General features: G+C 46.2%; 10 protein-coding genes across 10 annotated transcripts; 2 read left to right on the forward strand and 8 right to left on the reverse strand.

The window, feature by feature from the left end:
• Positions 1 to 2,979: 2,979 nt before the first annotated feature.
• LOC139322435 (cystatin-like) lies at positions 2,980 to 7,066 on the reverse strand. The gene is made up of 3 exons (XM_070951536.1): positions 6,917 to 7,066; positions 5,020 to 5,145; positions 2,980 to 3,084 (listed from the first exon to the last, which is right to left on the reverse strand). The coding sequence occupies exons 1-3, from the start codon at positions 7,064 to 7,066 to the stop codon at positions 2,980 to 2,982; spliced, it is 381 nt and encodes a 126-aa protein (XP_070807637.1).
• Positions 7,067 to 9,097: 2,031 nt separating this feature from the next.
• Positions 9,098 to 11,157, reverse strand: LOC139322404 (cystatin-1-like). The gene is made up of 3 exons (XM_070951503.1): positions 10,930 to 11,157; positions 9,997 to 10,122; positions 9,098 to 9,175 (listed from the first exon to the last, which is right to left on the reverse strand). The coding sequence occupies exons 1-3, from the start codon at positions 11,155 to 11,157 to the stop codon at positions 9,098 to 9,100; spliced, it is 432 nt and encodes a 143-aa protein (XP_070807604.1).
• Positions 11,158 to 13,062: 1,905 nt separating this feature from the next.
• Positions 13,063 to 19,343, reverse strand: LOC139322188 (cystatin-like). The gene is made up of 3 exons (XM_070951200.1): positions 19,128 to 19,343; positions 14,215 to 14,340; positions 13,063 to 13,131 (listed from the first exon to the last, which is right to left on the reverse strand). Exons 1-3 carry the CDS (start codon positions 19,341 to 19,343, stop codon positions 13,063 to 13,065), a joined length of 411 nt encoding a protein of 136 aa, XP_070807301.1.
• A 9,533-nt stretch (positions 19,344 to 28,876) lies between these two features.
• On the reverse strand, positions 28,877 to 38,516 carry LOC139321846 (cystatin-like). The gene is made up of 4 exons (XM_070950763.1): positions 38,509 to 38,516; positions 36,915 to 37,128; positions 33,827 to 33,955; positions 28,877 to 29,236 (listed from the first exon to the last, which is right to left on the reverse strand). Exons 1-4 carry the CDS (start codon positions 38,514 to 38,516, stop codon positions 29,159 to 29,161), a joined length of 429 nt encoding a protein of 142 aa, XP_070806864.1. The 3' UTR covers positions 28,877 to 29,158.
• A 7,822-nt stretch (positions 38,517 to 46,338) lies between these two features.
• LOC139321834 (cystatin-like) lies at positions 46,339 to 53,435 on the reverse strand. Its single transcript, XM_070950741.1, has 4 exons — positions 53,428 to 53,435; positions 52,219 to 52,432; positions 50,071 to 50,199; positions 46,339 to 46,745 (listed from the first exon to the last, which is right to left on the reverse strand). The coding sequence occupies exons 1-4, from the start codon at positions 53,433 to 53,435 to the stop codon at positions 46,668 to 46,670; spliced, it is 429 nt and encodes a 142-aa protein (XP_070806842.1). The 3' UTR covers positions 46,339 to 46,667.
• A 2,110-nt stretch (positions 53,436 to 55,545) lies between these two features.
• SSR2 (signal sequence receptor subunit 2) lies at positions 55,546 to 66,539 on the reverse strand. The gene is made up of 6 exons (XM_070951036.1): positions 66,466 to 66,539; positions 64,664 to 64,818; positions 64,243 to 64,341; positions 61,346 to 61,454; positions 59,140 to 59,217; positions 55,546 to 56,055 (listed from the first exon to the last, which is right to left on the reverse strand). The coding sequence occupies exons 2-6, from the start codon at positions 64,816 to 64,818 to the stop codon at positions 55,945 to 55,947; spliced, it is 552 nt and encodes a 183-aa protein (XP_070807137.1). The 5' UTR covers positions 66,466 to 66,539; the 3' UTR covers positions 55,546 to 55,944.
• Positions 66,540 to 69,899: 3,360 nt separating this feature from the next.
• TSACC (TSSK6 activating cochaperone) lies at positions 69,900 to 76,164 on the reverse strand. Its single transcript, XM_070951035.1, has 5 exons — positions 76,051 to 76,164; positions 73,782 to 73,850; positions 72,399 to 72,428; positions 71,723 to 71,881; positions 69,900 to 70,196 (listed from the first exon to the last, which is right to left on the reverse strand). Exons 1-5 carry the CDS (start codon positions 76,115 to 76,117, stop codon positions 69,967 to 69,969), a joined length of 555 nt encoding a protein of 184 aa, XP_070807136.1. The 5' UTR covers positions 76,118 to 76,164; the 3' UTR covers positions 69,900 to 69,966.
• A 340-nt stretch (positions 76,165 to 76,504) lies between these two features.
• On the forward strand, positions 76,505 to 92,343 carry CCT3 (chaperonin containing TCP1 subunit 3). Its single transcript, XM_070951033.1, has 14 exons — positions 76,505 to 76,593; positions 80,498 to 80,559; positions 81,191 to 81,241; positions 81,707 to 81,769; positions 82,124 to 82,220; positions 83,497 to 83,614; positions 85,547 to 85,733; positions 86,601 to 86,750; positions 87,621 to 87,753; positions 87,859 to 87,940; positions 88,128 to 88,308; positions 89,436 to 89,681; positions 90,670 to 90,801; positions 91,943 to 92,343. Exons 1-14 carry the CDS (start codon positions 76,563 to 76,565, stop codon positions 92,045 to 92,047), a joined length of 1,638 nt encoding a protein of 545 aa, XP_070807134.1. The 5' UTR covers positions 76,505 to 76,562; the 3' UTR covers positions 92,048 to 92,343.
• Positions 92,344 to 93,582: 1,239 nt separating this feature from the next.
• Positions 93,583 to 106,626, forward strand: GLMP (glycosylated lysosomal membrane protein). Its single transcript, XM_070951504.1, has 6 exons — positions 93,583 to 93,678; positions 100,173 to 100,430; positions 102,400 to 102,591; positions 104,020 to 104,238; positions 105,254 to 105,531; positions 106,101 to 106,626. Exons 1-6 carry the CDS (start codon positions 93,583 to 93,585, stop codon positions 106,267 to 106,269), a joined length of 1,212 nt encoding a protein of 403 aa, XP_070807605.1. The 3' UTR covers positions 106,270 to 106,626.
• An 8,243-nt stretch (positions 106,627 to 114,869) lies between these two features.
• Positions 114,870 to 120,905, reverse strand: LOC139322056 (ras-related and estrogen-regulated growth inhibitor-like protein). The gene is made up of 4 exons (XM_070951034.1): positions 120,791 to 120,905; positions 116,054 to 116,107; positions 115,850 to 115,926; positions 114,870 to 115,289 (listed from the first exon to the last, which is right to left on the reverse strand). The coding sequence occupies exons 1-4, from the start codon at positions 120,903 to 120,905 to the stop codon at positions 114,870 to 114,872; spliced, it is 666 nt and encodes a 221-aa protein (XP_070807135.1).
• Between the last annotated feature and the right edge of the window lie 3,649 nt (positions 120,906 to 124,554).

Raw genomic sequence — 124,554 nt, forward strand, 5'->3', positions numbered from 1 at the left:
CAGGAAGCTGTGCTCTGATTGGTTCATTCAAACTGTTCAAACCAACCAATCAATTAATCGCAGCAATATGCTGAGAGGCTTTTCCTCTCACAATCCCCTTCTCTGCAATAATGGGTTACAGAAATACATGTACATACAAGTCAGGAGCATGTACATTACAGTTGTTCTGTCCCCGTACCACACACGCACCCCCACAGACGGCCCGGAGTTAATAAGCCACACGACAAAACTCTTTGAAGATAAAGCTGGCAGCAACCCAGTGGCTAGCTGCCAATTCAGACTTTACTCACACAAAAGAAAGATTAGACTGCAAGCATTCCGATAAAACAGGCAGAGTTTTCAACAATAGAAGGATTAATCCAAATGCAGTTCGATAAAGCAGGCAAAGTCCAGTAATGCAGAGATCATGGATTATTTCCAGTTTTTGCTCGTCACAAACTGAACCAACCACCACACCCACATTTATACCCTGTGGGGTGTGGTCCAGTGACTCAGCTAATATCTGGCACGCCTTCCCCTCTGCTGCGCACGCTTCTCCCTGCACCTCTGCCGAGGGCCCAGCCAGCACTTATCTACTTCGTCGCTGTCCACCTGTGGCTGCGGGGACGTGCTTGGCTCTGGGCCTATCTTTTGGCCTTCAGTGTCCTCCGGAGGCATTGCCAGAGAGGAGGGTCCTGAAGAGGGAGGCCTTGCCAACTCCTCTCCCTCACTCTCAGAGTCTGCATCTATTGATAGCCCAGGCTCAGGCAATGGAGCCACAACAACAGTAGTAAGAAATACAATCTTACATAGTCATAGATACCTTATCCAAGAAATATTGGTGTTGATCCCTAGGCAATGGCTTCGTGAGCAAGTCTGCTATTTGTTCCTTTGTCTCGCAGAAAACGAAACCTAACGAAACCTATCCTGCTCAATTGTCTGACAGGTTTATACTTGATGTCAATGTGATGCGACCTCTGTCCCACTGCATCAGCCTGCGAGTTATTGGTAGCAGCTGTGTTATACCCGGAGGCTCCAGCTGGTCCAGAATGCAGCCGTGCGGGTAATTATGGGGGCGACATGGCGCTCCCATGTAACACCTCTCCTGCGCGAGCTGCACTGGCTCCCGGTGGTCTTCCGGGTGCGCTTCAAGGTATTGGTTCTCATCTTTAAAGCGCTCCATGGCTTAGGGCCCGGGTATTTACGAGACCACCTTCTGCCACCGATGACCTCCCACCGGCCAATCCGCTCCCACAGAGAGGGTCTCCTCAGGGTGCCGTCGGTCAAGCAATGTCGACTGATGACCCCCAGGGGGAGAGCCTTCTCTGTGGGGGCACCTGCCCTTTGGAACGAGCTACCCCCAGGAATACGACTGATCCCGGACCTCCGTACTTTCCGCCGAGTGTTAAAGACCTTCTTATTCCAGCAAGCCGGGCTGGCTTAAAATTTTAATGGGTTATTTTATGGGTTAAGGGTTTTAAAATTTAGGGAAGCCAAACTGATTTAATTCTGTTTTAATTCTTTTTAATTTTTATACTGTATGTGTTTTAAATTTTGGCTGTTCACCGCCCTGAGTCCTTCGGGAGAAGGGCGGTATACAAATTTAAATAATAAATAATAATAAATAAATAAATAAAATCCTCATGAATCTCAATAGGATACACTGGTTCTTCCCACAAGTTTATTAGAAGATAATCAAACCGTACCAGATCGTTAGATGCTTTCGATAAACACACATATTCTGCCTCAGCAGTGAAAGTTGCAATTAACTTTTGTTTACCTGAGTACCAATGGACGGGACTCCCATTCAGAAATATGACATAACCTGAAGTACTCTTTCTGGACTTAATGTCCCCTGCCCAATCAGCATCTGTGTAACAACAGAAACTTGGCTTATCTGATATGTCTGGCTCCAATAAAAGTGAATGTTTAACAGTGTTATTTAAATAACTTAAAACTCTTTTAATTCCACTCCAGTGGTATTGAGTGGGATTCTCAGAGTGTCTGGACAAAACGTTTACGGTCAGACTGATATCTGGCCTAGTCCAGCTTGCAATATACAACAATGAGCCTATCACTGATTTATAAAGTGTCTTTTGTTCAAAAAGTTCACTTTCAGCATACATATTCTTGAGGAAACCTGTCTGCATCAGTGGTGGGTTCCTCCCGGTTCGGTCCGGTTCGGCCGAGCCAGTAGCAGTGACGATATGATGTCACCGAACCGGTAGCCATCTCCTTATCTCTTCTCAATATTTCTTTGCTTTGGGGCATTGCCACCACATGGGATAAAATGTTCCATCTTTATATTTACACTTCCAGCAGTACTTCTTCTTCTTCTATGGGGGCCGCTTTATTTTTCCATTTTTGTGCAAAGGCCAATCTTGCTGCTGTTAGTATATGTAGGATTAGATACGTTGTACCCTTGTTATATTTGTTCTTTATAATGCCCAATAAAAAGAATTGTGGTTTTAATCCTATATTTTGCATTAATATCTCTTCTAGCCATTGTTTTATCTGTTGAAAAAAAATTTAGCTTTTGGGCTAAATTTGCATATCTTGATAGCAAGATATACGGATGAAATGGGAACTTTGAGAGTGAGGGGATAAAACAGTCCCCATTTTCAGATGAAGAAAATAATAAACTAAGCTGATATTCTAGTCTCTCCCCACCCCATACCTGATCCTGCAGTTGGGCTGCTGCTCCCCACCCCACCCCACCCCGCCATCTTAGGTACAGATTTGGACAAGAAAGGCACACAAGCCGGAAACACCGAATTAGCAAAATATTGATTCTTCTGAAAGATGAAAATGATAGAAAAGAGGCGAAGTGCAAGAAAAGGCCTCCCTGGATGTCAAGGAACAATCTCAGAATCGCAGAAGATGTGAATTTCGGCTGAAGCAAACCGTCTCCTTCTTGATTGGTGTCAGAAGAAGCCAAACTTGGTGTGAATCCAGCTTGCACACCAGAGGTTGCTCGGCTGCTGGACACACTCAGAATCTTTAGCCTGAGTTGAAAAGGTCCTTCGGAAGTCCAGATGAGGAACAGGCAGTGACTGCTAAGTTCGCCGGAGAGCGGAGTATAACTTTAAAGTAGCAGGTTTGTATCTGGAAGGGAATGAAAGAGAAAAACAGAGTTGGAAGGGACCTTGGAGGTCATCTAGTCCAACCCCCTGCTCAAGCAGGAGACCCTGTACTATTCCAGACAAATGGCTGCACCATCTCTTTTTGAAAATCTCCAGTGATGGAGCACCTCCAACCTCTTCTGGGAAGCCATCTCACTGGTTAATTGTTTTCATTCATAGAAAAGTTCTCCTTCATTCCAGGTTGCTTCTCTCCTTGATTACTTTCCATCCATTGTTCCTTGTCTGGCCTTCTGGTGCTCTGGAAAATAAGTTGACCCCCCTCCTCTTTGTGGGAGCCCTTCAAATAGCAAACACCGCTATCGTATCACCCCGAATGTTTTGAATTGAAATCGTCCATGAGAATAATTTTTTCTGAACAGAGTATTGGCTGAGTCACAAATGTATACAATTTTTCGCTGTCTCCAACACAATTTATATATTTCACTTTTTGCCATAATAATCTTTCTCTCTAATTTTTCTTTTCCTTATTTCTTCTAATAACCAATATTACCATTCGCCCTAATCTCTAATCTTAATCAAATTTAATTTTTTCCCTTACCTTCTCCAAGTTAAAACTCTTAAATTTGAAATCCTTTTCGCAACGCAATATAATTTTCAGTATTTCCCTAAATTCCCTTATTCCAATCACAAATATTTTTTCTTTGTCAACGTATCCAAATATTACAATCCAATATCTTACTAAAAGTCACTTAAATATATAACATTACAATCATTCATTCCTTTTCCATTGCTTTTTCAAATTGATTGTTTTTTTCAAATATATTTTTCTGTACCTCTTCAACGATATCTTAAACAATAAACCTAATTAATTGTCATAATACAATATAATTTCCAATTTTTTGGTTAAATTCCATAGTTAGAATTAAAGATATTCCATGGACCGAATTAGTTTTCAGCTTAATTTCAAATGTTTTAGTTAGTTTCATCATTACAATTAAAGACATTCCATGTATTACAATCTCAACTATTGAGTTTTCTAAAATTCATTTATATCTATAAGTCTTACTTCAATCCATTTTTAATTCTAAATGTATACAACATGTTTCTCTTTTCCCTTTCCATCAATTACTTCTTTCTCCCTTTCTTCCATTTTTTTAAAAAATTATTCTGTCCCCCCTTTTTTCCCTTCATTTTAAAATCTTGAACTCTTCTATTTTGCCCTGTATTTCCAATTACTCTCCATGCCCTTTTCCTCTTTCTTATTTTCCCACTGTTAAACCCAGTGTAATTATTTAAGTTTTTTATATTTTTTCTATTCCCTTTTTTCTCTATAATCATTTCAATTAGTTCCTGAGCCATTTTATTATTTCTGGGTTGTTTTTATTCCAATTTTAAGTTTTGTTATAATCCACCTTCTTTAATTGCCAAGGTCAAACAGTTTGCAGACAAATTCTCCTTAAAAGTTCCCACTGCTCTTATCACTTTTAAAAGGTTTTTTTTCCCCCAAAATAAAAGTTTAATGTTGTAATGTTCCTTTTTCCAATCCACAATTCCAATCAACAGCCTAAGAAAAGATCCATTTTGTTTAAAATCCACCTTACCAATCTTTACCAATTTTTATCATATTTTTCTTCTTAATTTTCTATTTCTCCGAGTCAATTTAGGATCCAAATCCTAATCCAATTTTGGCTCCAAATCCTTTGGAATCCTGAATTCCAAATTCAATTTTTTAAAAAAATCTTCTATTACAGGACTTAAATTTTACTCTGTTCAGAAAAAAATGCATTGTTTGTTTGTGTAAAAAATAAAAACAAACATTTACAAAAAGAAAAGAAAAGAAATCGTCCATGAGAATAATGAAAATCTCCTTTGCAGAGGTGGCTGCTGAGCTCAAACAGGGCAGGTTTGATCAATTAAACCGCAAATAGATTATCGGAATTGGGGCATCCAATCTCACCTTCTGATTTCCTGGAAGTTGCTCACACCTCTGGATCGTCTCAAAATCCATTCCCCGAACGGCCCACTTTTGACATTCTGTTTCCACCACCTGCACCATAAAATCATATTCGTCCCTAGTCTCCAACTGGATTAAAAAAAATAAGTACACGGCCTTTTAATTAGTTACAAATCATGATCGGCTTCATCGGTTGCAACCCGGAAAGCACTTTATGCCTTGAGAGCAGCAAGAACATCAGTTCAAGAGGAAAGATTTCCCTTTCAGATACAAACAGCAGAAGTCATGGGCTTTTGGGCCACGATAACAGTCCTTCCCTTAGAAACCCCCCTAAACTCCCTCCAGCCCCCCCAAATCCTTCTATTAAGAGCCTTGAAGGTGCAGTGGTTAGAATGCAGCATTGCAGGCTAATTCTGCCCGTTGTTAGCAGTTCAATCCTGACCGACTGGCTCAACAGCCTTCCATCCTTCCAAGATGGATAAAATGAGGACCCAGATCGTTGTGGGGGTAAGAGGCTGACTCTGTAAACAGCTTAGAGAGGGCTGTAAAGCATTGGCGACTCCCAGGGTGTGAGCCTTCTCTGTGGGCGCGCTTACTCTGTGGAATCAGCTCCCCCTGGAGCTCCGGATGTCCCATGACCTTCGCTCTTTCCGCCGTGACCTCAAAACATGGCTATTTGTCCTGGCTGGATTGGACTGAAGGGGTTTTTTAAAGGGATTTTATTGGTTTTATTTATTTATTTATTTATTTATTTATTTATTTATTTGTTTATTTATTTATTTATTTATTTATTTTATTTGATTTATATGCCGCCCTTCTCCGGAGACTCAGGGCGGCTTACAATGCGTTAAGCAATAGCCTTCATTCTTTTGTATATTTTATACAAAGTCATCTTATTGCCCCCACAAACTGGGTCCTCATTTCACCTACCTTAGAAAGGATGGAAGGCTGAGTCAACCTTGAGCCTTGGAGAGATTCGAACCAGCAGAAATTGCAGGCAGCTGTGTTAATAACAGGGTGCACTAAACCCCTGTACTATCAAGGCTCTTTATATATATATAAATATATATATATATATTTATACATATATATATATATGTATACATATATTTGTATATATACACCTATATATATATAGGTGTATATTGAATTTTATGTGTTTTTATCGTTGTGAGCCGCCCTGAGTCCTTTGGAAGAGAGGGCGGCATACAAGTTTAATAAAATTTATTTATTTATTTATTTATTTATTTATTTATTTATTTATTTATTTATTTATTTATTTTTGCGATTTATATGCCGCCATTCTCCCGAAGGACTCAGGGCGGCTTACAACAACAATCAATAATACAAATCACAAAGCAACAAAATAAGTTAAAACCCCTTAAAAACCATCTTTAAAATTAGTACAGTTTGTGCAACCCCTAGCAGATCAAGTTATTTGACGGAAGAGCCACGTCTTCAGTTCGCGGCGAAAGGAGAGGAGGTCCGGGAGAATCCTGAGCTCGGTGGGCAAACCGTTCCAGAGGATCGGCGCTCCGACAGAGAATGCTCTCCCCCTGGGGGCCGCCAGTCGACATTGTTTGGCCGACGGCACCCTGAGGAGGCCTGCTCTGTGGGAGCACATGGGACGGTGGGAGGAAGGCAAAAGATGGTCCTGCAAATACCATTATTTAATTATTTAGATTAAATTATTTATTTATTTATTTATTTATTTATTTATTTATTTATTTAGATAGATAGATAGATAGATAGATAGATAGATAGATAGATAGATAGATAAATATACATCTAACCGCTCTTGCTATTGTATCCAGAACAATTCCGAGTCCTTTGGCTACTCCAAGGATTCAATGAGGCTGCACGCCTCCCCCAAAAAACCGCCCCACCTCCAGACACACACCTGTGACTGCACCTTCAGGACATTCAGCACCTTGAAAACGTTGGAGCTCTGACGTCTGCGCTGATTGTATTGCTGCATGGTGAAGGCGAGGGCTTCCCGGACTCCTGAATCAAAGATAGGCACGTCGGAAAGCCTCCCGGTTATCCCCATTACCAGCTCTGGGGAGAGCATCAGGAGGGCACCGAAGAGGCCAAGGAGGGACCGGAGAGGCAGCCGGGAGCGCTTCATGGGGCTGGCGAGAGAGAGGGTTGCTGGCAGGCGGGGAAGCAGCAGAGGGACCTCAACGGATTTGCCTTATATGTGCCAGGAGCAGCAGGTGTAGAGACGCTCACCTGCGCAGAGGCCACGCCCATTCTCCAGAAGCCCTGCCCCCCGTGGCTGGACCGTCTTCGCTGCCCAGGTGCTCACCACCTGGGCCCAATTCTCCCCCCTAGTGAAGGTTTGGCTGAAGTCAGGGAGGGTGGGACACAGTTGAGTTACTAGTCACGGTCTGCTACTTGTATATTCACCGAGTAAAAGCCAAGGACGGTGGGTGAGGTGAGGGTTGGACTAGATGACCTACAGGGTCCCATCCAGCTCTGTTAATCTGTTAGCTTGGTTGTGTGTTTCCCAAGCATAAGCCAAGGTTAGGTTGAGACGGGGATAATGAGTTAGGGACCCCTAGGACTGTCGGCCTCAAAGCTTTGGAGACCCAGTCCCCTCCATCCCATGGAGAGTTTATAGCCAAGGGGTATCTTGGCATCTTTCTGAATATCTTTATCTTTATCTTTTTTTAGATTTATATGCCGCCCTAGTCCCGAAGGACTCAGGGCAGTGAACAGCCATAAATAAAACAAATATAATATAAAATTTAAAAACAGTTAAAAAACATATTAAATAGATTTGGCCCGCTAATTAAAACACCCCTATTTTTAAGAACAGATTCAAAATAAAATTAAAGAATTAAAAAGGGTTAGGCCAGCCCCGCTTGCTGGAATAAAAAGGTCTTGAGGGCACGGCGGGAAGTGCGTAAATCTGGGATCCTCCATATCTCTGGGGGGAGCTCATTCCAGATGGCAGGTGCCCCCACAGAGACAGCTCTCCCCCTGGGGGCCGCCAGTTGACACTGTTTGGCTGACGGCACCCTGAGGAGCCCCTCTCTGTGGGAGCGTACTGGCCGGTGAGAGGCTACCGGTGGCAGAAGGCGGTCTCGTAAATAACCAGGTCCTGAGCCATGGAGCGCTCTAAAGGTGGTAACCAATACTTTGAAGCGCACCCAGAAACACACCGGGAGCCAGTGCAGCTCGCGCAGGAGGGGTGTTACATGGGAGCGCCATGTTGCTCCCATAACCACCCGCGCGGCCGCATTCTTGACCAGCTGGAGCCTCTGGGTGCTCCTCAAGGGGGAGCCCCATGTAGAGAGCATTACAGTAGTCCAGGTGGAATAGATGTGTGGGGAGGATATGGAGCTAGGGAGGGGTGAGAAATCAAAAGGAGACGATCCGTGGACACATTGTAAGCAGGCGAGGGAGGGGTTTCAAGAATCAGGATTCACTCTGTTAAAAATGGTTGATTGTAGTTACCAAAAAGAAATCTGTCAAACAATATTGCAAATCTGCAATAACCACAGCTAAAGTTCCCAGAAGTTTGGAAAAGAACTGATTGGCTTCCCCATTCAGCATCTGGCAGCTGTTGCAGTTCCATCCAAGGATGCTTCAGGGGTCTCTGATGGCCTCCCTTCCTCCCAGGTGGGACAGTCATGGACGGGCAAAGCAGAAGCCCAGGGAGACCCCCATTTCCCCCAGCTGGATTTTCTTGGACAAACCATGGTGTCCTTGTGCTGTGGGTGTCAAAACCGGAAGGTTGGACGGGATTTGGACAAGAAAAGGACACAAACTGGAAACATCATGACAATAGCTTTATTAAGATTAACGAACTGAATTAGCAAAATATTGATTCTTCTCAGAGATGAACATTATCGAAAAGAGGAGAAGTGCAAGAAAAGGCCTCCCTGGATATCAAGGAACAATCTCAGAATCGCAGAAGATGGGAATTTGGGCTGAAGCAAACAGTCTCCTTCTTGATTGGTGCCAGAAGAAGCAGAGCTTGGTATGAAGCCAGCTTGCCCACCAGAGGTTGCTCGGCTGCTGGACACACTCAGAATCCTTAGCCTGAGCAGAAGAGGTCCTGCGGAGGTCCAGATCAGACACAGGCGATGGTTTCCAAGGTCATTTCATTCGGTGGTGAGCGAGGTCTAACTATAAAGTAGCAGTTTCGTTTCTGGAAGGGAATGAAAGAGAAAAACAGAGTTGGAAGGGACCTTGGAGGTCATCTAGTCCAACCCCCTGCTCAAGCAGGAGACCCTGTACTATTCCAGACAAATGGCTGCGCCATCTCTTTTTGAAAATCTCCAGTGATGGAGCACCTCCAACTTCTTGTGGGAAGCCATCTCACTGGTTAATTGTTTTCATTCTTAGAAAAGTTATCCTTCATTCCAGGTTGCTTCTCTCCTTGATTACTTTCCATCCATTGTTCCTTGTCTGGCCTTCTGGTGCTCTGGAAAATAAGTTGACCCCCCTCCTCTTTGTGGGAGCCCCTCAAGTATTGGGACACTGCTACCACGTTTTCCCTAGTCCTTCTTTTCATTAAACTAGACATACCCAGTTCCTGCAACCGTTCTTCGTATGTTTTAGCCTCCAGCCCCCTAATCCTCTTTGCTGCTCTTCTCTGCACTCTTTCCAGAGTCTCAAATTCTTCTTTTTTTTTTGTTTTATATCGTGGTGACCAAAACTGGATGCAATCTTCCAAGGGTGGCCTTATCAAGGCATTATAAAGCAGAGCTACTATTTCATGTGTCTCCATCCGTTGCTCCTTATCCTGCCTTCAGGTGCTTTGGAGAATAGGCTGACCCCCGTTTTCTTTGGGGCAGCCCCTCAAATAGCAAACACCGCTATGGTGTCACCCCTAATGTTTTGAATTGAAGTCGTCCATGAAAATAATGAAAACCTCCTTTGCAGAGGTGGCCGCTGAGCTCAAACAAGGCAATATAATTGATCAATTAAACCACCAATAGCAAATCGGAATTTGGCATCCAATCTCACCTCCGGATTCCCCCGAACTAGCTCACACATCTGGATCCTCTTATAACTCAGTTTGCAACAGGCCTTCTTTCCACATCTAGTTTTCACCATCTCCACCTTAAGATGGTATTCGTCCCTAGTCTCCACCTGGATTTAAAAATCAGTACATGGCCATTTAATTAGTTACAAAACATGATCGGCTTCATCGGTTGCAACCCGGAAAGGACTTTATGCCTTGAGAGCAGCAAGAACATCAGTTCAAGAGGAAATATTTCCCTTTCAGATACCAACAGTAGAAGTCATGGGCTTTTGGGCCACGACAACAATCCTTCTCTTAAAAACCCCACTAAGCTCCCTCCAGCCCCCCTCCCCAAACTCTTCAATTAAGAGCCCTGGTGGCACAGTGGTTAGGATGCAGCATTGCATGCTAACTCTTCCTACTGCCAGCAGTTCGATCCTGACTGGCTCAACGGTGACTCAGCTTTCTCTCCTCCAAGATGGATAAAATGAGAACCCAGATTGTTAGGGGCAAATATGCTTACTATGTAAACCACTTAGAGAAGTTTGTAAAACACTGTGAAGTAGTGTATAAATCTAAGCGTCCTTCCTTCCTTCCTTCCTTCCTTCCTTCCTTCCTTCCTTCCTTCCTTCCCCTTAGAATGCAGGCTAATTCTGCCCACTCTCCAGCAGTTCGATCCTGACTGGCTCATGAGTGACTCAGCCTTCCATCCTTCCAAGATGGATAAAATGAGGACCCAGATTGTTGGGGGAAAATATGCTGACTCTGTCAACCGCTTACAGAGGGCTGGAAAGCACTGTGAAGCGGTATATAAATCTAACCACGCTTGCTGTGGTTTCCAGAACAATTCCGAGTTCTTTGGCTATTCCAACGATCCAAGGTGGCTGCCCACCTACCACCACCACCCAAAATCTTTCCCACCTCCGGACACAAACCTGGGACAGCGCCTTGAGAAGACGCAGCTGCTTGAAATAGTTGACACACTCACGTCTCTCCTGGTTGTATTGCTCCACGGCGAAGGCGAGGGCCTCCTGCACACCTGGATCAGTGACAGGCACGTCGGAAAGATTCCCGGCTATCCCCAGGAGCAGCTCCGGGGAGAGCATCAGGAGGACGCCGAAGAGGCAGAGGAGGGACGGGAGAGGCAGCCGGGAGCGCTCCATGGGGCTGGCGAGAGAGAGAGGGTCGCTGGCAGGTGGAGAAGCAGAGAGACCTCGACGGATTTGCCTTCGGTCTGCAGGAGCCGCAGGTGGCAGAGATGCTTACCTGCGTGGAGGCCACGCCCATTCTCCAGAAGCCCCGCCCCATGGCTGGACCATCCCCGCTGCCCAGGTGCTCTCAGCCTCTGCCCGATTTAAGTTCCCCTTCGGCCCAATTCTCCCCCCTAGTTGAGGTTAGGCTGAAGTCGGAAGGAGAGGAGACAGTTGAGTTAGTAGTCGCGGTCTGCTACACAAGGTCATTGCTCCTGCTAGTTGTGTATTTCCTGAGCAGAAGCCAAGGGCTATGTGTAGGATGGGGGTTGGACTAGATGACCTCCAAGGTCCCTTCCAGCTCTGTTAATCTGTTAGCCCGTTTGTGTGTTTCCTAAGCAGAAGCCAAGGCTACCTTTAGCCACGGGTATGTGAACCCTCTCCAAACCACAGAGAGGAATCCCTCCCCCCCATCTATGGACGTTACTAAGCTTCTGCTCCTGCTAGTTTTCAAGAAGAGACTGGACTGCCCATCTGTCAGAAATGGTGCAGGGTCTCCTGCTTGGCTGGGACGGTAGTGGGCTGGACTAGATGACCTACGAGGTCCCTTCCGTTAATCTGTTAGCCTGGTTGTGTGTTTCCTAAGCATGAACCAAGGTTACCTTTAGACAGGTGGACAATGAGGAGTTGGGAACCCCCAAGATTGTCGCCCTCAAAGCCCTGGACAGCAAGTCCCCTCCTCCCATGGAGAGTTTACAGCCAAGGGGCATCTGGGCATCTTTCTGAATAGATGGTGGGGGGAGAAATCGAAAGGAGACGATCCATGGACACATTGTAAGCAGGCGAGAGAGGGGTTTCCAGAATCAGGATTCATTCCGTGAAGAAGTGTTGATTGTAGTTACGGGAAAAAAAAAACTGTCAAATGGATGTAACAACCACAGCTAAAGTTCCCAGAAGTTTGGAAAAGAGCCAAATGGCTTCCCCATTCAGCATCTGGCAGCTGTTGCAGTTCCAGCCAAGGATGCTTCAGGGGTCTCTGATGGCCTCCCTTCCTCCCAGGTGGGACAGTCATGGGTTAAAAAAGACCACATGGACGGGCAAAGCGGAAGCCCAGGGAGACCCCCATTTCCCCCAGCTGGATTTTCTTGGACCAATCATTGTGTCCTTGTGCTGTGAGTGTCAAAACCAGAAGGTTGGATGGGATTTGGACAAGAAAAGGACACAAACTGGAAACATCATGACAATAACTTTACTAAGACTAATGAACCGAATACTGGAAGATGGATGTCAGCCCACCCGAACAAGTAGTAATTCAGAAAATAATGAACTGTGCGGAATCAGATCGGCTTATTATGATACTGAAAGGATGAAGGGACACAGACTATTATATATCTTGGAGCCAATGGTACAATTGCATGTCAGACCGAGCTGCAAACTGATGTATATGATAAACATGTCACTTGGTACATGTAACAGATTTTTCTTGGCTATCCTATATATGTAATGGGACAATTTTACTTCCTTCTCGCGCTGTGATGTAGACCGCTATAGATTTAAAGTTTGTTTGATGTATAAGACACACACACACACACACACAAAAAAGACTAATGAACCGAATTATCAAAATATTGATTCTTCTCAGAGATGAAAATGATAGAAAAGAGGAGAAGTGCAAGAAAAGGCCTCCCTGGATGTCAAGGGACAATCTCAGAAACTCAGAAGTTGTGAATTTGGGCTGAAGCAAACAGTCTCCTTCTTGATTGGTGTCAGAAGAAGCCAAGGTTGGTGTGAAGCCAGCTTGCCCACCAGAGGTTGCTCGGCTGCTGGACACACTCAGAATCCTTAGCCGGAGCAGAAGAGGTCCTGCAGAGGTCCAGCTCAGGTACAGGATACGATTTTGAAATTCACCGGAAGTCGGTGTATAACTTTCAAGTAGCAGGTTTGTTTCTAGAAGGGAATGAGAGAAAAAAAAACAGGGTTGGAAGGGACCTTGGAGGTCATCTAGTCCAACCCCCTGCTCAAGCAGGAGACTCTGTGCCATTCGGGAGAAAGGGCTTCTTGAAAATCTCCAGTTGATGGAGCACCTACAACTTCTGGTGGGAAGCCATCCCACTGGTTAATTGTTGTCATTCTTAGAAAATTTCTCCTTAGTTCCAGGTTGCTTCTCTCCTTGATTACTTTCCATTCATTGTTTCTTGTCCTGCCTTCTTGTGCTTTTGGAGAATAGCTTGACTCCCTCTTCTTTGTGGCAACCTCTGAGATATCGGAAGACTGCTCTCATTTCTCTCCTTGTCCTTCTTTTCATAAAACTGGGTAGGAGTCTAAAACTGTCCAGGAGCCTGGATAGCTCTGCGGACAAGGCACTGTAATTTAACACCAGCTGTCTGCAATTAAAGTAAGTTCGAATCTCGCCAGGCTCAAGGTTGACTCAGCCTTCCATCCTTTCTAAGGTAGGTAAATTGAGGACCCAGTTTGTGGGGGCAATAAACTGACTTTGTATAAATATACAAAAGGATGAAGGCTATTGCTTAATGCATTGTAAGCCACCCTGAGTCTCCGGAGAAGGGCGGCATATAAATAAATAAATAAAAAAACCTAGACATACCCAGTTCCTGCAACCATTCTTCATATGTTTCTTTCTTGCTCTTCTCTGACCTCTTTCCAGAGTCTCAGTATCATTTTTTTTTTTTTACACCATGGCGACCAAAACTGGATGCAATATTCCAAGGGTGGCCTTATCAAGATATTATAAAGCGGTGCTACTATTTCATGTGTCTCCATCCATTGCTGCTTCTTCTCCTGCCTTCAGATGCTTTGGAGAATAGGCTGACCCCCGTTTTCTTTGGGGCAGCCCCTCAAATAGCAAACACCGCTATCATGTCAGCCCTAATGTTTCGAATTGAAGCTGTCCATGAAAATAATTAAAAGCTCCTTTGCAGAGGTGGCTGCTGAGCTCAAACAAGGCAGGAGATGAATTAATTTATCAATTAAATCGCAAATAGATCATTGGAATTTGGCATCCAATCTCACCTCCTGATTCCCTGGAAATTGCTCACACATTTGGATGTCCTTGTAACTCAGTTTGCAACAGGCCGACTTTTCACATGTTGTTTCCACCAACTCCACCGTGAGATGGTATTCGTATCTAGTCTCCACCTGGATTTAAATACAAAAAAATGATCGGCTTCATCGGTTGCAACCCGGAAAGCACTTTATGCCTTGAGAAGCAAGAACATCAGTTCAAGAGGAAATATTTCCGTTTCAGATACGAACAGACCTGATGGACTATGTGCATACTTCTTAAAAAAGCTGTCCACTGCTATAGCATAACCCCTAACCATAATCTTTGAAAAATCCTTCAGGACCAGCTCCCTACCTAACTTATGGTCACTAGCCATGTCATCCCTATCTTCAAAAAGGGAGTTGAAAATTCTAACAGCTTACAATAAAGAAAATTGAAATGATAAAGGATTATGATTTACACAAGAATTACTTAATTGGTTATTATATAAATGATATTATTAAATAGATAGAATTTAGGGAAATTATTGGGAATTGTATTATGTAGTATTATTTGAATTAAGAACTTTGTTTAAATGTTAATTTGCTATATTTTTAAGATTAGAGATAAGATTCAACTTTGATGAAGTAATAATGAAATAAAGACTTAATGAATATTATAAGAAGTAATAACAAAGGTAAGGAAGTTTCAGAAATGGAAATAAGATTTTGAAATATAAACATGTTCGAAGTGTATTGTTAATAGTGAGGGTTTAGGGTAAGAATTGTGAAATGTATTATAATTACAGAGCCTTGGTAGTACAGTGGACTAAAGCACTGTTATTAACATCTGCTGCTTGCAATTACTGCAAGTTCACTGCAAATCTCACCAGGCTCAAGGTTGACTCAGCCTTCCATCCTTTCAAAGGTAGGTAAAATGAGGACCCAGATTGTGGGGGCAATAAACTGACTTTGTATAAATATACAAAAGTATGAAGGCTATTGCTTAACGCATTGTAAGCCGCCCTGAGTCTCCGGAGAAGGGCGGCATATAAATTAAAGCAAAAAAAAAAAGGTATTATTTGAATTAAGATTTAAATTGGATTAATAGAAGGGTAATTGTTTTGATTAAGTTAATATGAGTAAACTTTCTATAAGATGGTAATAGTTGAGATATGTGATTTAAGATTAAGAAATAAGTGTTATGGCAAAAATAGAATATATAAAATTTTGTTAAAGATGACAAAAAATTGAACAAATGTATGACCAGATCAATGCTCTTTTCCAAAAAGATGTATTGTATATTTATTTTTGTGTTTTAAAAAATAAAAAAAAATTGGGGAAAAAAAGAAAATTATAAGAGCTGCATGTATATCATACGCACAAAATTGGAAAAGGGAAAATATATGAACAGAAGAAGAATTGATAAAAAAAAATCCTAGAATGTGTCGAGATGGACAAATTAACAAAAGAGCTCAAAGAAAAGAAAATAGAGGTGAAATTTGAAAATGGAAAGAATGAATATGACAATGTATAGAATGTATAAAATCAATATGGTTGTTAAGAAGTACAATGTAATTAAAAGAGAAAGGAACAAGAAGAAAATGGAATAGTATAAAGGGAAACGGGGGAGAATATAAATATTAGAAGATGACCACTATGAAACAGATATATAGATATATATATGCTGTATGTTTTGTATTTGTCATATAGTGTTATAATAAAAATAAAAAATAAAAAATACAGACGAATCTCTTTATGCTGCGTCACCTGCAAAGTCATGGAATCAATCATTAACCAATCCATTACCCTCCACCTAGAAACAAACAACCTACTCTCTAACAAACAATTTGGTTTCAGAAAAAAAATTGTCCTGTAAACTACAACTTCTACACTGCAAGAACATATGGACTATGAATCTCGATCAGGGCAAAGCAATAGATGCAATTTACATAGACTTCTGTAAAGCCTTTGATTCAGTGGTACATGACAAACTACTTCTAAAATTAAAATCCTATAGCATCTCCGGGCCCCTACATAATTGGATAGCTGCGTTCCTGTCAAACAGACAACAAGTGGTCAAAATAGGGAGCGCCCTATCAAATCCTGCACTTGTTGATAGCGGTGTCCCCCAAGGCAGCGTTCTATACGTACTATACATAAATGACCTATGTGATCATATTATAAGCAACTGCTTTCTCTTCGCTGATGATGTAAAAATATTTAACACCACAGGCAATGCTGCTACTTTTCAAAAAGACCCTGACTTTGTGTCGGAATGGTCAAACATTTGGCAACTCCAAATCTCAACCAACAAATGCTCTGTCTTACACATTAGCAAAAAGAACCAGAACACAAAATACATGCTGAGTGGACATGATCTTGTAGATGACCCTCACTCTATCAAGGACCTTGGAGTACTCATCTCTAATGATCTAAGTGCCAGAGCCGACTGTAACAACATCTCCAAAAAGGCATTAAGAGTTGTTAACCTAATCTTGCGTAGCTTCTTCTCCGGTAATATCACACTACTAACCAGAGCATACAAAACTTTTGCTAGACCAATTCTCGAATACAGCTCATCTGTCTGGAACCCGCACTGCATATCAGATATTAATACAATTGAGCGCGTCCAGAAATATTTCACAAGAGTCCTCCACTCCTCCGCTCACAACAGAATCCCTTATGTCACCAGGCTAGAAATTCTGAATTTAGAAAACTTAGAACTACGCCGCCTTCAGTATGACCTTAGCGTAGTACATAAAATCATCTGCTACAATGTCCTACCTGTCAATGACTACTTCAGCTTAAACCACAATACATGAGCACACAATAGATACAAACTTAAGGGAAACCGCTCCATACTCGATTGCAGAAAATACAACTTCAGCAACAGAGTGGTCAATGCCTGGAATGCACTACCTGACTCTGTAGTTTCTTTCCAAAACCCCCAAAACTTTAACCTTAGACTGTCTACTGTTGACCTCACCCCATTCCTAAGAGGTCTGTAAGGGGCGTGCATAATCGTACCAGCGTGCCTTCCGTCCCTGTCCTAATGTCCCCTTTAATTGTATTCATTTTATGTATTCAATTCATGCTTATATATATTATCTAATACATACTCGACAAATAAATAAAATAAAATAAAATAAAATAAAATAAAATAAAATAATAAAATAATAAAATAATAAAATAATATAATATAATATAATATAATATAATATAATATAATATAATATAATATAATATAATATAATATAATATAATATAATATAAAATAAAATAAAATAAAATAATAAAATAATAAAATAATAAAATAATAAAATAATAAAATAAAATAAAATAAAATAATAAAATAAACAGCAGAAATCATGTCCTTTTGGTCCAGGATAACAGTGCCTCCCCTAGAACAATCCCCAAGCACCCTTCAGCCCCAACCCCCAACCCTTCTATTAAGAGCCCTGGTGGCACAGTGGTTAGAATGCAGCACTGCAGGCTAACTCTGCCAACTGCCAGGAGTTCGATCCTGACTGGCTCAAGGGTGACTCAACCTTCCATCCTTCCAAGAAGGACCCAGGTTGTTGGGGGCAAGAGGCTGACTCTGTAAACTGCTTAGAGACACTGTGAAGCAGGATATAAGTCTGTTTTTCCTTCCTTCCTTCCTTCCTTCCTTCCTTCCTTCCTTCCTTCCTTCCTTCCTTCCCTTCCCTTCCCTTCCCTTCCCTTCCCTTCCCTTCCCTTCCTTCCTTCCTTCCTTCCCTCCCTTCCCTTCCCTTCCCTTCCCTTCCCTTCCTTCCTTCCTTCCTTGCTTCCTTCCTCCCTCCCTCCCTCCCTCCCTTCTTCTTAGAATGCAGTCATGCAGGCTAATTCTGTCCACTGCTAGCAGTTCGATCCTGACCCACTCCAGGTTGACTCAACCTTCTGTCCTTCCGAGATCTGTAAAATGAGGACTCAGATTGTTGAGGGGGGCAAGAGGCTGACTCTGTAAACTGCTTAGAGAAACTGTGAAGCAGGGTATAAGTCTGTTTTTCCTTCCTTCCTTCCTTCCTTCCTTCCTTCCTTCCTTCCTTCCTTCCTTCCTTCCTTTCCTTTCCTTTCCTTTCCTTTCCTTCCTTCCTCCCTCGGTCCCTTCGTTCTTCTTAGAATGCAGTCATGCAGGCTAATTCTGTCCACTGCTAGCAGTTCGATCCTGACCCACTCCAGATTGACTCAACCTTCTGTCCTTCCGAGATCTATAAAATGAGGACCCAGATTGTTCGCGGGGGGGGGGCAAGAGCTGAGCACATTGTAAGCCGCCCTGAGTCTTCGGAGAAGGGCGGCATATAAATCAAATTAAAAAAAAAAAAAAAAAAAGAGGCTGACTCTGTAAACTGCTTAGAGACACTGTGAAGCAGGATATAAGTCTGTTTTTTTTCCTTCCTTCCTTCCTTCCTTCCTTCCTTCCTTCCTTCCTTCCTTCCTTCCTTCCTTCCTTCCTTCCTTCCTTTCCTTTCCTTCTTTCCTTCTTTCCTTTCCTTTCCTTTCCTTTCCCTTCCTTTCCTTTCCTTCCCTTCCCTTCCCTTCCTTTCCCTTCCTTTTCTTTCCTTTCCTTTCCTTCCTTCCTCCCTCCCTCGGTCCCTTCGTTCTTCTTAGAATGCAGTCATCCAGGCTAATTCTGTCCACTGCTAGCAGTTCGATCCTGACCCACTCCAGGTTGACTCAACCTTCTGTCCTTCCGAGATCTGTAAAATGAGGACCCAGATTGTTGGGGTGGGGGGTGGAGGCAAGAGGCTGACTTTGTAAACCGCTTAGAGCGGGCTGGAAAGTACCGTCTAACTACCGCTCTTGCTTTTCTTTCCAGAGCAATCCCGAGTCCTTCGGCTACTCCAAGGATCCAACGAGGCTGCCCACCTCCCACCTACAACCCCCCCCCTTCGGAATCCTCCCCACCTCCAGACACGCACCTGCGACTGCGCCTTCAGAACTCGCAGCACCTTGAAATAGTTGGCGTCCTTACGTCTGAACCGGTTGTATTGCACCACGGCGAAGGTGAGGGCTTTCTCAACCCCTGGGTCAGTGACCGGCAAGTCGCAAAGATCCTCGGGGGTCCCCAGGAAGAGCATCAGGAGGGCGCCGAAGAGGCCGAGGAGGGACAGGAGGGGCAGCCGGGAGCGCACCATGGGGCTGGCAAGAGAGAGGGTCCTTGGCAGGTGGGGAAGCAGAGCCACCTGGACGGATTTGCCTCCGATGTGCAAGGAGCCGCAGGTGGCAGAGATGCTTACCTGCGCGGAGGCCACGCCCATTCTCCAGAAGCCCCGCCCCCCGTGGCTGGACCGTCTCCGCTGCCCAGGTGCTCTCCGCCTCTGCCCGCTTTGAGTTCCCCTTCGGCCCAATTCTCCCCCCTAGTTGAGGTTAGGCTGAAGTCGGAAGGAGGGGGCGAGACAGTTGAATTACTACTCAGCACTCTGCTACACAATGTCATCACTCCTGCTAGTTCCTGTATTTTCTGAGCAGAAGCCAAGGGCTATGGATGGGGGTTGGGGTTGGACTAGATGACCTCCAAGGTCCCTTCCAGCTCTCTTAATCCCTTAGCCTGGTTGTGTGTTTCCTAAGCAGAAACCATGGAGAGGAAGCCCTCCCCCTCCTCTATGGCGGTTACTAAGCTTCTGCTCCTGCTCGTTTTTAAGCCGCTTTCAAGAAGAGACTGGGCTGCCCATCTGTCAGAAATGGTGTTAGATTCTCCTGCTTGGCTGGGACGGCAGTGGGCTGGACTAGATGACCTCCAAGGTCCCTCCCATCTCTCTTAATCTCTTAGCCTGGTGGTGTGTTTCCTAAGCAGAAGCCAAGGCTGCCTTTAGCCACGTGGACAATGAGGATGTGGGAAACCCACCCACTCCCCGATTTTCACCCCCCTCCCCAAACCATGGAGAGGAAGCCCTCCCCCTCCTCTATGGCGGTTACTAAGCTTCTGCTCCTGCTAGTTTTCAAGCCGCTTTCCAGAAGAGACTGGATTGCCCATCCGTCAGAAATGGTGCTAGATTCTCCTGCTTGAGGGGGAGGTTGGACTAGATGACCTACAAGGTCCCTTCCGTTAATCTGTTAGCCTGGTTGTGTGTTTCCTAAGCAAGGTTATCTTTAGAGAGGTGGATAATGAGGAGTTGGGGCCCCCCAAGATTGTCGCCCTCAAAGCCCTGGAGACCAAGTCCCTTCCCCCCCCCCCAATGGAGAGTTTACAGCCAAGGGGTATCTTATTTATTTATTAGTTCGATTTAGATGCCGCCCTTCTCCGGAGACTCAGGGCGGCTTACAATGCGTTAAGCAATAGCCTTCCTACTTTTGTATATACCTGCTTAGTAGGGCTTTCGCCCCCCCCCCAAGCGGTGTTCTTTTTTATACAAAGTCAGTTTATTGCCCCCATAATCTGGGTCCTCATTTTACCTACGTCGAAAGGATGGAAGGCAGTCAACCTTGGCATCTTTCTGAATAAATGTGTGGGGGGGCGGATATGGAGCTTGCGGGGGGGGGAGAAATTGAAAGGAGATTCTCCGTGGACATATTTTCAGCAAGCGAGGGAGGGGTTTCAAGAATCAGTATGAATTCTGGTAAAAATGGTTGATTGTAGTTGCTGAAAAGAAAACGGGCAAACGCCTGCAATAACCACAGCTAAATTTCCCAGAAACTTGGAAAAGAACCAAATGGCTTCCCCATTCAGCATCTGGCAGCTGTTGCAGTTCCAGCCAAGGATGCTTCGGGGGTCTCTGATGGCCTCCCTTCCTCCCAGGTGGGACAGTCATGGGTTAAAAAAGACCACATGGACGGGCAAAGCAGAAGCCCAGGGAGACCCCCATTTCCCCCAGCTGGATTTTCTTGGACCAATCATTGTGTCCTTGTGCTGTGGGTGTCAAAACCGGAAGGTTGGACGGGATTTGCACAAGAAAAGGACACAAACTGGAAACATAATGATAAAAGCTTTATTACGATTAATGAACCCAAATAGCAGATTCTTCTCAAAGATGAAAATGATAGAAAAGAGGAGAAGGGCAGGAAAAGGCCTCCCTGGATTTCAGGGAACAATCTCAGAAACGCAGAAGATGTGAATTTGGGCTGAAGCAAACCGTCTCCTTCTTGATTGGTGTCAGAAGAAGCAGAGCTTGGTATGAAGCCAGCTTGCACCCCAGAGGTTGCTCGGCTGTGGGACACACTCAGAATCCTTAGCTTGAGCAGAAGAGCTCCTTCGGAGGTACAGATGGGGTACAGGAGGAGGCTGCCAAGGACATACCGAACAAACGTAACTCACGCTTATAAGCTCTAAAGTAGCAGGTGAGTTTCTGGAAGGGAATGAGAGAGAAAAACAGAGTTGGAAGGGACCTTGGAGATCATGTAGTCCAACCCCTTGTTCAAACAAGGAACCCTGGACCATTTCAGACAAACATTTGTTATTTCATAAAAACTTCCCGTGATGGAGCATCCACAACTTCTGGAGGAAAGGAGCCCCATGGTTCATTTTTCTCACTGTTAGGAAGTTTCTCCTTAGTTGTAGGTTGCTTCTTTCCTTCCAAAGTTTCCATCCGTTGCTTCTTCTCTGGCCTTCTGGTGCTTTGGAAAATAAGTTGACCCCCTCCTCTTTGTGGCAGCCCCTCAAATATGGGAATATTGCTATCCTGTCTCTCCTGGTCCTTCTTTTCATTAAACTAGACATACCCAATTCCTGCAACTGATTTTTGTATGTTTTTTGTCTCCAGCCCCCTCATCATCCTTGTTGGCTCTTCTCTGCACTCTTTCCAGAGTCTCAACATCCTTTTTTAATATTGTGGTGACCAAAACTGGATGCAATCTTCCAAGGGTGGCCTTATCAAGGCATCCCCATCATGCGTTTTCATTCGTTGCTTCTCGTTCTGCCTTCAGGTGCTTTGGAGAATAGGCTGACCCCCGTTTTCTTTGGGGCAGCCCCTCAAGTAGCAAACACCGCTATCGTGTCACTCCTAATGTTCTGAATTAAAGTTGTCCATGCAAATAATTTAAACCTAATTTTGCAGAGGTGGCTGCTGAGCTCAGAGAAGGCAGGAAATCAATTGATTTCATTTGTCAATTAAACCGCAAATAGATCATCGGAATTTGGAGTCCAATCTCACCTTTTGATTCCCTGGAAGTGGAGGACATTTCTGGACGTTCTCATATCTTATTATCATACCGGCCCTCTTTTCACATCTTGTTTGTACCAACAACACCATAAGATGGTATTTATCCGACAAGTCCACCTGGGTTTAAAAATAAGTACGTGGCCTTTTAATTAATTAGGAAACAGGATCGGCTTCATCGGTTGCAACCCGGAAAGCACTTTATGCCTTGAGAGCAGCAAGAACATCAGTTCAAGAGGAAATATTTCCCTTTCAGATACGAACAGCAGAAGTCATGGCCTTTTGGGCCAAAATAACAATCCTTCCCTTAGAAAACCCCCCTCCCTCCCTCCCCATGGTTAGATTGCAGGCTAATTCTGCCCACTGCCAGCAGTTCGATCCTGCACCCCGCAACCCTTCTGTTAACAGCCCTGATGGCACAGTGGGTAGAATGCAATACTGCAGAGTATTCCTGCTGACTGCTACCAGTTCAGCAGTTAAATCCTGACTGGCTCGAGATTGGCAGCCTTCCATCCTTAGAGAGGGCTGTAAAGCACTGTGAAGCAATATATAAGTCTAAATGCTCTTCCTTCCTTCCTTCCTTCCTTCCTTCCTTCCTTCCTTCCTTCCTTCCTTCCTTCCTTCCTTCCTTCCACCCTCCCTCCCTCCCCCTGGTTAGATTGCAGGCTAATTCTGCCCACTGCCAGCAGTTCGATCCTGACCGCCTTAAGATTAACTCAGCCTTCCGAGGTGGGTAAAAGGAGGACCCAGATGGTTGGGGGGCAAGAGGCCGACTCTGTCAACCCCTTGGAGAGGGCTGGCAAGCACGGTGAAGCGGTATATAAGTCTAACCGCTCTTGATATTGTTTCCAGAACATTCCCGAGTCCTTTGGCTACTCCAAGGATCCAACAAGGCTACCCCCCACCCCCAAAACAATCCTCCCCACCTCCAGACACCCACCTCTCTCACCACCTTCACAAAGTGCAGCACCTTGAAGTAGTTCGTGCTGTCACCTGTGTCCATGTTGTATTGCTCCACGGCGAAGGCCAGGGCTTTCTGCACTTCTGGATCAGTGACGGGCGGGTCGATAATTTTCCCGGCTGTCCCCATTAGCAGCTCTGGGGAGAGCATCAGGAGGGCGCCGAAGAGGCCGAGGAGGGACCGGAGAGGCAGCCGGGAGCGCTCCATGGGGCTGGCAAGAGAGAGAGGGTCCTTGGCAGGTGGAGAAGCAGAGAGACCTCAACGGATTTGCCTTCAATGTGCAGAAGCCGCAGGTGGCAGAGATGCTCACCTGCGCGGAGGCCACGCCCATTTTCTAGATGCCCCGCCCCCCATGGCTGGACCGCCTCCGCGCGCTTTGGGTTCCCCTTCAGCCCAATTCTCCCCCTAGTTGAGGTTAGGCTGAAGTCGGGGAGGGGGCGAGACAGTTGAATTACTACTCGCACTCTGCTACAAAACGTCAGCGCTCCTGCTAGTTCTGTATTTCCTGAGCAGAAGCCAAGGGCGGCGGGGTGGAGTGGGGGTTGGAGTAGATGACCTCCAAGGTCCCTTCCAGCTCTGTTAATCTGTTGTGTGTTTCCTAAGCAGAAGCCAAGGCTACCTTTAGACAGGTGGACAATGATATGGGAAACCCACCCACCTCCCCGATTGTCGCCCCGTCCTCAAACCATGGAGAGGAAGCCCTTCCCCTCCTTTATGGATGCTACTAAGCTTTTGCTCCTGGTAGTTTTTAAGCCGCTTTCAAGAAGAGACTGGGCTGCCCATCCATCAGAAATGGTGTTAGATTCTCCTGCTTGGCTGGGACGGCAGTGGGCTGGACTAGATGACCTCCAAGGTCCCTTCCGTTAATCTGTTACCCTGGTTGTGTGTTTCCTGAGCATGAGCCAAGGTTACTTTGAGACAAGTGGATAATGAGGAGTTGGGGAACCCCAAGATTATCACCCCGCCCCTCAAAGCCCTGGAGAGCAAGCCCCCCTCCCCACCATGGAGAGTTTACAGCCAAGGGGTATCTGGGCATCATTCTGAATAGATATGAGGGGGGGATATGGAGCTTGGGGAGGAAGAAATCAAAAGGAGACGATCCGTGGACACATTTTCAGCAAGCGAGGGAGGGGTTTCAGGAATCAGTATGAATTCTGTTAAAAATAGTTGATTGCAGTTACCGAAGAGAAAACAGTCAAAGGGAGGCAACAACCACAGCTAAAGTTCCCAGAAGTTTGGAAAAGGAACAAATGGCTTCCCCATTCAGCATCTGGCAACTGTTGCAGTTCCAGCCAAGGATGCTTCAGGGGTCTCTGATGGCCTCCCTTCCTCCCAGGTGGGACAGTCATGGACGGGCAAAGCAGAAGCCCAGGGAGACCCCCATTTCCCCCAGCTGGGTCTGTCTTGGACAAGCCATGGTGTCCTTGTGCTGTGGGTGTCAAAACCGGAAGGTTGGACGGGATTTGGAGAAGAAAAGGACACAAGCCGGAAACATCACGACAAAAGCTTTATTAAGATTAATGAACCCAAATAGCAGAATATTGATTCTTCTCAAAGATGAAAATGATAGAAAAGAGGAGAAGTGCAGGAAAAGGCCTCCCTGGATTTCAGGGAACAATCTCAGAATCACAGAAGATGTGAATTTGGGCTGAAGCAAACCGTCTCCTTCTTGATTGGTGCCAGAAGAAGCAGAGTTTGGTCTGAAGCCAGTTTGCCCATCAGAGGTTGCTCGGCTGCTGGACACCCTCAGAATCCTTAGCCGGAGCAGAAGAAGTCCTGCGGAGATCCAGCTCAGCGACAGTCTGTCATTGCCAAATTCATTTCCCTCGGTGGAGAGGGGGGTGTAACTATAAAGTAGCAGTTTGGTTTCTGGAAGGGAATGAAAAGAGAAAGAGTTTGAAGGGACCTTGGAGGGCATCTAGTCCAGCCCCTTTGTGATGACCCAGGGCCTGGCACCCCCACCCCCACCCCTCAGCTCATCCTCCCTTGCAGATTCTGACTCCCGACGGGGGCATGACATCCTTTTTCAAGCTGGGGACCCTGTATCATTCCAGACAAATGGCTGCACCCTCTCTTCTTGAAATCCACCAGTGATGGAGCAGCCACCACTTCTGGTGGCAAGCTGTTCCACCGGTTAATTGTTCTCACTGTTAGAAAATTTCTCCTTAATTCCAGGTTGCTTCTCTCCTTGATTAGTTTCCATCCTTTGTTTCGTGTCCTGGCTGCAGGTGCTTTGGAGAATAATTTGACCCTCCCCTCTTTTTTGTGGCAGCCCCTCAAATACTGGAAAACTGCTCTTTTAGTCCTTCTTGTCGTTAAATTAGACATACCCGATTCCTGCAGCTATTCTTCGTATGTTTTTGTCTCCAGCCCCCTAATCCTCTTCCTTGCTCTTCTCTGCACTCTTTCCAGAGCCTCAACATCTTTTTTTTTGTTATATCGCGGTGACCAAAACTGGATGCAATCTTCCAAGGGTGGCCTTATCAAGGCATTATAAAGCGGTGCTACTATTTCATGCGTTTCCATCTGTTGCCTCTCGTCCTGCCTTCAGGTGCTTTGGAGAATAGGCTGACCCCCGTTTTCTTTGGGGCAGCCCCTCAAGTAGCAAACACCGCTATCGTCTCACCCCTAACGTTTTGAATTGAAGTCGTCCACGAAAATAATTAAAAGCTCCTTTGCAGAGGTGGCTGCTGAGCTCAAACAATGTCGGCTCAGTGTCAACGTCGGCCAAACAATGTCGACTGACGGCCCCCAGGGGGAGAGCCTTTTCTGTGGGGGCACCTACCATCTGGAACGGGCTTCCCCCGGAGTTACGAAACATCCAAGACTTACGCATTTTCCGCCGAGCCCTGAAAACATTTCTATTCCAACAAGCTGGTCTGGCCTAAGTCTCCCTTTTTAAATTGGCTTTTAAACTGTCTTTTAAATTGGGTTTTAAACCTCTTTAGATAAATTTGGATGTTTTTTTTTTTTAATCTTTGAGCCTAAATTACTTAATCTGTTTCTTAATAGTTTTTAACTTCTATATGTATTTGTATTTATTATGGCTGTTCACCGCCCTGAGTCCTTCGGGAGTAGGGCGGTATACAAATATGAAAAATAATAATAATAATAATAATAATAATAATAATAATAATAATAATAATAATAATAATAATAATAATAATAAACAAGGCAATTTAATTCATCAATTAAACCACAAATAGATAATCGGGACTTGGCATCTAATCTCACCTCCTGATCCCCTGGAAGTTGCTCACATCTCTGGATCCACCTATATTTCCTTTTCCTGCCGACCCTCTTTTTACAGGTTACTTTCACCAAGTCCATCGTAAGACGATATTCATTCCGACCAATTTCCTGGATTTAAATGTAAGTACAGGGCCTTTTAATTAGTTACAAAACACGATCGGCTTCATCAGTTGCAACCCGGAAAGCACTTTATGCCTTGAGAGCAGCAAGAACATCAGTTCAAGAGGAAATATTTCCCTTTCAGATATGAACAGCAGAAGTCATGGGCTTTTGGGCCACGACAACAATCCCTTTCTTAGAAAACTCCTCAAGTTGCCCCCAGTCCCCCCCCACAAAACTCTTCTATTAAGAGCCCTGGTGGCACAATGGTTAGGATGTAGCATTGCATTGACTCAGCCTTCCATCATCCTTCCAAGGTCGGTAAAATGAGGACCCAGATTGTTGGGGGCAAATTGCTGACTCTGTAAACTGCTTAGAGATGACTGTAAACCAACATGTCTAAGAGCTATTCCTTCCTTCCTTCCTTCCTTCCTTCCTTCCTTCCTTCCTTCCTTCCTTCCTTCCTTCCGCTTAGAATGCAGTATTGCAGGCTAATTCTGCCCACTGCCAGCAGTTCGATCCTGACCCGTTCAAGGTTGACTCGAACTTCCGTCCTTCTGAGGTCGGTAAAATGAGGACCCAGATTGTTAGGGGCAAGAGGCTGACTTTGTAAACAGCTCCAAGGATCCAACGAGGCTGACCACCTACTTCCAGCCCCCCAAGGAACCTCCCCACCTCCGGACACAAACCTGAGTCTGTGCCTTCAGAACATGCAGCATCTTAAAATAATAGGTGCTGTCACCTGTGTCCTTGTTGTATTGCTCCACGGCGAAGGCCAGGGCTTCCTGCACACCTGGATCAGTGACGGGCGGGTCGAAAATTTTCCCGGCTATCGCCATTAGCAGCTCCGGGGAGAGCATCAGGAGGGTGCCGAAGAGGCCGAGAAGGGACGGGAGAGGCAGCCTGGAGCGCTCCATGGGGCTGGCGAGAGAGAGGGTCGCTGGCAGGTGGAGAAGCAGAGCGACCTCGACAGATTTGCCTTATATGTCCAAGGAGCCTCAGGTGGCAGAGGCGCTCACCTGTGTGGAGGCCACGCCCATTCTCCAGAAGCCCCGCCCCCTGTGGCTGGACCGTCTCCGCTGCCCAGGTGCTCTCCGCCTCAGCCCAATACTTCCCTCTAGTTGAGGTTTGGCTGAAGTCGGGGAAAGGGGGGAGACAGTTGAGTTACTAGTCGCTGTCTGCTACACAATGTCATCACTCCTGCTAGTTGTGCGTTTCCTGAGCAGAAGCCAAGGGCGGTGGGTGGGGTGGAGGCTGGACTAGATGACGTCCAAGGTCCCTTCCAGCTCTGTTAATCTGTTACCCTGGTTGTGTGTTTCCTAAGCAGAAGCCAAGGCTGCCTTTAGCCACGTGGACAATGAGGATGTGGGAAACCCACCCACCACCCCCCGATTGTCGCCCCCTCCTCAAACCATGGAGAGGAAGCCCTCCCCCTCCTCTATGGATGCTACTAAGCTTCTGCTCCTGTTAAATTTTCGAGCAGCTTTCAAGAAGAGACTGGGCTGCCCATCCGTCAGAAATGGTGTAGGGTCTCCTGTTTGGCTGGGACGGCAGTGGGCTGGACTAGATGACCTCCAAGGTCCCTTCCCTTAATCTGTTAGCCTGGTTGTGTGTTTCCTAAGCATAAGACGAGATTATCTTTAGACAGGTGGATAATGAGGAGTTCGGGATCCACAAGATTATCGGGCCCCCTCAAAGCTTTGGAGAGCGAGTCCCCTCCATGGAGAGTTTACAGCCAAGGGGCATCTTGGCATCTTCCTGAATAGATGGGGGGGAGATATGGACTTTGGGGGGGGGGTGAGAAATCGAAAAGAGACAATCCGTGGACACATTTAAAGCAAGCGAGGGAGGGGTTTCAAGAATCAGTGTGAATTCTATTAAAAATGGTTTGATTGCAGTTACCGAAGAGAAAACGGTCAAAGGGATGCAATAACCACAGCTAAAGTTCCCAGAAGTTTGGAAAAGAAGCAAATGGCTTCCCCATTCAGCATCTGGCAGCTGTTGCAGTTCCAGCCAAGGATGCTTCAGGGGTCTCTGATGGCCTCCCTTCCTCCCAGGTGGGACAGTCATGGACGGGCAAAGCAGAAGCCCAGGGAGACCCCCATTTCCCCCAGCTGGGTCTGTCTTGGACAAGCCATGGTGTCCTTGTGCTGTGGGTGTCAAAACCGGAAGGTTGGACGGGATTTGGACAAGAAAGGGACACAAACTGGAAACATCGTGATGATAGCTTTATTAAGACCAGTTAACAACCAACTCACCAAAATATAGATCTGTCTTCTCTATAACAGCAAAGAAAGCTAGAGAAAAGAAGGGGAAACTGAGGAAGAAGAAAAGACCCCCGTGTATACCGTATGTCGTGGAAAATGTGAAATAGGGCTTAAGTAAACCATTTTAACTCATGGTTTGGGAAGGGTCATGCATGACGGAAAAAGCAAAGATTCTTGTAAATTCAGCTTGCAACACCGGAGGTTTTCGGTCGCTGGAGACACTCGGAATCATTTGCCCGTGTTGGAGTCATCTCGTAAGTCCATCCCAGCCGTCCAGATTAGTTACAGCTCATCTTTAACAACTCTGTCAATTTCTCCCAAGGACGGGACCCGACTTCAAAGCGGCAAGTCAGTTTCTAAAAGAGAATGAAGAGGGGAGGAAAAAAAGAAGGGAAACCCAAATAATCAGTGCTTGGGACATGTGGGGGTATATAAATTATCAACAGAAACGATAACTTGTAAGTCAGGGTTGAAACAATGCTCTCAAGAGCTTGGTTGATTTCTTGCAGAGGTTTCATGACCCATGACACATTATCAGTGCTAGAAGGGAGTGGGGTTTGTGGAGAAGAGGAGGAGGATGGGAGGAGGAGGAAGAGGAGGAGATGACAACTGTGGGGCCCTTGGTGCTCCCTGAGCTTGTAGATGTTTCATTACCCAACTAGGGAACATCATCAATGCTAGAATGGCGGGAGGTCTGTGGAGGAGAAGAAGGAGGAGGAGGAGGAGGAGGAGGAAGAGAAGGAGGAGGAGGAGGAGGAGGAGGAGGAGGAGGAGGAGGAGGAGGAGGAGGAGGAGGAGGAGACTGAGGGGTCCTTGGTGCTCCCTGAGCTTGGTTGTTTTCTTGTACCCCATTTCCCCGAAAATAAGACCTAACTGGAAAATAAGCCATAATGCGTCTTTTGGAGCAAACATTAATATAAGACCAGGTCTTATAAGTGGAACGATGATTGTTTTTCAACACTTATGACCGGTGCAGCTTCCCCATCTTCAAATGATTTACATTCGGATGCTTGGCAACTGATTCACATTTATGACGGTGGCAGTGTCCCGGAGTCATGTGATCTCCTTTTGTTAACTTCTGACAAGCAAAGTCAACGGGGAAACCAGATTCATTTAACAACCCTGTGACTAATGTCAGAACTGCTGTGATTCACTTAACGAATGTGGCCAAAAAAAGAGGTCGTAAAACGGGGCAAAACTCACTTAACAGATGTCTTACTTAACAACATAAATGTGGGGCTCAACTGTGGGCCTAAGTCGAGGACTACCTGTATCAGTGTGTTTCTGAACCAATCTAGAACTAAGGAGAAATTTCCTGACTGTGAGAACAATCAACCAGTGGAATGGCTTCCCTCCAGAAGTTTGTTGTATTGTGAGGATTTTTGAGAAGAGATTGAATGGATTGGACAGCCACTTGTCTGAGATGGTATAGGGCAGTGATGGCTAACCTTTCGGCCGTCGCGTGCCAAAAGCCGGGGGAGCGTGAGGGGTTGTGCGCGCATGCCCACACCCAAAATTCAGTGTGCCCTGCACCCCTGAACGACCCCCGCTTTTGGCACATGATGGCATGATGGGCCTGGGAGGCCCGTTTTTTCGCCCTCCCCAGGCTCCAGAGGACCTCCAGGTTGAGGAAGGCCGGTTTCGCTTTCCTAGAAAGCCTCTGGAGCCTGGCGAGAGTGAAAAACAGGCCTTCTGGTCCCACTGGAAGTTAACAAATGGGCTGTTTCCGGCCTCCGGAGGGCCTCTGGAGGGTGGGGAAGGCCATTTTCACCCTCCCCAGGCTCCTAGAAAGCCTCTGGAGCCTGGGGAGAGTGAAAAATGGGCCTTCCAGTCCCACCGGAAGTCAGCAAATGGGCTGTTTCCGGCCTCCGGAGGGCCTCGGGAGGGTGGGGAAGGCTGTTTTCATCCTCCCCAGGCTCGTAGAAAGCCTCTGGAGCCTGGGGAGAGTGAAAAATGGGCCTTCCGGTCCCACCGGAAGTTGGCAAATGGGCTGTTTCTGGCCTCCGGTGGGTGGGGAAAACCGTTTTTTGCCCTCCCCATGATCCTAGAAAGCCTCTGGAGCCTGGGGAGAGTGAAAAACGGGCCTCCCCCCCACCACCGGAGGCCCTCCGGAGGTCAGGAACAGCTTGTTTCCCAACTTCCGGTGGGCCCGGAAGGCCCGAAAATCAGCTGGCCGGTGCACACATGCGTGCCGGAGCTGGGCTAGGGCAACGCTCGTGTGCCCACCGTTATGTGCCACCTATTTACATGATTTTGAGATGAGTGGCAGGTTAGTCATCAGAATTAAAAAGGCCACGGAGGATGAGCAATCTTTTAAATGCAGGAAGGAGCCAAACTTGTGACATTTTTGGCCTCTGAATGTTCGGTGCCTACACCCGGCTTTATTTTGACAAGTTGAGTAACCGATAAAACAGATCCATCCGGGATTGTCCGGCTCCACCCGATCTTAAGATCATTACTCAGTGGCCAAAATACTTGTGGAAGTGGCCCGTTGATGGGCCCACACAGACCGTGTGGTGGAGGCCCTTCCCAAATGGAGCAGCTGCTGTGGGATAATGGTTTGGCTGCGGCTGAGAGTCACCGGTCAGAATAGAGTTGGAAAAGGGACCTTGGAGGTCTTCTAGTCCAACCCCCTGCTCAGGCAGAAGACCCTATACCATGTTAGACAAATGTCCTGTCCTGTCTCTTAAAAACCTCCAGGGTTGAAGAAACCACAACTTCTAGTGGCAAGCTGTTCCACTGGTTAATTGTCCTCATTGTTAGGAAGTTTCTCCTTAATTCCAGGTTGCTTCTCTCTTGGGTTAGTTTCCATCCATTGTTTCTCATCCTGCCTTCCGGGGCTTTGGAGAATAATTTGACCCCCCCCCCCTCCTCCTCTTTGTGGCAGCCCCTCAACTACTGGAAGACTGCTATCATCTCACACCTAGTCCTTCTTTTCTCTAGACTACCTAAACCCAAATCCTGCAACCGTTTTTCCTATGTTTTAGTCTCCAGGCCTTCGATCATCTTAAGTTGCTTTTCTCTGCACTTCTTCCAAAGTCTCAACCTCTTTTTTGTAACATGGGGACCAAAAGTGGATGCAGCATTCCAGATGCAGCCTTACTAAGTCTTTATAAAGCAATACTAATACTTTACATCATTTTGATTCCATGCCTCTGTTTATACCATCAAGGATTGTATTCGCTTTTTTGGCTGCTGCCGCACACGGCTGGCTCCTATTTAAGTCATCGCCCACTAAGACTCCAAGGTTCCTCACAGTTATTGTTTTTGAAGCCCTGGGTTTTGCCTAATCTGTACTTGTTCCTTTGTTTTTCTTTTCCAGCCAAGAATCACAGAAAACCAATTTGCCAGAATTTCATTTAATTAATCATATTTCTATGCCGCCCAACTCCCTAGGGACTCTGAAAAACAATAGAGACTCAAAGATGCTGCATTCATGCGACATAATAAATCTTGGAGACAACTTTTAACTCCTCTTCTAATTTACCAAACCCCTAAAGAATAATCCATCCAGATTAATCCTGTCCAGCTGTCAAGGCAAGTGTTGAAGTTTTTGCCAGTCCATAAAGTCATCAATGGATTTTGGGGGTCCCTCATCACTCCGGTCCCATGGGGACAGGATCAGTTCAAGACTCCGGTGCCCCTTATTCATGTAATAACTGCAGAGAGAATTTATATCTGCACAAAATTGGAAAGTGGGAAAAAGTCCCTAGAGAGGGCAAGGTAATTAAGAAAATATTAGAATGTGCAGAATAGAATATAGAATATAGAATATAGAATATAGAATATAGAATATAGAATATAGAATATAGAATATAGGATAGGATAGGATAGGACAGGACAGGACAGGACAGGACAGGACAGGCCAGGCCAGGCCAGGCCAGAATAGAATAGAATAGAATAGAATAGAATAGAATAGAATAGAATAGAATAGAATAGAATAGAATAGAATAGAACAGAACAGAACAGAACAGAACAGAACAGAACAGAACAGAACAGAACAGAATAGAATTCTTTATTGGCCAAGTGTGTTTGGACACACAAGGAATTTGTCTTTGGTGCATACGCTCTCAGTGTACATAAAATATACGAAATGAATAGATTAACATTGGCCATTAAAGGGAAGGAAGAATCGGAGTCTTATAACATACGGGGGCAATTTTATCATTGGTGGGCAAAGGAATACGGACAAAAAGTGGTACAAAAATTAAATGAATTTGGAAGGGAAAAATGCTTTAACAGGAGAGCCATTAAATTGAAATGTATAAGCAAAGATATGTCCCTATTAAGAAAATGGTGGTGTTAATTAAGATGACACAAAAAGTTTGTACCCTGATTAATGATGCAATGTTTGTTATGAAGAGAAAAACAAAACAGAACTTTTTTTAAAAAAAAACTCTGGTGCCCTGACAGCTGTGGGGAGGCTGCTCTTCTCAGTTCACTGCCTTCACACAACCCTCTTTTAACAGTAACAGAGTGGGAAGGGACCTTGGAGGTCATCTAGTCCAACCCTGTACTAGGGATTCGAACCGCCAAACTGCCGACATTTCAGATCGACAAGCTCAGTGTCTTAGCCACTTGAGCCACTCTTAACCCACTACTGACCCATTTGCTCAGCCCGTGCAGCAAACGGAGCCATAAGCTACTCAGGACTCTCTTGACTTTGTTAGGAAATCACAAAATATCTAGGGAAAAACAAAATACCCCTAACCCAATTAATTTGCTATGTGATGATGTGTGAACACAATTCACAATTCTCATTTCTTACAGCTCAGCTTCACCTTTCTTTTGAACTGAAAGCATCCATGAAAATAAATTAAATCTGGTTTTTTGTTTGTTTGCTTGTTTGTTTTACAGCGGGGCCTGCTGATCTCAAAAAAACAAGGTAGCTTTTGTCCATGAAATGTTAAATAAATACATAATCAGATTTTGGCATTTGATCTCACCTCCTGCTGAGCCCTTGGAGAGAGTTGACAGTTCTGGATCTCTTTATACGTCTTCCGGTTGCTGCCGGTCTTTTCACAGTTGGTTTTCCCCAACTCCATCGTCAGATAATATAGCCATCCTGCAACTACCTGGATTTTTTTTAAAAAAATTACAAATTAACAAAAGCAGCAACGTATATAGAAAACCAATATAAAATGTTATACAGATGGCATTTAGCACCTGCGAGATTAGCAAAAATCTATCCAAATGTAAGCCCCAAATGTTGGAAGTGTGGATATCACCAAGGTACCTTCTTTCATATGTGGTGGTGCTGTCCCGAAGCGAAGAGGTATTGAAGGAAAATACAAAATTGGCTACAAGAATCAACTAATGAAAACATTGAATTGATACCTGAAACATTTCTCCTGGGAATACTAAAGTTTAAATATGGGGAAAAAAGAAGATATTAAATTATACATATACTCACTGCAGCGAGAATAGCATATGCCCAATATTGGAAAGGAAAAGACACACCACCAGAGGAACTTATTATTCAGAAAGTTTTAGAGTGTGCCGAAATGAACAAATTAACCTTAGAATTAAATGATGAAGAGGATTCAGAATACTATACGGTGTGGGATGATTGGTACAGGTGGATTGACAACCGAATAAAAAATAGATGAAAGTTTAATACAAATTTTAAGATACATATATGTATCTTAAAATATACATATGTATATGTGACTGGAACAATGAAACATAAAGGAAGAATTGATCTAACCTGTGTGAAAAAGTAATACTGTCTGACTGATTGTATTGTATTGTATTATAATAAATTTCAATTTAAAAAAAAAAAAGTCATGTGACCTTAAAGTGAATTACAAGGGGAAAAACCCAGAACAGGCTCAGTGATATAGATTGCAAGCCAGGAAGTAGTTCATTGCTAGAGAGGAACAATAACAGAATAATAACAGAACATGGTTATATACGAACGGTGGCCAGAATTACTCTGGCACAAAGAGCCTTCGTAGTACAGTGGTCTAAGGCACCCTGTTATTAAGCTGGTTATTAAGACCAGATGCCTGCAATTACTGCAGGTTTGAATCTCGCCAAGGCTCAAGGTTGACTCAGCCTTCCATCCTTTCTAAGGTAGGTGAAATGAGGACCCAGTTTGTGGGGGCAATAAGCTGACTTTGTATAAATATACAAAAAGGATGAAGGCTATTGCTTAACGCATTGTAAGCCGCCCTGAGTCTCCGGAGAAGGGCGGCATATAAATCAAATTAAAAAAAAAAAAAAATGGAAACAGATTAATACACCACCTAAAGAAATAGTAATTAAGAAGATCCTCGAATGCGCTGAAATGAATAAAATGACAATGAAGATTAAAGAAAGAGACGATTCCGACTACTATAAACTGCGGAATAGATTCTATAGGTGGCTAGAAAATAGAAATCAAAACAAGAAATAAGAATGTAAATTGAAATTTGATTAATTGGAATCTAATAGTCTTGCATATTGGTAAGGATAAAATACGATGTTAATAAATAGGAAGTATATGTAACAATTGTGTTCAGAAGAATGCTTAATATGGTTATACAAGAATAAGAGAATAATTAGGAAGATTGAACTTAAAAGCAAAGGTACCTACAGCCCAATTCCCTTCCATTGTAGCCACAGCCCCCCAATTTCCTTCTATTGTTCCTACGGACCCCCCAATTCCCTTCCATTGCTCCTACAGCCCCCCTCCCCCAGAGCTTTGGCTCTTCCAAGAAAGACCCAAGGAGGCTGTTGTGTCCCCCCACAACTGTCCCCCCCCCCCCAAAAAAACCACACACCTGGGACTGGGCGTCCACAGTTTGCGCTGAGCGCGTTGTATTCTTCCACGGCGAAGGCGGCGGCTTTCTGCACCCCCGGATCCGAGACGGCCTTGGGGGAAAGACCCCCGGGGATCGTGGCCGGCATCCCCGAGGGCAGCATCAGGAGGGCGCAGAGCAGGCAGAGGGGAGCCGGGATAGGCAGCTGGGAGTGCACCATGGGTCTTGGCAGGCAGGCAAGGAAGCAGACCGAGCGAGCAAACTGCAACCGTCGCTCCGAAGCGAAGTTCTCGCAGGTGCCCCAGATCTGCTCCAGCTAGCAGTAGTAGTAGTAGTAGTAGCGGGACCCACCCACCTGCGCGGAGGCCACGCCCCTTCCCTACAAGCCCCGCCCCCGCCCGGAGTTTGAGCAACTGGTCAATCAGGAGAGGGCGGGAGGGGATCTTGGAGGTCATCTAATCCAGCCCTCTGCTCAAAGAGTAGAGCCTTCTTTCCTTCTCCTCCTTCTCTTCAGAATAATGGCGTTGGGAGGGACCTTGGAGGTCATCTAGTCCAACCCCCCTGCCCAAGGAAATCAATGCGAGGGGAAATATTTCTGTATCACGTACGAACAGCAGAAATCACGTCCTTTGGGTTCCCTCCCATAGAAAACCCCCTGAGCTCCCTCCAGCACCCCCAAAACCTTCCCCTAAACTGCCTCTCGTGCCCCCAATTCCCTTCCGTTGTACCTACGGTCCCCCCAATTCCATTGATCCTACAGCCCAATTCCCTTCCATTGTACCCACAGCCCCCCAATTCCCTTCCGTTGCTCTTACAGCCCCCCAATTCGCTTCCATTTTTCCCACAGCCCCCCAATTCCCTTCCATTGTTCCCACAGCCCCCCAATTCCCTTCCACTGTACCTACAGTCCCAGTTCCCTTCCATTGCTCCTATAGCCCCTCCAATTATCTTCCATTGCTCCTACAGCCCCCCAATTCCCTTCCATTGCTCCTACAGCCCCCCAATTCCCTTCCATGGAACTACGGCCCCCCAATTCCCTTCCATTGTACCCACAGCCCCCCAATTCCCTTCCATTGGTCCTACAGCCCCCCAGTTCCCTTCCATTGTACCCACAGCCCCCCAATTCCCTTCCATTGCTCCTACAGCCCCCCAATTCCCTTCCATGGAACCTACAGTCCCGAATTCCCTTCCATTGCACCTACAGCCCCCCCCCCCCAGGGCTTTGGCTATTCCAAAAAAGACCCAAGGAGGCTGTGTGTCCCCTCCAGCTCCCCCCTCAAAAAATACACACCTGGACCTGGGCATCCACAATGCGCAATTCCTTGAAATAGTGGGTGTGTGCGTTGAGCGCGTTGTATTCTTCCACGGCGAAGGCGGCGGCTTCCTGCACCTCCGGATCCGAGACGGGCTTGGGGGAAAGACCCCCGAAGGTCTCCGGCATCCCCGAGGGCAGCATCAGGAGGGCGCAGAGCAGGCAGAGGGGAGCCAGGATCGGCACCATGGCGCTGGCAGGCAAGGAAGCAAACTGCAACCGTTGCTCCGAAGAGAAGTTCTCGCAAGTGCCCCAGATCTGCTCCGGCTAGAAATAGTAGAGGGACCCACCCACCTGCACGGGGGCCACGCCCCTTCCCGACAAGCCCCGCCCCGCGGCTGAGCCTTCTCCGCTACCTTGGGGCTCCCCGCCTCCAAGGGACCTTGGAGGTCTTCTAGTCCAGCCCTCTGCTCAAACAGGAGACCCTGCTCTCCTCTTCAGAATAACAGAATTGAGAGGGACCTTCGAGGTCCTCTAGTCCAGCCCTCTGCTCAAACAGGAGACCCTGCTCTCCTCTTCAGAATAACAGAATTGAGAGGGACCTTGGAGGTCCTCTAGTCCAGCCCTCTGCTCAAACAGGAGACCCCGCTCTCCTCTTCAGAATAACAGAATTGAGAGGGACCTTGGAGGTCCTCTAGTCCAGCCCTCTGCTCAAACAGGAGACCCCGCTCTCCTCTTCAGAATAACAGAATTGAGAGGGACCTTGGAGGTCCTCTAGTCCAGCCCTCTGCTCAAACAGGAGACCCTGCTCTCCTCTTCAGAATAACAGAATTGAGAGGGACCTTGGAGGTCCTCTAGTCCAGCCCTCTGCTCAAACAGGAGACCCCGCTCTCCTCTTCAGAATAACAGAATTGAGAGGGACCTTGGAGGTCCTCTAGTCCAGCCCTCTGCTCAAACAGGAGACCCCGCTCTCCTCTTCAGAATAACAGAATTGAGAGGGACCTTCGAGGTCCTCTAGTCCAACCTATACCATTCCAGAGAAGTGGCTGTCTGAGGAAGCTTTGCGAATAGCTGAGGAAAGAAGGGAAGCGAAAGGCAAGGGAGAGAGAGCCAGATGCACCCAACTGAAGGCAGAATTCCAGGGAATAGCTAGAAGAGATCAGAAGGCCTTCTTAAATGAACAGTGCAAAGAAATAGAAGAAAACCATAGAATAGGGAGGACCAGAGATCTCTTCAAGAAAATTGGAGACACGAAGGGAACGTTTCATGCAAAGATGGGCATGATAAAGGACCGAAATGGCAGGGACCTAACAGAGGCAGAAGAGATTAAGAAGAGGTGGCAAAATTACACAGAACTATACAAGAACGAGCTTAACGTCCCTGATAGCCACGATGGGATGGTCACTGACCTCCAGCTAGACATCCTATGCGAAGGCAAATGGGCCCTAGGAAATCTGAGCAACGACAAAGCTACTGGAGGTGACACTATTCCAGCTGAGCTATTCAAAATCTTAACAGACGATGCAGTAAAAGCGCTACACTCAATTTGCCAGCAAATTTGGAAAACTCAACAGTGGCCACAGGATTGGAAAAGGTCAGTTTGCATTCCAATGCCAAAGAATGTTCAAACTACCGCACCATTGCACTCATTTCACATGCTAGTAAAAGTTATGCTCAAAATCCTACAAGCTAGGCTCCGGCAGTATATGGATCGAGAACTACCAGAACTGCAGGCAGGATTTTGAAGAGGCAGAGGAACTAGAGATCAAATTGCCAAAGTACGCTGGATCATGGAGAAAGCTAGGGCGTTCCAGAAAAACATCTACCGATACTTCTGCTTCCTTGACTATGCCAAAGCCTTTGAGATCAAATTGGCAACATACGCTGGATCATGGAGAAAGCTAAGGAGTTCCAGGGAAACATCTACTTCTGCTTCCTTGACTACGCTAAAGCCTTTGATTGTGTGGAAAACAACAAATTGTGGCAAGTTCTTAAAGAGATGGGAGTGCCAGACCATCTTATTTGTCTCTTGAGAAACCTATATGCGGGTCAGGAATCAACAGTGAGAACTGGGCACGGAACCAGTGATTGGTTCAAAATTGGGAAAGGAGTTCGGAAAATTTCTACTGTCTACTGTCGCCCTGCCTATTTAACTTATATGCAGAGCACTTCATGAGAATGGTGGGGCTCGATGAATCACAATTTGGAATTAAGATTGCCCTGAGAAATATCAACAATCTCAGATATTGCAAATAATACCTCTCTAATGGCAGAAAGTAAAGAGGAACTAAAGAGCCTCTTGATGCGGGTGAAGGAGGAGAGTGCAAAAGGTGGCTTGAAACTCAACATTAAGGAAACTAAGATCATGGCATCTGAACCTCTCAATTCCTGGGAAATAGATGGGGAAATAATGGAGGTAGTGACAGATTTTATTTTCCTTGGCTCCAATATCACCTCAGATGGGGACTGCAGCCAAGAAATTAAAAGAGGCTTGCTCCTGGGGAGGAAAGCTAAGGCACATCTAGACAGCATAAACAAAAGCAGAGACATCACCCTGCCAACAAAAGTGTGTATAGTCAAGGCGATGGTTTTCCCAGTTGCAATGGACGGCGGTGAAAGTTGGACCATAAGGAAGGCTGAGCGCCAAAGAATGGAGGCCTTTGAACTTTGGTGCTGGAGAAGATCCTGCGAGTCCCTTGGGCTGCAAGGCCATCCATTCGGTCGGTCCTAGAGGAGATCAACCCTGACTGCTCTCTAGAAGGCCAGATCCTGAAGAGGAAACTCAAATCCTTTGGCCACCTAATGAGAAGGAAGGAAGGACTCCCTGGAGAAGAGACAAATGCTGGGAACGATGGAGGGCAAAAGAAGAAGAAGGGGACGGCAGAGAAGGAGGTGGCTGGATGGAGTCACTGAAGCAGTCGGCGGGAGCTTAAAAGGACTCCAGAGGATGGTAGAGGACAGGAAGGCCTGGAGGAACGTGGTCCATGGGGTCGCAATGGGTCGGACACGACTTCGCAACTAACAACAAGGAGTCTCTTGTTAAAAACCTCCAGTAATGGAGCGCCCATGATTTCTAGTGGCAAGCTGTTCCACGGGTTAATTGTCCTCACTGTTAGGAAGTTTCTCCTTAACTCCAGGTTGCTTCTCTTAGGTAGGAAATTTTGTTACTTTCTACCTAAGCGAAAAATCTTACTTTTCTCACTAATGAATTGCATTTTGTCGGTTAGGGCCCAGCATTCATATCTGTCTACATCCTTCTGGATCTTGAACCTATCTCTAACGGTCTCCAACCTTGGCAACTTTAAGACTTATGGACTTCAATTCCCAGAATTCCTCAGCCAGCAAAGCCTTATGGATCAGCCAGCAAAGCTTGCTGAGGAATTCTGGGACTTGAAGTCCACAAGCCTTCAAGTTTTAAAGTGTTTGCTATTTCCACCAGCTTCTGCACATTTGATGAGTTCCCTTTCCGTCCCCTCATCCGGGTCATTTATGCTCCATCCTTGATGGGACAGACCTTTGTTTTTCCTTTATTTTAAACCTACACCCAAATATAAATCCAGTATATTAACTTGCCTACCACGTATTTCCCTTTTAAGGCGATAAATCTATCTCGGCATCTCCTTCTGTCCTACTATCGCAGCACCATGGAGAGTGTCCTGACATACGGCATTCTTGCATGGAATGGGAGCAGCTCTGCAGCGGACAAAAAAGCTCTACAGAGAATCATTAAAACCGCCCGGAATATCATCGGATGCCAGCTACCAGCCCTGGATGACATCTTCGAATCTCGCTCTTTGAGGAAGTTGCATAACATTCTCAGAGACTCTTCCCATCCTGCTCACAATCTTTTTGGACTGTTGCCTTCTGGCAGAAGATACCGAACAATTCAAACTCGGAACCACATGTTTTCTGAATAGTTTTTATCCCAGAGCTATAATTGCACTCGACCATGAAGTAAAGGGCCACCATTGCTGAGCTGTTGGACAGCATTACTTGGTCTGTTGTGTGGATGTTTGGGTGGTTTAGGGGTGGGGAATTTGTGTGTGTGTGTGGGGGTGTTTGGGGATTGTTATGTGTGATGGGCCTGGTCTCTGGATGTTAAGTGAATTTCGTTGTATGGGTATACTATGTATACACGTACAAGGACAATAAATGACCTTGGTGGCACAGCAGACTAAAGCACTGTTAAGTAACACCAGCTGCCTGCAATTACTGCAAGTTCAAATCTCACCAGGCTCAAGGTTGACTCAGCCTTCCATCCTTCCGAGGTAGGTAAAATGAGGACCCGGTTTGTGGGGGAAATAAGCTCTCTTTGTATAATAATAAAAAAAAAAGAACACCGCTTGTGGAGGGGGGGGGGCGAAAGCCCTACTAAGCAGGTATATACTAAAGTATGAAGGTTATTGCTTAACGAACTGAGTCTCCGGAAAAGGGCGGCATATAAATCGAACCAATAAATAAAATAAATAAAGTTATTATTATTATTCAAACCAGGCAGACGGAAGGAGAAAGAGGAGGAGGAGGAGGAAAAAAAATATCCCACCAAACACCCAACGGGGAGTTTTAAGATTTATTTTTCTTTTTAAAAAAAAAACCAAAAAAACTATCTGCCCATGCAGATCGGAAGGATCCCTCAGTGGGGGATACGCAAGCAAATCCACCTTTCGACCCCTTTATGGCTCCAATGTTTCCTCTGCCAGGGATGTGAGATTCCTTCCTTGCATAATCCTTTTTTGTGATCGAGGAAAGCAGGTCTCAAAAGGAGAAGAAATGGGATGGAGTGGGGGGGCTGGCCCAGAGTAAAAACATCCTTTTTCCCCCTCTCCTTTCAAACTGGAGAAAAAGTTCTCAGTTGGCAAAGCATCCCACTTGGTTCTCCGGCTTCTGGAAACCTCCCCGGATGAGGGAAGCGTCCCATCCGAAGGGCCGCTCAGTTCTTCTTGTTCTTGGGGGTGTCGTACTTCCTCTTGCTCGAGTACCACAGTAGCAGCGGGATGCCGATGGAGGGCAGCGTCATGATGCCAAAGGCTGCCCAGTCCAGCTTTACAAAAAGAGTGAAGCAAAGGAATGAACGGGAGAGAAACTGAGGCTGGCCCACACACACACACACACTGATATCAGATACAGATCCAGAGTGGGAAGGGACCATGTAGGTAAGTGATGGGTAACCTTTTTGCCATCGCGTGCCAAAAGTGGGGGGAACACGAGGGGGGGATGTCGTGTGCACACTGCCCACACCCATCATTCTATGCACCCCGCTCCCTCGCGCATGTTCCCCTGCACTCCCCCCACTTTTGGCATGCAATGGCACAGTGGGTTCATTTTTCATCCTTCCCAGGCTCCAGGGCCTTTCTAGGTGGCAAAATTACACAGGAGAACTATACAAGAACGAGCTTAACGTCCCTGATAACCACGATGGGGTGGTCACTGACCTTGAGCCAAACATCCTAGAATGCAAAGTCAAATTTCTGTCTTTAGAAGAGCATATGGCGGCCGTGGCCAGGAGGACTTTTTATCAGGTTCCCCTGATTCTCCAGTTGCGTCCCTTTCTGGATCGGGACTCGTTACGCACGGTCACTCACGCCCTTGTCACCTCACGCCTGGATTATTGCAATGCTCTCTACATGGGGCTCCCCTTGAGGAGCACCCGGAGGCTCTAGGAAATCTGAGCAACGACAAAGCTACTGGAGGTGACAGTATTCCATCTGAGCTATTCAAAATCTTAACAGACGATGCAGTAAAAGCGCTACACTCAATTTGCCAGCAAATTTGGAAAACTCAACAGTGGCCACAGGATTGGAAAAGGTCAGTTTGCATTCCAATGCCAAAGAAAGGCAATGCCAAAGGATGTTCAAACTATCGCAGCGTTGCACTCATTTCACATGATAGTAAAAGTTATGCTCAAAATCCTACAAGCTAGGCTCCGGCAGTATGTGAATCGAGAACTACCAGAACTGCAGGCAGGATTTCGAAGAGGCAGAGGAACTAGAGATCAAATTGCCAAAGTACGCTGGATCATGGAGAAAGCTAGGGCGTTCCAGAAAAACATCTACCGATACTTCTGCTTCCTTGACTATGCCAAAGCCTTTGAGATCAAATTGGCAACATACGCTGGATCATGGAGAAAGCTAAGGAGTTCCAGGGAAACATCTACTTCTGCTTCCTTGACTACGCTAAAGCCTTTGATTGTGTGGAAAATAACAAATTGTGGCAAGTTCTTAAAGAGATGGGAGTGCCAGATCATCTTATTTGTCTCTTGAGAAACCTATATGCGGGTCAGGAATCAACAGTGAGAACTGGGCACAGAACCAGTGATTGGTTCAAAATTGGGAAAGGAGTTTGGCAATTTCTACTGTTTACTGTCGCCCTGCCTATTTAACTTATATGCAGAGCACTTCATGAGAATGGCGGGGCTCGATGAATCACAATTTGGAATTAAGATTGCCCTGAGAAATATCAATAACCTCAGATATTGCAGATAATACCTCTCTAATGGCAGAAAGTAAAGAGGAACTAAAGAGCCTCATGATGCGGGTGAAGGAGGAGAGTGCAAAAGGTGGCTTGAAACTCAACATTAAGAAACTAAGATCATGGCATCCGAACCCCTCAATTCCTGGGAAATAGATGGGGAAGAAACGGAGGTAGTGACAGATTTTATTTTTCTGGGCTCCAATATCACCTCAGATGGGGACTGCAGCCAAGAAATTGAAAGTCGCTTGCTCCTGGGGAGGAAAGCTAAGGCAAATCTAGACAGCATAAACAAAAGCAGAGACATCACCCTGCCAACAAAAGTGCGTATAGTCAAGGCTCTGGTGTTCCCAGTTGCAATGGATGGCGGTGAAAGTTGGATCCTAAGGAAGGCTGAGAAGGCCAAATAATGGAGGCCTTTGAACTCTGGTGCTGGAGAAGACTCCCGTGAGTCCCTTGGACTGCAAGGCCATCCAACCGGTCAGTCCTAGAGGAGATCAACCCTGGCTGCTCTTTAGAAGGCCAGATCTTGAAGAGGAAACTCAAATCCTTTGGCCACCTAATGAGAAGGAAGGACTCCCTGGAGAAGAGCCCAATGCTGGGAACGATGGAGGGCAAAAGAAGAAGAAGGGGACGGCAGAGAAGGAGGTGGCTGGATGGAGTCACTGAAGCAGTCAGCGGGAGCTTAAATGGACTCCAGAGGATGGTAGAGGACAGGAAGGCCTGGAGGAACGTGGTCCATGCGGTCGCGATGGGTCGGACACGACTTCGCAACTAACAACAAGGAGTCTCTTGTTAAAAACCTCCAGTAATGGAGCGCCCATGATTTCTAGTGGCAAGCTGTTCCACTGGTTAATTGTCCTCACTGTTAGGAAGTTTCTCCTTAACTCCAGGTTGCTTCTCTGAGGTAGGAAATTTTGTTATTTTCTACCTAAGCGAAAAATCTTACTTTTCTCACTAATGAATTGCATTTTGTCGGTTAGGGCCCAGTGTTCATATCTGTCTACATCCTTCTGGATCTTGAACCTATCTCTAACGGTCTCCAACTTTGGCAACTTTAAGACTTATGGACTTCAATTCCCAGAATTCCTCAGCCAGCAAACCCTTATGGATCAGCCAGCAAAGCTTGCTGAGGAATTCTGGGAGTTGAAGTCCACAAGCCTTAAAGTTTTAAAGTATTTGCTATTTTGAAACCAGGCAAACGGGAGGAGAAAGAGGAGGAGGAGGAGGAGGAAAAAGATATCCCACCAAACACCCAACGGGGAGTTTTAAGATTTATTTTTCTTTAAAAAAAAAAAAAAACCTATCTGCCCATGCAGATCGGAGGGATCCCTCAGTGGGGGATACGCAAGCAAATCCACCTTTCGACCCCTTTATGGCTCCAATGTTTCCTCTGCCAGGGATGTGAGATTCCTTCCTTGCATAATCCTTTTTTGTGATCGAGGAAAGCAGGTCTCAAAAGGAGAAGAAATGGGATGGAGTGGGGGGGCGCTGGCCCAGAGTAAAAACATTCTTTTTCCCCCTCTCCTTTCAAACTGGAGAAAAAGTTCTCAGTTGGCAAAGCAGGTGCCAACCGTGAGCTGAGCATCCCATTTGGTTCTCCGGCTTCTGGAAACCTCCCCGGATGAGGGAAGCGTCCCATCCGAAGGGCCGCTCAGTACTTCTTGTTCTTGGGGGTGTCGTACTTCCTCTTGCTCGAGTACCACAGCAGCAGCAGGATGCCGATGGAGGGCAGCGTCATGACGCCAAAGGCTGCCCAGTCCAGCTTTACAAAAAGAGGGAAGCAAAGGAATGAACGGGAGAGAAACTGAGGCCGGCCCCCACACACACACACACTGATATCAGATACAAATCCAGAGTTGGAAGGGACCTTGTAGGTCAGTGATGGGTAACCTTTTTGCCATCGCGTGCCAAAAGTGGGGGGAACATGGGGGGGATGTCATGTGCACACGTGCCCACATCCATCATTCTATGCGCCCCGCTCCCTCGCGCACGTTCCCCTGCACTCCCCCCACTTTTGGCATGCAATGGCACAGTGGGCCCATTTTTCGCCCTCCCCAGGCTCCAGGGCCTTTCTAGGTGGCAAAATTACACAGGAGAAGTATAGAAAAATGAGCTTAACGTCCCTGATAATCACGATGGGGTGGTCACTGACCTCGAGCCAAACATCCTAGAATGCAAAGTCAAATGGCCCTAGGAAATCTGAGCAACGACAAAGCTACTGGAGGTGACGGTATTCCAGCTGAGCTATTCAAAATCTTAACAGACGATGCAGTAAAAGCGCTACACTCAATTTGCCAGCAAATTTGGAATACTCAACAGTGGCCACAGGATTGGAAAAGGTCAGTTTACTTTCCAATTCCAAAGAAAGGCAATGCCAAAGAATGTTCAAACTACTGCACCGTTGCACTCATTTCACATGTTAGTAAAGTTATGCTCAAAATCCTACAAGCTAGGCTCTGGCAGTATGTGGACCGAGAACTATCAGAACTGCAGGCAGGATTTCGAAGAGGCAGAGGAACTAGAGATCAAATTGCCAACGTACGCTGGATCATGGAGAAAGCTAGGGCGTTCCAGAAAAATATCTACTTCTGCTTCCTTGACTACGCTAAAGCCTTTGATTGTGTGGAAAACAACAAATTGTGGCAAGTTCTTAAAGAGATGGGAGTGCCAGACTATCTTATTTGTCTCTTGAGAAACCTATATGCGGGTCAGGAGGCAACAGTGAGAACTGGACACGGAACCAGTGATTGGTTCAAAATTGAGAAAGGAGTCCGGCGAGGCTGTCTACTGTCGCCCTGCCTATTTAACTTATGCAGAGCACTTCATGAGAATGGTGGGGCTAGATGAATCACAATTTGGAATTAAGATTGCCGGGACAAATATCAACAACCTCAGATATTGCAGATGATACCACTCTAATGGGAGAAAGTAAAGAGGAACTAAAGAGCCTCTTGATGCGGGATTTGGACAAGAAAGGCACACAAGCCGGAAACATCGTGCTGATAGCTTTATTAAGACCAATTAACAACTCACCAAAATATAGATCTGTTTTCTCTATAACAGCAAAGAAAGCTAGAGAAAAGAAGGGGAAACTGAGGAAGAAGAAAAGACCCCCGTGTATACCGTATGTCGTGGAAAATGTGAAATGGGGCTTAAGTAAACCATTTTAACTCATGGTTTGGGAAGGGTCATGCATGACGGAAAAAGCAAAGATTCTTGTAAATTCAGCTTGCAACACCGGAGGTTTTTCGGTCGCTGGAGACACTCGGAATCATTTGCCCGTGTTGGAGTCATCTCGTAAGTCCATCCCAGCCGTCCAGATTAGTTACAGCTTATCTTTAACAACTCTGTCTTTTCCTCCCAAGGACGGGACCCGACTTCAAAGCTGCAAGTCAGTTTCTAAAAGAGAATGAAGAGGGGAGGAAAAAAAGAAGGGAAACCCAAATAATCAGTGCTTGGGACATGTGGGGGTATATAAATTATCAACAGAAACGATAACTTGTAAGTCAGGGTTGAAACAATGCTCTCAAGAGCTTGGTTGATTTCTTGCAGAGGTTTCATGACCCATGACACATTATCAGTGCCAGAAGGGAGTGGGGTTTGTGGAGAAGAGGAGGAGGATGGGAGGAGGAGGAAGAGGAGGAGATGACAACTGTGGGGCCCTTGGTGCTCCCTGAGCTTGTAGATGTTTCATTACCCAACTAGGGAACATCATCAATGCTAGAATGGCGGGAGGTCTGTGGAGGAGGAGGAGGAGGAGGAGGAGGAGGAAGAGGAGGAGGAGGAGGAGGAGGAGGAGGAGGAGGAGGAGGAGGCGACTGAGGGGTCCTTGGTGCTCCCTGAGCTTGGTTGTTTTCTTGTACCCCATTTCCCTGAAAATAAGATCCAATCGGAAAATAAGCCCTAGCAGGATTTTTCAGGATGCTCGTAATATAAGCCCTACCCCCAAAATAAGACCCAGTTAAAATCATCAGCAGACGGAGGCATTTAGTACTGTATTTCCACCTCAAAATAAGTCCTAACTGGAAAATAAGCCATAATGCGTCTTTTGGAGCAAACATTAATATAAGACCAGCCTCTGGAGCCTGGGGAGAGCGAAAAACGGGCCTCCCCCCTCCCCCCCGGAGGCCTTCCGGAGGTCAGGAACAGCTTGTTTCCCAACTTCCGGTGGGCCCGGAAGGCCCGAAAATCAGCTGGCCGGTGCACACATGCCTGCTGGAGCTGGGCTAGGGCAACGCTCGTGTGCCCACCGTTATGTGCCATCTATTTACATGATTTTGAGATGAGTGGCAGGTCAGTCATCAGAATTAAAAAGGCCATGGAGGATGAGCAATCTTTTAAATGCAGGAAGGAGCCAAACTTGTGACATTTTTGGCCTCTGAATGTTTGGTGCCTACACCCGGCCTTATTTTGACAAGTTGAGTAACCGATAAAACAGATCCATCCGGGATTGTCCGGCTCCACCCGATCTTAAGATCATTACTCAGTGGCCAAAATATTTGTGGAAGTGGCCCGTTGATGGGCCCACACAGACCGTGAGGTGGAGGCCCTTCCCAAATGGAGCAGCTGCTGTGGGATAATGGTTTGGCTGCGGCTGAGAGTCACCAGTCAGAATAGAGTTGGAAAAGGGACCTTGGAGGTCTTCTAGTCCAACCTCTTGCTCAGGCAGAAGACCCTATACCATGTTAGACAAATGTCCTGCCCTGTCTCTTAAAAACCTCCAGGGTTGAAGAAACCACAACTTCTAGTGGCAAGCTGTTCCACTGGTTAATTGTCCTCACTGTTAGGAAGTTTCTCCTTAATTGGAGAATAATTTGACCCCCCCTCCTCCTCTTTGTGGCAGCCCCTCAACTACTGGAAGACTGCTATCATGTCACACCTAGTCCTTCTTTTCTCTAGACTACCTAAACCCAAATCCTGCAACCGTTTTTCCTATGTTTTAGTCTCCAGGCCTTCGATCATCTTAAGTTGCTCTTCTCTGCACTTCTTCCAAAGTCTCAACCTCTTTTTTGTAACATGGGGACCAAAAGTGGATGCAGCATTCCAGATGTAGCCTTACTAAGTCTTTATAAAGCAATACTAATACTTTACATCATTTTGATTCCATGCCTCTGTTTATACCATCAAGGATTGTATTTGCTTTTTTGGCTGCTGCCGCACACGGCTGGCTCCTATTTAAGTCATCGTCCACTAAGACTCCAAGGTTCCTCACAGTTATTGTTTTTGAAGCCGTGGGTTTTGCCTAATCTGTACTTGTTCCGTTGTTTTTCTTTTCCAGCCAAGAATCACAGAAAACCAATTTGCCAGAATTTCATTTAATTAATCATATTTCTATGACGCCCAACTCCCTAGGGACTCTGAAAAACAATAGAGACTCAAAGATGCTGAATTCACGCGACATAATAAATCTTGGAGACAACTTTTAACTCCTCTTCTAATTTACCAAACCCCTAAAGAATAATCCATCCAGATTAATCCTGTCCAGCTGTCAAGGCAAGTGTTGAAGTTTTTGCCAGTCCATAAAGTCATCAATGGGTTTTGGGGTCCCTCATCACTGCGGTCCCATGGGGACAGGATCAGTTCAAGACTCCGGTGCCCCTTATTCATGTAATAACTGCAGAGAGAATCTGCACAAAATTGAAAAGTGGGAAAAAGTCCCTAGAGAGGGCAAGGTAAGAAAATATTAGAATGTGCAGAATAGAATATAGAATAGAATAGAATAGAATAGAATAGAATAGAATAGAATAGAATAGAATAGAATAGAATAGAATAGAATAGAATAGAATTCTTTATTGGCCAAGTGTGTTTGGACACACAAGGAATTTGTCTTTGGTGCATACGCTCTCAGTGTACATAAAAGAAAAGATACGAAATGAAAAGTTTAACGTTGGCCATTAAAGGGAAGGAAGAATCGGAGTCTTATAACGTACGGGGGCAATTTTATCATTGGCGGGCAAAGGAATACGGACAAAAAGTGGTACAAAAATTAAATGAATTTGGAAGGGAAAAATGCTTTAACAGGAGAGCCATTAAATTGAAATGTATAAGCCAAGATATGTCCCTATTAAGAAAATGGTGGTGTAAATTAAGATGACACAAAAAGTTTGTACCCTGATTAATGATGCAATGTTTGTTATAAAGAGAAAAAAATTAAAAAAAACGTTAAAAATACCACTCTGGTGCCCTGACAGCTGTGGGAAGGCTGCTCTTCTCAGTTCACTGCCTTCACACAACTCTCTTTTAACAGTAACAGAGTGGGAAGGGACCTTGGAGGTCATCTAGTCCAACCCTGTACTAGGGATTCGAACCGCCAAACTGCCGACCTTTCAGATCGACAAGCTCAGCATCTTAGCCCCTTGAGCCACTCTTAACCCACTACTGACCCATTTGCTCAGCCCGTGCAACAAACGGAGCCATAAGCTACTCAGGACTCTCTTGACTTTGTTAGGAAATCACAAAATATCTAGGGAAAAACAAAATACCCCTAACCCAATTAATTTGCTATGTGATGATGTGTGAACACAATTCACAATTCTCATTTCTTACAGCTCAGCTTCACCTTTCTTTTGAACTGAAAGCATCCATGAAAATAAATTAAATCTGGTTTTTTGTTTGTTTGCTTGTTTGTTTTACAGCGGGGCCTGCTGATCTCAAAAAAACAAGGTAGCTTTTGTCCATGAAATGTTAAATAAATACATAATCAGATTTTGGCATTTGATCTCACCTCCTGCTGAGCCCTTGGAGAGAGTTGACAGTTCTGGATCTCTTTATACGTCTTCCGGTTGCTGCCGGTCTTTTCACAGTTGGTTTTCCCCAACTCCATCGTCAGATAAAATAGCGACCCTGCAACTACCTGGATTTTTTTTTAAAAAAATTACAAATTAACAAAAGCGGCAACATATAAAGAAAACCAATATAAAATGTTATACAGATGGCACTTAGCACCTGCGAGATTAGCAAAAATCTATCCAAATGTAAGCCCCAAATGTTGGAAGTGTGGATATCACCAAGGTACCTTCTTTCATATGTGGTGGTGCTGTCCCGAAGCGAAGAGGTATTGGAGGAAAATACAAAATTGGCTACAAGAATCAACTAATGAAAAAATTGAATTGATGCCTGAAACATTTCTCCTGGGAATACTAAAGTTTAAATATGGGGAAAAAAGAAGATATTAAATTATACATATACTCACTGCAGCGAGAATAGCATACGCCCAATATTGGAAAGAAAAAGATACACCACCAGAGGAACTTATTATTCAGAAAGTTTTAGAGTGTGCCGAAATGAACAAATTAACCTTAGAATTAAATGATAAAGAGGATTCGGAATACTATACGGTGTGGGATGATTGGTACAAGTGGATTGACAACCAAATAAAAAAATAGATGAAAGTTTAATACAAATTTTAAGATACGTATATGTATCTTAAAATATACATATGTATATGTAACTGGAACAATGAAACATAAAGGAAGAATTGATCTAACCTGTGGAAAAAGTAACACTGTCTGATTGTATTGTATTGTATTGTATTATAATAAATTTCAATTTAAAAAAAAAAACAGTCATGTGACCTTAAAGTGAATTACAAGGGGAAAAACCCAGAACAGGCTCAGTGACATAAATTGCAACCCAGGAAGTAGTTTATTGCTAGAGAGGAACAATAACAGAATAATAGAACAGAACATGGTTATATACTAACTGCGGCCAGAATTACTCTGGCACAAATGGAAACAGATTAATACACCACCTAAAGAAATAGTAATTAAAAAGATCCTCGAATGTGCTGAAATGGATAAAATGACAATGAAGATTAAAGAAAGAGACAATTCCGACTACTATAAACTGCGGAATAGATTCTATAGGTGGCTAGAAAATAGAAATCAAAACAAGAAATAAGAATGTAAATTGAAATTTGATTAATTGGAATCTAAGAGTCTTGCATACTGGTAAGGATAAAATACGATGTTAATAAATAGGATGTAAGTATATGTAACAATTGTGTTCAGAAGAATGCTTAATATGGTTATATAAGAGAATAATTAGGAAGATTGAACTTAAAAGCAAAGGTACCTACAGCCCAATTCCCTCCCATTGTAGCCACAGCCCCCCAATTTCCTTCTATTGTTCCTACGGGCCCCCCAATTCCCTTCCATGGAACCTACAACCCGAATTCCCTTCCATGGAACCTACAGCCCCCGAATTCCCTTCTACTGTTCCTACACCCCAATTCCCTTCCATGTAACCTACAGTCCCGAATTCCCTTCCATTGTACCCACAGCCCCCAATTCTCTTCCGTTGTACCTATAGCTCCCCATTCCCTTCCATTGTAACCACAGCCCCCAATTCTTCCATTGTTCCTACAGCCCCCCAATTCCCTTCCATGGAACCTACAGCCCCCCAATTCCCTTCCATGGAACCTACAGCCTCCCAATTCCCTTCCATGGAACCTACAGTCCCCCAATTCCCTTCCATTGTACCTATGGTCCCCCCAATTCCATTGATCCTACAGCCCCCCAATTCCCTTCCATTGTACCTACGGTCCCCCCAACTCCCTTCCATGGAACCTACAGCCCCCCAATTCCCTTCCATGGAACCTACAGCCCCAATTCCCTTCCTTTTTTACTCACAGCCCCCCAAATTCCCTTCCATTATTCCTACAGCCCCCCAATTCCCTTCCATTGTACCCACAGCCCCCCCAATTCCTTTCCAAGGAACCTACAGCCCCCCAATTCCCTTCCATTGCTCCTACAGCCCAATTCCCTTCCATGGGACCTACAGCCCCCTCCCCTGGGCTTTGGCTATTCCAAAAAAGACCCAAGGAGGCTGTTGTGTCCCCCCCAACTGTCCTCCCCCCAAAAAAAATACACACCTGGAACTTGGCGTCCACAATGCTCAACACCTTGAAATAGTGGGCGTTTGCGCTGAGCACGTTGTATTCTTCCACGGCGAATCCGGCGGCTATCTGCACCCCCAGATCTGAGACGGGCAACCGGGAAAGAACCCCGAGGATCACCGGCATCCCCGAGGGCAGCATCAGGAGGGCGCAGAGCAGGCAGAGGGGAGCCGGGATTGGCACCATGGCGCTGGCAGGCAAGGAAGCAAACTGCAACCGTTGCTCCTAAGTGAAGTTCTCGCAGGTGCCCAGATCTGCTCCGGCTAGAAATAGTAGAGGGACCCACCCACCTGCACGGGGGCCACACCCCTTCCCGACAAGCCCCGCCCCACGGCTGAGCCTTCTCCGCTACCTTGGGGCTCCACGCCTCTAAGGGACCTTGGAGGTCCTCTAGTCCAGCCCTCTGCTCAAACAGGAGACCCTGCTCTCCTCTTCAGAATAACAGAATTGAGAGGGACCTTGGAGGTCCTCTAGTCCAGCCCTCTGCTCAAACAGGAGACCCCGCTCTCCTCTTCAGAATAACAGAATTGAGAGGGACCTTCGAGGTCCTCTAGTCCAACCTATACCATTCCAGAGAAGTGGCTGTCTGAGGAAGCTTTGCGAATAGCTGAGGAAAGAAGGGAAGCGAAAGGCAAGGGAGAGAGAGCCAGATGCACCCAACTGAAGGCAGAATTCCAGGGAATAGCTAGAAGAGATCAGAATGCCTTCTTAAATGAACAGTGCAAAGAAATAGAAGAAAACCATAGAATAGGGAGGACCAGAGATCTCTTCAAGAAAATTGGAGACACGAAGGGAACGTTTCATGCAAAGATGGGCATGATAAAGGACCGAAATGGCAGGGACCTAACAGAGGCAGAAGAGATTAAGAAGAGGTGGCAAAATTACACAGAACTATACAAGAACGAGCTTAACGTCCCTGATAGCCACGATGGGATGGTCACTGACCTCCAGCTAGACATCCTATGCGAAGGCAAATGGGCCCTAGGAAATCTGAGCAATGACAAAGCTACTGGAGGTGACACTATTCCAGCTGAGCTATTCAAAATCTTAACAGACGATGCAGTAAAAGCGCTACACTCAATTTGCCAGCAAATTTGGAAAACTCAACAGTGGCCACAGGATTGGAAAAGGTCAGTTTGCATTCCAATGCCAAAGAAAGGCAATGCCAAAGAATGTTCAAACTACCGCACCATTGCACTCATTTCACATGCTAGTAAAAGTTATGCTCAAAATCCTACAAGCTAGGCTCCGGCAGTATATGGATCGAGAACTACCAGAACTGCAGGCAGGATTTCGAAGAGGCAGAGGAACTAGAGATCAAATTGCCAAAGTACGCTGGATCATGGAGAAAGCTAGGGCATTCCAGAAAAACATCTACTTCTGCTTCCTTGACTATGCTAAAGTCTTGGATTGTGTGGAAAACAACAAATTGTGGCAAGTTCTTAAAGAGATGGGAGTGCCAGACCATCTTATTTGTCTCTTGAGAAACCTATATGCGGGTCAGGAAGCAACAGTGAGAACTGGACGCGGAACCACTGATTGGTTCAAAATTGGGAAAGGAGTTTGGAAAATTTCTACTGTCTACTGTCGCCCTGCCTATTTAACTTATATGCAGAGCACTTCATGAGAATGGTGGGGCTAGATGAATCACAATTTGGAATTAAGATTGCCGGGACAAATATCAACAACCTCAGATATTGCAAATAATACCTCTCTAATGGCAGAAAGTAAAGAGGAACTAAAGAGCCTCTTGATGCGGGTGAAGGAGGAGAGTGCAAAAAGTGGCTTGAAACTCAACAATAAGAAACTAAGATCATGGCATCCGAACCCCTCAACTCCTGGGAAATAGATGGGGAAATAATGGAGATAGTGACAGATTTTATTTTCCTTGGCTCCAAGACCACCTCAGATGGGATCTGCAGTCAAGAAATTAAAAGACGCTTGCTCCTGGGGAGGAAAGCTAAGGCAAATCTAGACAGCATAAACAAAAGCAGAGACATCACCCTGCCAACAAAAGTGCGTCTAGTCAAAACTATGGTTTTCCCAGTTGCAATGGACGGCGGTGAAAGTTGGATCCTAAGGAAGGCTAAGAAGGCCAAAGAATGGAGGCCTTTGAACACTGATGCTGGAGAAGACTCCTGCAAGTCCCTTGGGCTGCAAGGTCATCCAATCGGTCAGTCCTAGAGGAGATCAACCCTGACGGCTCTTTAGTAGGCCAGATCCTGAAGAGGAAACTCAAATCCTTTGGCCACCTAACGAGAAGGAAGGAAGGACTCCCTGGAGAAGAACCGAATGCTGGGAACGATGGAGGGCAAAAGGAGAAGAAGGGGACGGCAGAGAAGGAGGTGGCTGGATGGAGTCACTGAAGCAGAAGGCGAGTGGCATCTCCTTCTGTCCTACTATCGCAGCACCATGGAGAGTGTCCTGACATACGGCATTCTTGCATGGAATGGGAGCAGCTCTGTAGCGGACAAAAAAGCTCTACAGAGAATCATTAAAACCGCCCGGAATATCATCGGACGCCAGCTCCCAGCCCTGGACGACATCTTCGCATCTCGCTCTTTGAGGAAGTTGCGTAACATTCTCCGAGACTCTTCCCATCCTGCTCACAATCTTTTTGGACTGGTGCCTTCTGCCAGAAGATACCGAACAATTCAAACTCGGAATCACATGTTTTCTGAATAGTTTTTATCCCAGAGCTATAATTGCACTCAACCATGAACTAAAGGGCCACCATTGATGAGCTGTTGGACAGCATTACTTGGTCTGTTGTGTGGATGTTTGGGTGGTTTAGGGGTGGGGAATTTGGGGTGGGGGGGAGTGTGTTTGGGGATTGTTATGTGTGATGGACCTGGTCTCTGGATGTTAAGTGAATTTCGTTGTATGGGTATACTATGTATACACGTACAATGACAATAAATGGCCTTGGTGATGCAGCAGACTAAAGCACTGTTAAGTAACACCAGCTGCCTGCAATTACTGCGAGTTCAAATCTCACCAGGCTCAAGGTTGACTCAGCCTTCCATCCTTTCGAGGTAGGTAAAATGAGGACCCGGTTTGTGGGGGCAATAAGCTGACTTTGTATAAAAAAAAGAACACCGCTTGGGGGGGTGAAAGCCCTACTAAGCAGGTATATACTAAAGTATGAAGGTTATTGCTTAACGAACTGAGTCTCTGGAAAAGGGCGGCATATAAATCGAACCAATAAATAAAATAAATAAAATTATTATTCAAACCAGGCAAACGGGAGGAGAAAGAGGAGGAGGAGGAGGAGGAAAAAAATATCCCACCAAACACCCAACGGGGAGTTTTAAGATTTATTTTTCTTTTTAAAAAACAAAACAAAACAAAAACTATCTGCCCATGCAGATCGGAGGGATCCCTCAGTGGGGGATACGCAAGCAAATCCACCTTTCGACCCCTTTATGGCTCCAATGTTTCCTCTGCCAGGGATGTGAGATTCCTTCCTTGCATAATCCTTTTTTGTGATCGAGGAAAGCAGGTCTCAAAAGGAGAAAAAATGGGATGGAATGGGGGGGCTGGTCCAGAGTAAAAACATCCTTTTTCCCCCTCTCCTTTCAAACTGGAGAAAAAGTTCTCAGTTGGCAAAGCAGGTGCCAACCGTGAGCTGAGCATCCCACTTGGTTCTCCGGCTTCTGGAAATCTCCCCGGATGAGGGAAGCGTCCCATCCGAAGGGCCGCTCAGTTCTTCTTGTTCTTGGGGGTGTCGTACTTCCTCTTGCTCGAGTACCACAGCAGCAGCGGGATGCCGATGGAGGGCAGCGTCATGACGCCAAAGGCTGCCCAGTCCAGCTTTACAAAAAGAGGGAAGCAAAGGAATGAACGGGAGAGAAACTGAGGCCGGCCCACACACATACACACAGATATCAGATACAGATACAGAGTTGGAAGGGACCTTGTAGGTCAGTGATGGGTAACCTTTTTGCCATCGCGTGCCAAAAGTGGGGGGAACACGAGGGGGGGGATGTCGTGGGCATACGTGCCCACACCCATCATTCTATGCGCCCCGCTCCCTCGCGCATGTTCTCCTGCACTCCCCCCACTTTTAGCATGCAATGGCACATGATCACTTGATCTAACATTGTAATTTTAATAGCAGTTAACACTGATTGGGTAGATGCAGGGGCGACATTATAATATAATTTTAATTATATTTAAATGGTATTTTAAATTATTGTATTTTATCCCGATTTTATTCTAATTGTATTTTAATTGCGAGTTATGCCAATCTTACTTAATTTGTTTTACCAAACCTTTGTAATGATTTGTCTTTGTAATTCTGCACTTGATATGGCCCAAAGGGCTAATCAATAAATAAAAATTGAAATTGCAATGGCACAATGGGCCCATTTTTCGTCCTCCCCAGGCTCCAGGGCCTTTCTAGGTGGCAAAATTACACAGGAGAACTATACAAGAACGAGCTTAACGTCCCTGATAACCATGATGGGGTGGTCACTGACCTTGAGCCAAACATCCTAGAATGCGAAGGCAAATGGGCCCTAGGAAATTTGAGCAACGACAAAGCTACTGGAGGTGAGGATATTCCATCTGAGCTATTCAAAATCTTAACAGACGATGCAGTAAAAGCGCTACACTCAATTTGCCAGCAAATTTGGAAAACTCAACAGTGGCCACAGGATTGGAAAAGGTCAGTTTACATTCCAATGCCAAAGAAAGGCAATGCCAAAGAATGTTCAAACTACCGCACTATTGCACTCATTTCACATGCTAGTAAAAGTTATGCTCAAAATCCTACAAGCTAGGCTCCGGCAGTATGTGGCTCGAGAACTACCAGAACTGCAGGCAGGATTTCGAAGAGGCAGAGGAACTAGAGATCAAATTGCCAAAGTACGCTGGATCATGGAGAATGCTAGGGCGTTCCAGAAAAACATCTACCGATACTTCTGCTTCCTTGACTATGCTAAAGCCTTTGAGATCAAATTGCCAAAGTACGCTGGACCATGGAGAAAGCTAAGGAGTTCCAGGAAAACATCTACTTCTGCTTCCTTGACTACGCTAAAGCCTTGGATTGTTTGGAAAACAACAAATTGTGGCAAGTTCTTAAAGAGATGGGAGTGCCAGACCATCTTATTTGTCTCTTGAGAAATCTATATGCGAGTCAGGAAGCAACAGTTCAAAATTGGGAAAGGAGTATGCAGAGCACTTCATGAGAATGGCGGGGCTAGATGAATCACAATTTGGAATTAAGATTGCCGAGAGAAATATCAACAACCTCAGATATTGCAGATAATACCTCTCTAATGGCAGAAAGTAAAGAGGAACTAAAGAGCCTCTTGATGCAGGTGAAGGAAGTTCACAGACCCTTTCTAGGAGCCTGGGGAGGGCGAAAATGGCCTTCCCCATCCCTTCCCTGGAAGCCCTCTGGAGGCCAAAAACATCCCGTTTGCTGACTTCTGGCGGGACCAGAAGACCGTTTTCACCCTCCCCAGGCTCCTAGAAAGGCTCTGGAACCTGGGAGAGTGAAAAACAGGTCTTCCACACACCGTCACACCTCCAAAGCCCTCCGGAGGCCTGAAACAGCCTGTTTCCCTACTTCCAGTGGGCCCAGAAGGCCTGAAAATAAGCTGAGCTCACGTGCCATAGGTTCGCCATCACTGTTGTAGGTCATCTAGTCCAACCCCCTGTCCAATCTCTTCTTGGAGAGAGAAGGGGGGGAGAGAGAGTGGGGAGAGAGAGAGAGGAGAGAGAGGGAGGGAGAAAGAGAGAGAGAGACACACACACACACACAAACAGAAGTCCCTCACACACACACGCACCCCGGCAACCACATCCCTTCACTTAACTGCTTTCCACCTCCAGGAGCATAACAAATTAAAGTTTAATTTGTGTGTATTGTTTAATGGACTGCTAAATTGGCTACGCCCACCCAGTCACATGACCACCTAGCCACACCCACCCAGGTCTGCCCGCCCGCCCCCCCCCCAAACAGTCTGAGCGACCGTGAATTGGCCCCCTGTTTAAAAAGTTTGAGGACCCCTTGCTCTAAACCTTGTTTGTGGACTCTGAACCTTGTTTATGGACTACGGACCCCCTCCTTGGCTTGCGAATCTGCTCTGAATCCAGTTTGGAATTGGATCTCGTTTGTAGGTCCGGCTTGGAATTAACTCTCGTATGACATGCCAGTTGTTAAGCCTATGACCATGCCCAATTTTACAACCTTCTCTGTGCCAGGTTTTGATGTCATCTCAAATAAAATAAATTTCCAAACAAATAGTCTTTGACGAACTCTTTCATTTTATTAAGCATGACAATCTGTCCCTGATTGTGGCGTAGCCAACACTGACTTCCTGACCCCAAACCTTCCCTTTCCGTTCCCCAATTCTCTGCGTCTCATTGGCCATCTTCCAAATCACTCTCCCCATATCTACTATTTCACCTCCCAGGAATGTCCCCCCTCCCATCTCATCTCCTAAGGGATATTATCTTCAGGGAAAATAAGTAGGTGAAAAGTCAAGCGTCCTCTTGCCAGCTGCCCCCTCTTCTCCTCCTTATGTCAGCACTAGAGTAAATGCAGGTTGAAGTGCTGACACTCTGGGTAGTTGGTTTAAGGGAATTGCTGCTATGGTGAAGTGAGCACATTTTTAGCCAGAAACCGTAAATAAATGTTTTTTTCCCCCCCGCAGCAAACAAAAAAGTGTGAATGCAGGACACTGCAAAGAGCTGGGCCAGTTGCCAAGTGCTCGAAATGTGATTGTGTGTGGGAGTATGGCCATTAGAACTCTGATTCTGGGTCGTAAGTGGCCTTAGGGAGGTCTGTTGTAACTTCAACAGTCGTCATAAACTGAGGACTATCTGTACTCAGTTATTCCCAGTTATGGAAATTAGGAGGGTCAGAGTGAACTCAAGATTACTTACAAAGTGTGGTGAAAACCTCCGGTCGAATTCCCGCTGGGCCAGGATCCCTCCTTGCCCTGGGGCACTGGTGAAGCCGACCTAACAAAAGAAATTAAGGAGGGGGGTCTTGATTTGTGGGACACGCTGGAGGCCAGGACCCCAAAACTCTGTCCTCAGAGCCCAAAGAATCCAAAATCCCTCTCCCCCCCAAATTCACTGATCTGCTTCCCTTGTTTGACTTGGTGGTGGTGCAGTGGTTAGAAGGCAGCATTGCAGGCTAATTCTGCCAACTGCCAGCAGTTCGATCCCGACCGACTCAAGGTTGACTCAGCCTTCCATCCTTCTGAGGTGGGTAAAATGAGGACCCAGATTTTTGGAGGCAAGAGGCTGACTCTGTAAACTGCTTAGGGCTGTAAAGCACCACGAAGCAGTATATGTCTAAGTGAAATTGCTATTTTCCCTTTCTTTCTTTCTTTTTCTTTCTTTCTTTCTTTTTCTTTTTTTTCTTTCTTTTTCTTTCTGTCTGTCTTTCTCTTTCTTTCTTTCTTTCTTTCTTTCTTTCTTTCTTTCTTTCTTTCTTTCTTTCTTTCTTTCTTTCTTTCTTTCTTTCTTTCCTTCCTTCCTTCCTTCCCTTTCCTTTTCCTTTCTTTCTTTCCTCCTTCCTTCCCTCCCTCCCTTTCCTTCCTTCCTCCCTCCATCCCCATCCAGTGGTTAGAATGCAGCGTTGCAGGCTAAACTCTGTTCACTGCCAGAAATTCGATCCTGACCAGCTCAAGGTTGACTCGGCCTTCTGTCCTTCCGAGGTCGTTAAAATGAGGACCCAGATTGTTGGGGGCAAAAGGCTGACTCTGTAAACCGCTTAGAGAGGGCTGTGAAGCACTGTAAAGCGGCTTATAAGTGTTATTGCTATTGCTATTACTTCAGGAACACTGTAGGTTAACAATCCCAAATTCCAATAAACCACTTACACTCAATTTAGGATAACAGTGTATTATACTTTGAAAAAAAGGAAAAACCCAAATAACTTTCCTTGCAGGACAAAAAGTGGGAAAAGAAAACTTATTCCTGGAATTAGGAAATATCTGCTTTGGAGAGGCAGAGAATCCATGTCAAAGGACTACAACTTCCAGCATCGCTTACTCTTAGTCACATTGGCTGAGGTTGCTGGGAAACGTAGTTTAACACAGGGATGAAATTCAGTAGGTTCTGGAGAACTGGTAGCAGAAATTTTGAGTAGTTCGGCGAACCGGCAAATACTATCTCTGGCTGGCCCCAGAGTGGGGTGGGAATGGAGATTTTGCAATATCCTTCCCCCAGGAATGGGGATTTTGCAGTATCCTTCCCCTGGGGTAGGGTGGGAATGGGGATTTTGTAGTATCCTTTCCCTGGAGTGGGGTAAGAATGGAGATTTTGCAGTATCCTTCCCCTGCTACGCCCACCAAGTCACACCACACCCAAGCCACGCCCACAGAACTGATAGTAAAAAAAAATTGGATTTAATCACTGGTTTAACACCATTTGGAGTCCGTTCTTTGCAAAAAAAAAAAAAAAAAAAATTCAAATATGCTGGTCTAGAAACAGGTGAACCCCATTCAATACTCCCCTCCCCCAATTCTGTGAATTCGGCATGTAAATTTTGGAAGAATCCAAAATAAGACTCATAACCATCAACCTGGCTATTTACGTAAGAACCCAATAAGTTCCTAGACCATTCTGGATGAAGACCGGGCACGCATATAACCCTTTCCAGCAGGGGTGAAATCCAACTTTTCTCCCTACCGGTTCTGTGGCTGTGGCTTGGTGGGTGTGGCAGGGGAAGGATATTGCAAAATCTCCATTCCCACCCCACTCTGGGGCTAGCCGTTGCCAGCTATAGGAGATGGTGTTCCTCTCCGTTTCAGAGCCAGCTCTGTCCGAAGACATTTCCGCGGTCACGTGGCCAGCATGACATCACGGAGCGCCGTTACCTTCCCACTGAAGTGGTACCTATTTATCTACTTGCATTTGCATGCTTTCGAACTGCTAGGTTGACGGGAGCTGGAGCAAGGACGGGAGCTCACCCTAACACATGGCGCTCGGGTCTCAAGCACAGCGTCTTAACTGCTGAGCCACCACGATGACGCAATTCCAGGAATAGTCGAATAAATATTGCCTAAAAAGTTACTAGTTAATTTAACAAGCGGACACCTGCAGATCCTGGCCTCAGGCCAAGGCACCTGTGACTTACCACCACCTGTCCCCCTTCCTGCACCAGGTAGGTGATCGTGGCTGATGTGAAGTTGAAATAACCAGCTTTCAGCGGCCTGAGGACCACAGTGTGGGACACGTTGCTGGCCCTGAGGAAGTCAACGCTAAGGAAGTCAAGACACACAGGTGAAAGCAGCAGAAAAAAAATCACTCTGGGATACAGGTAATCCTAAAGCCGATGACCATTTGGTCAGTGAACATCCCAAATTCTGAAGGCACTCTACACATGAGCGGTCAGATGGGGAGATGTCCGAATACTGCAATGAACAAGGACACACCATTCAATTTTGCAACTACAGGAGCCGTGGTGGCGCAGTGGTTAAATGCGGTATTGCAGGCTACTTCTGCTGACTGCCAGCTGCCAGCAGTTCGAGTCTCACCAGTTCAAGGTTGACTCAGTCTTCCATCCTTCCGTGCTCGATAAAATGAGGACCCAGATTGTTGGAGGCAAATTGCTGAATCTGTAAACTGCTTAGAGAGGGATGTAAAGCATGATGGAGCGGTATATAAATCTAAGTGCTATTGCCTTCCTTCCTTCCTTCCTTCCTTCCTTCCTTCCTTCCTTCCTTCCTTCCTTCCCTCCCTCCCTCCCTCCCTCCCTCCCTCCCTCCCTCCCTCCCTGTGGTTAGAATGCAGCATTGCAGGCTGACTCTGTTCGCTGCCAGCAGTTCGATCCTGACCAGCTTGAGGTCAGTCTCACCAGCTCAAGGTTGACTCAGACTTCCATCCTTCCGAGGTCGGTAAAATGAGGACCCAGATTGTTGGGGGCAAGAAGCTGATTCTGTAAACCGCTTAGAGAGGGCTGTAAAGCACTGTGAAGCGGTATGTCAGTGCTATTGCTACTAAGATTGTTGGACGAGCAGGCACAAAAACAGCTAGGGAAGTGATTGAAACCTGGGAAATCGTCCCCTTGTCAGTCAACAGGTTAGTTCCCTCAGCTGTAATAATCTAAGCAGCGTTCCTCAACTTTGGCAGCTTGAAGATGGATGGACTTCAAGTCCCAGAATTCCCCAGCCAGCACTGCAGGATGTTGCATTGCTGGCTGGGGAATTCTGGGAGTTGAAGTCCACCCTCTTTCAAGCTATCAAGGTTGAGAAACAATGATCTAACGCTAAACAGCCATCTTAGGGTCACCGCTCTTTCGATTTTTGTCATTGTTCTAGGATTTTGATATTTTTAACCCTCGTTTAATTTTTAATTCCTAATGTTAATTTTTATGTGCTGTTTATCGGTTATATATACACAAGGACAGTTTTTTCCCGAACGTCATCACTCTCTTAACAACTAATTCCCACAACACTGTCAAATAATTTACTAAGACTGTATTACTATCATTCTTCTCTTCCTTACTAGTATCCATCTCTTCCCACTTATGACTATAACCATGTCGCTTGTATCTTTCCATTTATATTGTTTTTATTTACTAGTATGATTTGTTAGGTTATTAGTAACCTTGACTATCACTGTTGTATCTTTTTATTCTTGATGAATGTATTTTATTCTCCTTATGTACACTGAGAGCATATGCACCAAAGACAAATTCCTTGTGTGTCCAATCACGCTTGGCCAATAAAGAATTCTATTTTATTCCATTCCTATTCCTATTCCTATTCCTATTCCTATTCCTATTCCTATTCCTATTCCTATTCCTATTCCTATTCCTATTCCTATTCCTATTCCTATTCCTATTCCTATTCCTACTCTACTCTACTCTACTCTACTCTACTCTACTCTACTCTACTCTACTCTACTCTACTCTACTCTACTCTACTCTACTCTACTCTACTCTTCTATCCTATCCTATCCTATCCTATCCTATCCTATCCTATCCTATCCTATCCTATCCTATCCTATCCTATCCTATCCTATCCTATCCTATCCTATCCTATCCTATCCTATCCTGTTCTATTCATAATTGTACACTGGCCAGAGTTCCTCTTTGAGGGAGAAGGTTAATTTAGAAATATGAAATATAAATCAAGTTACGCACCCTTCCCAATCTGTGTGGCAGCTCTCATGCACCTCCCTGTCTGGGGGGGGAGGGATCTCAAGCACCCCTGCACCCCGACTGCACCCCTTGGCACATCCCCATACCCACCCCAACTTAAAAAGCACCTCTTGTGCATTGCCTTGTGTCCTCACACTCCCTCCCTGAATGTTGTGGCCCGTCAGCGGCCTGTGCCGCTAGTAGCTGATTCCGACAGCGAGGAGGCTGGTGTGGTGCTGCGCCAGCAGCCTGTGCAGCTGGCACTTGAGTCGGACAGCGAGGAGGCTGGAGAGGATGTGGTGCCAGAGGCAGGGATTCAGCCAGGGCCTTCAGAACCTCCAGAAGCTCCAATAAGTGAAGAGGAAGAAGAGGAGGAGCCTCTTCTCAATGCACAGGCGCGCAGAGCTGCCAAAAGGCAGGAATGGCTCCTCAGGAGGAGGTCTCCTCGAGAGCAAGGCTTGGGGCTAATTGGCCACTCCCTTAGCCTATTTAAGGAGGAACGCCGACTGAAGCAATTTGCAGGGAACAACTTTAGTTCACTCTCCTTCGCGTCTTGATCTTAGTTCTCTGCAAATTGCTTCTGGGCTTTCTGCCAACCTTAGTAAGATTACGATTATTTATTCTTTGGATTCTTGTAGGCTGTTAAGAAAGTTAATTAACAGCCTTTGTTTGCAAAAAAAACTTATTTAATTTAGTAAACTAAGGTTTGTACAGACTTTGTGTGTGCTGCGTTCTTTGGGGTCCGTAGCTAGGGCAGAACACCGAACTACGTGGTGCCTCTCATATATTCTGCTGTTTTTAAGAACTGCCCAAGGTCAGTGGGCACCCAAAGCGAATCAAATAAATGCAAATCCATTCATCAGAACAGGGTCTTTCGAATAAAAGGATACGGTGCGATCCTGTCCCACTTCACGTTGAGCATCCCGGAGACGATGCCGAAATCTTCTGGAGGGAAGGAATCGTCCGACAATTCAACATCTAAGGCAGCGCTACAAAGCCGAGCAGGAAAAAATGAGAACAGGAACAACAAATCATTACAGGTAGATCTTGGCTTACAACCCCCGTCGAGCCCCCCAAATTTCTGTTGCTAAGTGAGACAGCATTTAAGTGAATGTTGACCTGTTTTGCTAATAAAATCTGTTTGTTCTTTGGAACTGTTTTGCATTTAATGTTAACTACGTGGGCCTGGGTCACAACAGGCACAAAGAAAAAGAGGGGAGAGTGGGGCGTGTGTCAGCTCTCCACCTTCAGTAGCTTAACGGCGAAGAAAGTGGACTGGCCCAAGCGGAAGAAATGAATTGAACGAATTACCTGGAACCGACATTGTAGATGTTGTACTGCAAAGTGAGATCTCGGCCCTCGACGGCGTATCTGTTCAGGAGAGCCTTGGAAGCCAGAAGCCTAGCCCCTTCCTCACAGTGGATGGAAGAGAAGACCCCCAGGAAGACAAGCAGCAGCAGTTTCATCTGGAAGGAATACAGATTAACAGAGTTGGAAGGGACCTTGGAGGTCATCTAGTCCAACCCCCCACCCACCCAAGCAGGAGACCCTACACCATTTCTGACAGAGGGCAGTCCAGTCTCTTCTTGAAAGCCTCCAGGGATGAAGCTCCCACAACTTCTGAAGGCAACTTCTGTTCCATCGGTTGATTGCTCTCAGTCAGAGATTCCTCCTTATTTCTTGATTGAATCTCTCCTTGTTTAGTTTCCATCCATTGTTCCTTGTCTGGCCTTCGGGTGCTTTGGAAAATAGCTTGACCCCCTTCCTCCTCTCTGGGGCAGCCCCTCCAATATTGGAAGATGCTCTCCTGTCTCCCCTGGTCCTTCTCTTCCCTAGACTAGCCAGGCCCAGTTCCTGCAACCGTTCATCGTATGTTTCAGCCTCCAGTCCCCTCATCATCCTGGTTGCTCTTCTCTGCACTCTTTCTAGAGTCTCAACCTCTTTTTTATAGTGTGGTGACCAAAACTGGATGCAGGATTCCAGGTGTGGCCTTTGGAAATCCCAGGCCCAGAGGGCAAATTGGTAAATCCAAAATACATCCTGGACGAGCACAATTGCAACCCACTTCCCTATCACTGCCCAGAAAAAAACCACAGGAGATGTCCACAGCATTAAGCTCCAATGGAAAGCAGAACTTTTGGAGAGCCGGTTTGGTGCTGTGATTAAGGCATCAGCAAGGCTTCTTAGAAACCCTGATTCCTAGTCAGATTATCAGCTTCCACCTTAACCACAATTATACGTTGGCGGCGGTTGGAAAGGAAGAATTTTAAGAACAATCAAGGAATGGCCACCCTCCTTCTTTGCCCCCCCCCCCAGGCTCTCAGGGTAGCTTCTGTTTGGGGATGATGGGAACTGTAGTCCTATCCAACCAGAGGTTGCCTGGGGTGCAAGGCAGGGGGGGCAAAGGAGGGTAGTTCTGGTTGGGGGTGATGGGAATTGTAGTCCTACCCAACCAGAGGTTGCCTGGGGTGCAAGGTGGGGAGGAGGTAAAGGAGAGTAGCTTCTGGTTGGGGGTGATGGGAACTGTAGTCCTACCCAACCAGAGGGTGCCTGGTGAGCTGAGGCAGGGAGGGCAAAGGAAGGTACCTTCTGGTTGGGGATAATGGGAACTGTAATCCTACCCAATCAGAGCAAGGCAGGGGGGGGTAAAGGAGGGTAGGTTCTGGTTGGGGGTGATGGGAACTGTAGTCCTACCCAACCCGCGGGTGCTTGGGATGCAAGGCGGGTTGGGGGGGAGGAGGAGGAGGAGGGTACCTTCTGGTTGGAGATGATGGGAACTGTAGTCCTACCCAACCAGAGGGTGCCTGGCTGAGCTGAGGCTGGGAGCCAAGGAGAAAAGGTGGAACCGCAAGGAAGAGCAACATTGGTAGTATTTAGGCAGCGCCCCCCACCCCACCCACCCACTATTTTCTCCCCTTGGACCCCCTTCCAATTCCCAGGGCTCTTTCTTTGGGAGGGGGGGGTCTTCTTTAAGCAGAGACCCCAGAAAGCTTTCCCCCTCTTCCCCCCTCTCCAAGCAAACAGAACCTTCTTCTCCCCTCCCCCATAATACCCTCTCTCCCCCTCCCCATTAATAAACCCCCCTGGACTGGAGCGCGCAGCCCCCTCCCCACCTTCGCCTCCTGCGAGCTGCCAGCAGAACGGAAGAGGACGTCAGCGCTCGGCTGGCTCGGAGGCGTGGCTTGAGGCCCCGCCCCTCTCCGGAGCGTCACGTGCTTCCTGCCTTTGCCGCGGGGATCCCTGGGAGGTGGAGTCTTTGGGGCCCAGCGCCTTTTTTTCCCTCAGCTCAGGATGGCGCCTCCTCGCCCCACACCCCCACCTCATAAAAGTCAAGGAAGAGAGCAATTCCCAATTATAAATGCCTCTGGTTTTGAAAAGAAAGGTTACTTTCTCCAAATCTAAAGCCAAATAAGAAAGAAAGAAAGAAAGAAAGAAAGAAAGAAAGAAAGAAAGAAAGAAAGAAAGAAAGAAAGAAAGAAAGAAAGAAAGAAAGAAAGAAAGAAAGAAAGAAAGAATAGAAAAAGGAAAAAAAGAAAGAAGGAAGGAAAGGAAAGAAGGAAATAAAGAGAAAGAGAGAGAAAGAAAGAAAATAGAAAAAGGAAAGGAAAGGAAAGAAAGAAAGAAAAAAATAGAAAAAGGAAAAAAGAAAGAAGGAAGGAAAGAAAGAAGGAAATAAAGAGAAAGAGAGAGAAAGAAAGAAAATAGAAAAAGGAAAGGAAAGGAAAGAAAGAAAGAAAAAAATAGAAAAAGGAAAAAAGAAAGAAGGAAGGAAAGAAAGAAGGAAATAAAGAGAAAGAGAGAGAAAGAAAGAAAATAGAAAAAGGAAAGGAAAGGAAAGAAAGAAAATGAAAGAAAGAACAAGAGAGAGGGAGGGAGGAAGGAAAGAAGGAAATAGAAGAAAGGAATTAAGGAAGGAAGGATAAAGAAAGAGAAGGAAAGAGAAATAAAGAAAATAGAAAAAGGAAAGAAAAAAGAAGGAAGGAAAGAAGGAAAGGAAAGAAGGAAATAAAGAGAGAGAAAGAGAAAGAAAGAAAATAGAAAAAGGAAAGGAAAGGAAAAATGAAAGAAAGAGAGAGGAAGGAAAGAAGGAAATAGAAGGAAGGAATTAAGGAAGGAAGGACAAAGAAAAAGAAAGAGAAAGAAAGAAAGAAAGAAAGAAAGAAAGAAAGAAAGAAAGAAAGAAAGAAAGAAAGAAAGAAAGAAAGAAAGAACCAACCCAAACTGGGAAGAAAAAAAAATCAGAATAACAAGAGTTGCAAGGGACCTTTTAGGTCATCTAGTCCAACCCCCTGCTCAACCAGGAAACCCTACACCGGGGGTCTCCAAACTTGGTAACTTTAAGACTTGTGGACTTCAACTCCCAACTCTGGGAGTTGAAGTCCACAAGTCTTAAAGTTGCCAAGTTTGGAGACCCCTGCCCTATACCATTTCAAATTCAATTTCAACTTCAACTTCAAATCTTTATTGTCAGTGAACAACGTTTATGCACAATGAGATTGGTTGAGCTCCCTCGGTGCACCACTACCCCCAACACAATACAACTCACAGCAAAGACAGAAAACCCCTAACCCAATAAATCATATTAACAACCCCCAGTCCTATTGCAACCAGTGTGAACATGTTACACATTACGCCGGCCCTGCAAGTCCATCGTACTACGTGGTTATGATGTTATTTCGCCTTCAGGAGTCTGACAGCCCATTTCTGACAGATGGCAGTTCGTCAATAAAGGCGGACCTCGAGTTATGACCGCCAACGGAGCCCAAAATTTCTATCACTAAGCAGAACATTTATTGAATTTTTTTTTTTGCCCCATTTTACGACTTTTCTTGCCACAGATATTAAATGGATCACTGCAGTTATTCAGTTAGTCCAGGGGTCTGCAACCTTAAACACTCAAAGAGCTATTTGGACCTGTTTTCCACAGAAAAGAAAACACCGGGAGCCACAAAAACCCTTCCCGAGCCTGACTATTTCTTGAGCGCCCACAAAACTAGCCGATGTAGTCGAATTAAACGTTCTGTTTTCTTCTGAAACTTTCCTTTTCTTGGATTTATCCATGGTTGGCTTACTGAGGGTTGAAAAGCTCAATAAATCGCGTACCGGCGGGTGTCGCACATTGGCGGTCGGGACGCATATTTTGAGCGACGGAGCCGCAGCAGAGGAGTGAAAGAGCCACATGCGGCTCCAGAGCCGCAGGTTGCTGACCCCTGAGTTAGTCGCACGGTTGTTATGTGAACCTGGCTTCCCCCACTGACTTTTCTGTCAGGTCGCAAAAGGGGATCACTTGACCCCGGGACACTACAACCGTCATAAATATGAGTCGGTTGCCGAACGTCCGGATTTTGATTGCGTGGCTATCGGGGAGATGCTGCAACGGTCGTCGAGTGTGAAAAACGGTCATCAGTCACTTTTTTCGGTGCTGTTATAACTTTGAACGGTCACTAAATGAACTGTTGTAAGTCGAGGACTATCTGGACATTAAAATGCAGGCAACAAAATCAGCGTTTGGCTAGAAACAGACCACCAGATTCAGTTACAGGAAAAATACCTTAGCCTGCATTTGCACAATATGCTGCAGTCGGATGTGGCCTGCCTATCGTTTGGGAGCCCCATGCTTTATTTATTTTATATTTATCCTTTATTGTTTTTATAAGGGGCGTGCATAAGCGCACCAACGTGCCTACCGTCCCTGTCCTAATGGCCCCTTTTATTCGCATCCATCTCATGTATTCATAATCATGTTTATATTCATATCTGTTATCTAATACATGCTGGACAAATAAAACAAAATAAAATAAATAATTCAGGTATGGTGGATGTACTTAAGATTGCTTCCCGCTCCTATTTTCCCCAAAACAACCCGGTGAGGTGGGCTGAGCTGAGCTGAAAGGAAGGGACTGAACCAAAGTCAACCAATTGTCTTTCGTGACTAAAATGGCACTAGAATTCACTGTCTCCTGGTGATTGGCCCAAAGTCACCCAATTGGCTTTCGTGTCTAAAGTGGGACTAGAACTCACCGTCTCCTGGTGATTGGCCCAAAGTCAACCAACTGGCTTTCGTGCCTAAAATGGCACTAGAACTCACCGTCTCCTACTGATTAGACCAAAGTCACCCAATTGGCTTTCGTGTCTAAGGCAGGACTAGAACTCACCGTCTCCTGGTGATTGGCCCAAAGTCAACCAACTGGCTTTCGTGCCTAAAATGGCACTAGAACTCACCGTCTCCCGGTGATTGGCCCAAAGTCACCCAATTGGCTTTCGTGCCTAAGGCAGGACTAGAACTCACTGCCTCCTGGTTTCTAGCCGGGTGCACTAGACCAAACTCTCAATGTGTTCCGTTTCACAAAAATTCACTTAATTCAGAATTAACCCAGCAAAAGGATCTTGTGACTTTTTGGAGCGAAAGCGGATTTTCTGGGGGAGCGAAACAGCCACGGAGCAAAAATACAACAAGCGCTTTATTTGCATCGCACAGCTTCTGCTGCCAGTCAATCCCACGACACAAAATCTTGCATAGTGGGCACCGCCGCATGCTGAGCAACATCTGCCCAAGAGGCCCGCAGCTGCCCGCAGACGGCCTGCATGGAAGAGAGAGGCCCGAGCGTTCCCTGCTAGCTGCCCGGGTGGGGCGAGGAGGCCGGGTCCCTGGGGACGTGCTGCCCCAGCTGGCCCCGCAGCAGCTCTCCGTTCTGCTGGTCCTGCTGGGAGACCAGGACGTTCATGGACTCCCGGATGTCCTGCAGCAGCGCCAGCTGCTCCTGCGCGATCTGGGTCTGCACCTGCATGTTGTTGTGGAGGCATTCAAGGAGGCCGAAGCATTCCTGCGGCTCGTGGTCTGGAGCTGGAAGAGAGAAGGCGGGGAAGGGGGTTAGGGGAAGGGCGACTGGCTTGCTGAGAGGTAGATCCCACAAGCAGGCAGCCCCCCACCCCGGGTCTCCGCCTCAGCAACAAATTCAGGAAAAGCTCTGGGGCTTTTCCAAAAAGTACATTATTGTTTAGTGTGCGTACTGTATGTATTTATACATACATACATACATACAGTTTTATTGTGTTTTACTAGAGGTGAAATCTTAATATATATTGCTAGATATATGTATGTGTAGACAGATGATAGATAGATAGATAGATAGATAGATAGATAGATAGATAGATAGATAGATAGTATAGATAGCTAACTAGAGACAAATAAGAGACAGAGACAAATAGATATAAATAATATAGAGATAGATGATAGAAAGATAGATAGATAGATAGATAGATAGATAGATAGATAGATAGATAGTATAGGTAGCTAACTAGAGACAGATAAGAGACAGAGACAAATAGATATAAATAATATAGATAATAGATGGATGGATGGATAAAATAGAGATGGATGGATGGATAAAATAGATAGAGATGGATAGATGGATGATGGATGGATAGATAGAAAGAGACAGATTAGAGACAAATATAGATATAAATATAGATGATAGATATGACAGATATAGATGATAAATATGATAGATAAAGAGAGGTAGGTAGGTAGATGATAGATATGATAGATACAGGATAAATATAGAGATACAGGTAGATAGATAGGTAGGTAGGTAGATACATACATACATACATACATACATATATACATACATACATACATACATACAGTAGATAGATGATAGTTAGATAGGCCAGCAATATACATTAAGATTTCACCTAGATTCGTAAAACACAATAAAATACAAATGTTAAAAGATTTGTGTTCAAACACCAAAGTCTACTCTAGGATATCCAGCCATTCAAGCGCAGGCAGTGAAGCTGGTTCCCCTCCCTGTGGGGCACCCTGGATAGCGCGACAGCATGAACTAAACGAACTAGCAACTGCTGGCAGCCAGAAACAGGTAGTCCTCGAGTTACGACCACAACTGAGCCCCAAATTTCTGACGCTAAGCTAAACATTTATTAAGTGGGTTTTGCCCCATTGTAACACCGTTCTTGCCACAGTTACATGAATCACTGCAGTTGTTAAGCTAGCAATACGGTTGTTAAGTGAATCTGGCCTCCCTGCTGGCTTTGCTTCTCAGAAGATCGCAAAAGGGGATCACGTGACCCCGGGACACTGCAACTGTCATAAATATGAATCAGTTGTGACTGTGGGGGATGCTGCAACGGTCGTAAGTGTGAAAAATGGGTGCAGGTCACTTTTTTCAGTGCCGTTGTAACTTCGAACGGTCACGAAAGGAGCTGTCGTAAGTCGAGGACCAGCTGTGTGTCTGTTACAAAACTTTGGGCCTGACTGGCATGGCGCTGCTGAAAGGGGCTGGCTAGCACTGCGTTCTGTCTTCCACGGTTTCAGCTACCCACATTCGCACGCGGGACTATCCTTACAAAAATGGCGCTTTCCTTTCCCCGTCCGTGACGCCCCGGAGTGCGGCAGGAGTGGATTGGGCCTCCACTGAGTCGAGGGCAGTTCGAGAAAACTCGGGGAAGGCTTAGCAGGACACAGAGGCTTAAAAGATGTGGCTGGAGGGCCGTCGAGGTCTTCTCCTGTTCAGAGAGAGAGAAAAATGAATTAAGAATAGTCTGGGCAACTGAATGGAGCTGAGTGTTTTACTGGCCAATTCTTCATAGCCAAAGCAGTTAGTATAGCCTTTATTTCTTCTTTTCTTTTAAAATTTATATACCGCACCTTCTCTCGAAAGACTCAGGGCGGTGTACAGCCAGATAAAAACATACAATACAAACATTAAAAAACAATTAAAAGGATATATATTAATTTGGCCCCAGTTTAAGATAACAAACCAATTAAAAATTAAAAATATGTTAAAAAATATGTTAAGCCAGCCCGGCTTGCTGGAAAAAGAAGGTTTTAAGGGCACGGCGGAAGGCACCGAGGTCTTGGATTCTCCTTATCTCTGGGGGCAGCTGATTCCAGAGGGTAGGTGCCCCCACAGAGAAGGCCCTCCCCCTTTATGGTCATTGTACATTATATATACAACGAAATTGTTTCACGAAGTTTTCGGTTATAAATCGACTATGGCAGAACAAAAGTTTAAACACCTACGTGGGGCTTGTGAAGATCTTCTTGAAGCACCTGGAAAGGAACAGTAATTGTCATCGATGCTTGCACTGCTTTTCTTATCGACTTAATAGATAAGCATTTATTTCGGCATGAACAGAGATAAACAACATATATATATATATATCTTTTTTCTTTTTTTCATAGGCTTTTATGTGCATATTCTTTCTAGCCAGGTTTTACCTATGTAAACTTAGTTGTTCTAAGGGCTGAAGAACAACTAAGTTTACATAGGTAAAACCTGGCTAGAAAGAATATGCATATATATATATATATATATATATATATATATATATATATATGTATGTATGTATGTATGTATGTATGTGTATATATGTATATATGTGTATGTGTGTGTGTGTGTGTGTATATATATATATATATATATATATATATATATATATATATATATATATATATTATATGTTGTATATGTTATACAACATTATTAAACCCTAGTAAGAAACCTGGAATACTGCAAAAAAGTTCAGAGAAGAGCAACTAAGATGACCAAAGGCCTGGAGACTAAAACATAGGAAGAACATCGGCTCCAGGATTTGGGTTTGGCTAGTCTAGAGAAAAGAAGAATTAGGGGCGACATGATAGCAGTCTCCCAATGTTTGAGGGGCTGCCACAAAGAAGAGGGGATCAACCTAATTTCCAAAGCACCAGAAAGGAGGTCAAGAAACAATTGATGGAAACTAATCAAGGGGAGAAGCAACCTGGAATGAAGGAGAAACTTCCTAACAGTGAGGACAATTAACCAGTGGAACAGCTTGCCACCAGAAATCGTGGGCGGTCCATCACTGGGTGTTTTTAAGAAGAGTCTAGAGACAGTCACTTATCTGAAATATTATAGGTTGTCCTTGCTTGAGTAGCGGGCTGGACTAGAAGACCTCCAAGGTCCCTTCCAGCTCATTCATTCGAAACATAAAAATGTGGATCTAGCATGTTAAACCCAGACATTGTGCCTGGATGAGCCAAGCTTTGCGGCGTACTTGATATAGTAATCTAGCCATTGGCTTACTCAACAATCTATGGTTAAAATAAACCTGGTTAGGATGATATGGGAGCTGAGCCACTGAGAAATCTCATCTGCAGCCTTCTCCATCTCCACACCTGGGGCCCTACAACGATGTGGCACTTTGCTTCTTCTCCACCTCCACACAAGGTGACCGGGTTGAGGAATGTGGGAATTGAAGTCCAAAGCCTTCAGAGGATGTCAGGCTGGGAGTGGCTTGAATGGAAAATAAGCCATGCGGCCTGATGATTTATCCACTCCTGAGGTGCATCATTTACCTGGACAACTTCCTTTCTTTAAGCATTTGGTCACAGGGAAGAGGGTCAGGAGTGGGGCAGGGCACCTACTTTTCCGATGCTGCTTCTCCTCCTGGGGGTTTAAGTCTGGCTCCATCTGAACAGGGCTGGAACTCATGCCTAGAAAAAAGGAGAGCCATCCAATGAAGAGAGACATAGAACATAGAATTGGAAGGGACCTTGGAGGTCTTCTAGTCCAACCCCCTGCTCAAGAAGAGCCCTGGTGGCACAGCAGACTAAAGCATTGTTATTAACATTATTAACACCAGCTGTCTGCAATTACTGCAAGTTCAAATCTCGCCAGGCTCAAGGTTGACTCAGCCTTCCATCCTTTCTAAGGTAGGTTAAATGAGGACCCAGATTGTGGGGGCAATAAGCTGACTTTGTATAAATATACAAAAGAATGAAGGCTATTGCTTAACGCATTGTAAGCCGCCCTGAGTCTCCTGAGAAAGGCGACATATAAATCAAATTAAAAAAAAAAAAAAAAAGGAGACCCTGGCCTATAGCATTTCAGGTAAGTGGCTTTCCAGTGATGGGAGCATCCACAACTTCCGAAGTCCAGCCGTTCCGTTTATTGACTGTTCTCACTGTCAGGAACAATTAATCAGTGGAACAGGTTGCCTCCAAGAAGTTGTGGGTACTCCCAACACTGGAGGTTCTTTTTAGAAGAGATTTGACAACCATTGGTCCAGAATGGTAGGGATTCGAACCACTGAACTGCCGACCTTTCAATCAACAAGGTCAGCGTCTTAGCCACTGAGCCCCTGCATCCCTCTATGACAGGTTTACCCGTGTTTAAATGAACATTTACTGAATTAACCCAACTCTCTGGATCAGTTGAACGTATTAAACCTCAGATTAACTCAGTTTCTTAACTTTGACAAAGTTTTTGACAATTCTGGGAGTTGGAAGTCCACATATCTTAACACTGTCAAAAGTTGAGAAACAATAGATAACCACACCAAGTGTCAAATACATCAGCTTCGGTTTAGCACCTTGAGTGTTCTGCCTTTGATCTGGAGAGGGAGGGAGGGAGAAACAAATGGGCAATACAGGTAGTCCTCAACTTGCTACCACAATTGAGTCCAAAATTTATGTTGCTAAATGACTAAGTGAATTTTGCCCTATTTTACGACCAGTTGTTAAGTGAATCACTGCAGTTCTTAGTCACATGGTTGTTAAGTGAATCCGGTTTCCCCATTGACTTTTGCTTGACAGAAGATCACAAAAGGAGCCTTGGTAGTACAGTGGTCTAAAGCACCCTGTTATTAAGACCAGCTGCCTGCAATTACTGCAGGTTCGAATCTCGCTAGGCTCAAGGTTGACTCAGCCTTCCATCCTTTCTAAGGTAGGTAAATTGAGGACCCAGTTGGTGGGGGCAATAAGCTGACTTTGTACAAATATACAAAAGGATGAAGGCTATTGCTTAGCGCATTGTAAGCCGCCCTGAGTCTCCGGAGAAGGGCGGCATATAAATCATTTTTTTTTTAAAAAAAAAGGGGGGGATCGTATGACACCCCCCCTGGGTCACTGCAACGGTCATAAATATGAGCCAGTTGCCAAGCGTCCAAATTTTGATCACATGACCACGGGGAGGCTGCAATGGTTCTAAGTGTGAAAAATGGTCATAAAGTCCCCTTTTTTCAGTGCCGATGTAACTTGAGGACTAGCTGGAATTGTACGACTGGCTGGGGAATTCTGGGAGTCGAAGTCCACAATCTTTAAAAGTTGCTAAAGTTGAGAAACACTGTATTAAGAGTTGTATGTATCAGAGTATGAAGAAGCTCCTTGGATGAGAAGCGAAACGTCTTCAAAGAAAAACCAGAAAGTCCGGTTGCCTCTCGAACAAAAGCACCTTTGGCTCAGTGGCTAAGACACTGAGCTTGTCAAACAGAAAGATTGGCAGTTTGGCAGTTCGAATCCCTAGTACAGGTCTCCTGGGTTGGACTAAATGACCTCCAAAATTCCCTTTCAACTCTGTTACTATTAGGTATTAGAATGTTGAAACTGACATGGTAAATTACACATGCAGTAAAATTCCCTTTTTAGGAGCCTGTAATCCCTAGAAAAAAGAAACATAAAATTAATCAGCTGATTTCAGTGTGCAGATTCCCCATTCTGCACTTGTAACCATAGAGCACGTGTCAGAATTAGAGAGCGGACTACAATTCCCGTCATGCCTCATTGCATGAAGGGCGGGGCCGGGCCGCTGCTACTCGGTTAGTCGTCCAGACCGTAATTCCCACGATGTTCCTTGAGGCGAAAGACACGCGTATCTGGGCTTAGGCGAGGCAGAGGCCTCCCTCCCCAAACTCGCCTCTCGGGTGCGGCCGCCCGGAGCCGAAGCGCGGCAGGAACTGCAACGGCCGCCGAGAAGGCCTCATCCACCTAACCGCTGACGACCGCTTGTGCGCACGCGCGTTTGCCTCCCCTTTTGCCTTTCCAACGTTCCGCACCCTCCCGCGCGGACGGCTCTAACCTCGTGCGCAGGCGCAGCCGGGCGGGGCCTGCGCATGCGTGCGGCCTTCCTCCCGCGGCGCCCTGCCCAAGCATGCTTTGCTTTAAAAGGCGGAGGATAATCCGTTTGTCCTCTCAACGTACCTTGCTGTCGTCGAGGGGGAGCGGGGCGGAGTTTCCGCTAAAGCAGGCGCGCCTTCATTGGCCGCCCTGAAGGCAGCGGCGTTGCGGATTGGAGGAGCCGCCTCGACAGGCAAGATAGGTTGTCCGAGCGCGGTGAAACGGCGTTTTTTCCCCCGCCCTCCGAGCTCTTTTTTTTTTGTCCGCCTCCAGAAGGTTCCTCGCCGGCTTCTGCCTCGCCTCGCCGGGAAGATGCTGGGCCAGCGCCCCGTCCTCGTTCTCAGTGAGTCTGAGGGGGGAGTGGGCTGGGGAGGGTGAGGCAGAGAAGAGACCCCTCCCTGAGTGACCCCCTCATATCTTTCCCCTCAACTTTTCCCTCAGAATATCCTATTTTGTGGGGGGTCCCTTCGCCCCTCATGTGCGCCCTTCGCTCCAATTGCATGCTGGGAAAATCCATTTTCCCTCAGTCTCCGCTCAATTTCCTCAGACGAGGCAGCCCCCTCCCCAAATACGTCAGCTTTGTTTTTTGGGGGGACCCCCGACCACCTCCCCCCAAAAAAACCCCGACAGAAATCGACTCTAGCCTCATTCTTAAGAGACACAGGTAGCTATGGGCTAGAGAGGGGCGTCGACATTGTCAAAAGGTGTGAGAGAAAAAAAAATACCGAAAAAAAAGGGGGGGGAAATTCGATGCAGGTAGTCCTCGATTTACGACCGCAGCGGTTGCTAAGCCGAGGCACTTGCCACAAAGTTGAATCTTGCCCGCATTTTTAACCTCCTTTCTTGCCACCGTGGTTCAAGCGGATCGCTGCGGCCTGATAAAGTTAGTAAGGCGGTTGTTAAGTGTGAATAACGAACTTGTTAGTATTATTAATACTATCTTAATATGATTATTATTAATGATAAGCTTATTAGTAAACCTTGACTGTCACTAAGTGTTGTATCTTATAATTCTTGATGAGTGTACTTTATTTTTCTTTTATGTACACTGAGCATATGCACCAAAGACACATTCCTTGTGTGTCCAATCACACTTGGCCAGTAAAGAATTCTGTTCTATTATGTTCTGTTGTTCTGTTCTGTCCTGTCCTATTCTAATTCTATTCTAATTCTATATTCTACTATATTCTCTATTTCTATTCTATTCCATTCCATTCCATTCCATTCCATGTTTATTCTATTCTATATCCTAAATCCTATTCTATTCATTCTAAATCCTATTCTATTTTAAATCCTATTCTATTCTGTTCCATTCTGTTCCATTCTATATCCTATTCTATTCTAAATCCTATTCTGTTCCATTCCATTCCATATTCTACTCTATTCTACTCTATTCTAGGTATCCTTTCTTTTATGTACACCGAGAGCATATGCACCAAAGACAAATTCCTTGTGTGTCCAATCACACTTGGCCAATAAAGAATTCTATTCTATTCTATTCTATTCTGTCCTGTCCTAATTCTATTTAATTCTAATTCTAATTCTAATTCTAATTCTAATTCTAATTCTAATTCTAATTCTATTCTATTCTATTCTATTCTATTCTATTCTATTCTATTCTATTCTATTCTATTCTATTCTATTCTATTCTATTCTATTCTATTCTATTATTTTCTATTCTATTCCATTCCATTCCATTCCATATTTATTCTATTCATTTCATTTCATTCTAAATCCTATTCTATTTTAAATCCTATTCTAATCTAATCTGCCTTCCCCATTGAGTTTGCCTGGTCCAAAGGTCGCAAAAAGTGATGATGGTCATAAAGCGTGACCCAAGCATCTGAATTCTGATCACATGATTGTGGGGAATGCTACAGAGGTCGTAAGTGTGAAACATAGTCATTAGTCCCTTTTTTTCACGGCCGCTGTAACTTTGAACGGTCGCTAAGTGAACTGTTGTAAACCGAGGACTAGAGGTAGTCCTCATCTTACAACAGTTCATTTAGTGACCGTTCACTTTGATGAAGTTACACCGGTGCTGAAAAAAGTCACTTGGCACCATTTTTCACACTTATGACTGTTGCAGCATCCCCTGGTCATGCGGTCAAAATTCGGATGCTTGACAGTTGGTTCATCTTTATGATGGTTGCAGTGTCCCAGGGTCACATGATCCTCTTTTGCGACTTTCTGACAAGCAAAGTAAATGAGGAAGCCAGATTCTATGTGAATCGTTTAACAGATGCAGTGATTTGCTTAACAATAGCAAGAAATGTAAAATGGGACCAAAATCATTTAACAACGGTCTCATTTAGCCACAGAAATTATGGCTCAATTGTGGTCGTAAGTTGAGGACTGCCTATAAATGACTGACCAGGGCCGGGTATGAAGCTTCTATGGGACTGGTCTCAACAGTCTTAGAGGTCTTCTAGTCCATCCCCTGCCCAGGCAGGAATCCTCAAACCATCCCAATGATTGTCCCAACATTTACTTGAAATCCTCCAGTAATGAAGCACTCCAGAGGTAGTCCTCAAGTTACAACAGTTCATTTAGTGACTGTTCAAAGTTACAACGGCACTGAAAAAAGTGACTTGTGACTGTTTTTCACCCTCAACAACTATTACAGTATCCCCATGGTTAAAATTCAGATGCTTGGCAATTGACCCATAGTTATGACGGTTGCAGTGTCTGAGGGTCATGTTTTCTGACCTTTCACAAGCCAAGTCAATGGGGAAGGGAGATTCACTTAACAACCATGTTAACTAACTTAACAACTGCAGTGATTCACATACTAACTGTGTCCAGGGCGGTTGTAAAACGGGGCAAAATTCATTTAACAACCGAATAACATAAATTTTGGCCTCAGTTGTGGTTGTAAGTCAAGGGCTACCAGTATCTGTATTCCAATGCTTAATAGCTCTCCTAGTTAGGAAATTCCTTCTTATTTTGAGTTTGGATCTCTTTCTGTAAAGCTTCCACCTGTTGCTTCTTGTCATATCCTTGGGCTCTATGGAGAATAAATCCACACCTTTTTGCCCGGTTGCCAGGAAGAAGATTCTTTGGGATCAGTGTTTGTGACAATGTCAGGCTCACCGTCACCTTATTCCTGAAGTAATCCATTTTCTGGGTCTACTTGGTGAACTCTTTCAGTGGGGTTGGCTTGTCAGTCAACATGACAAGTCGACAAGTTCTTGCCCTTCCTCTCCTTCATGAATCAAGGGGTGCAGATTATGTGAACACATCCACCTTGTTAATTTTACTGGAAGTGATATTTATTTTATTATTCAGCCAGGCAATCAAATTTCCATAGCTGCCCATCTCAACCAATAACTCTTGAGGGTCTTAGAGTTTCATAACCCATCCTCTGGAAATTATTGGGATGCAGAGGAACCATAGACTTAGCTATAAGGGAGGAAGAAATATGGAGTGTCCCATCAGCAGAAGAGACTTGAAGTACTAAAAGGGAAGAACAATAAGAGTAAGGCTTGGGAAATGAGCCTTAAGCAAGGTGCAAATTGTAAAGGGACAACTGAGTCCCTTCCCAAAGTGTCCTGGAATTGTAATCTGTAAAGATGCAGCCTGGAGACAATTATTTAATTGAATGTTTTTACTGAATAAGTAAAAGGAATGCAGGTAGTCCTCGATTTACGACCACAATTGAGCCCAAAATTTCTGTGCTAAGTGAGACAATTGTTAAGTGATGTTTGCCCCATTTTACAACCTTTCTTGCCACAGTTGTTAAGTGAATCACTGAAGTGATTGCCACAGTTGTTAAGTGAATATCTCCCCATTGATTTTACTTATCAAAAGTCACAAAAGGTGTTTACATGACAGGACACTGCAATTGTCATAAATATGAAACAGTGGGCAGGCATCTGAATTTTGATCATGTATTATTTGGGGGATGCTGCAATTAGTTGGAAGTGTGTAAAATGGTCATTAGTTGCTTTTTTCAGTGCCATTGTAACTTCCAACGGTCACTAAATGAATGGCTGTAAATTGAGGGCTACCTGTACATGCATTGAATATGGTTAGGTTTTCTGGCTTTGCAACACAGGAACCCTAAACCAGCCAGTAGCAGGGATGACCCACAAGGTTAAGCCACCCCCAAAATAATCAGAATAAAAGCTAAGCCAATTTAGTATGTTGGGTAATTGCAGCTTCTAAATGATGGCCTTCCAGAATGAGATACAGTAATTTGAGTATTTGAGCATGAGGCTATTTTCCTTTTCTCTTTTTCATCTTAGGTCAAAACACAAAACGTGAGTCTGGAAGAAAAGTCCAGGCTGGGAATATTAATGCTGCTAAGGTATGGATTCCAGGAAAATGTATGGGAGAGAAATAGAGTGTGTTCATTTACCATCAAGGTTCCACAGAGTATGGGGAAATCCTGGTCTAAATCTTGGATATTCTGGTATAATAGATGTAGCAGTGAACTTGGCAAAACAAAAAAGCTACATTTGTCAACAGAGAAGTTTAGGGAGAGGCTCTTTAATTTTTTTAAAAAATTGTGTACTTTTGAAAGTATGTTTGTAGCATTTATTGTGAATGTCAATGGGTTTTGCCCTGACCTCACCATAAGAAATTCAGTTGCTCAGTAGGTTATATATAACACAGTTGTAATTATGAAATTTCAATTGCTCTACTTGTAAAATGTTTCCAGGATCCCTCTGGATTTTGTTTCAGCCAAATTAAAGTTTGATAGAATCTCAAGAACAACAGCTGTTCTGGGTGCAAAACAAAGTCTGAAATTTATTTTGTGATTCATCTTACTTTAAAAGCAAATTATTTTGAGGGAAAGTTAACCTTTTTTTCAGATAGAGATTCAGCTTTTATAAAATGCCTTAACTTTTCTAACCATTGTACAGACACTCAAACAGAGGGTAGTTTACAAGTTCACTGTTGAATAAACATAATTTATTATACTCTCCTCCTCTTAGACTATTGCTGATATTATCAGAACCTGCCTAGGACCAAGGGCAATGATGAAGGTGAGGATTATTTTTTTTTGCTTCATTTACAGATACTCTTTAAGACCAGAATTTCCATTGCTAAGCAGGACAGTTAAGTGAGCCATGCCTGATTTTACAACCTTTTTTGCAGTGGTTGTTAAGTGAAACACTGCAGTTAAGGATTTCACACAGTTGTTAAGCAAACCTGGCTTCCCCCATTGCCTTTGCTTGTCAGAAGCCAGCTGGGAAGCTTGCAAATGGCAACCACATGATCCCACCACCATAGTAAATGCATTTGCCCAAATTTTGATCATGTGACTGTGGGGATGCTGCAACGGTGTGAGGACCAGCCATATTATTTTGTTCAGTGCTGTTGTAACTTTTAATGCTAGCTCAACGAATGGTTGTAAGTCAAGGACCACCTGAAATTCACAAACTTGTGCATAAACTTGTGTTGCATTTGGTGGATACTAACAAGAGTTTTCCTCTGAATCTCCCATGCAGATGCTGTTGGACCCAATGGGTGGAATCGTCATGACAAATGATGGCAATGCTATTCTTAGAGAAGTAAGTCACTTTAGTAGCAACATCTGATGCTTGTCCACATGGTAGGCATAATTTGAAATGTGGTTTTCCAATATTTCATTACAGAATCTTAGCTAAAGATGGTGTGTGTGTGTGTGTGTCAGAATTTCATGTTGCCAAGGTGTCCCAGAAGTTCATTTTTCTTGAATGGCTAAAATGGTTATATTTTCTACACGCAGAAATATGTGTGAAACACAAATTGTAAGCTCCAGACACTGTTTCTCTCATTTGCCTTGCACTCCACTCTGTTGCAGGCTGGGGAATTTCTGAGAGTGCCCAAGGTTGAGAAGCATTGCCTCCAGAATGTTAACAGTTTGCATCTCTCCTTCCTTGCAGATTCAAGTACAGCATCCAGCTGCCAAATCCATGATAGAAATCAGCCGTACTCAGGATGAAGAAGTGGGCGATGGGACCACATCTGTGATTATTCTCGGTAGGATCTGCGATTATGGATAAGAAATATGCAAGTACCTTAGATCGCAAGAGATATTTTTGGTGTTGTGTAAGGCCACATAAGGTCAATTTATTGAGTTATATTTAGTACCGTTAAAAGACCTAAAAGGGAGATCTCGGCATGACAAATGAGCAAAATCCACTTGCTTCCCAGTGCAGTGTCTCAAAAGTTAATTATATTAAGTTGCTGTTTGGCATCCCTAAATACTAGTTTTCCCTCACCCCACCTCCAGCCACTGTGCTTGTGGGCCAGTCACACTTTCTCAGCCCAGCATTTTTTTTTTTTAAAAAAAGAGAAAACACCATTGAAGCCATTTTGAGCTTCTGAATGGAAAATAGAATAGAAATGAAATATATAATGAAATATAAATGCAAAAACCAATCCTTTTAATATGTTTGGAACTGGCAAAATTAAGAAAGGATAATTACCTGCTAACTCTCTGCAGTGCAGTTGTTCTCTATCAAAACTTTGTTGAGTGCCTCCATCCCACTGGTAGGTCATCTGATATTCTGTTTCCCCCAAAATAAGACATCATCTGATAATAAGCCTAATCGGGCTTTTGAGTGCATGGCAATAAGGCTAAGTGCTTATTTCAGGGTTCAAAAAACTATAAGACGGTCTTATTTTTGGAGAAACATGGTAGGTAGATAAGTAAGCATGTGATATATAACATCCTAAAGGCTCTGCAAGGCACTAACAGCTTTGCATATGTTCCCATAACCAATTCACAATACTAAATACATCTTATTTATTTATTTATTTATTTATTGGTTCAATTTATATGCCGCCCTTCTCCGGAGATTCAGGGTGGCTTACAATGCGTTAAGCAATAGCCTTCATACTTTTGTATATACCTGCTTAGTAGGGCTTTCGGGGGGCCCCTAAGCGGTGTTCTTTTTTATACAAAGTCAGTTTATTGCCCCCACAATCCGGGTCCTCATTTTACCTACCTCGAAAGGATGGAAGGCTGAGTCAACCTTGAGCCTGGTGACATTCGAACTTACAATAATTGCAGGCAGCTGGTGCTATTTAACAGCACTTTAGTCTGCTGCGCCACCAAGGCTCTTCTGTTGGAGTCTGGAATTCTGAAGTGTTATTAGTATGGATATTGTCATTGGGGTGTGGAAAAGGTTCAAGGATGGGCCACTTTAAGACGTGAACATAGTCAAGCTCGAGAAAGACTGCAGGAGTGCTTCTGTTCACATGTGGCTTCAAATAAATGGCACGGTGGTCACAATCTCTTCTTCCCCCTTAGCTGGAGAAATGTTGTCGGTGGCAGAACATTTCCTAGAGCAGCAGATGCACCCCACGGTAATCATCAGCGCCTACCGGAAGGCCCTGGATGACATGATCAGCGCTCTGAAAAAAATCAGGTGAGCAGAAGGGGGGAGGAAACATGGGGGATGCAAAGGAATTGGGGGTGCATTTCTGAGCATTTGAAGGAGCAGCGGTAGGGAGAAAGTGGCTTGTGTTGACGTATTGTGACTATAGGTAGTCCTCGACTTACAACAGTTCATTTAGTGACAGTTCAAAGTTACAGCATCACTGAAAAAGGGACTTACGACCATTTTTCACACGACTGTTGCAATGTCCCCATTGTCACGTGATCAAAATTCAGACACTTGGCAACTGTCTCACATTTATGACAGTTGCAGTGTCCCGGGGTCAGCCGATCACATTTTATGACCTGACAAAGTCAATGGGGAAGCCAGATTCACTTAACCGTGTTACCTTAACAACCACGGTGATTCAATTAACAACTGTGGCAAGAAAGATCCTAAAACGGGGCAACACTCGCGTAACAGATCTCTCATTGGGCTCAATTGGGGTCATAAGTCGAGGACTACCTATATTTACCATGCATTATACAGATAGTCATCAACTTAAAACCATAGTAGCGCCTTTCCATTACCGTTGTTAAATGAGGTGCCCATGTGATCTCCTTGCTCAACGACTGCTGTACACTTGATCTTAGCCAAAAAGTCTGCTGTGGTGGTTTATATTTTGATACACATATGTTATTTCTGGGAATTTTATGCACTATGCTGTATTTTGCTATGAAATAAATAAAGATGGCTGTGTCCGCTCCCAGGTGAGGTTGCTAAGCAAACAGAGCAAAAAGTGCACCGAAGTAGTGTGCTGGGCCAAGGAAAGAAAGCTTGGGTCATTGGGACTTCGTTAGAGTACACGGAGGAGAGAGGGGCCAGCACACTGGAGAAAGGAAATGACTTGCACCTTCCCTGTCCCGTTGACCTTCTGAGGAAACCTACAGGGAAGATTGCAAATGGCAATCACAGAAAGCTTGACAAGCTGTCGTAAGTGTGAATTGGGTTGCCAAGAATCCAGATTGTAATCATATGATTATGGGGGTGCTGCAGTGACTGTAACTTCAAGCACTCGTAGATCCCTTTGCTCAGTGCTATTGTAATTTTTAATTATTTTAATTTTTTTTTTTAATTTTGTAATTTTTTAATTGTAATTTTTAAGGGATGCGGGTGGCTCACTGCCTAAGACGCTGAGCTTTGTCGATCGAAAGGGTCGGCAGTTCAGTGGTTTGAATCCCTAGTGTGCCGCGTAACAGGGTGAGCTCCTGTGACTTGTCCCAGCTTCTGCCAACCTAGCAGTTCAAAAGCAGGTAAAAAAAAAAATGCAAGTAGAAAAAATAGGGATTATCTGTGGTGGGAAGGGAACAGCGTTCTGTGCGCCTTTGGCGTTAAGTCATGCCAGCCACATGACCACGGAGACGTCTTCGGACAGCGCTGGCTCTTCAGCTTTGAAACAGAGATGAGCACCGCCTCCTAAAGTCAGGAACTACTAGCACGTATGAGTGAGGGGAACCTTTAAGTTTACCTAATGTTTGGAAATTGAATGTTGAAAAATTTGACACCATGATCATGTGATTGCATTTTGGGTGCTTGTCAACCAACTCACCTTTACAGCTGTCTGTGACATCTCATGGTCACCCAATTGTGATTTTGACATTTTTTGTCAGTTTCCAGCACTTCCAATTTCCGGCAAAAACACCCATTAGATAAAATGGATTTGGTTTTAATAACATAACTTTTGCTTAACTAACTGCCAGAAAAACAGTGAATAAAATCAAGTATCGTGTGGTAACCCGTTTAATGACTGCAGCAACTTAACCACCTTAATTCTGGGCTCAATTACGCTCATAAGTGAAGGACCCTAAAAACTGAAAGGTCAGCGAATGTAATGGAGAGTTCCTTTGTCCTTGGCTATTGGGAAAGATGCTTATAGTCTCTGATGGGCTTCTGGATAACGGGCTTCACGCTTGGTTTTTGCAGCACTGCCGTTGACGTCAGCAACCGCGAGGCCATGCTTAAAATCATCAACAGCGCCATCAGCACCAAGGCTATAAGCCACTGGTCGGATCTGGCCTGCAGCATTGCCCTGGATGCGGTCAGAACAGTGGAGTTGGAAGAGAACGGCAGGAAGGAAATTGACATCAAGAAGTATGCTAAAGTAGAAAAGGTACAAAGAAAAAAAAAGGATTTCTGTAGCTGGGATTGAGATTCTGAAGGCCTGGGAGAAAGAGAAATTTGGAGAATCAACACCGATATGCCTTTGTGTTGCGGAAATAAGATCACATGTACATACATGTTTTGTTTTTGTTTTTTTAGTAATCCCAATTTTATAGACATGATTCCCAGGATCTTCCATCTTTGCAAGATTCACATAGCAAGTTAGGAAAAAGTCTAGTAACTTGGAGAAGTCATAGTAGAATATTTGACTGGTAGACCAAGGCCCAATCTTAACACAGTAGAAGGCTCCGTGTTGTTGTTGTTGTTTTGAGAAGTTCTTTGAGGAAGGAGAGCTCTGAAAAAGCTGCTCTCTCCTAAAATGAACATTTTGACCGGTAGATGTTTCTGAAGAAAAAAACAATGGCTGTTTCTTCTTGGGTTCTTTTTCAAAATGACGGTCAAAAACGACTTTCTGAAACCTCAAGAGAGAACTTAAGTGCTCTAAGTTACTTACTTAGTTGCTTCTTTAAAAAGAGTGCTCTTAAAAAAGCTTTTAAAAGAGCTACTGCATATGCAGTTGGAAAGCCTGGATGGTCATCCTTTGTTAAGGCAAGGGCCTATAGATGAGGGGTCTCCAACCTTGGCAACTTTAAGACTTGTGGACTTCAACTGCCAGAATTCCCCAGCCAGCTTTGCTTTGCTGGCTGGGGAATTCTGGGAATTGAAGTCCACAAGTCTTAAAGTTGCCAAGATTGGAGACCCCTGCTATAAATGGTTGTGTCCTTACCCATGTATGTGTCCCTGAGGGGTGTTTACCATAGAAGGAGATCCCGTGGCACTTGCTACGAGATCTGAATAGCCTCTTTGTCGCTTTCAGATTCCTGGCGGTTTTATTGAGGATTCCTGTGTCCTGCCTGGGGTCATGATTAATAAAGATATCACTCATTCTCGGATGCGCCGCACCATCAAGAACCCCCGGATCGTTTTGCTGGACTGTTCGCTGGAATTCAAGAAGGGGGAGAGCCAGGTCGGTCAGCTGCTGAAGCTTCTCGCCTCTTCCGAACTGAGAAAACGTTTGCACGGAGGGAGGTGGGGAGCGAAGCAGGGTTTCGAAGCACCTTCCACATATTGACGAAGACTTGTGGGACTCATTCCTGAACCAAAATCTCCGAATATTCAGAGATTTTGGCTTGACTTATAGATGTACTCTGTATCTCATACCCTTAGTTTTATTTATAGCCTACTTCTACTTTTATAAGCAACTTAAAACAATACTCCGTCCTTTTTTTTTATGTTTATTGAATTTTCCAACATTTAAAACACAAATTTACACTTAAGGTATAAGATGTAAAAGTATAATATATAAATTGTAAATTGTAAAATTTATAAGAAAGATGTTGATTTGTGAGAAGATGTAATTATAACTTAAATAAGGTTATAATTTAGGATAGTGATATATAGAAATAGGATTTATGTAAATATGACTGTTACAAAAGCGATAGATACGGACATGGAAAAGCTGCTATAAGACAAGACTACTTCTATTTTCACCACAATAACCCTGTATGGTGTGTTGGGACTGAGTGACTGACAGGCTAAAAGTTATCCAGCTGGCTTTCATGCCTAAGGCGGGACTAGAACTCACCTGGTGATTGGCCCAAAGTCACCCAGTTGGCTTTCATGTCTAAGGCGGGAGTAGAACTCTCCGTCTCCTAATGATTGGCCCAAAGTCATTCAGCTTTCATGCCTAAGATGGGACTGGAACTCACCTCAGTCCTGCAATAAGAAGGAACACTAAATAGATGGAAAAATGGTAACTGTTTAAACACATTTGTATATTGATCAAATACTTCACAGCTGTGAACTCACCCAGAAGCATTTGCCTCCTTTCCCGCAGACTGATATTGAAATAACCCGCGAGGAAGACTTCGCTCGCATCCTACAGATGGAAGAGGAATTTGTTCAGCAGATGTGCGAGCATTTGATCAAAGTCAAGCCTGACCTCATCATCACAGAGAAAGGAATCTCCGGTAAAACACACGTCGATAAGGCGCTTGGCAGCTCTCTGTTTATTTCCCTGTTAAGAAGGGAGGGTGTGTAACGAGATTTTTATTTTTTTTAAAAAAAACCTTTAGACCTGGCTCAACATTTCCTGATGAGAGCTAACATCACAGCAATCCGCCGGGTGAGGAAAACTGACAACAACCGGATTGCAAGGTGAGGATGCCTAAATCACTAAATTTTACTAAACCACAGTAATTCCATGCCCATCTGAACCTTCTCTCTGAATCTGCCACTAGCAGGAAAACATGAGGGTGGGTAAAAGCAGCTACTGACATCCCAAAACCAGCCCTTCAGTGTCAGCTCAGCATTAGGGCAATAATCTTTTTTTTCCCCCTGGCAGGGCTTGTGGCGCTCGTATCGTCAGCCGCACGGATGAGCTGCGCGAAGAGGATGTGGGGACCGGCGCTCAGCTCTTCGAAGTGAAGAAAATTGGAGACGAGTACTTTACTTTTATCACCGACTGCAAGGAGCCCAAGGCCTGCACCATTTTGCTCCGGGGCGCCAGCAAAGAGATTCTAGCGGTGAGCACAACCTCCAGGCATTCCCCCCCCCCCACCCACCCCTGAGAAAATAACTTTTGAGACAGGCGAACATAGGCTTTTAATTTTCCTCCTGAAGAAAATGGCTGCGCTTGGATTGGTTTTCTTACTCTGACTTGCAGTCAGCGCTGCTTGTGAGTGGCAGCTGTCTCTCATAACTTGAGCCGCTGTTCAAGTGGAGGTTTTGCAGCATTTTAAGGGCTTGCACTGTTCGGAGATATTAATGGAGGCCGTGCAGCCTCCTGGCCTTTCACAGGGCTACAGGAAGCCGTTGGGCAACATTACCGTAAGAGGTGGGCCTGAATGTTTTTAACTGGTTTCACAATTTGCAGTGTTGTGGGGAAGGTGAATGTGGGAAACGAGAGGGTGACTTGAAACAGTCACTAAGGACCACCTGTAGTGGGGATCTGTTTCTGGAAGAATTGGACTGCTTGGTTGGCTACGGAGGCAGAGATGGCCGAGAGTAACTGGAAGGGGGTGGAGCTTTTATTCAGAACTTGTCACAAAAAATATTTTTTAGAGAGTAAAAAAAATGTATTACTGAATTGCTCTCCGACTTTGTCCTCGAGCAGAAGTGGAATTCAATTTTTTTTACTACCGGTTCTGTGGGCGTGGCTTGGTGGGTGTGGTGTGGCGTGGCTTGCTGGGTGTGGCAGGGGAAGGATACTGCAAAATCTCCATTCCCTCCCCACTCCTGGGGGAAGGTTAATGCAAAATCTCCATTCCCTCCCCACTCCTGGGGGAAGGTTATTGCAAAATCTCCATTCCTACCCCACTCCAGGGGAAGGATACTGCAAAGTCCCCATTCCCTCCCCACTCCTGGGGGAGGATACTGCAAAATCTCCATTCCCTCCCCACTCCAGGGAAGGATACTGCAAAATCCCCATTTCCTCACCACTCCGGGGAAAATCTCTATTCCCTCCCCACTCCGGGGGAAAGTTATTGCAAAATCTCCATTCCCACCCCACTCTGGGGCCAGCCAGAGGTGGTATTTGCTGGTTCTCCGAAATACTCAAAATTACCGCTACCGGTTCTGCAGAACTTGCTGGATTTCACCCCTGATCTCAAGGCTTCAACTTTTACACAGGCTGTTTCTCTCCTTCCCGCAGGAGGTGGAGCGTAACCTCCAGGACGCCATGCAGGTCTGTCGCAACGTCCTCGTTGACCCTCAGCTGGTGCCAGGGGGTGGCGCTTCCGAGATGGCCGTGGCTCACGCCTTAACCGAAAAGTCCAAAGTCATGACCGGGGTGGAACAGTGGCCCTATCGCGCCGTGGCTCAAGCTCTGGAAGTTATTCCCAGGACCCTCATTCAGAACTGTGGTGCTAGCACTATCCGTGCCCTCACTTCCTTGCGGGTGAGAACATGCCTCTGATCTCCAGCAGTGCGAATTGTTTTACGTTGCACTCTTTGCTCTTTCTTTCTGGAAAGGTCCTTGTGATCATTGGGTGGAGAGGGATGGTGTGGCCATTGCACAGATAATGGCAGAGGGGGAAGAGAAGGGCAAGACAGATGATCTGTAGGAGATGACCAGGCTGAGGGAGGGGTCAAACACGTCGTTAGTCATGAGTCCCTGCGTGCCCATAAGAGATCTAAGTCCAGCCCATCTTGAATGCCTCTTTATCTCCCACTCATTTCCCTTGACCGTTAGTTGGTCAGATTCTTGTCCTGTTCATTTTCCTTGACGGTTAGTAGCTCAGATTCTTGTAGCGTGCTTAAGCTTGCAATAAATCTTCATACTCATTTGCACTGCCCGAATCTCCTGATTTCCCCGGCACTTCGCGTTATCTTTCTAAACAATTGTGGAAAATATCCAGGGTGGATTTGATTTAAATCGAGTTGATTTAAATCACGATTTAAATCATGATTTAAATCACTAGTAAAAAGGCTTGATTTAAATCAACTCTATTTAAATCATAATTTTTAAAGAGCAGCTGTCATCTCTGCTACTCCTTTGACCCACTGTTGACTCACCGATAGTCCCAGTGTTGCAGAATATACAGCCTCCTGCTACAGAACTTAGCTCCATTTCATGCTGAATAAACTAAATTATTTATGTATCTTAAATAGAAAACTATCTTACGATAGATTTTTACCCCAAAAGTTTTTTATTAAAATAAATTTGATAAAAATAAAAAAAATCCGATTTAAATCAAAAAAATCCGATTTTTTTGATTTTTTTAAAAAAAATCATTGATTTTTATCCACCCTGAAAATATCTGACAACGAGCAAGAGGTGGGCAGGTGTCTGTGACCCCTTTGAAGTCATCGGGTGGCGGAGGTGAAACACGGAGGGGTGAGCTTCTTGGTTTGGGGCTGTTTTAACTCCCATTTCTTGCTCACAGGCCAAACACACTCAAGAAGGCAGCCAGACCTGGGGTGTCAATGGAGAGACTGGCGCCTTGGCCGACATGAAGGACTTGGGCATCTGGGAGCCCCTCTCTGTCAAGTTGCAGACCTACAAGACAGCTGTCGAGGTGAGAAGAAAGCATCCGTGGCCCAAGGAGGTCCTCTGGGAAGGCCCAAGACCTCCTTGATCGTTGACGGAGAAGCCTCATTGCGATGAAATCTCCCAGACTGCTTAAGTTGATGTTCTCGCATGTCCCTCATGGCCTTCTAGACAGATTGAATGTGGGGATAGGGGTTTTGGAGAGTTATTGTTGTCTTGAGTGCAGTGGCCTACAGGTGGAGCTCTCACCTCACAATCAGGAGACTCTGAGTTCGATCCTAGATAGAGGCAGATATTTCTCTCTCGGCACAATGAGAATATATCGTATTTTTTTGAAGTATGAAACGCTCCGTAGTATAAGATGCACATTAGTTTTGGGGGAGGAAAACAAATTCTGCCTCTGCCTATCAGCATCCATCGGTATTCATCTGGCTAGCGTCCTTGCAGCAAACAGCCTGGTCAGCTTCAGCACATTATCGCAGCCTGATTCAGCACCAGCAGCTGATTGGCGGGTGGATCCGGAATGCCCCTAATCAGCTATTCCATTGCCACCGCCGTGCCTCCTGTTTTTGGCCTCCGAATGCTCCGTTTTAGACCCGTTCCAAGCTGCGGGGATCGCTACAGTACATCGCCGCCTCTGTGCGCCCCGTTTTTGGCCTCCACACGCCCCGTTTTTGGCTTCTGCATGTCGCGTTTTTGGGCGGTTCCAGGCGGCGGGAACGCCACCGCCAATCCCCGCTGTCCTGGAACCGTCCAAAAACACGATGCACGATGGGCAAAAATGCGAGACATGCTGTGGCAATTCCCACAGCTTGGAACAGGTCTAAAACAGTGTGTGGAGGCCGAAAACGTGACGCGTAGAGGCCAAAAACGGCCGAAGGTTGGGCCGGCAAGTGGGCAGGGCTACATTCGGTGTATAAGACACACCCAAAATTTCACCCTCTTTTAGGGGGCTTGGAGGGAAGTGCGTCTTATACTCCAAAAAGTACGATATATCTGCTGAATGTAACTGCATTGGCGACCGGAAGGGCATCCGGCCAGTAAACACTCAGCTCCATTCAGTTGCCCAGACTCCACCCCCCACAAGGGATTATTATGGGGTCATTACAAGAAGATGATTGCCATCTTTCTGATGTAACCACACCTGCCTCCTTCCCTCCCTCCCCCAGACGGCTGTCCTCCTGCTGCGGATCGACGACATCGTTTCCGGCCAAAAGAAGAAAGGCGACGATCAGAACAAGCAGCCGGGAGCCCCAAACGCAGCCCAGGAGTAACGCAACTCCTTGGCGCAACAAACCTGGGACGATCGGAGGAGTCAGAAGAGTCGGAGCCCAGTCAGCATTTCAAGAGACGCAGTTCTTCAACCTGTGGATTCAAAGACGGTTGAAGCCCAAACACCCGATTTGGTTTTCTAGTTCTAGGTCACGGAGAGGAGGAGGAGGAAGGCGGAACGGCGGCAGCCCTGCGTGTTAGCATGTTTCCCTCGAGGAAACACGCTTTATTTAAATGTACTCCGTAGCTGCTTTGTGGCTTTATTAATAAAACAAAACAACATCCCTTCATGTTCATAGATTAATGTTTCTGGTCACTTTCTCCTCTGTGACACTTAGCAAAGCTTGGCAGGCAGGTGGTCGGCGAGCGCCCCCAGCAAAGGCCAGTTACTGGTCTAGCTGACTGGGAGTCCTCGACTTACAACAGTTCCGTTTAGTGACGGTTCAAAGTTACAACGGCACTGAAAAACGGGTGACTTAACGACTGTTTTTCACACTGAACAATCCTTGCAGCGTTCCCATGGTTATGGGATGAAAATTCAGGTGCTTGGCAGCTGGTTCGTATTTACGACGGTCGCATTGTCCCAGTGTTACGTGATCCACTTTTGGGACCAGCAAAGTCGACAGGGAAGCCAGATTCACTCAACAACCGCGTTGCTAACTTAGCTGCGGTGATTCCCTTAACGACTATCCTGGCGAGAATGGTCGTAAAATGGGGCAAAACTCACTTAAAACGTCTCACCTAGCAGGAAGTTTGAGCTCAGTTGTGGTTGTAAGTCGAGGACTACCTATATTAAGACCAAGAAAAGCTGGATCGTTACGGAAGAGAAGGGGTGGCAGAAGAGAATGTCCATGCTTGGTTGGGGGAGATGGGCTTTGTAGTCCAATTCTGGAAGAGAATAGGTTGAAGTGCCTCTTTCCCAGGCATGCAAAGCAGGAATCGAACCCAGAGCCAAATTTCATCCATTAAATCTCTAGCTCGGAGGTCTTCAAACTTGGCCGCTTTAAGACTTGTGGACTTCAACTCCCAGAATTCTCCAGCCAGCATAGCTCCACTCTAGGCCACTATTGCTCTATCACTGGAGGTTTTGATTGGACAGCCAGTTGTCCAGAGTGCCATAAGGTCTCCTGCTTGAGCAGGGGGTTGGACTAGAAGACCTCCAAGGACCCTTCCAACTCTTCTTAAGGGTTTTCTGCCCAGACTAGCGGGTTAGACTAGAAGACCTCCAAGGTCCCTGTGTTATTCTAGGCAAAGCAAGAACCCTCCTGGCTTGGCTGGGAAAGCTCTCCAGAGCATTCTTCCCCCCCTCGGCCGGGGTCGCAGCTCTTCCTTGCCCCCTTCCTCCTCCGCCACGAAATCGAGCTTGAGGTGGAGACCCCTCCCTTATTTCTTCCCGTTCATTTGAGGACAAGGGCGAGGCTGGCTTTTTGCGGCGGCCCCTTTAAGAGAGTCCCCGCCCACTTTGGAGGGAAGCCCGGAAGGAACGCCGGCCGGGTCACGTGACGGCTCTTTCGCAACCCCGCCAGTCGGGAAAAACATGCTGGCGGCGGCGGCTTCTTGGGCCGGCCTGGTTCTCCTCTGGGCGGCGGGCGGCTGCGCGGGGGAAGCGGCGGCGGGCGGCTACCGGAGGAGGGTAGGTGCCTTGGACCGCGGGGAAGGGGAACCGCCGGGCGGGATTTTCCCCCCCAAGAAAGGCTCGCTGGTGGGAAGCCTTGAACGCGGTTTTGCTTGGCCGGGGTGGGGGGGTTGGACTAGATGACCTCCAAGGTCCCTTCCAAACTCTTGTTAATCTGTCTGTCTGGATTGCGAGGCAGGAAGCGGAGGAAAAGCGCTCTGTACGTGCCCCGAGGGCGCTCTTGCCTTGCTCCCAGTCTTAGGCGGGCAGGACATCCCTCCCTCTCCTCCCCTTAAAATGCGAACTACAGGTCGTCCTCGACTTACAACAACTCGTTTAGTGACCGTTGCAAGTTAACAAACGGGCACTGGGAAAAGTGGCTTCACATGGATGGCCATTTTTTTCCCCCACGTTTACGACCTTTGCCGCACCCATCCCCGTGATCAAAATTGAGACCCGCTTGTCAAGTTGATTCATACTTATGACGGTCGCAGTGTCCCCGGGGGCTCACGTGATTTCCCCCCTCTGGCTACCTTTTTTTGACCCTCAAAAGTCAGTGGGGAAGGTTGGAAGATTCACTTAACAACTTATCAACATCAGTGTTTTGCTTAACGACTGTGTTAAGCAAGGTCTTAAAATGAGGACACAAACAAATGTCTCACTTTAACCACAGAAATTTTAGACTCGATTCTAGTCGCAAGTCGAGGACTGCCTGTAAACGATTCTGGAGGAGAGAAAGTGAAAGAGGAGGCTGGGACGGTGCGAAGGTTTAAGAGGCTGTTCACACAACTTTTACAACGCTGTGATCAGAGACGCTGGGCTGCTCGGGGTCAAGCATAAACCAAGTAACCCGGTTTGACGGGGCCTTAAAATATTTGAAACTTGTGATCAGTCCAAACCAGGATTCCTCAATCTTGGCTATTTTTAATAACTGTTGGACTTCAACTCCCAGAATTCCCCAACGAGCCCGATCAGAGTGTGAGAAAAGTGGGTGGGATAGAAATCTTACCAAAAAAAAAGAAATATTGCCAAACTCAAAGACTATTAAATCAGGGTTTCCGAACCTGGACAACTTTAAAAGCCTGGCAGACTTCAACTCCCAGAATTCCCCAGCCAGCAGCAGGCTTAAAGTTGCCAAGGTTGGAGACCCTTGATCTAAAAGGAAATTCCTTCAGCTTTCTTTTTTTCTTCTTCTTTTTTTTTTAAATAATTTTTATTGAGTATTTTACATTTTAAAACGAAACACACAATAGCAAAAGAAGTCAAGAGACAAAAACACACATACACACATCAGACGTTAAAATACAATACTAACAACAGATACATACAATTTTACAACTTTCTGCGTTAACTTTTGTCTTTTCTCTTGGCTTTTATCCTCCCGCTCCTTCTCTTTATTTTTAAATATTCATAATTAACTGTTTTTGTTAGCAGGATCATTATTTACATTCATATCCAGTATGTTAATATCAAATTTCACTTTATATTCTTATTTCTTAATTTGATTTCTGTTTTCCAACCATGTATAAAACCTATTCCACACTTTATAATAATCCGAGTCTTCTCTTTCTTTGATCTCCATCGTTAATTTAGCTATTTCAGCTTTCTATATAAGTAGATCAGGTCCTTCCCCATCCCAAGGCTGTCCCAGCGTGTGAGTGAAGAAAAAGGATTATGGGAGCTGGAGTCCTCCCTGCTAGGAAGGCATCAAGTTGGAACAAGCTCTTCCATATGCTGTACTTAATTGTACAGTAGTGGCCAAAATGGTGGAAACCTTTTGGGGAAAATGTATTTTTGAGGTTTGATGGCTAATAACACCACTTTTTTTTTTTTTTGGAGTTTCCAGATAATCCTATTCCACTGCTGGAATGGCCTGGGAGTAGCCCAGACCTTAACCCAATTGAAAATCTATGGAGCCGACTAAAGAAACTTGTTAGTCAGAAGCGACCCAGCAATAAAACCCAGTTAATAGAAGCCATCATTCAATCTTGGTTTCACATTAGAACAGCTGCAGAACTAAAAGACTTGGTTCCCTCCATGGGAAGACGTTGTAAGGCCGACATTCATGCTAAAGGTTACCCAATTTAAGGATTAACTGACAGGGTGATAATTTTTGCATATCTCATTTTTTCTATGTATTTCCCTTTTCTTCTTTATACTGTAACTGCTATTCTAATAGCAAACCCCTCATAAAAGTTATTGCATTACATTCTAGATTAAATTAACTTTCCATTGATAAATAATCTTATGATACTACTCCAAAAAAAAAGGGGGGGGGGGTTATTATTAGCTTATTAGCTAAGTTTTAGAAAACACACTTTTCCCAAAAGGTTTTTGGCCGCTACTGTATTTCCGTGGCTTTAAATCTGTACTTTACTAAACTTTATTTGATTTTTTTAAAAATTGAATAATAGTTTACGTAGCCCTCGTCCTCAACTCTGGACGGTTCACAATCAAAAGGAAACAGCATACAAGGCAATGTTAAAACTATAAAACTAAGCACAGTAAAAAAATATTAAAAACCACCAAACCCTGGAGCCAAGCCATACATTTGACGAGCACTTATCTCATCCCAGCTCTTGGGGAAAACCAAGTTCCCTTGGTGAGCCTCATGACTGTTTTTTTTTTAAATCCTGCCTTTATTATTTTGACAAATAACTCAAGGCAACGTACGTAGCTACTACTCCTTTTTCCTCCCCACAACCACAATCCTGTGAGGCGGGTTGGGCTGAGAGAGAGGGTATGAGCGGTCCAAATTTACCCAGGGATTTTCAGGAAGTTGCATTAAATTGTTGATTTTTAGTTAGCAATCAACCGACGGAACAGAAGTTGCCTTCGGAAGTTGTGGGAGCTTCATCCCTGGAAGCTTTCAAGAAGAGACTGGACTGCCCTCTGTCAAAAATGGTGGAGGGCTGTTGTGGATTTAATAAGACAAGCACAACTTTTAGATTAATCAGAGACAGATTTTATATATTTCGCAATAGGTTCAAGGCTCTGTACATGAAGCGTTGAACAAAGACAGGAATTAGGTACAATGGTTTTATACCCTTCTAGACAAAGGATTCTGTTAACTCAGCAATTCATGTGGTCATATACATTTGTCATTTTTAATTGACATTTCCTTATTACAGAGTTTCTTTGCAAAACAGTCATAATTCTTTTTGTGGATTACTGAAGCATATCTTTTATCTTTTGTTGAAACAACAAAGTGGACATCTCTGTCACTTTAACCTCAAGGTGTAAATCACGTAGACTGTTCTTATCTGTGACAACTGAGAGGCCTTGAAGTAAGCATCCTGGCAAAGGAATGTCCCTGCCTGTGTTCTGAATATAATTGCAAGCAATTTCTCTCTTACAATATTAAGAACAAAGAGGGCCCTTCAGTGACTATCTAACTGGACCCGTGTTTTTTATTTATTTTATTTTATTTGTTACCTGTCCCACCATAGGGCAGTGATGGCAAACCTTTTCAGCACCGAGTGCCCAAACTGGAACATGGGTGCATGTGTGTATACATGTGCCCGCCAGAGTACCAGAAACACAGAGATTAGTTGGCTGGCTCGTGCGTGCCTTTTGGGGGGCTGTTTTTCAGGCCGTTTTCAAGCCATTTTTCAGGCTGTTTTTCAGTGTGAAAAACGACCTGAAAATGGCCCAAAACCGGCTGAAAACCGGCCCCAAAACAGCCTGGAAACAGCCCAAAAAATGGCCTGGAAAAAGGCATGAAAACGGCCCAAAATGGCTGAAAGCAGCCTGAAAAATAGCCTGAAAATGGCCCAGAAAAAGGCCCCAAAACAGCCCCCCCAAAATGGCCTTTTTTTTGGCCGTTTTTCAGGCCGTTTTCAAGCCATTTTTCAGCCCGTTTTCAGGCTGTTTTTCAGAGTGAAAAACAGCTTGAAAATGGCCCAAAAACTGGCCTGAAACCAGCTGAAAACCGGCGCAAAAACAGCTTGGAAACAGCCTGGAAATGGCCTGGAAAAAGGCATGAAAACGGCCCAAAATTGCTGAAAACAGCCTGAAAAACAGCCTGAAAATGGCCCAGAAAAAGGCCCCAAAAGCCCCAAAAAATGGCCTGTTTTTTGGCAGTTTTTTAGGCAGTTTTCAAGCCATTTTTCAGCTTGTTTTCAGGCTGTTTTTCAGCGTGAAAAATGACCTGAAAATGGCCCAAAAACTGGCCTGAAACCAGCTGAAAATTGGCCCCAAAACAGCTTGGAAACAGCCTGGAAATGGCCTGGAAAAAGGCATGAAAACGGCCCAAAAATGGCTGAAAACAGCCCCAAAACAGCCTGAAAATGGCCCAGAAAAAGGCCCGAAAACAGCCCAAAAAACAGCCTGTTTTTTGGCTGTTTTCCGGCGCTCCAGCACTCGCGAAGCCCAGCTGGCCAGCGGGCATGTGTGCGCCGGAAACCAGAAAAGCAGCTGGCGATGGCACGTGTGCCCACAGAGAGGGCTGTGCGTGCCACCTCTGCCACCGGTTCGCCATCACGGGTATATAGGGTCTCCTGTCTGAATGGGGCTGGACTAGAAGACCTCTAAGGTCCCTTCCAGCTCTATTCTGATTCTGATTCAGCCTTTTTGGGATAAGAAAGTGTGGGTGAGAGTTGCTGGTGCTTAGGGTTCCTCTTTTCGTCTGACTCAGAGCAGAAGGGAAAAAAATGCTGTTTCTGTATTTTCCTCCCGGAGCTTCAGAAATTAGAAAAATGAATCATGCGTTTTCTCTTTTCTTCAGAAACTTCACCAGCGAATGAAATATTGGTCTCGGTGGTTCCTCATGTGACCCTTTTCTAATCCCCTTCCTTCTTTTTTTAACGTTTTCTTTTTTGTAATGGATTTTATTGTTTTATCCAAGAATGAAATATATAAAAGAAAATAGGAAATTAGGGGAAGGAAAAAAGAGAGGGAGAAAAATTTATTTATTTATTTATTTATTTTAAATTTATATACCGCCCTTCTCCCTGAGGACTCAGGGCGGTGTACAGCCAGAATTAAAAAACATAAAATACAAATATTAAAAAACAATTAAAATATATATAAATTTGGCCCAAAATTAAACATACAAACCAATTAAAACATTTAAAATTTCTTCTTAAGCCAGCCCGGCTTGCTGGAAAAAATGGGTTTTAAGGGCACGGCGGAAGGCGCTAAGGTCTTGGATTCTCCTTATCTCTGGGGGCAACTGATTCCAGAGGGTAGGTGCCCCCACAGAGAAGGCCCTCCCCCTGGGGGTCACCAGCCTACATTGATTGGCTGATGGCACCCTGAGGAGGCCCTCTCTGTGGGAGCGCACGGGACGATGGGAGGTCGTCGGTAGCAGCAGGCGGTCTCGAAGATAGCTAGGCCCGATGCCATGGAGCGCTTTAAAGGTGATGACCAACACCTTGAAGTGCACCCGGAAGACCACTGGGAGCCAGTGCAGCTTGCGCAGGAGCGGTGTTACATGGGAGCGCCATGCTGCTCCCGTCACTACCCGCGCTGCTGCATTCTGGACCAGTTGGAGCCTCCGGGTGCTCTTCAAGGGGAGCCCCATGTAGAGAGCGTTGCAGTAGTCAAGGCGAGAGGTGACGAGGGCATGAGTGATGGAGGGTACGAGGGGAAAAAAGAAAAAAGGCATTGACGTCCGACTCTTTTTAGCACGGTACAGTAGTCCTCGACTTACAAACAGCTCGCTAAGTGACCGAACTTACAACAGCACTGGAAAAAAAGTGACTTATGACCATTTTTCACACTCGCGACCGTTGCAGCGTCCCCAGTGATTTAAATTTGGATGCTTGACACAAATTAAGAGCCTTGGTACTACAGTGGTTTAAAGCACCCTGTTATTAACACAGCTGCCTGCAATTTACTGCTGGTTCGAATCTCTCCAAGGCTCAAGGTTGACTCAGCCTTCCATCCTTTCTAAGGTAGGTTAAATGAGGACCCAGTTTGTGGGGGCAATAAGCTGACTTTGTATAAATATACAAAAGTATGAAGGCTATTGCTTAACGCACTGTAAGCCGCCCTGAGTCTCCGGAGAAGGGCGGCATATAAATCAAATTAAAAAAAAAAAAAAATGACTCATGTTTATGACGGTGGCCATGTCCCCGAAGGGAGGGGTGTCACGTAAACCCCCTTTTGCGACCTTCTGACGAGCAAAGTCAACGGGGAAAGCTGGATTCATTTAATAAACCTGTGACTCACTTAACCAACTGCAGTGGTTCGCTTAACAACTGCGTCAAGAAAAGTCGTAAAACGAGGTGGTAGTGGAAATCGCCCACCCGCCCGCCCGCCCCGGCTCTATGCTGTCGTATTTATGCACGTTTTTGAGGCCGGGTGCACGCACAAAGCGAGAGTGCGCGCAGCAAACCGGTGGTAACAAAATGTGAAACCCACTGCTGGTTGTAAGCCGAGAATTGTATCAAGGTAAGATACGATGTTTGGCTTTAGCTTTAGCCCCCTAGTTTACTAACCGCGATCCATGGCTTCGTGGCACCTGTTTGTGAAGTTAACTTGAGCTGTTGGTGCCAATCTCGTTGCAGGTCTCTTTGGAGTACAATCCAGGCTGGGCCAGCTCGGGTGTAAATCTTCTACACACTCGAGCGGTGGGCGTCAACGACACACTTCACTACATCTGGAGCACCATCGGGGTCCCCACGGTGTTGTTGGTGTATACCGCGAGCGACAACAGTTCCCTTCGTGTCAACTGGACCCGGCTTCTGTCCTCTTCTCCGGCTGGAGCCATCCGGATCGAACCGGCTGACAGTGTCTTGTATTCCACAGCCGTGGTCTTTCCAAGGGTGCGTCCGGCGGGGAGGGGGCCGAAGGATGGGGAGGAAGGCAAGGGGATACAGGTAGTCCTTGATTTACGAAGATTCGTTTAGTTACAGTGGTAGAGTGGTGCGGTGGCCTAGAGGTGGAGCTCTCGCCTCACAATCGGGAGGCTGTGAGTTCGATCCTAGGTAAAGGCAGATATTTCTCTCTCTGGGTACAATGAGAATATATATGCCGAACAAAACTCCGCACTGGCAACAGGGACGGCATCCGGCCATTAAACGCTCTGCTAGCTCCATTCAGCTGTCCAGACTCCACCCTGCAAGGGATTATGGGGTTGTTAAATGATGATGATTTAGTTACAGTGGCACTCAAAAGAGTGTCTTACAACCTGTCCTCGCAGTTATGACCGTTGCAGCATCCCTACGGTCACGGGATCAAAATTCAGACGCTTGGCAGCTGGCATGTAATCCTCAATTTACGGCCATGATTGAGCCTCGAATTTCCGTTGATAAATGAACAACAGGTAGTCCTTGACTTATGGCCACAATTAAGCCCCAAATTTCTGTGGTTAAGTGACTTTTCCCCCATTTTACGACCATCCTTGCCTCAGTTGTTAAGTGAATCACTTCGGAAGCCATGAAAGGTCTCCTGGGAGATGCTCGAAACAGGCTGGCCAATCTAGTGCTCCCAGACATCTAATCCTATACAGAGATTCCTCAACTTTATGACCACAATCAAATCCAAAATTTATGTTGGCAAGCGAGACATTTGTTAAGGGAGTTTTGCCCCATTTTACGACCTTCCTGGCCACAGTTGTTAAGTGGATCATTGCATTTGTTAAGTCAGTTAACATGGTTGTTAAGTGAATCCAGCTTTCCCATTGAGTTGGCTTGTCAGTAGGGCGCCAAAACTGATCACATGATCCTGGGACACTGCAACTGTCATAAATATGAGTCAGTGGCCAAGCATCTGAATTTTGATCACATGACCATGGGGGATGCTGCAACGGTCGTTGCTGCTCCCGGCATCCCGATATAGTCAGTTGACTCCATCACTGACTATTGGGGGCGAGTCGTTGGCCCCCACAGAAAGGGCTCGCAATCTGGGAGTCCTCCTGGATATGCAGCTGTCCTTGGAGGAACATCTGACGGCTATAACCAGGGGGACCTTTTATCAGGTTCGCCTGATTCGCCAGTTGCGGCCCTTTCTTGATCGGGATTCCCTGTGCACAGTCACTCACGCCCTTGTCACCTCTCGCCTTGACTACTGCAATGCTCTCTACATGGGGCTCCCCTTGAGGGGCACCCGGAGGCTCCAGCTGGTCCAGAACGCAGCAGCGCGGGTAGTGACGGGAGCACCATGTAACACCGCTCCTGCGCGAGCTGCACTGGCTCCCGGTGGTCTTCCGGGTGCGCTTCAAGGTGTTGGTCATCACCTTCAAAGCGCTCCATGGCATAGGGCCTAGCTATCTTCGAGACCGCCTGCTGCCACCGACCTCCCATCGACCCGTGCGCTCCCACAGAGAGGGCCTCCTCGGGGTGCCATCAGCCAGACAGTGTAGGCTGGTGACCCCCAGGGGGAGGGCACCTACCCTCTGGAATCAGCTCCCCCCAGAGATAAGGAGAATCCAGGACCTCAGTGCCTTCCGTCGTGCCCTTAAAACCCATTTTTTCAAGCAAGCCGGGCTGGCTTAAGATGAAATTTTTAATTGTTTTTAAATGTTTTAAACGTTTTAATTGGTAATGAGTTTTAATTGGGCCAAATTTATACATCTTTTAATTGTTTTTTTAATATTTGTCCTGCATGTTTTTTAATTTTGGCTGTACACCGTCCTGGGTCCTCAGGGAGAAGGGCGGTATAGAAATTCAATAATAAATAAATAAATAAATAAATAAATAAAAGTGTGAAAAAAGATCTTTTTTTCAGTGCTTGTTGTAACTTTGAACGGTCACTAAAGGAACTGTTATAATTCAAGGACTCCCTGTATTGCAGCTGTGGGAATACGACGGCAGCGACACGTCGGACCTCTCCCTGGTCAAGGCGTGGCAGATCTACCCCAGCTACAACCTGGCCAACTTCACCTGGGCCAGCCTGGATGGGCGGCTGAACGAAACGGCCCTCAGCGCCGACTTCCAAGGCTCCGGCCACGAAGGCGCCTTCGGGAACGGAAGCGTCTCTTTCAAGGTAAATTGGGCTGGCTTTGTGTATGTTGTGCGATTGTGTGTGCAGAGGTTGTCTCCTTTTTTTGGAAATGACGGTTGAATGATAGGTAATCCTCGACTTAAAGGTGAAGGTTCCCCTCGCATGTATGTGCTAGTCGTTCCCGACTCTAGGGGGCGGTGCTCATCTCCGTTTCAAAGCCGAAGAGCCAGCGCTGTCCGAAGACGTCTCCGTGGTCATGTGGCCAGCATGACTCAATGCCAAAGGCGCACGGAACGCTGTTACCTTCCCACCAAAGGTGGTCCCTATTTTTCTACTTGCATTTTTTTTTACGTTCTTTCGAACTGCTAGGTTGGCAGAAGTTGGGACAAGTCACGGGAGCTCACCCGGTTACGCGGCACCAGGGATTCGAACCGCTGAACTGCCGACCCTTTCGATCGCCAAGCTCAGCGTCTTAGCCACTGAGCCACCGCGTCCCTTACAATCATCGACTTACAACAGTTCATTTAGTGGACAGTCACTTCAATAGGAGTCAGCTGTGTGCTGCGGCAGCCAAAAAAGCCAACAGATGGATAGCAGCACGATCACATAAAGTGGTAGATTGTACTGCTCTTTACATGTAGTCCTCGACTTACGACAGTTTTTTTTTTTTTTTAATTTGATTTATATGCCGCCCTTCTCCGAAGACTCAGGGCGGCTTACAATGCGTTAAGCAATAGCCTTCATATTTTTGTATATATTTATACAAAGTCAGCTTATTGCCCCCACAACTGGGTCCTCATTTTACCTACCTTAGAAAGGATGGAAGGCTGAGTCAACCTTGAGCCTTGGCGAGATTCGAACCCTGCAGTAATTGCAGGCAGCTGGTCTTAATAAGCTTAATAACAGGGTGCCTTAAACCCCTGTACTACCAAGGCTCAGTTCATTTAGTGACCATTCAGTTACGGCGGCACTGAAAAAAAAGCGACTTATGACCGTTTCCCCCCCCACACCCCTCCTTACGACCTTCGTAGCATGCCTGTGATCGTGTGATCAAAATTCGGACGCAGTTGGCAACTGACTCATACTTATGACCGTTGCTGTGCCCCATGGTCACAGGATCCCCTTTTTGTCACTTCCTCACAAGCAAAGCTACATTCACTTAACCGGCTTACTAACTTACCAGAGTCAATGGGGAAGCCTAATCATGTTACTCACGTAACGACTGCCATGATTCACTTAACAACGGTGGCAAAACTCACTCCACAAATGTCTCGCTTAGCAACGAAGATTTGGGGCTCCATTCTGGTCGTTAAGTCGAGGACTTACCTGCATTGAACCCTTCATGGCCAACCCCTAATAAACCAAGGTTAACGCTAACCAGGTTGGGAAGGAGGGAGGGAAGGGAAGGCTGGTGAGACTGTGGTCGGTGGGGGTCGCCATCCACCTGCCACCCCCTCTCTGTCCCCCCAGGTGACGGCGTACGAGTCGGACAATCGTGACGGGCCTCTCCCGCGCCTTCTGCACAGTGCCAACAGCTCCAAGGTGGAATTCACCATGGAGAGGGTAGCGCCCCGGGGGAACCACTCCCGCTTTGCCCTGGAGATCCTGGCGGTCGAGGAGGGAAGCCGGGGGAAGCAGCTGCAGTCGGCCCGTTCCATCGATGACGAATACACCCCCACTATTTTTGAGGTATGGCCGCATCATCCGCTTTGCGTCCAGTCGAGCGTCTTTCTCTTGGGTTCTCGGGCCATCGTTTGGCCAACGGAGCCATCGCTGGCTGGATTCGCACGGGGCTCCAGGCTCAGAGGGGCTCCCCGAAGGAGGAAGGGGACAACTTGCCACGACCAACTCGCCGCAGCCGACTCGTAGTAGCCAACTCGTCGTGGTTCAATTCGCTGCGGGACAACAGTCACGCTAATATCGAAGAAACGGTGGGATAGAATCGTGAAAGAAAGGATGCCGAAAAGGAGGGACCAGAATGAAACGTAAATGACAAAAATTAAGATATTTTTAAATTTATTTTCAATTATTCAATTGAATTGTCGAGTTGTCCCACAGTGAGTTTGTCCTGTGGCAAGTTGGTCGTGGTGAGCTTAATTAAGGAGAAACTTCCTCACAGTGAGGACCAGTGGAACAGCTCGCCACCAGAAATCATGGGCGCTCCATCGATGGAAGTTTTTAAGAAGAGACTAGAGACAGTCACTTATCTGAAATAGTATAGGTTCTCCTGCTAGAGAAGGGGCTGGACTAGAAGACCTCCAAGGTCCCTTCCAGCTCATTCATTCAATTCTGTCCTGCGGTGAGTTGGCCGTGGTGAGTTGTCTACAGTGAATTGTAGACCTCTCCCGAAGCTGGAGTTTCTTGGTTGCTTTACATCATCATCATCTTTTAACAATCCCATATAATCCCTTGCGGGGTGGTATCTGGGGCAACTGAATGGAGGTGAGTGTTTTAATGGCCGGATGCCGTCCCTGTTGCCAGTACGGAGTTTTGTTCAGCAGATATATTCTCATTGAGAGAGAGAAATATCTGCCTCTACCTAGGATCGAACTCACAGCCTCCTGATTGTGAGGCGAGAGCTCCACCTCTAGGCCACCGCACCACTCTTTCTTGGTACATGGGGGGGGACACAAAACAACCCCTCCCCCCCCAAAAGAATGGAGGCTAACTATGGCGTCGCGTTCCCTTTTTCCTTTCCTCTCAGATGGCCCAGCTGATCTCCGAGCCCCACAACCACAGCTGGGGCTCCAGCTTCCTGCAGTGGAAGACGGCCGCCTACAGCTCTAAAACCCCCCATCGGGAAGACACCGTCCACTGTCAGTATTACCCCCTCCAGACGGTCCGCAACCTCAGTTCCGAGTTCAGGATTCTCCAGGCTTACTTCGGGGAGGACGTCGAGCGACGCTGTAGCCTGTCTGCCCTCAATATCTCCTTTGGCGGCGAGGACAATGAAGCCTACAAAGAAAAGGGCTACTTGAGCTGGTGAGGATCCCTTTATGGGGGTATTTGGGGGGGGGTCTTTGCCGGAAGCCAAGGGCGGGGTGTCTCCATTCATTGTTGTTGTAACTTTGAACGGTCCCTAAATGAACCGTTGTAAGTCGAGGACTACCCCGTCAAGGACTCATTTTTGCACTCGGTGCCGTCGTAACTTCAAACGGTCCCTAAGTGAACCATTGTAAGTTGAGGACTGCCCTGTCAAGGACTCATTTTGCATCTGGTGCCGTAACTTGAATGGTCCCTAAGCGAACCGTTGTAAGTCGAGGACCACATTGTAAGAACTCATTTTTGCACTCGGTGCCGTCGTAACTTTGAACGGTCCCTAAGCGAACCGTTGTAAGTCGAGGACTACCCCGTCAAGGACTCATTTATGCACTCGGTGCCGTCGTAACTTTGAACGGTCCCTAAGAAAACCGTTGTAAGTCGAGGACTACCCCGTCAAGGACTCATTTATGCACTCGGTGCCGTCGTAACTTTGAACGGTCCCTTAAACGAACCGTAAAGGACGACCTGCCATGATGCATTTCCCAATTCCTCCATCTCTTCCTTTCCAGGTCTGCCCTGGTGGGTTTCGGGGAGCCTCCGAGAGAGGGCCTCTCTTTGCTGGTCATCGGGATCCTCGCCGTGGCGCTGGGCACGCCGGCGGCGCTCCTCATCGTGGGCAGCCTGGCGGTGTTCACAAGGCAGCAGAAACCGTGTTCGGCGTACGAGCCGATCAACTGACGGGGGCAGCCCGAACTGGCCGTTTCTCCGGTGAGACGGAATTTACAAAAGTGGCCCCCCCCCGACTTTCCTTTCCTTTCCTTGGCAAAGGTGCCCATCTCAGCTGCCCCCGTGGGGTAGGGTTTATTTATTATTGTTTTGCCCTGAAAGGGGGGCAGGATTCATCTCAAAAAAAAGAAAGAAATCAGGGTTTCGGAAGAGGGACATGTTCTCCGGACATCTTCTGCTTTGCCTCGACGACGTTTTGCGGATTTCTGGGGTGACAGAAATTAAGGACACGACTTAACGGTTTAGTGCAGGGGTCTCTAACCTTGGCCGCTTTAAGACTTGTGGACTTCAACTCCCAGAGTTCCTCAGCCAGCTTTGCTGGCTGAGGAACTCTGGGAGTTGAAGTCCACAAGTCTTAAAGCGGCCAAGGTTAGAGACCCTTGGTTTAGTGGTTGGGAGGTGGGCAGCGCCCCTCACCCTCACCCTACATGGAGCACGATTCTCAAATCTCTGGGGACTTTTGGGTTCTCACTTGTGTCAAAATGATGTTGTTAATTTTTTTGTTCTAAAAATGAAAGGATTGGAGAGCGGGAAAGTTCAGCCTTACGGCGGGGTCCCCGCTATACCGATTCTGCACCACGTCCGGAGTTGTTTTTTTGCCAAAAGGATAGGCACGTGCCTTCTTTCGTGTGCCACCTTCGGAGGGAAATGAGCGGCCTCCCTCTCTTGCTAATTCTGCTTTTCCTTCCTGATCTCAAAGACCCAGAATGTTGAATTCATGTTTTCAATCATCATGTATATCTTTCCTCCTTCCTTCCCTCCTTCCTTCCCTTCCTCCCTCCCTTATTTCCTTCCTTCCCCTCCAATTCTTTTTCCTCCTCCTCTCCTTTTCTTTTTTTTCCTTCCTTCCCTCCCTCCATTTCCTTCCTTCCTTCTTCTCTCCCTTTCCTTCCTTTCTCTCCCTTTGTCCTCCAATTCTCCCTCCCTCCATCTTTCCCCTTTCTTTTTCTCCTTCTTTCCTTCCCTCCCTCCATTTCCTTCCTTTCTCCTTCTATTTTTTCCCTCCTTTTTTTCCTTTCCCTTTCTCCCTTTCCTTCCTTCCTTCTCTCCCTCTCACCTTCCCTCCTTCCCTTTCCTTTTTGTCTCCTTCCTTCCTTCCCTCCCTCCATTTCCTTCCTTCCTTTCTCTCTTTCTATTTTTTCCCTCCTTCTTCCCCTTTCCCTTTTCTTTCTCTTTCCTTCATTCCTTCTCTCCCTCCTTTTCCCCTCCAATTCTCCTCCCTCCTTCCCTTTCCTTTTTGTCTCCTTCCTTCCCTCCCTCCATTTCCTTCCTCCCCTTCTCCTATTTTTTCCCTCCTTCTTTCCCTTTCCCTTTTCTTTCTCCCTCTTTCCTTCGTTCCTTCCCTCCCTCCTCTTCCCCTCTAATTTTCCTCCTTCCTTCCTTCCCTTTCCTTTTTTTCTCCTTCTCCTTCCTTTCTCTCCCCTTCCCTCCAATTCTCTTCCCTCCCTATGTCTTTCCCTTTCTCCCTTCCTCCCTCCTTTCCATCCTTCCTTCCTTCCCTCCCTCCCTCTTTCTCTCTCTCTCTCTGGAGAGGATTTGTAGCCTTTGATTTTTCTTGAAAAGACACTGTCTTTTAGGTACGTCTCAGTTTTATGCCTGTTAAAACCACAGGGGTGCAGTTGGGAGAATGTGGTTGGCAGCTGTGTTTTTTTTTTTAAAGCGTGGACCTGGATTAGCCCCTAATTAATTCTGAAAACCACAGGAGCAGGCAAAATCGCACGCTGCCGTCAAATGCACGCGGGAAAAACGGATCACCTGTGCTTGATGGTACCTGAAGAGCCGAAACGAATCGGAGCCTCGGACATGCAGGGTAAATCTGCCTACCTTGGTGTGTTGTAGAGATCCGGGCCAAGGCTAAAAAAATTATGATTTTCTTTAAAAAAAAAAAAAAAAACTCTTTGAAAAGTTATCGAAGCCAAGCCTTGGCAAAGTTTTTGGAGCAAGCCTGCCTCTCCTTTGGGATTTCCAGATGTTGGGATGGGATTTCCCAGCATTCTTAGCAATCCTTGGCTTAGGAATGCTGGGAGTTGAAGTCTTCGGCCTTTTTTAAAGGGCTCTCTAGGTTGGGGAAAGCCAAGTCTAAATCAAAGGGTGGGAAGGGAGGCCAAGGAAGGCAGGAGAGCTTACGAGGCACTTCTAGGACCTGCCTGCCCCCTTCGTTTCCTGGGGGGGGTCTTCTCTGCTTTGGGGTGGGAGACTTTGGGGTCAAGTGGCCCCCAACATCCTTGCTGGGAGTGAAAAGCTTTTGGATTCATCGTGCAGCTGTGAGGGTATTGCTGTTCCACAAAGAGCCAATATCTAAAGCATTGGCCCTTTTAAAAGGTGTGGTTTAAAGGGGTGTTGGCCCCTTTAAAAGGCGTGGCCTTCAACAAGCTGCCCGGGGAATTCTGGGCATTGTAGTCCACATCTCTTCAAAAGGAGCCAAGGTTGAGAAACACTGCTTTGGGGTGTGATTTCTGGTAGAATGGAGGCCTTGTAGGCCTCTCACTGCTGCTTTGCCTTTCAGGGACCAATTAAAAGGGAGATTTTGCAACACAAGCTTGACTGTGGTGGTCGTCTGTTCGAATTCAAGTTTCCGTCTCCGGAGGTTTCCTTAACAGGCTATCCAGGGCTCTGGATTTGCCTTTTCAGGATCAGAGAGGAATGTCTAAGGCAGTGGTTCCCAACCTTTTTTTGGCCATGCCCCACCTAAAATCTCTAAAATCCTAGTCATGCCCCCCCATGACATATAATTCTTCAAGTCTTGTCTATGCATATATTAAAAAGTGTTGCTAAGGTCTAGAGCCATGATGGCAAACCTATGGCACGCGTGTCACAGGTGGCACGCGTAGCCATATCCATGGGCACACGAGCTCAGCTGATTTTCGGGCCTTCTGGGCCCACCAGAAGTAGGGAAACAGGCTGTTTCCTGCCTCCAGAGGACCGTGGGGGTGGGAAGGGCCATTTTTCTCTCTTCCCAGCCTCCAGAACCTTTCTAGGAGTCTGGGGAGGGCGAAAACGGCCTTCCCCAGCCCCGGAGGCCAGAAACAGCCTGTTTGCCCACTTCCGGTGGGACCAGAAGTGGGCAAATGGGCCGCTTTTGCCCTCCCCAGACTCCTAGAAAGACTTTGGAGGCCGGGGGAGAGCAAAAAATGGGACTTCCGGTCCCACCGGAAGTTGGCAAATGGGCCGTTTTCGGCCTCCAGGGGGGTGGGGAAGGCCGTTTTCACCCTCCACAGTCTCCTAAAAAGGCTGGGGAAAGCAAAAAACAGACCTATTGTGCCAGGAGTGGAGGGAGTGTGTGGGGGGGTCGTGCGCGCATGTTCGGGGGCAGGGCGCATAGAGTTATGGTGTGTCCCAGCTGATCGGGAGGAAATGGGGATTTTGCAATATCCTTCCCCTGCCGTGCCCACCAAGCCACACCCATAGAACCGGTAGTAAAATAATTTGAACAACAACATACATGTGGCTCCCTGCATTAGCTTAGCACGTTTTCCAATCTTGGCAGCTCGAAGATGGTTGGACTTCAACTCCCAGAATTCCCCAGCCAGTACCACGCAGCTCTTAAAGAAACACTCACCCTTCTTCTCCTTCCCCTATACAAGGAACTGAGGGTTTAGCGGGGCTGTTCAAAAATTTGATTTTTCCATGCACCGAGAAGTATTATGACTTCTTCTTTGGATAAAAAATAGGGGGACGGAACAAAATCAGAATCTCACTTCCACTAAAATCAGAGGTCTTCAAACTGGGCAGCTTTGAAGACTTGTGGACTTCAACTCCCAGAATGCTCCAGCATAGCTGGCTGGAGAATTCTGGGGGCTGAAGTCCACAAGTCTTAAATAAGCGGCCCAGTTTGACGACCTCTGCGTTAAATGATTTTAATCGGAGATTGTTGGACTTCTCTCCATTGTCGTTGGCTGCGAAGCTGTGGGAGCTGCACGACGTTTGTGGGTATTTTTCCTCTCCGTTGGGTGGAAATTTACCAGCCTCGGATGCCCACCTCTTGTGTGCCGCAGCCCTGTGGGATCGCACACACTTCCTTCCACTCCCCTTGGCCAGCCTTCGCGGTGTGCTTTTCACACCAGTTGTGTCTCGTTCGATTTGGTTCCAGCAAAATTTGCAAGCTGCACCTATCTAGAAAATGCTGCTGTTACCTGGGAGACCATGAAGGCTGCCTACATATTTATGTCTAGTTTAATGAAAAGGAGGACTAGGGGGTGACATGGTAGCAATGTCCCATTATCTCCCCCTTTTTTTTAGTTTTTAATGGTTATTAATTGTTTAGTTTTAATTTGTTAATGGGTTTTAATTCGCACTGTTTTAATTCGGGCCAAAGTATATAATTCTTTTAATTAATTTTAAATTTTGTATTGTTATGTATTTTAGTTTTGGCTGTGCACCGCCCTGAGTCCACTAGGAGAAGGGCGGTATATAAATTGAATAAATAATAATAAATAATCTCAGGGGCTGCCCCAAAGAAAATGGGGGGGGGGGGGGAATCAAGCTATTCTTGACCTGGTCTGATGACGGGGTTTTAAGGGTTTTAATGGGTTAATTTTAAATTTTTTAGATTTTAGTCTTTATTTTTATTGTGGCTTGTGTTTTATTCTTGTGAGCTGCCCTGAGTCCATTGTGAGATAGGGCGGCATATAAGCCGAATAAAATAAATAAATAAAAATAAATAAATATTCTCCAAAGCACCTGAGGGCAGGACAAGAAGCAACAGTTGGAAACTAATTGAGGAGAGAAGCAACCTGGAATTAAGCAGAAATTTCCTGACAGTGAGAACAATTAATCAGTGGAACAGCCTGCCACCAGAAGTTGTGAATGCTCCCACACTGGAGGTTTTTAAAGAGATTGGACCAGAGGTGGGTTTCAGCAGGTTCTGACCAGTTCTGGAGAACCGGTAGCAGAAATTTTGAGTAGGTCGGAGAACCGGTAGTAAAAATTCTGCGTGGCCCTGCTCCCATCTATTCTCTGCCTCCCAAGTCCCAGCTGATCAGAGGAAATGGGGATTTTGCAGTAACCTTCCCCCTGGAGTGGGGTGGGAATGGGAGGAAGAATACTGCAAAACCCCCATTCCCACCCCACTCCAGGGGGAAGGATACCGCAAAACCCCCATTCCCACCCCACTCCAGGGGAAGGATACTGCAAAACTCCCACCCCACTCCAGGGGGAAGGATACTGCAAAATCCCCATTCCCACCCCACTCCAGGGGAAGGATACTGCAAAACTCCCACCCCATTCCAGGGGGAAGGATACTGCAAAACCCCCATTCCCACCCTACTCCAGGGGAAGGATACTGCAAAACTCCCACCCCACTCCAGGGGGAAGGATACTGCAAAACCCCCATTCTCACCCCACTCTGGGGCCAGCCAGAGGTGGTATTTGCTGATTCTCCAAACCACAAAATCCTTCTGACATCTCTCTCTCCCTCCCTCTCTCTCTGTGTCTCTCTGTCTCTGCCCCGGCCACTTCTCCATCACCCGCCGTCGCCCTTACCTTCTCAGGCCAGGCGAGGAGTGACTGGGAGGGGAGGGCGAGGGGTGGGATCACCCGACAGGGAGCCACAGCAGAGGGCCCAAAGAGCCACATTCAGCTCCGGAGCTGCAGGTTGCTGACACCTGTTGTAGCTCATCTAGTCCAACCCACATTCAAGCATGAACATGGCAGTTTGCGTCTTTGGCTATAAAAATGCTTTTTTTTTTTTTTCAAAAAAAAAAAAAAATACTTCGCGTTGCCAAATCTAGTGAGCAGGAGACCGAATCTGTAGCTCCTCTCTAAATTCCAGTTTTAAACAAACATATGGTAAGAACAGCTGAAAACGCATCGCCCGTTCTGCCTTCCCTCCTACACTTGTACCTCTTATAAAAAAGGGGAATTATGCAGGGCTGGAACTGAGATTGGGTGTGATGGACAGCTTTCCAAAGAGCTAAAAGCCTGGTGCCTTATCTGAGAACTTAATTGAAGAAAGCATGCTGGGCACAGACTGGGTTGCCTGCTGGCATGTACAGTACATTTTTTTGCCCTGGAGTCAGCTCTCTTTATTTATTTCTCCCCCCAAACCAACCTAATAATTTCTTCAGTCCCTTGCAGAGTCTCCAAAAGAAATTTATTCATGTTTAGGAGAAGGAGGAAGAAGAGGCAATCACTGTATTTACAACAACAACAACAAAATTATTTGGCTGCAAAGTGAGAAGGTTATGTATATATATCTGTATCTCTGGGTATATACAAACGATGAAAAATATCAGACTTTTTTTCTCCCTTTCACATTCTTGGACCCTTGCAAGATGTCACCCTGGGTTGAGGGCAGGGATGGGCCTGAAAAACTTTAGCAAGGGGTTTTCTCTGCCTGGTTGCTGGGTGAGCGTGGCCTACTCGGCCTCCTGCACCACAGTGGTGGTGGTGGGTGTTTTTGTCCTCCCCAGGCTCCGGAGGCTTTTTTCGAGCCTCCGGGAGGGCGAAAATGGCGTCCCCAGGCTCCGGAAGCCCTCTGGAGGCCAGAAACGGGCCCAAATTTCCGGTAGGCCCGTTTTTTCACCCTCCCCGAGCCTCCGTGCGTGCCCTGCACTTACCTGCATCCAAAACGGGGCGTGTGGGGACTCCTGGGAGGGGCAGGGCAGGGTGGGCAGGGCCAGCCAGGAATGGGATTTGGGGGTTCTCAGAACTGCACCGAATCTTAGCTAGAGGTTCTCCCGAACCGCCAAAAGCCCACCCCTGGTTGAGGGGATAGATGGGGAAACTCATCAAATTTGCAGGTGACGCCAAGCTGGCAGGAATAGCCAGGAACATTCCAGAAGATGGGCTTAAGATGCAGCAGGGGAGGAAGAGATTGTCAAGAAGATATTAGATTGTGCAGAAAGAGATTGACATTGAAAATTAAAACAGAAAGAAAATGCAGATTTATTATCAAACATGGAAGCTATTTTACCAGCGGCTGGGGGAAAAAAGAGGTGGAGATGAAGAATGTAAATTTATAATGATATAAAGCAATAATTACTAGGGACGCGGTGGCTCAGTGGCTATGACACTGAGCTTGTCGATCGAAAGGTCGGCAGTTCAGCGGTTCAAATCCCTAGTGCCGCGTAACGGGGTGAACTCCCGTGACTTGTCCCAGCTTCTGGCAACCTAGCAGTTCAAAACACGTAAAAACAAAATTGAAAGTAGAAAAATAGGGACCACCTTTGGTGGGAAGGGAACAGCGTTCCGTGCGCCTTTGGCATTGAGTCATGCCGGCCACATGACCACGGAGACGTCTTTGGACAGCGCTGGCTCTTCGGCTTTGAAACGGAGATGAGCGCCGCCCCCTAGAGTCGGGAACGACTAGCACATATGTGCGAGGGGAACCTAAAGCAATAATTACCCAGACAACACGATATTCATTAAGCACTAAGAAATGTATTTAATAGAAATCCAATTTAAAAAAAAAAATACAGAAGAATCTGGACAGATTTGAACATGGGGCACTATCTACCAAAATGAAATTCAATGTAGAGAAGGTTGAAGGTTCCACATTTAGGCAAGAAAAAACCAAATGCACAGGTATAGCATAGGTGGTACCTGGCTCAATAGTGGTAACTGTGAGAAGGATCTTGGAGTCCTAGTGGACAACCATTTAAATAGGAGCCAGCCGTGTGCTGCAGCAGCCAAAAAAGCCAACACAGTTCTAGGCTGCATAAATAGAGGGATAGAATCAAGATCACGCAAAGGGTTAATACCGCTTTATAATGCCTTAATAAGGCCACACTTGGAATCCTGCATGCAGTTTTGGTCGCCACGATGTAAAAAAGATGTGGAGACTCTAGAAAGAATGCAGAGAAGAGCAACCAAGAGGATCAGGGGACTGGAGGCTAAAACATACGAAGAACGGTTGCAGAAACTGGGTATGTCTAGTTTAATGGAAAGAAGGACCAGGGGAGACATGATAGCAGTCTTCCAATATCTCAGGGGCTGCCCCAAAGAAGAGGGAGTCAAGCTATTCTCCAAAGCCCCTGAAGCCAAAACAAGAAGCAACGGATGGAAAACTAATCACGGAGAAAAGCAAACTGGAATTAAGGAGAAAAATTCCTGACCGTGAGAACAGTCAACCAGTGGAACAAGAAATGATGAATGCTCCAACACTGGAAGTTTTTAAAGAAGATTAGACAACCATTTGTCTAATCTGAAATGGTGTAAAGTTCTTTCCTGCCCGAGCAGGGAGTTTGGACTAGAAGACAACTAAAATCCTTTCCAACTCTTGTCATTTTCTGTCTGGATCGCCAGGTTACTAAAACGCAAGGATCTTCTCCTGTAGACGTTTTTCCCTAGAGACAGATTGTGCTGCTAAGTATCGAAAGATTTTACTATTTCTCACTTGTTTCCCAGGGCAATCAAGGAAGAACATTTCAAACTGTGCCGAGTGGCCAGTACATCACGTACGTGTTTCCTTGCTTCCTTCTGTAAAAATTATTTTTTTAAAAAAAATCTGACGTTCCGCGAGAAGGAATCCCTGTTGAGGTTAACAAGCCATCCTCACAATCTTGCTATGTGTTAACATTTGCTCTTAGTTTTCCTGCCCAGCCAAGCTTCATTCAGTCCGTCCTTCTTCGCCCAAAGATGGCCGACACGCTGCGGATAATCTCCCGGATTCCCACCGTTTTCTTAGCGAACCTCTTCGAGTCCTGCACCATGTTGAGAAGTTCATGGAAGACCACCAAAGAACCGTGGTAGGTCTCGGCGGTGGAAATTTCGAAAAAGCCAGAGTTGGTGGACAGGGCCAAAAGCCGGCCTTCCTCGCTGGATACGGCCCGCTGGTGCGCCAAGTCTCGTTTGTTGCCCACCAAAACGATGGGCACCTTTCCCGCCCCGTTCCTCCTCTTTGAACGTCGGAGCCAATGGAGCTGACGACGGGCGAAAGCGAAACTGGCTCGGTCGCAGATGCTGTAGACGATAATGAAACCGTCGGCCCAGTGAAGCTGTTTCTCGTTCAGGTAGCTCTGGAGGTTGGCCACCTACGGAGAAGAATCAGAGAAGAGCTTATTAAAGGATGAGGATTGCAAAAGCAGCAGCCTATTTAATTCAACCACAAAATCACCCGGGGCCAAAATTGAGAAATTACCACGGGATTCAGAACTGGAAATCCTAGTCCTCCTAGGGCCATGATGGCGAACAGAGGTGGTACACGGAGCCATATCTGTGGATATGCGAGCGTTGCCATAGCTCAGCTCCAGCACGCATGTGCACGCTGGCAAGCTGACTTTCGGGCCTTCCGGGCCCACCGGAAGTTGGGAAACGGGCCTCCGGAGGACCTATAGGGAGGTGGGGAAGGCCGTTTTTGCCCTCCCCAGGCTCCTAGAAAGACTCTGGAACCTGGAGAGCGAGAAACATCTGTTTTTATAGTGCGGTGACCAAAACTGGATGCAGTAGATTCCTACAATGAGTGAGGGTGTGTGGCTCCCAAATACCCCTTCCCAAATCTAAGCATCGAGGGCCTAATGTAACTAAGAAGGGGATGGTCCTGTGGACTGGATAGGATTGTCAGTGTGTGTGCAAATGAGGACGTGATGCTTACCTGGGGGCAGGCCGAGTCCCAGATATTAAACGATGCTCTCTGGCCGGCCATCTTCACGTTGTGATTATAAATGGATTCTGGAGGTAAGAAATAAAATTAAAAAACAAAACAGTAGGTGACGAAGGGAGGAAGGACAGCAAAGAAAGAAGGGAAGGAAATGAGAAAGAATGGAGAGGTGCCACAGGAATGAAGAGAGTCACTTACCAATATTCCCGTATTCACCAATGAATCTTCGGGTCAGAAACCGGACAGTCAAAGCTGGAACGAAAGAGGAAACTGGTGTCATGGCTGCAACTCTCCCGTTCAAGCATCATGAGGTGACAGCCTGACATTAGCAATGGGGAGGGGGGGGGGAAGTCTTGCCTTCTGGTGCTTTGGACCCCTCTTCTTTCTGGCAGCCCCTCAATAAACAAGCTGCTATCGTGTCGTTCCTAGTCCTTCTTTTCTCTAGATCAGAGGTGTCAAACTTAAGGGTTGCGGGTCGGATCCAGCCTGCGGGGTGTTTATATCCAGCCTGGAAATAGCAAAGGACCGGCCCGCGATGCCTCTGGCAGCCAAAATGGGGCATGGGGCAGGGGCGGGTTACAAATCCCACTGTTACCGGTTCGCTCGTGCGTGTGCGCTCGCGTGTGGCACTTTTGCGCGTCCACAGAAGAGTCCGGACAGGTGGATGGAGTCTCCCACTGCCGCTACCAGTTCGCCTGATCTGATACGAACTGGTAGCAACCGACCACAGGGCCTCCACGCCCTGTTTTGCACTGGTAGGGTGCTGCAGGAGGCTGTCCAGGCCGAAAATGGGGCGCAAGGGGGCCTCGAGTGGCTCCCCTGTGCCCGTTTTGGCCGGCAGGGTGCTGCAGGAGGCCGTGCAGGCTGAAAATGGGGAACGGGGGGCTCATGTGACACACACCCTTGTGCCCCATTTTGGCCGGCAGGGTGCTGCAGGAGACGTCTGTCCCATCTCCCCTTCCCTCCCCCACCGGCCGGAGAGAACTACAATGCTGATTCGGCCCTCGAAGAAATCCAGTTTGTTACCCCTGCTCTAGATGAACCATACCAAATTTCGGGTCAGGATAGATTAAAAAAATCGATGGATTTTTTTTAAATTTTTTTTTTAAAAAAACAGATTTTTAAAAATTTAAATCGGCCTTTTCTGATTTAAATCAAATTTATTTTAATCAAATGCTTTTGGAGTAAAAAAATCTAAAGATAGTTTTCTCTTCAACATACATTCATAATTTAGTTTATTCAGCATGAAATGGAGCTTAGTTATGTCGCACGAGAGGCTGTATATTCTGAATATTGGGTGAGTCAACGGCGGGACAGAGACGACAGCTGCTCTTTAAAAATTCTGATTTAAATTGAGTCGTTTTAAATCAAGCCTTTTTAACTAGGATTTAAATCATGATTTCAATCGACTTGATTTAAATCAAATCCACCGTTCTGGTTTTTTAAAAAACTGATAAAAATTGGGTAAAAATACACCATTCTGGGTAAAAAAAAACATTAAAAATGGATAAAAATACCTAGTTTTGGGTTTAAAAGAAGAAAAAAAAAATCTGATCAGGGCTTGGTTTTATTTTTTATTTTTATTTTTTTTGCTTACTGCAATGAGGCATCCATTCATGGACGCCCCCAACAAAATGACTCATAATTCAGCATTTAAATCAGCTGGGTTCCAGAAGGCTTGTATAGCTTAATTTAGTTAGATTCCCACCAGGTCTATACAAGGCAAACTGTACCTCTTAACTCTCAGAGAGCTTGGTTAAAACATATCACCCAGGTAACCTTTGAGTAGGTGAAGGACCAGAACTGAAAAATCAAAATTGTAGCTCAATCTTTCACTTAGCAACCCATCTTTACACATGGAAACCGTTCTTCGGGGTATAGGTGCTTTCCTGGAAAACCCAAAATCTCCCTCTGTCTTCAGGCATTTACTAACAAGATCGGAGGAAATGAAAAAGCAGGTTTTTTTTTTAAAAAAAACCAACCAGCCATGGAATGCAGGTAGTCCTGGACTTATGACCACAATTAAGCCCGAAATTTTCTGTTGTGAAGGGAGGCATTCCTTAAACGAGTTTTGTCCCGTTTTTACAACCTTCCTTGCCGCAACTGTTCAGCGAATCGCTGCCATTGTTAAGTTAGTACCGTGTTTCCCCGAAAATAAGACCCTGTCTTATATTTTTTTGAACCCTGAAATAAGCACTTGGCCTTACTGTCATGTGCTCAAAAGCCCGATTGGGCTTATTATCGGGGGATGACTTATTTTGGGGAAAACAGGGTATCTATCTATCTATCTATCTATCTATCTATCTATCTATCTATCATCTATCTATCTATCTTCCTTCTCTCCCTCTAATCCATCTGTCTGTCTGTCTACCTACCTACTCTCCCTCTAATCCGTATGTCTGTCTATCTTCTCTCCCTCTAATCCATCTGTCTGTCTATCTACCTACTCTCCCTCTAATCCGTCTGTCTGTCTACCTACCTACCTACTCTCCCTCTAATCCGTCTGTCTACCTACCTACCTACTCTCCCTCTAATCCGTCTGTCCGTCTATCTATCTCTTCTCTCTCTCTAATCCGTCTGTCTGTCTGTCTGTCTATCTATCTACCTACCTACCTATATCTATCTTCTCTCCCTCTAATCCATCTGTCTGTCTATCTATCTACCTACCTATCTACCATGTTCCCCTGAAAATAAGACCCTGTCTTATATTTTTTTGAGCCCTGAAATAAGCGCTTGGCCTTATTTTTGGGGAGGTCTTATTATTTTGGGGCGCGTGGAGCAAGACGGGGCTCCTCTTACCGTCTTACCTGATTTCCAGCTCTGCATTTAAATATTTTCGGGGGGGGAGGGCTTATTTTCAGGGGAGTGGGTTATTTTAGCACATGCGCTCAAAAGCCCGATTGGGCTTATTGTCAGGGGAGGTCTTATTTTGGGGGAAAACGGGGTAAATACGGTTCTTAAGTGAATCCGGCTTTCCCCCGTGGACTTTGCTTGTCAGAAGGCCGCAAAAAAAGGGGATCAAATATGAACCCCGGGGGACACTGCACAACCGTCATAAATACGAGTCCAGTTGCCAAGCGTCTGAATTTTGATCACGGGACCATGGGGATGGCGCAACGGTTGTAAGAGTGAAAAACGGTCATAAGTCCGTTTTTTTCCGGTGCTGTTGTAACTTTGGTCACTAAATGAACTGTTGTAAGTCGAGGACAACTTGTAGTGGCACAAATCTTGCTCCTTTCTCTCCTCTCAGTTTTATTCCAAGGGATTCAAGTCAGTCATCCGGGACAGCCTGTCCCCAGTTTTTTTTTGCCCTCACGTACCACAACCCTGTAAGGTAGGCAGGAAAGCGAGATAAAAGCTGACTCTGGGAAGCTGGCTGGTCCTCCTGCCACCCACTGAGATGCCTTCTGCAATCTCGGCCTTGACACGATGCCCCACAAGTCAGGGTTTATACAACCCATTTTTGGCTTCCTAAATAGAGGCATAGAATCAACATCACGTAAAATATTAGTACCGCTTTATAAAGCCTTAGTAAGGGCCACAGCTGGAATCCTGCGTCCAGTTTTGGTCCCCACATTATAAAAAAAAGAGGTTGAGACTTTGGAAAAAGTCCAAAATGAGCAAAACTGAGATGATTAGGGGACTGGAGGTTAAAACATACAAAGAACGGTTGCAGGATTTGGGTATGTCTAATCTAGAGAAGGTGGCTCAGTGACTAAGATGCTGAGCTTGTCGATCGAAAGGTTGCCAGTTCAGCAGTTCGAATCCCTAGTGTGCCGCGTAACGGGGTGAGCTCCCGTGACTTGTCCCAGCTTCTGCCAACCTAGCAGTTCGAAAGCACGTAAAAAAATGCAAGTAGAAAAATAGGGACCACCTTTGGTGGGAAGGTAACAGCGTTCCGTGCGCCTTTGGCGTTGAGTCATGCCGGCCACATGACCACGGAGACGTCTTCGGGCAGCGCTGGCTCTTCGGCTTTGAAACCGAGATGAGCAGCGCCCCCTAGAGTCGGGAACGATTAGCACGTATGTGTGAGGAGAACCTTTACCTTTAGTCTAGAGAATGATTAGTAGTCTTCCAACATTTGAGGGGCTGCCACAAAGAGGAGGGGGTCTCCTCTTTCTCCGAAGCACCCAGAATGCAAGACAATGGATGGAAACTAATCAAGGAGAGAAGCAACCTGGAATGAAGGAGAAACTTCCTGATAGGGAGAACAATTAGCCAGTGGAACAGCGTGCCACCAGGAGTTGTGAGCGCTCCAACCCTGAAGACTTTAAAGAAGAGATTGGACAGCCGTTAGTGTGGGATAGTCTGGGATCTCCTGCTTAGTTAGGGGGCTGGACTAGAAGACCTCCAAGGTTCCTTCCACCTCTCTTATTCTGTTAATTAACCAGTGGAATGGCTTGCCACCAGAAGCTGTGGGTGCCTCCATCACTGGAGGTTTTTAAGGACAGCCACCTGCCTGAAATGGTAGAGGGTCCATTACTTGAGCCAGGGGGCTGGACTAGATGACCTCCAAGGTCCCTTCCAACTTTTATTCCGAGGAGGAGAGAAAGGTCTCCTGCTTGAGGCAGGGGGTTGGACTAGAAGACCTCCAAGGTCCCTTCCAGCTCTAGTCTGACTGATTGATTGATTGATTGATTGATTGATTGATTGATTGAAATGATCTAGGGTCTCCTGCTTGAGCCAGGGGGCTGGACTAGAAGACCTCCAAGGTCCCTTTTCCAGCTCTGTTCTGACCGATGGGTTCCCGCCCCAGGGAAGAAATGCGGGTCCCAGTGGCATTCCCACGCTGGCTGGGGAGGATGGCCGTTGTAGTCTGAGCGCACACGGCTCAGGTTCAGGGAAAGTGCCGTCCGCAGAAACGAGCTCAGCTGCCCTTGGAGCAGCCCCGGCGCCGGGCTAAGAGATCGCTCCGGAGCTGCGGAGGCAACTTACCCGATTTCCCCACTTTCTCCGCCCCGATGACCAGGACGTTGGCTTCCAGTTTGGGCAAGGTCCCTCCGGGCATCTTCCCGGCTTGTCGGAAAGCCGTCTTCAGTTGCACCAACATGGCAAAGCGGGCGAGAGAAGCGGAGGAGGAGGAGGAAAAGCGCACCTGACGACGCCACCTGCTGCCCGGCGACTCTGGCTGTGCACACGGAGCCGGCCGGGCTTTTTATACCGGGGGAGGAGCCTCCGGCCAGAGTGGGCGGAGACGGCCACGCCCCTCGTCAAGCGAGGGGCAGCAGCACGTGAGCCAAGCAGAAATTGGCGGGAAAGGGGGGGCGGTTGGCTGAGGCGTGTGGGTGTGAGGGAGTGTGGGAGAGAGAGGGAGAGGGAGAAAGGGGGAGAGAGCAAGAAGGAAAGAGGGAAGGAAGGAGAGGAGAGAGGGAGGAAGGGGGAGAGAGAGGAGAGAGAGGGAGGGAGAGAAAAAGTGGGAGGCAGAAAGGGAGAGAGAAGGAGAGGAGAGAGGGAGGAAGGGGGGAGAGAGAGAGGAAGTGGGGGAGAGAGGGAGAGAGCAAGAAGGAAAGAGGGAAAAAAGGAGAGGAGAGAGGGAGGAAGGGGGAGAGAGGAGAGAGGGAGGGAGAGAAAAAGTGGGAGGCAGAAAGGGAGAGAGAAGGAGAGGAGAGAGGGAGGAAGGGGGGAGAGAGAGAGGAAGTAGGGGAGAGAGGGAGAGAGCAAGAAGGAAAGAGGGAAGGAAGGAGAGGAGAGAGGGAGGAAGGAAGGGGGAGAGAGAGGAGAGAGGGAGGGAGAGAAAAAGTGGGAGGCAGAAAGGGAGAGAGAAGGAGAGGAGAGAGGGAGGAAGGGGGGAGAGAGAGAGGAAGTAGGGGAGAGAGGGAGAGAGCAAGAAGGAAAGAGGGAAGGAAGGAGAGGAGAGAGGGAGGAAGGGGGAGAGAGAGGAGAGAGAGGGAGGGAGAGAAAAAGTGGGAGGCAGAAAGGGAGAGAGAAGGAGAGGAGAGAGGGAGGAAGGGGGGAGAGAGAGAGGAAGTGGGGGAGAGAGGGAGAGAGCAAGAAGGAAAGAGGGAAAGAAGGAGAGGAGAGAGGGAGGAACGGGAGAGAGGGTGAAGAAGAGCAGAGGAGAGAGGGAGAGGAAGTGGGGAGAGAGGGAGAGAGAAGGAGAGGAGAGAGGGAGGAAGGGGGGAGAGAGAGAGGAAGTGGGGAGAGAGGGAGAGAGCAAGAAGGAAAGAGGGAAAGAAGGAGAGGAGAGATGGAGGAAGGGGAGAGAGGGTGAAGAAGAGCAGAGGAGAGAGGGAGAGGAAGTGGGGAGAGAGGGAGAGAGAAGGAGAGGAGATAGGGAGGAAGGGGGAGAGAGAAGAAGAGGGGGTGGGAGAGAGAAAGTGGGAGGCAGAGAGAAGGAGAGGAGAGGGAGGAAGGGGGAGAGAAAGGAAGTGGGGGAGAGAGGGAGAGAGAAAATGGGAGGCAGAGAGAAGGAGAGGAGAGAGAGAGGAAGTGTGGGAGAGGGAGAGGAGGAGAGAGAGAAGAAAAGGGAAAGAAGGAGAGGAGAGAGGGAGGAAGAGGAGAGAGGGTGGAGAAGAGCAGAGGAGAGAGGGAGAGAAGAAGTGGGGAGAGAGAGCGAGAGGAGAGCGAGAAGGAAAGAGGGTGAGAGAAGGAGAGGAGATAGGGAGGAAGGGGAGAGAGAGAAGGAGAGAGGGAGTGGGAGGAAGTGGAAGAGAGAAGGAGAGTAGAGAGGGAGCAAGGGGGGGAGAGAGAAGGAGAGAGGGAGGGAGAAAGTGGGAGGCAGAAAGGGAGAGAAGGAGAGGAGAGAGGGAGAGCAGAGGAGAGAGGGAGAGAGGAAGTGGGGAGAGAGCAAGAGGAAGAGAGCGAGAAGGAAAGAGGGTGGGAGAAGGAGAGGAGATAGGGAGGAAGGGGGAGAAAGAGAAGGAGAGAGGGAGTGGGAGAGAGAAGGAGAGGGAGGAAGGGGAAAGGGGGAGGTAGAAAGCCGAAAGAGAGAAGAAGAGAGGGAGAGAGAAAGTGGGAGGCAGAGAGAAGGAGAGAGAGAGAGGGGGGGGGCAGGGGCTGAAAAGGGCATGGCCAGAGGGGAGAAGATGTGTGGGTGTGAGTGTGTTTGTGTCTTTAACCGAAAAGACTGGTGGTCCCTGTGCAGAAAAGAGCAACTAAATGATTAGGAGCTAAAACGTAATGAAGACCGGTTGCAGGAATGGAGTCTGGCCAGAGGAAAGAAGGAATTAGGGGGGACTCTAATAGCACTCTTCCAATATTGGAGGGGCTGCCCCAGAGAAAGGGGGGTCAACTTATTTTCCAAAGCCCCAGAGGGCAGGACAAGCAACAATGGATGGAAACGAATCAAGGAGAGAAGCAACCTGGAATTGGAATTGCAGGGAAGACAATTAACCAGTGGAACACCTTGCCACCAGAAGTTGTGGGGGCTCCATCACTGGAGGTGTTGAAGAAGAGCCCGGACAGCCATTTATCTGAAAGGTAGTCCTCGATCTATGACCACCATTGAGCCCGACATTTGAGCCCCCCGAAAAGGTGAGTTTTACGACTTTTCGTGCCGCAGTTGTTAAGTGAATCGCTGCATTGTTAAATTTGTCGCACGGTTGTTAAGTGAATCTGGCTTCCCCGTTGGACTTTTCGGCTCTGCTATTTCCTTGGCATCTTCTCTCGTTGGTGGACCGACCGTCTCCTTGAGTTTCTTTTCTTGTTCTTTAGGTGTCCAGAGGTGAATCCACTGGTCCTGGGGGGGAGGAAATCTTCCGCCATCCTGCGGGAGCTCAGCAGGGTTTGGCTGTGGGTCCTGGAAGGAGGATGGGGCAGGAGCGCCCTCTGGTGACCAGGAAGGAGAAATCCTTCCCAGGATGATGTGTTGAAAATGAGTTTTCTCTGGCTAGTTTACAACAGAAAGAAGGGAGGGAGGGAGGGAGGGAGGGAGGGAGGAAAGGAAAGAGGAGGGAGAGAGGGAGGGAGGGAGGGAAGGAAAGGAAGAAAGGAGGGAGAGAGGGAAGGAGGGAGGGAGGGAAAGGAAGGAAGGAGGGAGGGGGGGAAAGGAAGGGAGGGAGGGAGGAAGGAAAGGAAGGAGGGAAGGAAGGAAGGAAGGAAAGGAGGGAGGGCGGGAAAGAAAGGAAGAGGGTGGGAAGGAGGGAGGGAAGGAAGGGAGGGAAGGAAAGGAGGGAAGGAAGGAAGGAAGGAAGGTCAATAGCACTTAGACTTATATACCGCTTCACAGTGCTTTACAGCCTTCTCTAAGCGGTTTACAGAGTCAGCCTCTTGCCCCCAACAATCTGGGTCCTCATTTTACCCTCCTCGGAAGGACGGAAGGCTGAGTCAACTTTGAGCCAGTCAAGGTTGAATTCTTGGCAGTGGGCAGAATTAGCCTGCAATCCTGCATTCTAACCACTGGGAAGAGAAGGGAGGGAGAGAGGAAGGAAGGAAGGAAGGAATAGCAATAGCACTTAGACTTATATCCCGCTTCACAGTGCTTTTACAGCCCTCTCTCAGTTTACAGAGTCAGCAATTTGCCCCCAACAATCTGGGTCCTCATTTTACCCCCCTCGGAAGGACGGAAGGCTGAGTCAACTTTGAGCCGGTCAGTATCGAACTCTTGGCAGTGAACAGATAGTGCATTCTAACCACTGCTCTTAAAGCTTAACATTTCAGCAGAAAGGTGGAAAAAGGCTGGATGGTCCCCTATTCTACTACTAATAAATACTGTACTAGTAGGAAGACCGGTAGGTTGGACTAGATGATCTCTAGCTCTG

The sequence above is a fragment of the Pituophis catenifer genome, unplaced genomic scaffold (assembly GCF_029215685.1).
Source record: "Pituophis catenifer annectens isolate HBS135680 unplaced genomic scaffold, rPitCat1.0.hap2 SCAF_10, whole genome shotgun sequence".
Lineage (NCBI taxonomy): Eukaryota > Metazoa > Chordata > Lepidosauria > Squamata > Colubridae > Pituophis > Pituophis catenifer.

What these genes read in the sequence shown, in the direction of transcription:
- LOC139321834 (XM_070950741.1), bottom strand. An exon ending in TTGTGGACGCCAAGTTCCAG is followed by an intron (nt 50,200 to 52,218) that starts GTGTGTATTTTT and finishes AAAAAAATCCAG; the next exon opens with GTAGTTGCAGGGTCGCTATT. An exon ending in CTCCAAGGGCTCAGCAGGAG is followed by an intron (nt 46,746 to 50,070) that starts GTGAGATCAAAT and finishes ATTCTCTTTTAG; the next exon opens with AAACTGACTTGCAGCTTTGA.
- GLMP (XM_070951504.1), top strand. Translation starts at nt 93,583, where the DNA reads ATGCTGGCGGCGGCGGCTTCTTGGGCCGGCCTGGTTCTCCTCTGGGCG. An exon ending in ACGGAAGCGTCTCTTTCAAG is followed by an intron (nt 102,592 to 104,019) that starts GTAAATTGGGCT and finishes CTGTCCCCCCAG; the next exon opens with GTGACGGCGTACGAGTCGGA. An exon ending in GAAAAGGGCTACTTGAGCTG is followed by an intron (nt 105,532 to 106,100) that starts GTGAGGATCCCT and finishes CTTCCTTTCCAG; the next exon opens with GTCTGCCCTGGTGGGTTTCG.
- CCT3 (XM_070951033.1), top strand. Translation starts at nt 76,563, where the DNA reads ATGCTGGGCCAGCGCCCCGTCCTCGTTCTCA. An exon ending in TCAAGAAGGGGGAGAGCCAG is followed by an intron (nt 86,751 to 87,620) that starts GTCGGTCAGCTG and finishes CCTTTCCCGCAG; the next exon opens with ACTGATATTGAAATAACCCG. An exon ending in GACAACAACCGGATTGCAAG is followed by an intron (nt 87,941 to 88,127) that starts GTGAGGATGCCT and finishes TCCCCCTGGCAG; the next exon opens with GGCTTGTGGCGCTCGTATCG.
- TSACC (XM_070951035.1), bottom strand. Translation starts at nt 76,117, where the DNA reads ATGAGGCCTTCTCGGCGGCCGTTGCAGTTCCTGCCGCGCTTCGGCTCC. An exon ending in AAGATCTTCACAAGCCCCAC is followed by an intron (nt 71,882 to 72,398) that starts GTAGGTGTTTAA and finishes CTCTCTGAACAG; the next exon opens with GAGAAGACCTCGACGGCCCT. An exon ending in GAAAGGAAAGCGCCATTTTT is followed by an intron (nt 70,197 to 71,722) that starts GTAAGGATAGTC and finishes TCTCTCTTCCAG; the next exon opens with CTCCAGACCACGAGCCGCAG.
- LOC139322404 (XM_070951503.1), bottom strand. Translation starts at nt 11,157, where the DNA reads ATGGAGCGCTCCCGGCTGCCTCTCCCGTCCCTCCTCTGCCTCTTCGGC. An exon ending in TTCTCAAGGCGCTGTCCCAG is followed by an intron (nt 10,123 to 10,929) that starts GTTTGTGTCCGG and finishes TTTTAAATCCAG; the next exon opens with GTGGAGACTAGGGACGAATA. An exon ending in TAGTTCGGGGGAATCCGGAG is followed by an intron (nt 9,176 to 9,996) that starts GTGAGATTGGAT and finishes ATTCCCTTCCAG; the next exon opens with AAACGAAACTGCTACTTTAT.
- LOC139322056 (XM_070951034.1), bottom strand. Translation starts at nt 120,905, where the DNA reads ATGTTGGTGCAACTGAAGACGGCTTTCCGACAAGCCGGGAAGATGCCC. An exon ending in GGAGAAAGTGGGGAAATCGG is followed by an intron (nt 116,108 to 120,790) that starts GTAAGTTGCCTC and finishes CTTTCGTTCCAG; the next exon opens with CTTTGACTGTCCGGTTTCTG. An exon ending in GGGACTCGGCCTGCCCCCAG is followed by an intron (nt 115,290 to 115,849) that starts GTAAGCATCACG and finishes TCTTCTCCGTAG; the next exon opens with GTGGCCAACCTCCAGAGCTA.
- LOC139322188 (XM_070951200.1), bottom strand. Translation starts at nt 19,343, where the DNA reads ATGGTGCGCTCCCGGCTGCCCCTCCTGTCCCTCCTCGGCCTCTTCGGC. An exon ending in TTCTGAAGGCGCAGTCGCAG is followed by an intron (nt 14,341 to 19,127) that starts GTGCGTGTCTGG and finishes ATTTAAATCCAG; the next exon opens with GTGGAGACTAGATACGAATA. An exon ending in AATTTCCAGGGAATCAGGAG is followed by an intron (nt 13,132 to 14,214) that starts GTGAGATTGGAT and finishes ATTCCCTTCTAG; the next exon opens with AAACAAACCTGCTACTTGAA.
- LOC139321846 (XM_070950763.1), bottom strand. An exon ending in TTGTGGATGCCCAGGTCCAG is followed by an intron (nt 33,956 to 36,914) that starts GTGTGTATTTTT and finishes AAAAAAATCCAG; the next exon opens with GTAGTTGCAGGATGGCTATA. An exon ending in CTCCAAGGGCTCAGCAGGAG is followed by an intron (nt 29,237 to 33,826) that starts GTGAGATCAAAT and finishes ATTCTCTTTTAG; the next exon opens with AAACTGACTTGCCGCTTTGA.
- SSR2 (XM_070951036.1), bottom strand. Translation starts at nt 64,818, where the DNA reads ATGAAACTGCTGCTGCTTGTCTTCCTGGGGGTCTTCTCTTCCATCCAC. An exon ending in ATCTACAATGTCGGTTCCAG is followed by an intron (nt 64,342 to 64,663) that starts GTAATTCGTTCA and finishes TCGGCTTTGTAG; the next exon opens with CGCTGCCTTAGATGTTGAAT. An exon ending in GGAGGTTTTCACCACACTTT is followed by an intron (nt 56,056 to 59,139) that starts GTAAGTAATCTT and finishes CTTTTTGTAAAG; the next exon opens with CTGGACTGGGCAGCCTTTGG.
- LOC139322435 (XM_070951536.1), bottom strand. Translation starts at nt 7,066, where the DNA reads ATGGGGATAACCGGGAGGCTTTCCGACGTGCCTATCTTTGATTCAGGA. An exon ending in TCCTGAAGGTGCAGTCACAG is followed by an intron (nt 5,146 to 6,916) that starts GTGTGTGTCTGG and finishes TTTTTAATCCAG; the next exon opens with TTGGAGACTAGGGACGAATA. An exon ending in AACTTCCAGGAAATCAGAAG is followed by an intron (nt 3,085 to 5,019) that starts GTGAGATTGGAT and finishes ATTCCCTTCCAG; the next exon opens with ATACAAACCTGCTACTTTAA.